The 144,179-nt window shown below is 36.5% G+C and overlaps 1 protein-coding gene across 6 annotated transcripts; it reads left to right on the top strand.

The window, feature by feature from the left end:
- The first annotated feature begins 51,821 nt into the window (after positions 1-51,821).
- LOC117429472 (semaphorin-6D-like) lies at positions 51,822-127,108 on the top strand. 6 transcript variants are annotated; one of them, XM_034907218.2, is made up of 19 exons: positions 51,822-51,978; positions 115,099-115,261; positions 115,790-115,901; positions 116,092-116,152; positions 116,493-116,555; positions 116,668-116,769; positions 116,913-117,003; positions 117,313-117,432; positions 117,848-117,936; positions 118,570-118,787; positions 118,891-119,022; positions 119,266-119,421; positions 119,519-119,689; positions 119,846-119,986; positions 120,115-120,192; positions 120,542-120,600; positions 121,003-121,059; positions 121,799-121,966; positions 123,300-127,108. In XM_034907218.2, exons 2-19 carry the CDS (start codon positions 115,150-115,152, stop codon positions 124,595-124,597), a joined length of 3,228 nt encoding a protein of 1,075 aa, XP_034763109.1. In that variant the 5' UTR covers positions 51,822-51,978; positions 115,099-115,149; the 3' UTR covers positions 124,598-127,108. The 6 variants fall into 6 exon arrangements, with proteins under 6 accessions (XP_034763109.1, XP_033904871.1, XP_033904868.1 ...); XM_034048980.3 differs by lacking the exon at positions 51,822-51,978 and adding an exon at positions 108,366-108,663; XM_034048977.3 differs by lacking the exon at positions 51,822-51,978 and adding an exon at positions 108,681-109,378.
- Positions 127,109-144,179: the final 17,071 nt, after the last annotated feature.

Raw genomic sequence — 144,179 nt, 5'->3', positions numbered from 1 at the left:
TAGTGTAGTCGAGATGGCAAGCTAAGTCACATGACTCACATCTCCTGCACAACTGTGATTCCTCTGATGCAATGAAAAGAGAATTAGGAACTTTTCTATTACGAACTACCTCTTTAAGAAGGCTAACAATGCTGACGAAGACGACAGCAGCTGTGCAGCGACTATGACTGTGGACACCAACACAAACAAAGCTCTTCCATGTGGAATCCTCTCAGCTACGCCAAAACTGGGCTCAGACATCGTTCTGCCACTGATACTGAGACACGCACAGTAAAGCACATTGACAAGATGGAGAAAACACTTTGTGGAAATCCTTGTAAAAATTAGATAAATACATTACCTATTACATGTGTTACTAGAAGTTCAGTACACAAATAAAATGTGAATTCGTATAAAAGTTCTTGTTTAAGAAAAACAATATTTTTGTGGCGTTTTGCTCCCTTCCGATTTAGGACGACACCAGTGACCTTTCGTTGCATGGTTGTAGATGTTATATTATTCCCTGGCTGTCCTTCCATATTTTCTTGTAATGATATTATTATTATTTATTTCTTAGCAGACACCCTTATCCAGGGTGACTTATAATTGTTACAAGATATCACATTATTTTTACATACAATTACCCATTTATACAGTTGGGTTTTTAAGCAATCTAGGTAAAGTACCTTGCTCAAGGGTACAGCAGCAGTGTCCCCGACCTGGGATTGAACCCACGACCCTCCGGTCAGGAGTCCAGAGCCCTAACCACTACTCCACACTGCTGATAATGATGCATGTGGCTTATGCAGAGATGCACCTTACCCAGTGTGTCCATCTTTGTGCTCTAGTCACCAGTGCCATTTCTGTGTTTGCTGCATTTCACTCAAAGTTTCCTTCTGCAGAAGAAAGGGTGATGACCTCCTGGATGAGAAGAAGCAAGTATTGACAGGACTACAGCTGTGCAGAAATTCACACGTTTGCTTTTTTTTCTCAGCTCCCACACCACATTTAGCGGCTAAGCAGAGTGTTTGGGTGTCCTTTAACAGGGAAGACAATAAAACAATTTAAAACTATCCATAAATACGTAGGACATGCTCGATTAATCAATGCGCACCACTGAGTGTGAGAGTTGACTCCAGTAAATTGAAACAGATGGCAGAAATAAAGTAGTGGAAAGCGTATTTTTAACAGCCATTTAGCACACTCAAATTGCCCAATAAAGCCTCATCTTATGATTTAATCCCCTACATATTTAGACAGCCTTGAGTATTTGCTGCAGGTGTATATCTTCACTGTGTGTTGTACAAGATTCACAGGGTTCAAACAAAGTCCTCTGTTTTCTCAGTTAGCATTTTGCCAAGTGCCCTGACCTGAAAAAGTTCAATTTAGTTGAAAGTGCCAACATGATCTAGTTTTGTGATGCTGTCATACTACATTAAACTTTTACTCATTGCTTTTTGAATGGCTTTTGGATACTAAAGGCTTAAGAAAAATATATATGTGCTTTATACTTTATTCTCATTACTCATTAAATATTAATGTTGATTGATTCGATACAAGTGAGATTACGTTGTAAATTAGTTTGAGGCTGCTACACCAGAAAAATTCATTATATTTCCAAAAGCATTATAACTCTTGGCAGACATGCTTCCTAGAAACTATTTTAAGTATGAGTAACTGAACCACAATTACATTTTAAAATGCACCTGGTATCACATTCCAGTGCTCCTTCACAATTACAATGACTTTAGAGTGAGAGCTAGCTTATATAATTTTCAATGTCATTCCAATATCATTTTTCACCAATAACACCACTGAATGATTATACACTTCATTTAGTAATTGTATTTTATCCATTTCACAGGAATAGTTGCCTTTTGAAACTGGATATGTGATTAGATTACAAATGAACATGTACCACTGGAACATTCTAATGCATCATTATGCCAATGAATGCACTATGCTTATGACTGGGTCTTCAACATCCAGAAATAACTGTGTCAGTCTTATGTTTCCACAGCCAACAGCTTCCACTTAAAAAAAAAAATGCTTTAAAACTGCAATCAAAACTTAAAGTAATGTTTCCCATGCTATACCCCTCAATAAAATAATATGATTATTTTCAACCAAGTAGCAACAGCAGGGTTGCCATCGGTTCTGGTTTTGCCTGGATTGTTCTCTTTTTGAGGAAGCTGTCCTGGGAAATCTGTAAGACTAACCGGGACATTAAATGTCAAAGTATATGATTTGTTTATTTATTTATTTATTTACGAAATGACTCTGGTGTCCCGTTTTTTTGTAAGTGAGAGGTGGGAACCCTAAGCAACAGTGTTGTCTTCGTATGGGACTGCGACAAGGATGTTGTGTATGGTGACATCAGACCAGGAAGAAGCAACTCACACGCATGAGACAGACTGGAGTACAACTGTGCTGCGGTGCGTTTATTAATAAACAAAAGGTTTAAACAAAATGAAACACTTTTACAAACAAAAGGCACGTTGGCCAAACAAACAAACAAATACGTCAAGTATCGTGCTGGTGCTTCAAGCACGAGTAGCACGTGGTCTTTCTATTGAATTATCTTTTACCTCCCCTGTCTCACTATTGTTCTCCACTTACGAACACTCCACCCTGTGCAGCCAAACTGCAGGTCTTTTATATTATGACCGAGGGGTTAACAAGCTATAATGTATTATTACCCCTCGGCCATAGTCTGCACGAGTTTACTAATCTGCGTGACTGTCAGCCAGTTAAACAGTCAGTCGTTGACAGTCACGCATTCTCACGCGGAATTTGAAACAATTAAACAAAAACAAATAATGGCAAAATACAGAACAAAATACAAATGGTAATATGCACAGGGGCGAGGAGTACCCTGTCACAGAGACCCAGGTTAGTATTTGTAAATGGATATCAGTGCACCGTTCATTTGATGTATTTTATGATGGGATATCTCCAGAAAGTGACATCCTTTATTTAATTTGACAAGGGGCACATATTAGAACAAAACTGTTTATTTTAAACCAATATCTATTAAAGGGCACATTTTTAAATTTGTTTTTATTCTACAGAATGTATTATTTGAGTATGGTTGGACATTTGATGCTATTAAAATGTTATGTCTAGCTGTTTCAGTAAAAAAAAAATTCTAAAATTATATGGGGCCTAAGGGTCAACTTCTAATTCCTTTGTTCAGCAATTTGTGAAACAGAATAATTCGCATTTAAGGTTATTATCTTAATGATAAATGCTTAACAGTATCTGAAATGACTTTGTTGGATTAAAAGAGCATGCTTTACTTTAATTACCTAGTTTTGGCTAACAAATGCCTCAACTCCTTAAAACTTCACAAGAGTACTTTTTAGAAAGACCAGAACATAAATAAAGAAATAAACACCAACAGTTTATTTTTTGATAGTATCAAATATTGTACTATCCTCACTTAAAATCCCTGATAATCAATAACACCACACAAACAAACAAACAATTATTAAAGCCCCAAAAGTAATTGATAAATGTTGAATTTGTATGTGTCCAAAATTAATTCGATACCCACATGTCAAAGTGAACAAACTAATCCATGGCATTGAGTTACAAAGTTGTACTATAGGTAGGTCTACAGTACAATATAGTTGCAATTGTTTATCCCAAATATAAAAAGAATTAGAGCCACATACTATATACAGATGCAATTGGACAATATTTGTGAAGTGGAAATGTATAATGGTTTCAGCTAGTTATGTCAATGGTGTACTTGAGCATTCTTTAAGCTGAAGATACGCATTCTCATTTATTACTGATGTCTTGTTCTAGTTGTGTCAGATTATGTTCCATGTTCATGTACTGTTGTTTTGACACAGTTTTTGCTACTGCAGTTTCTTTCACAAATACCTTTAAAAAGGGTATAATGCTATTCAGATCTCATGAGATTTTTAACGTTGCTTCCGATGTATGCATAAAAAAGAAAATGTAGCCTGAGCAGCCATCTATTACTCACACACGTATGGCAATGCAAATGGTTTTGGTGGCTAACCCTGGTGGGTAGACATTTTAAGAAATACAAAATAAAATGAGTTTAGCATGATTTGATATGTATCTATACATTTGCTGCAGTTACTGATAAGAAAGCCTTAAAATAATTGAAATGTTGTACCTCAGTGAGTCTACTGCCTAGGGTTTAAAAAAAAAAGACATGCTGAGAATTTAAAACAACACATTGTATTGGATTTTTCTCATCATTTTTAGTATTAACATTTTGACTCACAGGTTACATTATGTATACTTCACATATGAAAAAACATTTGCATTAAAAGTGCCATGAACAGCAACAGTCAACCAGAGGATTGCGTCACCTAGAATTTTACGATTGAGAAAAAAAAAAACTATATGAACATAATTGTAATCTTTTATTTAACATCATGCAATCAAATAAACTACAAAATGGTATCACAAAAGTCTTTTTGTCAGTTTTTCGTTAACATTATTCAGCAGGTTTCATTCGACTTTATGAAGCAAAATTAGTTTATTCTGTAGGGTGGTGCATAACTTTTGGCTGTATATTGTAAATCAAAATCAATGCAGGCAATTACTGAGAATAAAAATAGATTGTAATCATATGACTGGAAACCCATGGGAACTGCAGAATTTGTTTTGTTGGTAGCCAGAGAGGAAGGCATTTCGTTATAACTAAATAACCATTATCAAATTATCTTCAATGACAATGCAAAGGTTATATACTCAGGGTATGTGGCACTGGTAATGCAAGGACAGATACAACCACACTGGTGATTCCATTGATATGTAACATTTTGAGATATCAATGGTACCACAGTGGTAAGAAGCAAAACACACTGGTTGTCAAACTTAGTACCATGTAACAATACCAGTTTGCTACCATAGCATAACATTCTGACAGCTTTTTACACTTATAACTATAAACGCAGTTACAAAGCTCTTTTCAAAATGGCCACTCTAGTGCACTGGAGATTGATATCAGTCCTCCAAATCACTACAGGAAGAGAGAGGAAAAAAAACCCTAAAACAAGTGCTCGGCTTTTCTGTTCCGTACCACATCATGGATCGTTATTGCTGTGTTGCCTTTTTGACCATGTGGACAATAATCCTTACACTATCAGCGCACTAGAGCAGCCATTTTGAAAAGAGCTTTGAAACAGGGTTTAAAGTTGTCAGGATGTTAATGAAAAGAAAAATTACAATTAAGTTTTTTAAACAGTTGTAACAAGACGTGGGGATGTATAACACTATATTTTTCGGAACTCCGCTGTTTACTTTTTAAAAATATGTTTTCAAAGAAATGTACTCAGCTGACTCCTTGATACGCAATACTCACAGATAACACATTTAACCAAAAGAAACACTGATTTCAAATAACAGACCAAATCATTGGGGTGTTGGCTTTTTCGGTGCTGGATTTTAACTGCACAAATGAACAGACACAGTTATTTCCGCTGAGGTAGCATTAAACAGCTAAACCCAGTAAAGCATGCATTTTAATTTTCCAAATGAAGCCTTTCCTTTGACACACCAACACTTTAATAGTAGTATCACTAGGACATATTTCATGAGCTCTAATGCAAGGGCGATATCTGCTGCAGGAACCCTCTGTGCTCTTCTGAGCTTTTTTGAAAGGGAGATTGCAAGGTAGGTGTGCTATCAGTCATTGCACACAGCTCACATTTGTTTGCCTGTGCTAATTTGATTTTGAAAATTCTATTCATCAGTGTTAATTCCCCCAGTGGGCTCCAGGCAGTGTACTTACCTTAATGCATTCTAAACATCTGCATTAAGATAACTTATTCATGGACTGAAATCTTGAATCCCAGCATGAGACAGTGGAGTCCATACCTGGTCACTTAGATGCCATAAAACTGGGATAGTGACAGGAAGGTCAAACAAACCCATCCTTTTTTTCAGACAAGTTGTGTTAAAACGGCCAGTTAGTCATTTTGTAGAGTAGCTTGAAGCAGCAGTGTATGTGGACATTGAGAATTGGCTAATGGATAGAAAGTACCTGTTCTGACACATTAATTCACTTCCCTGTCATTCTGCATAATTTCAGAGCGTGCATGATGGGAAGCGAGGTCCCATCACACCATGGCACCTGCTGCTTTTCCATCTGCCTCACAGAATAGCTCCTTTGATTGCCCATTTTTCAAGCTAATGGCTCCATCTCGTTCCCTTTTGTAAAGATTTTACATTTGTATTGTTTTCTAACAGCCTTGTTGATATGTATATCTTGCATCCAGAGCAATGATGCTGATTTCAAATGAGGGTGGAGAAAAAAAAGAGAGATTGGTTCCTGAATTTTGTTTTTCTCTCTTGCAGCGTTGTACTATTTAGTTTGATAAAATTGTCATGGTGATTGTGTCTCCTGAGAATACAAAAGCCATGTGCATTGCTGATTAAAGGAAGTAGCTCAGATGGTACACAGACTGGTAAGTATTTAACCCACAGGCTACATTTTCTTTTGCCAGCAATACATTTCCTTTGTTTTGATACACCTACTATGTCTGGCTAAACAGTTGAAAAACATTGACGCGACCTATAAGCATTTTGGTGACATTAATATTAAAGCAAACTCTGTTAGGACTTCCAGCAAGTTACTTTTGCCCATACAGTACAAATCCAGGATTATAAATATAAATGTAAACAGCCTTATTTCAATTAATATGTTGGATTCTGATTTCCAATTTTCTATGATCGTTTTCATTTACATAGCGTATGTAGAGGAGCATTGTAGCATTTAATTTGAAGAATACAAATTTTTTTCCAGTAATATTTTTAGTTTTTCATTTCTTCAATCTTATTTTATTACAGTTTCTTTCTTTTTTTCTCCAAAGTTTGCTGTATGTGCACACTTTCTAAAATGTTATGCCAAAACAGACCTTGCTTGCTTATTTCTTTACTGACATGCTCTTTGCTCCCAATGCTGTGCAGATCAAGACGGCTCGTGACAAGATTCTATTCACAGCAACTAGAGAACCAAAGGATTTCTCAATAGAAGTGACAGGCAGGTGTAGGTCAGTATGGCGGTGAAGTGTGGGACGTCTGACAGTTAGTCTCGGCACTGCACCAGTGCTGTCTGGAGCAGATGGAGACAAGATGGGCCCCTTACTTGAACGCAGTAGAAAGCACAACACGCTCCTGCAGTTGTAAACACAGTCCTGCATATGGCACATGTTGTACATTATATTATATATATATATATTTTTTTTCTTCTGTACAATCATTTATAAAACTAGAGAGTGAATATATCCCCCCATTGTACCCCAGCTAATAAACCAAAACTGGCAAACAGTCAAGGTTTTTTTTAGACCTTGGATAAATTCAAATCATATGCCTCTACTTTAGAATGCATCTTAGTTTTACAACTGAAAGCAGAAAAGATGTTGGATAACATTAAACAGACATGTAATCCAATGTAGAGTTGTACATTGTTTATAATAGACTGTAAAACACTCGGCTGTGGTAGTAATACGCTTAAATAAATCTGTATCTTAAATCTGTATCTAGTTTCTGGTGCTCATATAATGAACCATGGCATGACCTCTGTCGAGCCGCTAGTACACTTAGCTCTGCCAGTATTAATAAAGATAACTTATGGCACCAGGGTGTACACCCGTGATTTCTCCCTCAAGCTACTCTACACCGTGTTTCTTTTCATTTTCCTCACGAGTAAACTTAAACATTGAACAAGACTCATTTGACCGCAGATTCTCTTGGAATACTTCATTAAGCTCAGTGCCATCCTAGCTCCATGCTAAAGGAACTTGAGATGCAATACACGATAACTACTGAAGCACTGTAGATATATCCATAAGTCTGTAATTAATATATTCTCTGCACGTAATGAAAATGTTACAGATCTGCTTCCATATCTGGAGTGATCCAGCAGCAACGTTAAAACAGTGCATCTGCTGAGCTGTAAATACTTTATGATTCATCATATTCTGCTCCTTTTTTTTGTCTCTGTCATTAATTGTAATGTTGATCCAAGTAATGACAAGGAGGCTGTGCCTTAATTACGAAATACAGTCTGAAAACATGAATCCATTTTATGTTTCCAATTTGCATTGAACCACAGTAATCCGTTGCGTACCCGTCGGTCACATTTCCGCCCTAGCCGTTTATCCGCCATGATCAATCTCTTCAGCAACGTTAGTTTATTATGGTAGTGTCACGTGAGCTGTTCAGTGTGTTGACATGTAAATAAATCCTGTTGCCTGCGGGGCGTATCAACTTCAACCTCCGTCTCAATCTCCTGCCTGTCACTCAGCAGCTAATGCACGCACCCACACGGCAGACCCAAGCATTAATACCCTGTATCTTTCTAAAAAAGAGATTTAGGGGAGCTCCCCAATAAAAGTTGAATCTCAAAACAGTAATTGTGTGAATATACCTTTTTACATATCTGTCCTTACTCTGGTACCATCGCAGTCAGAGACATGAGGGGTTTCTGTACTTTGAAATGACCTCATTTTTGAAGCAATCTTCCCTAAATGTTATTGTTCTGCAGCGACTTGGTTTTGATTAAAGATCCTGTCAAGAAAACTTTTTTATTCCAACAGTGCCATCTGCTTTTTCAATTACTTTTTACATTTTGTTTTTACCCTGCAATAGCTCTAATCGATTCTCAAAACAATGGAAACTTTGTACAGACATACTGTTAAGCTGTTGAACTCACTAAACTAGCTATTTGTTATTTTTAGATACATTTTATACACATTTTATTCTTCTTTTTCCCCCTTGAACTGTAAAAATTCTTGCTTGACAAGCAGGACAATTTCCTTCATGGCAATGCAACAGAAATGACAATGTTTTTTTTTCACATCTTCACATTGAATCAATCAGTAGACCTGATGTGTTTTTTCATTCGCATATTATCACCTGGCTAAATATCATAATTGGGTTTTGCCTTTGACATAAAACAAAAAAAAAATTCTTCCAACCCACACACTCAGGATACTCTCAATATCAGACAGGCATCCTGTTCCTTGCAGAAGTATCTGATTTCAAAACTAAGAACAGTTAGGTCTTTAACCCTTGGGGCATTTGATTACCAGAGCCTGTTAGATCATAGTAGTTTTGATGGAGAAAAGGCTTTGTTGAGTTTTTATACATAATAGCCAACAGTTTTCTGATGCAATTTCCACCACTCATAAGTTTCTTACTGTTTATTAATATTTTCTGAAGGAAGGCGGCTATGTCTTTCTAACTGTACAATTACGTTTTGGGTAAATCATTTGTCTGAGAAATGCATACTCTTTGAAGCTAGCAGGATGAATGATTGTGGTTAGTACTCAGATAGATGACTGCCTGCTGTACAGCTATGGGCAATATCACTAGTACCTGTAGATCAAAGTCTCCCTAACAGAAGAGTTTTAAAAGTACTGTAATAACACAGTAGATAAAATACATTGTTTTGCGCTGAAGAAACCAGTATAATCAGCAAAATTGCCAGCAAATTTAAAACAATAGATTGAGAAGGAATATTGCACATGGGTTCTGACATAGTAGCAAACTGGTATTGATGGTACTAAGTTTGACAGTGTGTGTTGCTTCTTACCACTGTGGTACCATTGATATCTCAAAATGTTCCATATCAATGGAATCACCAGTGTGGTTGTATCTGTCCTTGCATTACCAGTGCCACATACCCTGAGTATATAACCTTTGCATTGTCATTGAAGATAATTTGATAAGGGTTATTTAGTTATAACTGAATGCCTTCCTCTTCGGCTACCAACAACATAAATTATTCCCATGTGTTTCCAATCATATGATTACAATCAATTTTTATTCTCAGTAATTGCCTGCATCGATTTTAGCTACGCCAAAAGTTTTGCATCACCCTATAAAATTAAATCATTTTGCTTCATAAAGTCGAATACAACATGCTGAACAATGTTATGCTAACATATTAAATTACATACAGTGTTGTAGTTTTCCATATACTTAACGAATAATTGACAAGAATTGAAAAATGAGACATTTCAAAATCTAATGCTGTACTACTATTATAGATTCCAGTAGACTTTTTCAATATCATTGTGTAGTTTCTTTGATTACATGATGTTAAATTTAAGATCTAAATTATATTCATATAGTTAAGAAAAAAAAAAATGTCTCAATCCTAAAATTCTAGGTAATGCAAAGCTTTTGACTATAGCTGTATAGGACCTGTAGCCATACCAACCTAAATCCTTATATATAGAAGGCATGGTCAACTACCAAGGTAATGCCCTTTTTATTGCAATTAGAAACCAGTACACAAGGCCTTTCTTTCTATTCTAAGCCTTTGATCCACATGTATTTACCTTTTTCAATGCTTTTTTCCCATTGGATTTTTTTAAAGCTAGACATTCCATCGGGGTGTTTTTCGTACAGTGACACACTATAGATCAATGATCCAGCATGTAATGATCACTGTATTGTACGTTAATGCACAATTATTGTTTGAAGGTTCATGCTGTAAAGCTCCTCAGTATTCCTGTTTATATATTCTTTAGTCACACAATAAAAATGTTCATGCTGTCTTTAATTTTCTGCGTTGTAATACACTGTTTTATGTTGCATGGTATCAGATTTTTCGACATAATAATATGTACAGTATATTGATCTGCACTGTCTCTGTGTGCCAAATAGAAAAATGCATTTTATTTGTTATTGGCACAGACACAGAAATGCTTAAATGGCCCAGTTCCCGGCATATTGAACAATTCTTACATAGTGACCTTAAGATCTTAACAGTTAAGATCTTAAGGTCACTATGCAAGATAATCCCCCCACCCCCCTTATTGTGGGGGAAACAGCATTCATTGACTCAGAGCATCTTAAGGTCAGAATGATTTACCAGGAAGATTCTTTACAACACAGATAAGATGAGTGTGGCATGAGATCAAGGTTTACATGTGGCATTAGTGTCCATGATTGCTTTGATTTTATTGAGAAATTAAAAATACAAACACACATATATATGGGGCGTGTGAGTTGACGTGTGGAGGCTGGGTGTGTGCAGACCTTGGTAGAAAAGATATTTAATACTTGTAGTTAAAGAACTGTTGGTTTTGTGACTTTACAAAGAAACTCCAGAATAAAACTAACCCCAAATATATTTTCCTGTACACACCGAAGTACTGTTCTTCATCCAAATCCATCTAAAAAACAAAAATGCAAAAACATAAACTATTTGTTGATCCTTTTGGTACTACTGAGAAGATTGAGCCATGGTATTGAACCTTTCTTCAGACTGTTCCTTGGGTGTGCATGCATTATGTTATGGCACTATGTTGATTTTAGTGTAGCACATACGGCTACAGGCAATACTGCACCTTAAAAGTGCTGGTTGGTTAAACTTCTCAGTTCTCAATATGGTGTCACTGTAAGTTAGTATTTTTATTGTTAAATAAAAGTTTAAGAACCTTTTTTATTATATGCCCTGGGTTATGTATCAACTGGGGACTTAAATTTCTCCTGAACACATTCCTATGACCATCAATGGCCACTTAAGAATAACATTTCCACATGCATACTTAAATAAAGGTCCCCTCCTGGGAACAGAAAATAGTAACCCGGTTGTAGGGACTTTGCCACCAGATACACTGTACAAGAAAAACAGTGATGCATATATAGTAAATTATATAAATAATGCAGCTTTACGTGGCATAGTGTTCAAATGTAATAACATTTATAAATCATTAATAAATCTTTAGCGACTAGTTGAGCAATGTTCATTAACAATGTTCATGCAGTTAATTTTATATTTTGCTCTACTTTTCATGTTCTTCCAATTCACAAAGTATAATATGATTTGTGTTTGAGGGTGGTATAAACTGTTTAGTGTAACCTACTACCCTGTACCTGCATGCCTTATTTGTGTTACTTGCATCAAATTGTTATTACACACTGGCCATTTTAACAATGTTAGTTTTCTACAGATGTTTGTGTAGTATGTACCTTTACTGAAATGCTGAAAACAAAAAAAACTCTCAGTCAACGATAGTGATGGAGAACATTGTTTGGCTGGTTTTTTTCAGTTTTCTTTCTTTAATGATTAAAATTCTGAAAGGTTCCAATCATGTGGTACAATGTAAGAACCCACAAATGCAAGTAGACGTTTGTATGCCGTGTCACAGACTATTGGGAATGTTGTAATGTTTACCCTGCTGGGTGTCCATGGCAACAGCTTACCCATGTATAAAACCTTCTTATACTGTCGACTGACACTTTGAAGATGAACCCAAGGGCTCATTTGGGTGGGGGGTCAGGGGCTTCTGAGATAGTTGTTAAAATGTTAATCTGTAAGAAACCACTGGTAATGTGATGATCATGTTAACTGGCAAACAGCTACACATTAAAGGCTTCTTGAATACAAGTTTCTGCATTTAGTTCTAATGCAATACATGCAGTGCTGTGATGAACAACCCCAGCTTCTTTGCAAACCCACAGTTCAGAACTCTCTAAATCATTAAGTGCAAGTCATTTAAAAGTGCATTTGCTAAAGTCTCCTTAAATTATTCCTTTTCCTTAAAGCAGTTATTAGATGCTATCAGGGTTCTTTGTAATACCAGCTTAATATAAAAGAATGAAAAGAAGTGGCTGTTTTACTTTCTCTTGGTGGTTGCTAGGTTGTTTTTTGCATTTTAGATCAATGATTCTTTCATGGATAATTTGGCACAGATTGGACCCACAGTCCTATTTTTCTCAATAGGACAAGTGTGTAGGAACTGTTAATACTGTTGAGCTCCTTGATGCCAAGGGATAAACACTGAATTCTAGCTGCTCAGAGTTCCTGTTCTACTGTGTTCATGATGTGCCAAACCAAACACCAACCTTCAATCACGAATAATTTCAGCCACATACATACACCGTAGGTAAAACCTGATTTCACTGCATAAGGGATTCGCAGTGACCTATTTTTTGTTGTTGTTTTTTGTTTACTCTTGCTATTTTACCACTTGCCATAGCTGAAACTTAAATGGCGTATCATGGATGTAACAGCTGTGCTTTAACAGATAATATAAGGCTGTTGGCCTTGGAATAAACTCCTATTACTCCTATCGTCTTGAATTGAATACACTGAATACTATTGCTGGCAGAAACTGGAGTTTTGCTTTTAATCATTATCACTTTTAAATTGGTTTTGCTTTCTTTTTCTTTACGTGATGCTTTATTTAGCCTGATTATGTGTTGTCTAGAGTAGTGTGTTTTGCCTGCCATACCCCACACTATAATGACTAGTACCCTATGCGTAGAAATATATACCAAGACATCATCATAACAACCTCATCCCCCATGGAAGGGAAACTGCCATTTTTGTAATTACTGTACCGCAGTTACAATAATGAATGTGCTACAGGTTGTTGTATTTTACTATAACTGCTTCTCAGAGTAAAATCAAGCAAAGGTTGTCACTGGAATATTACTGCCTGCAAAATTACTCCACAGAAGTCCAAAGATTAAATAACTGCAATGTGGCATTTACAACAACACTGATATGTTTTTAGATTGACCGCAGTACCTGGTCACAATTGATCTATCACAACAATTCCTGCGTTTTAGGCAATCATTTCTTAAACTAAATGGTGACCATGACTTCATTCACGCGCATGTAACAGATTCCGACGGTTTTCAAGCTCGTCTTGACAGGACAAGTTGGATCTTGTGCTAATACTTCAGGCACATTTTCCAGTTAGATGCTTAGTTAAACATTTTGTTGTAATAAAGTATTCATAAGATTAAAAAAGAAAAGAAAAAACAGAAGAGCTGTATCCTCATCAGTACAATTAGCAGCATTACAAAGTGTTTTGGAGTTCAGACCAAATACATATATGAGCAATACAAAGCAACGCAGTGTATGGCCAGTTCTTATAAAGCATACTCAAAGTGGTGGACCAATAAACACTCTGTTTATTATGAATCGACAACGTCACCTAAAACCTAAACCATTGTATCCTAACTGAGACCTTTCCTCCCTTGTCATAAAACAAGTGGCCCTTTTCTCTCCAGTTAGATCTCCATTTGTACCTATGTTTTCACAAGGTTTACCAAGATTGTGCATGTAGGAATATCAGACATGGATGGGACAACATTTTCCTATTTTTTCCAGAAGAATCTTAAACTACAGTATACAGTACATTTTACAGACATCTGTTTCTTTGTTTATTTTCTATGGTCATGCCTTCATTTATTCTCAGGACCAAACATGTCTATTTCTGAGGTAATAGTTTAAAGGCTACCACACATGGTAAAAGGAAATGTAAAAGGAAACCATCTGTTGTAAGTGTCCTCTTGCAATTTCCCTTTTTAAAGCAGCACTCACGCAGACTTCTCAGATGTTTTTGCCTCAGGCAATAAACTGATGCATGTCCCCAAAGCACACAGCTGTAAGGAGAACTCACTAGAGCTGGCACACACCAGTTGTTTTGCACAGGGGCATTTTAATGTGGGGTTGTGAGTTCCAAAGACCTTCCAATAAAATGTTTAACTCCACAGTAAATTTGGTCATGGGGGGGAGAATGGGGCCCCAGAGGCTCACCTAGTAAAGGCTTTACTGTGTGGAGTGTGGGGTGAGTCAGGCGATCAGTGAACATCATCCATACAAGAATGATCTTTTAAATAATATTTATAAAGCATCAGCACATACTGTTTCTGCAGTGCATAACATATAATTGCCTTATTGATGCATTTTAAACAATCTATTAAGCATCTTTAAACTGAATACAATCACAAGGGAAACATATTGTAGTATGCATTACTTATAGCACCAAAATAGCTTATCAATACCAGATTACGTATTTGTTAATGGAAATCTAATTAGCCAATACTTACTGCTCAGAGCAATTTATAGAATTCTTATTGATTGAAATAAATGCATCCTGCCTTGCCTTTAGTTGATGATCAGCTCATCTGAGAAACCATCAAAAGTCATGATTAAAACAATAAAGTAATAGGCAGGCTTTGCCCCCTAAGTTCCTTTGTAGGACAAGTGTTTGAACCAAAGTCTCTTCATGGCACAGACACGCAAGGGTGCATCACATTAGCTTGGCATTGGCTGTGTCATTTTTAATCCATAATGCGTTTCATCTGACCTTTTTCAGGAGCACAACAATCAACGCACAATTACCTCCTTCACTCCTAACAAATGCTTGGTCTCTAATTAGACATTTTGAGAGCTTTGCCCTCTTCTCCAGCCATGTGAGAGTTCATTTGCTTTGAAAAATAGGTCTTGTATGAATGATTGGAAAATTGCATTAGTTCTTGAATGTGCTTGTTATTTTTTGGGACCATTCTTCCATCAAATTGCTGTCTTCATATAAAAAAGTACTATATTCTGTGATCCATCATTGAAGACAGATGGTGCTTACAACCCAAGTGGTTTAACACAGACTTGACATGAGTAAGTAAAGTAAAAATTAAGACCATAAAGTGCTTGGTGGGGTCCTATTGAATCCATCATGGACAAACAAACACATCCAAAAAGCAGATACATTACTTTACCAGACAGAAAGGCAATATCTATGTTAGAAACTATATCAAAACATCTAGAAATGTTGCGCAATTCCAAGATAAAGTTAAAATTAGGATTAGTGGAAAATTCCACAGGGGAATCTATGCTGATAGAAATCAGAAGCTAGTGTATATTATTTCAGATGTTCTTATGAACAAACAGAGTGGGCTCATTATTTACACATATTATACTGTGTATAATGTTCATGTATGAGAATAACACTGGTTCCTTGTATTTTCTTTCACAAGAAACATGATAAAGCTGGCATCTCATTGCTTATTTTAGTTGTATTGTTTTAAGTTTGAATCAAAAGCAACAGTTGGCGGATGATTTTGTAATCTAAACCTTATATTGGAATAAGGAAAAACAATGCCTGATACTGTAGGGCATTGAGTTTTATTGTGTGGCAAATAGATGCATGAAAGTGATAGTAAACTAAAACACAGCAGGCATACTGCTCTGGAATTTTCTATTGTAACAGGACAACAATTCAATAATAGGTTTCCAAGAGCAATATGAGACATCAAAGTGGGGAAGGCTTTTGAAAAAATGATACACGTTACATAAACACTGCTCGTTAGGGTTTTCATTTACATAACATTATATTAAATGACAGCAACACAGCTACCACCCTGCAGTTAAATCGATGCCTGTTTTAATGTGTGGATGTGACTGCAATTGAATCATTTTGTTGTTTCGGAGTACCAGCAGTGCTGATAAATAAATAAAAGGGCCACTTTATTATTAAGCTGTGAAAAGCATAATGTACCTACAATATACTAAGTACAGGTTAAAAATAAATTGCAAATACCAATCTACATAGCTAAGGGAGCTTCTTTAATTTTTTTTTTTTTTAATTATAACACTAGTTTATCATAACTGGTTGTAATGGTGTTAATAACAATAGAAGGTCATTTGATTACTCAGGCAGGGACAACACTAATGTCCAGGATTAATGCAAGATGGAGTACTCTTTGTTCTTTCACGATTCTATAAATCACAATTCTATACTTAACTGTATTCGAGTTCTGATCAACTTCACCATTTTCAATATTTCATCATGTAAATGTGCCTGCTTGACTGAGCTTCTTTTAAGTTTTACCTGTGATGGGTGTATTTCAAGTCATGCATATTAAGTGAAACAACTTGTTCACATTATTCAGGGGTTTCAACTTTTTAAAGTACCTGATAGGTATGGCTAAATACATTACAATATTGCAGTACAGGTGTACAGAGCACACGATTATGTACAGCTGTCTATCAGTGACACATGTTTAATCTGGTGCCAGGATAAGGATTTCCTACACTGTAAAATGATACAAGACTTCATGTAAAATCAGCCACTGCATATTGGATCATGACCATATGAGCCCTGAGCCCTTATACAGCAGATAATATGCAGCCAAAAAGCTCTGACTACGAGAAGAGAAAGTCCCTGCATTCCCAGCAAGCTGCCTACCATGTTTGTCTGTAGTTGGTGGATGAAAGCTAAGCCACATCTGTGAAGGCAGGTGTGACAATGCTGGATGGCAGCCACTGGTGCCTGAATGGAACAAAAAAGCCATTGGGCTCAATATTTCAAAGTGCATAGATAATGTTATTTTATCATTCTGCTTCCACCTTGCCCAAATTGCTTATAAAAAGGTTTAACTTTTTCACAGTGAATTAATGCAAAGCTCACAACACATTTGGTTTCTTTAGCAAGCTTTAGAATCCTGTTAAAGTCCTTTTCTACATGTTTACCATAGTAACAGGATAACAAAGTGTAGTAAAACATGTATGTTAAAACATGGTAAAAGTCACGGTAAACTATAGTAAGTCCACAGTAGTGTATACAACTGTGTTATGCATACAGTACATTTCCATTCAAACTTGATGTCATAAAAGTTGTCCAGTCTCCCTGGCATGCTGTGTCACCAGGACTTTTCAATTGCTTGCTGTTGTTTTTGTTTATATCCCTCAGCCATCTCAGAGTTCAGGTTCTGTAAATGCCAACAACATAAATGTGCTTGCAAAGTTTAATCAAATTCAGGCAAATAGTTTCATTTTTATTACTAAGAAAACAATATTTCAAAGGACTGCAAATATTATGGATGACACAGTTTGTCAGAGGTCAATGTTTCCATGATATTTAGCGAGATGAGATTTAAAATGAATGACATTTCTATTACAGTCTAGAATATTTTTATGAATACCAAACTGTATTTTATTATTAAACAGATTTTTAACAAGCATTCAAATAACTCTTTGAGTTAAAGCTTTTGGAATAGAAGCCAGTATTCTCTTGTTTCATAGAAGGGAGACGGTAAAACATACTGTATACAGAACTGTAGGCTAAACGCTCCTTTACTAAAATGTAATGATCACTGTGTAATAGCACATCGCTTTATTGTTATAATCATATGTATTATCGAGGCTTTGTTACATGCAGGCACATTCGCTACAATATATTACTCTAAACTAATTAGAAATGATTAGAATCTACAGTATTCTGATAATAAAAAGCATCTACTCTGTCTTTATCAGGCATTTTACACAACAGCAGTCAAGAAATCAGTTAAAAACAGCTATCATTCCACTTTCCCAAATGTATCCAGATTGGCCTCCTCAAGGTCAACTCTGGGGGTCAGAAGCTTTTTAACTGGTAACTGTAGTAATGAATAAAAAGGTTGATGTTGCAAAACTAGTATAAAAAAACAGCAGGTAGGGGCTGTTTTTTATTGGGTACTATCGCTTTCTTGCAAGCTTATAATGTCATGCACCTAACTACAGAACAAAATAAAATTAAGTACAAATGAGTGGTATGACAACAACAGGGTTATGGAAACAGCAAGATTAAAAGAAAGCTAAACTAAGAGAATTATGAAAACAGGCCTTTGAGAAGTAACAAACACACAAATGTAAGCTGCAGTGAGTTTGAAGTACTATATCAAGGCAATGGCTTTGTCACACTAAAACATTTCCTCTTTGCCCAACAGGCTTGGCAACATGGGTTTATTTTTCTGGAGCTGTTTTTAAAGGTTGATGGCTTTTCCTCAAGACTCTTCTGCAGTGTTCAGCTTCCAGACCTAACCTTATCTCCTACAAACCACCCCATGATGGAGAGAATGTTTCCTTGGCTCATTCCCACCAGACAGCTGAGCAACATTCTGCCATAGACCAGCCCCTTCTCCATAAGCTGGGACCCACTCTGATGTTCCTACTGATTTATTTTACTTACGGCAGCCATCTGCTGTTTGCTTTTTTGGTCTATAGTTCTTACATTTTCCAGCTACTTTTCATGTCCAATCAGAAACAACAGTCTGCCATAGACAAAGCCAAGAAAGTGACCGCTCTTTTGTTTTTGGGCAAGAAGCCGATATTGTCACCTCCTCACCTGTTGTGTTACTGTAAAGTACACTCAGAAATTACATGCTTGCCAGATTGAATCTAAATGTTATTCATGAATAATATATATACATTACTGGAATTATATATGTATATATACATATAATTTGACTGGCTTAATGGGAATGTTACTCATACAATGCAGCCTGCACATGTTGAATACGCGTGTTATATTAAGAGACAGGATGTTTTAAAGAAGAATTCCAAAGTGATGCAGTACAATGCAATTTTAGAAACTAATGGGTGGGCCTTATGCATTCATCACGGTGGTCACGGATAAGTCTCTGACATTATCGTGCACATTTAAATTATCGCTCACAATACATGTAGTGTGCATGGTATGGTATGTAAATTAGCCAAATACTGTGCACGTAAATGAATGCGTTCCCTGTTAGTAAATGGGGCAGTAAATTTAGATTTATCGCGCACGTTAGGCTCATTACTTTACGTGAGTGCCAACTCAAAATGTAGTGCCCTTTCGTAAATGAGGCCCAATGCTCTGGACTTGTACAATGAACCCTCTTCTGACACCATGTTCAGTTCATGTTTCTAATTAGCTGAGACATTACTGTAAACAACATCAGAATAGCAACGGAAACCCGTCGGAGACACATTTTATTTCCTAAATGAAAACATTTAGCAATGTTAACTTAACTTGTACTCCTATCTAGCTGATTGCAAACTATTTCCTGGTTGCAGAAATAAAGTCAAAATGTGTTAAAAGCCTCTCACTGTTTTTTTCTTCTTTATTATTTGTTTAAAGATTTGATTGGCAATTCCATGCTTCAGCCAAGATGTTGCTTGGTCTCTGTGGTCTACTATAGCAGATAGTCTGCCAACACACCTGCAATGATGTGAAACCAGGTTCTGGAGCGTCACAGCAGTGTGATTTATATGGCTGTGCTGGCTAGGTTTCAAACAATGCTGGAAGAGATTCAAAAGAATGAGGAGAGTCACTGTTTCACTGTCTGCTACTCTCTGTGGAGTTTAATGTACCATGGGACTGGTTTTCTTTGCTGATGCCATGTTTATGACTCTGTTGGGAGACCTCCACAGGTTAATTAGCCCAAGGAATATGGTTAGGGGCTGAGATAGGATCTCATAGGTTGTGCATCTGCAATCAGGCATCTGCCCAAACCGTTCCCCAGTTTAGAAAGCGAGTGTCAGTGACTGCAATCCTTTTCCTTTCTGACAAAGGAACCTCCAAACAGAGACTGGGTTTGAGCAATAGACTACCATAGAATGTGTCATTATGTCTATATGGGTGGTTTACCGGCTGTCTTCAGTCACTCGGCATGAGCTGCCTGTAGCAACTCTGGTGTACACAAAAAGACTGATATTTTACTAAATACCAAGACAAACGGCTATTTGTTTAGGGACGTCAACTGGTCAATTTGGATGCTCTTTAACTTCTTCTACATTAATACAACTGCCAATGGTATATATAAAACCCCTAAAAAAAATGCATAATTCATAGAATCGCATTACTAAACCGTTCAATGAACCAATACATTATTGAAAAATAAAATAAAAACTTTAGGCTGCAGCTTCAAAATGTCAGTAACATGATTTTAAGAAAGGCAACTCACTCAATAAACTTACCAAACCAGGTGAAAAAAAAATCAAGATTGTTAACAAGCCCCTGCTCCAAAAAAATTACTTTTTACTCTACAGTCTCTGCTATAACTATCACTATTTAATCATATCCTGATGTAACTATCACTATGATCTGCTGTATTATTGAATTGTGGTTTGTCACACTTGTACTTTGCTTGAACAAAAGTTATTGTATTTCTTGCTCTTATTGTATTACTTGTATTGTAACACTTGAAATGTATTTGCTTACGATTGTAAGTCGCCCTGGATAAGGGCGTCTGCTAAGAAATAAATAATAATAATAATAATAATAATAATAATAATAATAATATTAGAGTATGTTCACATTCCAAATGGAGAGCCATAATGCACCGATTGTGTCCACCTGTCACACTCTACATGGTGAACACCATGCCTGGTATTTTCACCTTTTCCAGGCTTTACCTCTCCTGTAGTTCTATAGGCCTTTTGGATTGGTATACTCTGATCAATTGATTTTTTACACATATTTATGAGATTATGAGGACCCTCCATGTGTGTGCACTAGTTTTATCTTTATTTAACCAATCTTGTATTAATACCAAGTGATTGTAATGGTACCCAACATGGCAACAAAATGTTACCCTTCAAATGATTAGGGTTGATTAGGCTACACCATGGAAACTAGTTATTTCTTGTAGGATTTAAACTAATCCTAGGCACATTGTGTACAGTGACATCACCAGATGTGATATAATCTCACAATTAATCCAAAAGTGCCCTTTCAGCCAGTGGAAATCCAAGAAGGAATCAATGTTGGGTGTATTATTGCAGATGTTTAAACATAGGATTTTGTGTGCTATATGTACATACAAACATCATATTGTATTATATTGAATTTTGGTACATATTTAAATGTACTGTCTTAATAGTACTGTTTTTATTCTGCACATCAGATCTAAACAGGTGTGTAACCGGGTCACGTTGGCAAGGAGACTCGGAGACCAGAATGCTACAGTTTACACAGTCACACGCATTTATTTACATTCTACAAAAACAACACTAAAAAACAACAAAACAAACAAACAGTCCACCGCTCCTTCACCATCACCATCACAATTCTACACTAACACCCGTGATCACCCTTTTTATACACCTGTGAATTTATTCAATTCATGGCTGCAGCCACATTCCCACATGTTTTTAAAGGGAGGAATTTAACCCCCTCCCTGCCACCAGGTGCTAGAAAACCTTTTCTTTAAAACAAATGAATAACTTTAATAGCTACTGCATTCGCTGCTCACATACACAGTATTGTTTCAATACCATCCACCGAAACCCTACAGAGTGATGGTGTAGAAGCAGAAATGAACCTTCCATCCTTTCACTTCCCCGTCACTGATAAAGTTCGATTTCTGCAGTCTCTGTTCAAATCCATGGGGTAGACTGCTACATATCTCTGAATGTATTGCTATTGGCAAGAACATTTTTTTCATAAACATTTAAACATGAAATGAGAAAGACAACACCCTTTCTGTTATCCATTGTGACAGCTCATGGCAAGCGATATATGTATTCCTCCATGTTTCCAAACATCTGACTGTGAAATCCCATTTATGTCCAAGAAACATCAAGTGTCTGGTACAGAAGCTGAATCTTAGGATTTGCTTTGGGTTTGAGCGAGTGCTGTGGGAATGGTATACAATTCATCCAACATTAAGAGGATTTGACTTTTTCACAAAGTGTTTCCCTTTTTACAGATTGAGGAAAAGCTGAGTTCCTGCTGTTTAGCATGCTGAAAGTATACCAAGTATGCATGCAGCGAGACTGATAATATACCCCAGTGTTTTCCCTGGTGAACCCAGAAGGGCTGCATGGTTAGAAAGACATGCAGATTTAATTACAGGGGACATGTTACATCCTTTCAAAGGCAACACAGGGAAGACAACCCATGCCACAGCACAGAAGGTATAAATAGAAGAATTTGTAATTCATGATTCATCACACTTTATTAAAAATATGTCTATGTATAAGAATAAGCTCTAAACCCACTTTATGAACAGTTGAGAAAAATGTAATAACAATAATTACTATAAATGTGCAAATACAACAGAATCCAAACTGTATATAACGTAACATGCAAACACGCTCAAAAAATGTCTAAAAGTGTGTGATTTATAGTCAAAATAATTATGGAAATGAAAATGGCTTCAGAATACAGTATTTCAATAATGAATAGGTATTTGCGTTTCAAGTAGCTGAAGTTCATAGCAGCTCTTGAGCAACACGGACTGTCCAAGGCAAGGGGGAGGCAATGACAAAGAACATGCTTTGGTTTTCCATGAAATAGGGAGTGCACAACAATGGTTTGTTTGGTGAGCAAGAACACAGGATGCTACAAATAAATACCAGACATGACAAGATGAAACCACTGGCAGAACTTTCTGTGGTCTGAAGCGAGTTTGTTATGCACGAGCAATGTACGGCTGCAAGCTATATTTTCTAAATTTGGTCTTTGTCACACGAAATGAGTACTGGAGACAGTTATACCAGAATGACATGACTGCCCGAAAGCTGTGTGTGATGACAAATCGCCCATTCTACTTGACCCTGTAATGTGTGAGAATCATTGGACAAAGAAATCTTTCTTAGTGACCTACGGCAAGAAATATGGACACGATGTTTCATTGCACTATTTAGTAACCAACTTTTGACCCATCTACAAATCAGACGAAGAGGCTAATAAATGCTGACTGTACTCTTGGGTGACAAAATATGCAGTTAGCCTGATGTGAGCTGAGATCCATGTATTACTTCTCTGTGCATGGAATAAATCAGACGATAATAGAACTTAACTCTTCAATTTTTCAAAGCAATTGTCTTTATATTTTGCTACAATGTGATTAAAAGTTGTACTTTTAAAGAAAGGAGCTGATTGCTCAGTATCTGCACTAATTAAGCTCCATCACAAGCTGAATGACTGACTGTCAAGTTTCTTTCACCTTCTGAATGCATAACAATGTACAGGATTCATCTTACTCAACAGGAGCGTGCAGGTGGCTATCATTCAATAGCATCAGCACTGTTTTTGAAAGTTGCAAATAGAATTGATTGAGACAATCTGACAGATAGAAAAGGGAAAGATGCAAGATGTCAAGATACAGATGCAATTGCAACACCTTGCTGACACAACACTTGGGGTGAAAATGTAACTATAACAGAAAAGCAACAAGGACTGACGAGACACCTTTTTTAAAAATTAATTTCAAAAAGTGAAATGGTAGTTCTCTTGAAAAGTGCTTCTGCAAATCAAAAGTTTCCAAAGCATGCAATGACCCTTGCACCCTTGGTCTCTGTAAACTCTCTAGATGATACTGACTAGTTATTGAAATTGCTGAGTGTACCCAGGAACTTTATTTTCACTGGGGACATGGGATGACCTGTGCTGGCAGTCATATATATTTCATTAAACTGAAAAGCATTATGAAAAACTGTACTAGTAGTGAATTTAGAATTGCCGAACACTGCAGGAGGGTACTTTGCAACCCACACAAATACTCACTTTCACAATTTCTCCAGAACTAAATGCTTAAGGAGCATCTACACTTCGAAAAGCATTTTTGCAAAAAGAATAATACTGAAATCATCCCACTGGGGCACTGAATAGCAATTGTACAATCTGCTAGTGAATTTAAGCTTAGGATTCAATTAAAGGCTTGGGGTACAATTGTGATTTGACCGGTAATAAAAATTGAGCTCAGTCACTATTTGGAGAATATTAACACATTAAAATATATAATAAATATATAATATAACATGAATACTGTGGTTCCTTAAAACAGTATTGAATATAGTGTTATAACTGTTGTATATGTCCTTTTGTATTTTTAAAAAACATTGAGAGATCTTGTGGATTGTGCATAAAGTGCAACAATTGTAGTTCCACATGAACGAACAAACCATGCATGAAAGTCCTGCATATAAAAGAGGCAGTTTTACAAATCTTTTACAAAACATTTTTTAGTATAAATGTCTGAATAACACTATTTAACATAACCATGTCGTTTTATTTGATTTAAACTATATATGTCGGTCAGAAAGAATTTAAAAATATGAAGTAGGGGAAAGAAATGAACGCCAAAAGTTACGAAAAGCCACTTCACAGGAGCCAGCAGATGGAAGCACTGATGTATGAGCAACAATATTCGAAGTACCTCCGCTGGGAAAAGGGAGTGGTGTAACCAATGCATACTGGAAGAGTGGCACACCATTAAATCCTCAATATAGTTGAATTGGTATCGCACAGATAGAATAGAGTTCAGAGATCAAAAGAAAACTGACAATAAAGACAGAAAGGCACATTTTTATCTTTTATTTATTTGCTTCTTTACTCCTTTCTAAGTTTAAAGAGAGAATTCATTTGAAATAAGACTAGAAATCTTATGTGAGGTACCAAGGGATCTGTGTGACATTTGTTGTGCCATTGGTTATTATCTAAGAAAATCCTTACAAGTACTGTCAATCGTTACATTTCCTATACATTTGTGAATAATAAACGATTAAGGGCTAAAATCATCATTAGCACATTTTCTCAGAAAGGAGAAATGCACCCAATAAATGGTACCAATGCAGAAATAAACAATTAAGACTTTTAATGAAGTATTGAGTTGTTTCTTATCTATTTTAGATGTTTAATGGGTGGTGTTTCCATTCAGAAACAAATGTGCTAATGATGTTTTAAGTAGTAAGTAGCTTTGAGAATCTAGTCCAAAAGGCTTTCAATGCTTTGAGATTGCATGCCTCAAATATTTAAAGTTACTTCCTTGTAGCTGATCAGTTTTATAAAATTATTCACAATTGATCAAACCTAAACATTTATTCTGAAATCTATTTTTTTCATTTATTTCCCTACGCAGTCATTAAATTGTGTTGTTTTTTGTATCTTTAACTTAATAATGCACATATGTTGTAAAGTATGAAGCATTCTTACATCAATATATGCTGACAAGCGAAAAAAGACAAGCAAAGCATTCTGTCAGCCCTGCCTTCCCTTCTATAGAAAGCTTCATTTACCAGCTTTCATTTGTCATTAAACAAACTTCAGTTGAAATTATTATCTATCTTGGCTGGCAGGAATATTTCTATCAAGAAAAATAGTATTTTTAGAGAGGGCATTAAAATAGAGTACACCATTACTCCTCTGAGGCCACCAGTTCATTAGCAGAGGCAGCCAAGTCCTGACGAGCCACAACGATCAGCAAATGAAAAACAGACAGGAGCGTAAATTCCCAGCAAACTCGATCATTAACATTTGCAGCCTGTACCATGGAAACAAGGTAAATCAAAAGCGTCATTTATAGAGGGCAGCAGTGTGGAGTAGTGGTTAGGGCTCTGGACTCTTGACCGGAGGGTTGTGAGTTCAATCTCTGGTAGGGAACACTGCTGCTGTACCCTTGAGCAAGGTACTTTACCTATATTGCTCCAGTAAAAACCCAACTGTATGAATGGGTAATTGTATGTAAAAAATAATGTGATATCTTGTAACAATTGTAAGTCGCCCTGGATAAGGGTGTCTGCTAAGAAATAAATAATAATAGAGTCTAAATATTGTTCTTAATTGGGATTAATTTGCTGCCATGGGAGGCAGATCCTGAAAGAGAGAAAAACAATGTGCTCATTAATTTTTGTTACTTGAGAGAATGAAAGTGAGCGACAGAGTGGGTTTAATGGAGGGGGGGGGGGGTAGGGGAGGAGGGAGTGGGGCGCTGCTACCAAGGTGCTAGAGGTTACTTCAGTTATGAGGTGCTGGGCCTGGTTTTTACTCAACAGATGTGTGTCGTGGACAGACTGGGTAAGGCATTGGACTCCCACTGATTCTAACTGGTAGGGGGTTCTTGGTGTCAGGTGGTCAAACAGAACACTCTGTTTTCATATGCATCCCCCGTGGATATTGATGCTTAATTATTAATCATGGACTTTCCATGGACAGTTTCAGGGGGACTGCCTTGAATCTGACATATATAGAAATGAGGATAAATACCATAGGGTGTCACAGCAAAGACAGCAGATTCCAACATTTGCTGTCCTGAATCACTGACAAAAGTTCAATAAGGTAGATCTAATAACAAAGATATATTATATTTTGCTGGCATTTTTTTTTTTTCCCCATATAGGTTATGTTTCAGCCCCCACCCCCCACATCCATACATACTTCTTTCCACCCTTCAACCATAACACGTCTATTATAGCTCTCACAATCAGTACATGTAAGACTTCAGACGCTACTGTAATTCACCTTACAACAGGGATCGAATATTTAAAGCTTAAGACTCCTCCCTTCCCAGGACTGGGTGTCAAAACTAATAACCATGCATTAGTCAGCCTTGGGATTTTAGCTTAATGTACACATAATTCATCTTGTGATAAAACTGTCAAACTTAATTACTTAATTAAATGTATTTCCTGATATTCAACCATATTGAAAAAAAGCATGGATTCCTTGGCAAAATTTGAAACCTTCACTATTATTACTTTTAGAAGCAAAAACACAAAAATTATTTTAAGGGTGTGTTATTTTTATTTGACCATGAAGTATTATCTGGATGAAGGCAGAAATAATACACTCTGCCAGATAGCCTTCAGGCACGTGACTAACACAAGACTTCTGACTAGAATAAAATAGCCAGTTTATGACAACTGATATGAAAACAAACACACACGGTTCTGCCAAAATCCTATAGCACTCAAATGTTACTTAATAAGGGCCCCTATAATTGATAAACTAATATAAACAATGATGTTTAACAAACAGAATAATTGACCCCACACAGAATGCACGATAATGTATTCTAAATTCAGCATGTTTGGAATGTCAGGCTTTCTCCACTTTGCCTATTGAAGATATTATGCCCTGGGCTACTATTTCCAAATAGCCAGCAGGGGGTAAAGTTGGTAAGGGAAAAAAGGTGGTCGATCTCACAGCTCAAACCACAGGTGCTTTTTTTATTAGCTTCTTTTGTTGCAAAAAAAATAATAAAAAAGCACTAGTCAGGATGAACTTTTCAATTTATGTTCCAAACATTCCCTCATTTTTCTTTTTCACCGGTAGAAGCAATTTAATCTTGGTGGTTATAATAAAAATGCGAGCTCGAGAACACCGTAGCCACTGCAGTTTCAGACACTGATCTGACAATATATTCCGGAAAAGCTATTACAGATTCATCAAAAATTTAAAAGATGCTTCAAAAGACTATTAGGGAGGCCTGCACAGTGAGCTGCTGGAATGCTCTATATTTGTATGTGCTCCAGGTACAGTATACCAATGGCTATACTGGCTTCCAATTGTTAAGTTCATGAAAGGTATCGGACATTGCTAACTCTGTTCATACTTGCAGCTGGATTTAAGAAGTCCACAAAAATGTTTGCCCTTGAATTCCTCTGCCAAAATATAGCTAATAAATTGCTGAAGAATATATGACTAAAAAGCAGCCCCCTTGCCTCCAGTGACAGAGACAAACATTGATCGTTGTCCTCAGAAAACATTAGAACAATCAATATACGTCAAATCTCTGCGGAATATACCGGGCCATTTATATTTCAAAGTGAATAATCTGCATTTTAATAATAAATTATCATAATGTTTCCATGAAACAGGCAGGATTTCATATTTGGAAATATGACCACAATTAAAATAAATGGCAACATAAGGTAAAGGGAGGACTGGAGCAGAATGATTAAAATATGTCCTTTAACATTTACTCTGCTTTCAAAAAAACAAACATGATCAACCCACAACTCACACTGTGAAGTTATTTTTCACATAAAAAAATGTAATCTATATATGTTCACAAATCAACAGAGGCTTTTGCTTAATGACATATTGTTATTCATAAGTGAACTAAGGTGTTTTCAGCCCTTTGTTGTTTTATATTCTCAACGTCAAACCTTAAATAAGCGATAATTATAGTTTTCACTATTCAGTGTTAAATCATTGAAAATCTGTAAACAAATAGCATTATACCATGTTATACTACCATATGATTTATAATGACAGAGACGTGATGGAATGCTAAGGAGTTGCACTGTAAAATATACACATGTAAAAACACATGTATATAACATTGAAAATGCAAAAAGGATAAATGTGAGCTTCAATTCATTTTTTTTTTTTTATGTCTTAGGCTCTTTATATCTGTAATCATTATTGTTATTTATTTCTCAGCAGACGCCCTTATCCAGGGCGACTTACAATTGTTACAAGATAACACATTATTTTTACATACAATTACCCATTTATACAGTTGGGTTTTTTACTGGAGCAATCTAGGTAAAGTACCTTGCTCAAGGGTACAACAGCAGTGTCCCCGACCGGGGATTGAACCCATGACCCTCCGGTCAAGAGTCCAGAGCCCTAACCACTACTCCACACTGCTGCCATTATATCATTTATGGCACGGTTTACCACAACAATTTAAGCTTTGGATGAAACATTTGACAAAAATGGTGTTACTGTTACAAAGTTAAATGCTGAAGTTACAATACTGGTATAAAACAAGGAGGGTGTAATGTACGTTGCAATGGTGTTCACTTTTTAGTGCAGGTGCTCAGTGTTTTACTATGTACTATGCAAATCTAATGAATCATTCTAAACTCAACAATGTATTTTACAGTTCAAATTGGGAATGCCTTAAATTGTAGACACTGTTGTCTTTTTTTTTTGTATTAGCTTGTAGTTGAAAAAGCCATCTTTCTCTCCAGATAAATCCTCTGTTAGTGTTTACAAACTCAACAGGGGGACACAATAACAAGGCGTTGTTTACCAGTGGTTTCCTCTGTCCCTGTAGCATAAGACGGTCTCTACAGATCAACAAGGATCTGATCTCAGCTGATGTCATGTGATGAGCCTAAGGTCTGGTCATCTGGAACAGAACAAACAGATTTATATTTAGAATAAACAGTGTGTATCCTTACAACGTTATTTACTTTTTTAATGGCATTTCATTAAAAAAGTTTGAAATGTAATAATAAAAAAATATATATAACTGGTAATAAATTAGTTAAAACATATGCGCAAAATAAATTAATATGTGTACTGTATTTGATATACTGCTGGGTCAAAACAGCAGCAATATAGGATGTTACCTGTCAGGAAGGATTTGGCAGAGGGACAGCAATGTCAAGGGGATACATCAATGGTTAATTTCCCCAGATACAGTGTGTTTGTCTGATTATGACTTCTTCCTGCTGTTTATTTCCTATCTTGTCATGTTTGATCAAAATAGAGGTTACCTCTTACATTAAATGGTTTTATGAAATATTAAAGTCAAACAAAACCCACAAGACTGGTTGGTACACAGCCAGACTACGTCAATAAACCACTCAAGTGTGCAGAGTCTAGAGATGTGGAGGAAGACATTACGACCTGCATGTTCTGAAAACACTGCGCTAATAAAATATCTGGATAATACTTAAATTACAATCTCCCATAGTTAAAGGTGTCCTATAGATTGACTTTGCTTATACATTATGTACAGTTTATTAAAGGACTGTAACAAATAATACAAAAAAAAATAAAAAACAATAACGAGCAATGACAAATAAACCTGTGATTGACAACAAATGGCTGCACGTCTGCTGACAACAGACCACTTAAAAGGGCCGAGATCTCAGGTGCAACATGACACGCATCTTCCCTCAAGACAGGTGAGCCTCAAACGGTAACCCAACAGAGTGCCCTCTATTGGTGTGAAAGCCATGCACTTTATAAAATTGTTCAAGCAGCTGAGACTGATCAAAGTCTGTTTATTGTGCTGGATTCGTAACTAACGTTATACCTGTACTCAGGAGTGCCCCCAGAAATCTTTCACTACATCAAAATGCTGTTAAGTGTTTCAGACTATCAGAGTCCTTCATTTTTGTTCTTTCCTGAGTTTCACAGCACCTACACTGTCACATTTCTAAAAAATGAATAAACAGCCAAATGGTCCACAACAACAAAAGGTACAAATAAACCTATTGAAATACAGACTTAAACTAGGGGAAAAACTAGCTCACAAATCTGTTACGCTGGTTCCATTTCTAATCATTACTCTCACAATCACTACAACTAATGTAATCACTACTCACCCCATAAGCATGGCATATAAACAAACTTTTATTTTAATGTTACATGTTGTGACAAAACAGGCAGTTAGTAGAAGAAGAAGAAGAAGAAGAAGAAGAAGAAGAAGAAGAAGAAGAAGAAGAAGAAGAAGAAGAAGAAGAAGAAGAAGAAGAAGAAGAAGAAGAAGAAGAAGAAGAAGAAGAAGAAGAAGAAGAAGAAGAAGAAGAAGAAGAAGAAGAAGAAGAAGAAGAACAGTGATACAATTCAAATACAAATGACTCTTGTATAAATGTGCACTTACTGTGCTCAGTCCTGGAAGAGCAGCAGAATTTAGATAATGCAGTGCTAACATTCAATGCCGCCAACCTATTTTCAGAGCTAAAAACTCTATTCTTGGAGCTAAAAACTCCAGAAACAGACAGTTCGATGCATTTACTGATTTTTTCCCTCTGACATCTGGGTCATCAGAAGAAAGATTTTTTCTATTTTTCAAGGCTTCAGCGAAACTTATCTGCTTTCGTTTGCTCATTACTACCAGTAAATAAACAGTACAATCCTATAAACTTAAAATGTCTGTTTCATTTTAACTGATTGCACGAGATATGCGAGTCCACACTTTTTGCAAACCAATGGTATGCACAGTGCGTACCGTGCGTACAGCGGCCGTCGCCAGTACCTGCACTATTAAATGAAATGAACGTGCCCATTGATTTAATGAGTTTTACTATAGAATCTCTACAATAATTTGGAAGCATTTTGCAAGTAGCAAGTTGCTTTTCACATAAAATAGCATAACATATTGTCAGAGTATGGAATATTCAGTGCAACCAAATGATTAATTCTAAAAATAATTAATTCAGGTAATTTAATTGAAAAGCTGGGGGAATCTCCTTCATTGTAGCTTGGTCTTGGTAAACAAAGCTACAATTTACATGGGAATGGAAAGTGGCAAATTCTGTTCTGCTTGGGGTGGCAGTGCCTGCATCTCCCTCCCATTTTCTATTATGTGTTGATGACTCACTGCTATAGTTCTTAATCTCCGCTCGGAGAATAATTCTAGCTGGCATTACTAAAGCAAAAAAAAGACGATTTAGTCCCCCAGGTTTGCTCGATCCCCCATCGGTTTTATCTGTATTACACTACTTCAGAGATTATTCTTGATCGACCATGGCGAAGATCAATGCATTCCTCTGACAAACCTACAGAATGTAACACAATCTAATGTATGTTATGTTTAGCTTTACTTTGAGTCTCTTTGTTTGCATTCTGTATCATGCATATACAGGGTTTTTTTTATTATTAAAATTGTATTGTAAAATAGATTGTTAGTTGTTTGTTGGCTGTTGTTATAAATTATAAAACCATTTGCTGGATAAAAAAAAGGTTAGTGCAACATGCTGTGTGGATTAAAAAACAAAATACTGTTAAAATGAAGTGTTGGCTTTTAATTTCAAATGAACCATCACAATAAATAGAGCGCAACCAATATTGTAATGATAAAGGCTGCTTGTTAATGTTTTGACCCTTGACATCATTGTTAATTCATTTCAATCCCCACATTGCCAATCAGACTATGATCCAAACCACAGCTATGGATGTGTTCCAGATGTCAGCACTGTTCAGGGAGGTGCCTCCCTTTCCAGAAGCACAATCGTGTCACATCAGCTATTATATCATGTTGCTCTTCACCAGTAGCAGCTAATAGCAGACCCTGGACAGCCTACTCCTGTCTGCACCTCCCTGCAACAGCTGAAATATAGTCTATATAGTAAAGACTGAGGAAATACTAGGTTATCAAATCCAGCACGGGTGGAGTCTAGACGCAAGTGTAAAGGAGAGGAATGCAGTTGTTATATAATAATGCTTGGAATCGGCTTAGGTGCAAGAAGGAAGAGTTTGAGTTTTAAGTAACTTTTGTTAGTTTTATACATTACTGTCATCATATTATTTTTGTTATTCCTGCTGATTGAAAATGTGGCTTTGCCTCTATGTGCCTTTGCCTCTAAGGGCCCATAGAGACTAGCTGTCGTGAAAACTACTAATATAACAGAAAGAGCTATAAGACTTTGCTTGTGAATCCAAATATGCCTTTTTTTCTGAAAATTGTACCTGCTACACAGTAGACCTAAAAGCCTGAACTCTATTAACAATTAATTTGAAGAAACCTTATTTCACAAAGTAATTTACAACAGCAGCTAAAGTCTAATTAGAATAGTTTGATATTGACCAATCCCTTAGCACATTCTCCAACCTATATTGTTTTTTTACTAATTGAAATGCCACATATATTATCATTATCTCAATCCCTTTTAAATAAGCCTGTTTCACAAGATTAAATATGACTGTGTGTTTACTTGATATTATTTAAAATACCTTCAACAATAAATTAAAAACGCATTTTAAAAAATATGCTTCTGCTTCCATTACAGCAATGGAAACGCAGTGGTGTATTTCAAACAATACAGCATGTTGTATTTTGATAAATACCATTATACAGCATGTCATAATGGAACAAAATGTTACTACTGTACCTTTCCACATAGGCTCATACAATTGCAGTTAGGCTGGTCGAAACGTTTGTCGTTGAATTTGTGTTTCTTTTCGTATTTCTTTATTCAGCACTATTGAGTGTTTAACAGTTATGGATGATATATCTATGGAAACCTTGCATCACAACTGTCATTGATTTGAACGTGTGCATATCATCTTATTTCTCCTGGTTCATGATACATTGTTTCTTGAGAACGCAATACATCTAAAACAGCAAGTTTCAGAGCTATTAACACAAATGCATTCAGTACTTAATTGGTCTCTCATTTCAATGTAAATCATACACATCTGACACCAATCAAGGATGAAGAGAGCAGCAGGCTGCATGAGCTTTTTTTTCCCAAGTAGGGCAGTTAATGCTGTCAACCATGCATTTTACACTAGAGTGTGCTCTTGTTGAGGCTGGCTTCTTTAATAACAGCCTAGGATAGTTCAATTAACACCAACATGTGTTTCATTTTTAAAACAACGTAAAGCTTTGTGAATTAGGCCAACATTTTATTGGGAATGCCCAAAAGCACTAGAAACAAGTTAAATGAATACACATAAATTGTGTCTGACTCTTATAATGTTCTGTAATGAATCCTGTCTAGCCATATTCTGGCCTTAACTTTTAGCATATTCTGAGATGAACCCATTCCACTGAAAAACCTTTTGGGGAATTTCTTCAAAGCCAGGAAAATGACAAACTTATTTATGAAATGCTTTTCGTAAAGGTTCTTTGGTCATCTCAAAAATGCTCTTGTATAGTATTTGTTATTGATCTGTCCCTGGGTTCTGTGTATGCGCTCCAGAGGTGAGAACGATCTAGTTATCTCTACAAGGAATTCAGAGCGGATGTGAAGTATAAATCCCAATTTTTCTGCTGCAATATACTATCCATGAATCACAACGTCTCGCCAAGCCACTTCACGTCTCGGCCAACAATTTGATTTATCAAGAGAACAGCCCTGCTATCTGCCAATAACATTGATTCCTGCCAGAGAACTGCAGACAATAAAACATGCAGTGAGTTAATCATCGAAATAAAATTTATGTGTATGCTGCTTTAATTTAGGACATGGAAATCGTGGGCAACAAAATAGGAAATATTGTATTTAAAGAAGTGTCTTACTGCTATTCAAAAAAAAATCATTGAAATGGTTACTACAAGAGGAGACGTGTTTTTTATTTTACTTTTTCTAACAGCATATGAATATTACTTAGCTTCAAGGCGCATGTTTATAGCATGTAGTTTGTGGTGTGCTTTGTGGCAGAGTATTGTCTATCATGTAACAAGATAAATATACAGTATGGTGAATGGAAATGGCGAGTTCCAAACTGTCAAGCATTCCAAATTCTATAAATATAAAAGTGACACCCCCCCCACTGCCTGTTCATTGGGCAATGGATATAATATATACAATCACAGAAGCCATAAACCTCCACAGGATTGCTTACTTTAGTCAGCTGTATTCTTCTTGAAAAGTATATGCTTATTATGACCAACCAAAAAGACCTTAGTCAAATTGAATACTGTACAAAATAAAGTAACAGTAAGTGAGCACAAAATGTAAAAAGAAATGGATGATTCTGTCTGTATAAACGTGCAAAAATCTTTGGGTAAGATATAAATATAGTCCCCTAACCTTAAAATAAATGACTAAAAACATAATGTGAAGTAATGTCATTGCAAAGTATTTCTAGATATAAAGGGTAAGATTAGATGTTTAGACCTGAGCTTCCACAATGATTAAAAACTCTTGGAAAGACATGTGTTAGATAGTGGAATGAGAGTAAACTAGATATTGTATATAGTAAAACAAAGAACATACAAGTTAGTTAACTCGTAATTGTTGCATTTGAGCTATAAAAAGGTAGCTTTGCTTTCACTTAGATATTTATTTTGCAGTCAAAACATGTTCAGCCCGTGTCAGTATGTCACTTTAATCTCTGCTTTATCATACATGAACTCCATTACTAAAAGAATATTTCCCTTGCCTCCGTATTCACATCCAATCCACCAAAGCTCCAGATGAATCAATCATGGAATCTATATCTTATTAAAACACTGTTTGAAAATCAAAGCCCTGCTCCATGTATTCACCAGGTCAACTCTCAGACAGAGAGGCTTTAACTGAGGGCTAAAGGAGCAAACATTCTTATGTGTTTTAATACAGAAGTCAAATTTGGTTAAACTGAAAGAAACCTAATTTAAAAAAAAAATGTAAAATGTTCTGATGAGAAGTGTCTTTGTCAATGTCCTTGGTGTTTTGCATTCACATGAGGAATCATAATGCCCCTGTTATTCAATTTAAATATATATATATATATATATATATATATATATTATTTTTCAAAACAACTCTTGGCAAAAGAAATAGTGAGGGATAATCATAGGTGGGGTAAACTAGAAATGAAGTACACAATATCACTGGAGACTGCCTTAGCACGGGATGCAATTCAAAGAACTAAACCTCTCGTGCAAAGAGTGTGTGCGTGGGATTATGATAAAAAGAAGATGGAAACAAGTCCGGACAGAAATCTTATAGCGACAAAAAAAAAAAAAAAAAGAAGGAAGAAATACCTGCAATTAAATAGGGGATTAACCTTATGATTGCAGTCAGCCACTGTGAAAAAAAGCAGCATCTGTATGCTGCTGTACACAGTACTGCAAACTGTAGTAAGTCATCCAAAACACTTCATGTAAGCTGCATTGAGGTTATAGTTATACCCATAAATCAGACTTAAACCTCAAGCATTCAGAGTGACTATAAATACTAATAAGCATAGGCTAACCATGGAAATGTTGTAAAGCTATACACCACACAAGCGCAATCTGTACCATTTTTGGGAAAGGAGATAAAATGTTACAAGACTAGCTACCAGCAAATCAGAATGTTCTTTTAAGGATTCTGATTTTTGATTAACAGCCCCAGTCTGTTCAGCTAGTTGTCGCCAGGTCCTTAACAATGTACCGTAACATTTACAGTACAGACATAACATTTTTTTTACACATTTTAGGCGCTTTTGGTTACAGCTACCCACAGCAACAAAACAAGGTGTTTCCACGGCTCGCCCGAGCGCCTGAGCACTGCTATCTGCTCAGGCTTTGTATCTTACACTCAGTGTAGCCAAACTGGCTACAAAGGAAGTGCGTCCTCACATTAATATATATTTCTAATATATATTTCTTAGCAGACGCCCTTATCCAGGGCGACTTACAATTGTTACAAGATATTACATTATTTTTACATACAATTATATTATTTTTAACACATTATTTTGACATACAATTATCCATTTATACAGTTGGGTTTTTACTGGAGCAATCTAGGTAAAGTACCTTGCTCAAGAGTACAGCAGAAGTGTCCTCTATCTGGGATTGAACCCACGACCCTCCGGTCAAGAGTCCAGAGCCCTAACCACTGCTCCACACTGCTGCCCCACATAGTCAGGAGATGTGTGTAGAGAAGATACTGACAGGGAAATCGCTATCAATGATTTTCTTTCATATAGGTAAAGCATGCGTATGTCATTTTCTTTACTGTTTTTCTTTAAGCTTTATTATATACACCAAAAGCAGAGAGCTTTCTTAAACTGAACAGTGTTCATCCTGCGTTACTTTTTTATTCACGATAAACACAACAACAAATCCTTGTCTGTTTGTTTGGCTGTGCTCTCCTTCTTAGCTAGATTCCTTTTTATTTGTAAGGAGCCTATCATTACATGTATTTGTTACCGCCAGTTTGTTTAAAACAAAACACAATATGATCCCACAATCCCCCAGTAACCTTTGATGCAAGGCAAGAATTTCCAAAGTTGGCCAGGTTTAGAAAAAAGCACTGAAGCGCTCTTTTGATTTCAGCGGCTAGCTGTTGGCAGCTGATCCCTATGTGCCACAGTGAAAACGAGGCATTATTCCACCAAAGACTTTTCAGACAAACAGCAACATTTGAGGTATAAACTCTCTGTACTCTGTCTCATAAATGGGTATAATTTGTGTTCAGTTTGAGCCTGTCTAAAGTGTGCCTGTAGATGACTGTTCATTTGATTAAAAAACTACCATAAAAAAAAACAAGTTGCAGTGTTCCAGAATCATGTTCTTGTTTTTGTGAGACACTGGTTATGCAGTACAGTCTGTTTACAACAATCTTCCCATGTCTGTGTTATCAGATTTGTTTAGTAAGAGGTAGTGACAATCTGTCCTGTACAAGTCTGTAGTATGAGAATCTAAGAGGCACTCATTTGAACTGGGTTGCCTCTTGAGGAAATAGTGCAATAGTTGAAATCTACCGTTGAGTAATTTGTATTCAACGTTACCGCGTGAATACTTTTTTTTTTCTGGATCTCATTTTGGAATTGATCTTGCATTCATGCAAATCTAACGAAAAAGTGACTGAGTGAATCACGCTGTTACAAATTAGACTGCATTGCAAAGATGACAAGATTGAATATAAGAAAAGTTCCCAGAAATCAGCAGTTTAATTAAGGTTCAAAATACTTTCTTTGTACAGTACTTGTTATATAAACAGAACCCGTGAAACTACTTGGAGTGATGTGTTAGTTCAGTCATGAGGATGGTTATAAACAACCCAGTCACCCCCTACAGGGGCCTCATTGGTTAATCACCCATCCTAATGTGCAGACTAACCACATTGCTCCTTGAATGTTCATTGAGTATCCTCTATTTATCAAGACCCTAACGACCCAACCTTCCCGTTGAGTTGACTGTGAGAGACATTTAAAAAATATGTTTAAATTCAGTCTAAAAGCCAAGTACCTCTATTTAGTTGTGATTCAACATTCAAATGTAATATCACTACTTTTTCCAGCTGTGAATTGCACTTATGCAATGGGTGTTGAGGACTCTACTGGCAAGCATTTTTGAGTGGTTTAGTTTGTAGAGCAAGGCAATAATCAATCTGATTTCAGACTAGGATCATCCATATGCATATACTACTACACTTGACATGCAATGTGTATTAGGAAGCAAAAGCCTTTTTTTCCAAGTTTAGTGGCAATTTTCAAACTGCTAGAAGAGCTTATATGTTATTAATAATCCGACAGCACCTCTTTTAAACTATCTGACATGTACCCTTCATTCACTTTGACTTGTGACTTGAGATGGCTGCCATATTAGAGGCACTTTTTGGTTTCCAGATAATAAACATAATGATGTTTTGAGATACGTTTTACTTCATGGTTACAAACTATTCCATCAGAGTTACTATCCCCCTTAAATTACGCCTCGACGGTTGCTTTGTTTTTGTTTATAACAAAATAACCATCAATGTGATTGGCTGTAGGTGGGCAAACGTGGTGGTTGTTTTCCATCATATGCACTTGGGAGCTCCTTGTAGTGGATACACACACACACACACACGATAGGCATCAAATCAGAGGACTGAGGAGCGTTACAATTCTGAATGTCAGTAAGGGTTCCGTGGAGTAAACTAAAGCTACTTATCACAAGACGAATAGTTAGTGTATCTTCTTCAGTCACACAGTGTGGGCAGCGGCACTTCACAACAGGATTACAGACTCTGGAGACAAAAATATACTCGCCCCCTCCCCTCCCCTCCCAATCACATGCTGCATTTCATCAGCTGTGGACAGAAACAGAAATACCGAAAGACAACTCAAATACAGCTCAATAAAAACAAATTCTCATACACCAGACAATCTGTGCTTTGAAATAGGAAACCACCTGCTTTACTTGTCCCTGAGACAGCTTCAAAAAACCAAACAATATATGGAAGTAACATACATACCCCCTCGGGGAAAAATATAAATAACACACTATAAAAATGAGTGACAGAATGTTCAATCACTAAGTCTGATCAAATTCAGGCAGTTCTCAATATACAGTAAAGCCTTCATTAGCATAGCTGATAGTTTTTGATACTTTCAAGAATGAATGTGAATGAACTGGAGGATCAGTACTTGAACATGTGCCTCTATACCTGGGGATATGTATCCCCAGTGAAGGATAAACCACTGGTGGGATCTCTACACTGTGAATAAAGAAGAGTGTGGGACTGCAACAAACGTATGTTTTAAAAAGAAGGTGATGATTAAGCCAAACCTAGGAAGAAAACTTAAATGAAACACATGTTCTTGTAAAACTATTTTGGCCTACAGGATATTGCTGTTGCAAATACAAACCGACACAGAAACTGATCATCCCTGTTGCTGCTGCGCAAATATAATCATCATTATTAAAAACTTCAAGTTGCATTAGGAATATAAAGGAATTGGTGTACCTTCTTTCACTGATATATTTCTACACTTAAATGCATTACATTAGCAATGTTGCCTAATCCTTCCTTTAAATACAAATCAGCAGTAGTGAGAGGTTACTCATAAATCATATATCCATGACTAAATACATATCCTGAGGATTCGGAGGATTTTAATATTGCAAACAGGTGTGCGTCACTTCATAACCGAAAGGGCAATTCTTCATTTAAATACAATCATGTCCTGAATATTAAATGAAACAGCATATGAAGCCAACTGCTAAATAGAAACTTAGACATTTCTATAGTTGCTGCATCTGTCTTTACCAGATAGCCGCTCTGCTGCAGAAATTTCATGGGGCATGTTTTAATGTTTTATTAAGACATTAGTTATACGAAGAGCTGTCCTTTTTGCTAAAAATAGCAAATGTCCTGAACAAGCACCTCCAATTGCTATCTAGTAATAGTGGGTTATATTTACACATTATGTTTTATAGATATGAGCCTCTGTGCAACTTCAGACTTGTTTGTCCTGAATTCGCTCCCTTGTTGCTGGAGAGCAGTGGTTCAATTTCTTTGTGCCCTTTATGCAAGTCCCAAAGGTTTTCCACTTGCTGCTTTATAATCCAGTTTTCATTATTTTGTAATATACAGTACTGTTTGGTTAAAAACACAGTGACATATTGTACACCCACTGTTTAAGCAAGCCTTGAAATCTACAAGTTGTTTCCATAATGCAGATCAATAAACTGTTAGAATTACAGAAATTCAAAACTATTCCCTGTGGACTAAATGAATACTGACTTTGGGCTTAAGAGCTACCGTAAGCAAAATGGGGTGTCTGCAACACCAACATTTAATAGTAATAAAAATGTCAAATAAGACCAAGATATTGGAGCAATTCAAAAAAATACAATGCATCCTTGTGTGGCTGTGCCTCCTGAAACTCCACTTTTTCCCATTACAATTCCCATACTGCTTACCCCTTCTAAAAAGACTGCAGAAGTTCAGTTTTTTGCCTATACCCTGAGGGATCAATTACATTCCCTGAGTTTAGGATCACCTGCCATGTAAGCAGGTGAAGGCACCAAAGCAATGGGATTCGGTGATAAAGAATAGACCAATCATCCAGTCTCTAACACTCCATAACACAGGCATATAGACAGTCCCCAAATTACTACTTTGTGTAACAGTTTCACCTTGGTGTTTCGTTGAATTTGGTATGGGGAATTTAAAGCTGTCAAAATCTTCTAGAGATGATAATAGTTTGTGTTGATACAATAGCAACCCCTGTTATCAACATAACTATTATTCTCTCACATCTCTGGGTTTATCGCACAGATTTCACTTTTTTGTCCCAAGACCTTGAATCTGTCAATGCTTTTAGGTACACCAAATTGCAACTTGGAATATTGCAATGTTTCCAGATTGTGTGAAAATTATATTTACAATTTTATCACATTTGAATTAATCCAGTATGGTACAACAGATTAAGGCCATTAAACAATATAGTATATTTTACTACCTTATAACTAAGTTAGAGATTGTGCTTGGGGCAAACCATACAGCATTTTAATACCATATAGATCCATCATCAAGGTCCAGTACTGTCAAATCATAATTTTGACAAAATATGATTTATTTTAAAACAATCAGTTTTATTTTATTCTACACCAGATAAATTCAAGATTAGCTTTAATCCTGGTTTGTGTCACGTTTAAACCAATTGGTGTTGGGGTTATGTTTGGCATATTATCGCACATACAATTACCAAGGCATAGTGTATCACAATCAATTAATGAGTGATCACTGTAGTCTTTTTTTCCCTCTGGAAATGTTATGGTGAATCTTAAAATCAGTTTCACTTAAAGGAGTAAGAAGCGGGGTTCTGAAAAATATAGCATTAAGCATCCCCAAAACGACAGGTATGTTATGTAAATAGATGTAGCAACACGTAAGGACGTGTAACACTATATTTTTCAGAACCCCGCTACTTATTCATTAAAAACACAGAATACAATTTAATTTAGAAATTGTGGAAAGGGACCTGCTTAATATCCTCCTCTGCAGCATCTAGGCAACCACTGTGGTTGATTGCTTTCTAATTATAACACTGTTAGATGGCTACACTGTGGCAAGCCCTTAATTAAAGAGAGCATGGTACTGATGGTACTGAATGATTACTGCAATATATTTCTGACTCATAGTTTATTAGTCAGACACTCATTTATACAATTTTGTGCAAATTATTTAAATTGCATGTAACGGTAGCAATAATAAAATTCACATCGTAATGTTATCATCTGGAGGAGTCAACTGTGTTCACATCTGCCTGGTACTGTATTTACCAAACAACTTTAATGCAGAGTAATGCCACTCAAGCTCGTAATAAACTGAAGAAGCAGAGATCTGATCGACACACCTTTCACCTTTCACTCTTGCCTCTACAGTGTCTTCCATGAATTCAACTCTTTTGAGACGGGGGGGGGGGGGGGGGGGGGCATAAGATTTACACACCTCCGATGACTGTCAGGCAGAAACACGACATCATAAATATGACAGGAAGAGTTCAACCAATAGCCAGATCAATCTGCCTGGAATTATAAAAGCTAATGAATAAGACTAGCAGCAGGAAGAGACAGTCCTGGCAATGGGAAACAGAAACAACAGAGCTGTTTACAAAACCAAATGAATCTTGAAAGATTAATTCAACAGATTCTGTGCAATTCTGTTGAGGGTTATGGCTCCCATCCCAGTCTGAATAATTGATTACTGCCACATTTTGTATGTTAACGTAAAGATTAACTTGCTTATGACACAGGTGATATGAAATAATTGCAAATGATTCCAATTCAAACGGTGTTTGTCAGCAGGCAGGTATTATCTCTCTTTTTTTTTTATATTTTTTATATTTTTACCCCGGTTTTCACCCCAATTTAGCATGCCCAATTATTATCTGTATCCCCGGCTCACCGCTCGCAACCCCCCCGCCGACTCAGGAAACGGAGGCTGAAACACGCGTCCTCCGAAACGTGCTCCTTCCAAGCCGTCATTTTTCGCACTGCAGATCCACAGCAATGCTACCAGACCTATAGTGCCGGAGGGCAACACAGATCTGGCGGCTCCGCTGCAGAGCCACAGGCGCCCTATCGGCCACAGGGGTCGCTGATGCGCGGTGAGCCGTGGATTCCCCTGCCGACCTAAGCCCTCCCTACCCGGGCAGCGCTCAGCCAATTGTGCGCCGCCCCCTAGGAACTCTCGGTCACGGTCAGCTGTGACATAGCCTGGATTCGAACCAGCGATCTCCAGGCTATAGGGCACATCCTGCGAGGAGCGCCTTTACTGGATGCGCCACTCGGGAGCCCAGGTATTATCTCTCTTAATTACTAATGTATGATGATTATTATTATTATTATTATTATTATTAGTAGTAGTAGTAGTAGTAGTAGTAGTAGTAGTTTTAGCAGTTACTATTACCATATAGCCTGTTTTTGTCCTTCATTTGCCATTAGTTATTATAATTCTATCAAACATTTAGTTTTACAACTATCAGAATCTCAGACAAGAGAGACAGCAAGAGACCATTTTGAAAAACTGAGGACAGGAAAGGATACCTTTCAGGCACAGTCTGCACAGATTCATGCACATCAATACCTCTCTTTAAAACAGTGTGATACATTATACCAATGCCCTGATTCCTTGTAGCACTAACACAGTCTGCACATTACCCTTGAGCATATCATTGTGACCCAAGTGTTTAAAACATATTTTGAAGATAGAAGTCCCCTGGTCAAAATCTAAGAAGGAGTTGTGTGTGTTTTTTTTTTTATCTAAATCCTCCAGGATGTTTTTTTTTTATTTTTTATTTGTCATGTACTAAACATGTTTTTATTAGTATTGCTATCAAAAGGGAGTACACAGGTACGGGTCAGACTTGTGATTGGACAGCTATTGAGTGACCCTGATCAGCCTGTATTTTGTCAAGGATAATGGATATGGTGGTGAGATAGCCAACATACTGAGCTTGAGAAATCAATCTAACACATAATATCCAGATAGCTAATGTAAAAGCAGGTTGTTTTTAAAAAAAATTTATGTAAACAGAATAGTGGTACAGGCCGAAGGGTTATTTATTGTGCACATAGGTCCCAGATTGGAATCCTGCTCTCATCTAAATTGTGCACGGCTGGCAAAGAATGACTGCATTCTTTCTAACATAAAAAATGGCTAAGTTATAGAGTCTTACTATGGAAGGGTACAGACAAAAAGAAATCCATTGAGGGAAACAGTAATGTTTTCCCATTAATACATGTTCCAGTAAAGGTATGAATAAATGCAGTGTGGAAGCTTGTGGATTTACTGAAACAAAGTACAACCTTACAGGATCTTTACATGTTACATAGAGGTATTGTACTATGACAAAACGGGTTACAATGTAGCATAGGCCCCAAAAAAGTATCCTCTCTATATCCCTGCTAAAACTAATACTGTATAAAAAAAAAAAAAAATTAATGTAGCAGGAAATAAATAGCTAGTGAAACATTGAGAGATGACTGTCCTCATCTCCATTTGCTGATGAAAATCATGCGTGCTTTGGTTATGAATCATGGGTAGACAGTTAATCTTTCAACAGAAAATTAATATTACACAAATCAACACAAAGATATCAGTTTCTGCTTCAAACTCTCTTGCTTGGACCAAACATAACATGAATTTGATGACAGAATGTGATGCAGATTTATTGATTTGCAATGTTTTTCTAACAGCTTAATCTCTCATGTTTTTTCTCCTTGTTAATTTTTTATAAAAATATTGTATTTAAGGTGTTTTCTTAAACTTTAAAATAGGGATGTATTTCATGCACACATACTCTATCAGCTAGCAACCAAGCAAAGAGATTTTCAAATCATTCCTTGTCTCTTTTTTGTGGCTGAAAGGTGGTTATTTTTCAAGAAGCGAGATATATTCATTACTCTTTACGCAACAGTGTGAAGTGAAAAGAGTATAGCACTTTTCCTTTAAAAAAAAAAAAAGCAATATAAGTTCAATTTTCCTTGCCTTAAGGAATACCGACAGTATGTGTCAGAGACAGTGATGAAAGCAATGAAAGATTCCCTCATTGTAACCTGTGCTTTTATCACAGTACAGGATGGACTCGGCTATTTCAAAAGTCTTGCCAGAAAACTCCATTAGGAGCGCGGCAAAAAAAATAATAATGAGAGAACTGCAGTTCGTTTTGATAATTATGAGTTCAATATTCTTGACAATCAGTCACATAGATGTGAATCAACCTTTCCATTTGATAGGACCTATTTTTTTCGCTATTGTTCTAACTTTTAGATAAATCCGTTCTAGGTTCCTGAAAAACGTGCGATAACAAGCATGTCAGTGACATTCATCTCCCAGAACAGCCTTAAATTCACAATCAGTAGCATGAAAAATACATTTCACTACAGACAGACTGACAGAGGTCTTCATATACTTTCAGTTTCTGATACTCGTAATATTATTTTTATCGTAAATGGATAAGCCAGTCAGTGAAGTTTCATCACAATAAAGGATACACAAACCCTAAAGTTTGACATGCACATGGAATAATATGCATACTTCTGGGATTAAGATTCATCTGCAAGCAAATATTCTTATTCTTATTAAATTACATGGTGAACGATAATTTTCCTATACACTGCATTTTACATACTTATTATACACAGTGGTGGCATGAGACCCATGTATAATTAGATTAGGTGGTGGCACAAGACCCATGTATAACAACATTGCCCGCATTGTATAATAAGATTGATGATAAAAATGTTAACTTCGATTTATAAAAACACACTCTACCACTAGGATATGCACGAAACAAATCATTATCAATACCAAAACAAACAACAACAGCCTGCAGATTTAAAGTGTTATCCTCAGAAGACACAGAGACATTTGTGCAAGAGCAGAATAACACAAGTACTCTTAGAAAAGCAATAAGCGACATACATTTAGTAAGAAATTACCTCAGCCTCTTGCCCTCCGTGAGATGTTAGGCAGTTTAGATTGATGTCCCTCAGAAAGCAAAGGCTCTTGAGTGATGAGGAAGTCTTGCAACTCCACTCTCCAAAATGTCAAGTGAATTTCCTACTCCAAGTCTTAATAATAATAATAATAATAATAATAATAATAATAATAATAATAATAATAATAACACATTTAGTTTCTCCCTGTACAAACATTTTTATACAAATAACACTGAAATTTAAAATTAATTGTTAAAAATGAACTTGTTTTACAATTTTTTAAATTATGTTATTGTAAACACTTCTTCAATTGCATTTACACCAAACCTGTACATATAATGCTGTAACTCCAGCTAGTGCACTCGTGGTTTATATATGTCACCAGAAACTCTCAATAGAATTGTAGCCTTATTATGCATGGGTGTACACTATTCCTTATACAATTACCATCATCATCTTACTGTATTCATTTGAAGACAAATGCATAGTAATATACAAGTGTAAACATCAATCTTCAAAAAGCACATCATGATCTCTAACCTGTAATGTAATAAAACACCCTGAAATGTAATCAGACCTGCTTCCATATACAGTGCCTTGCGAAAGTATTCGGCCCCCTTGAACTTTGCGACCTTTTGCCACATTTCAGGCTTCAAACATAAAGATATGAAACTGTAATTTTTTGTGAAGAATCAACAACAAGTGGGACACAATCATGAAGTGGAACGAAATTTATTGGATATTTCAAACTTTTTTAACAAATAAAAAACTGAAAAATTGGGCGTGCAAAATTATTCAGCCCCCTTAAGTTAATACTTTGTAGCGCCACCTTTTGCTGCGATTACAGCTGTAAGTTGCTTGGGGTATGTCTCTATCAGTTTTGCACATCGAGAGACTGAAATTTTTGCCCATTCCTCCTTGCAAAACAGCTCGAGCTCAGTGAGGTTGGATGGAGAGCATTTGTGAACAGCAGTTTTCAGTTCTTTCCACAGATTCTCGATTGGATTCAGGTCTGGACTTTGACTTGGCCATTCTAACACCTGGATATGTTTATTTGTGAACCATTCCATTGTAGATTTTGCTTTATGTTTTGGATCATTGTCTTGTTGGAAGACAAATCTCCGTCCCAGTCTCAGGTCTTTTGCAGACTCCATCAGGTTTTCTTCCAGAATGGTCCTGTATTTGGCTCCATCCATCTTCCCATCAATTTTAACCATCTTCCCTGTCCCTGCTGAAGAAAAGCAGGCCCAAACCATGATGCTGCCACCACCATGTTTGACAGTGGGGATGGTGTGTTCAGGGTGATGAGCTGTGTTGCTTTTACGCCAAACATAACGTTTTGCATTGTTGCCAAAAAGTTCGATTTTGGTTTCATCTGACCAGAGCACCTTCTTCCACATGTTTGGTGTGTCTCCCAGGTGGCTTGTGGCAAACTGTAAACGACACTTTTTATGGATATCTTTAAGAAATGGCTTTCTTCTTGCCACTCTTCCATAAAGGCCAGATTTGTGCAGTATACGACTGATTGTTGTCCTATGGACAGAGTCTCCCACCTCAGCTGTAGATCTCTGCAGTTCATCCAGAGTGATCATGGGCCTCTTGGCTGCATCTCTGATCAGTCTTCTCCTTGTATGAGCTGAAAGTTTAGAGGGACGGCCAGGTCTTGGTAGATTTGCAGTGGTCTGATACTCCTTCCATTTCAATATTATCGCTTGCACAGTGCTCCTTGGGATGTTTAAAGCTTGGGAAATCTTTTTGTATCCAAATCCGGCTTTAAACTTCTCCACAACAGTATCTCGGACCTGCCTGGTGTGTTCCTTGTTCTTCATGATGCTCTCTGCGCTTTAAACGGACCTCTGAGACTATCACAGTGCAGGTGCATTTATACGGAGACTTGATTACACACAGGTGGATTCTATTTATCATCATTAGTCATTTAGGTCAACATTGGATCATTCAGAGATCCTCACTGAACTTCTGGAGAGAGTTTGCTGCACTGAAAGTAAAGGGGCTGAATAATTTTGCACGCCCAATTTTTCAGTTTTTTATTTGTTAAAAAAGTTTGAAATATCCAATAAATTTCGTTCCACTTCATGATTGTGTCCCACTTGTTGTTGATTCTTCACAAAAAATTACAGTTTCATATCTTTATGTTTGAAGCCTGAAATGTGGCAAAAGGTCGCAAAGTTCAAGGGGGCCGAATACTTTCGCAAGGCACTGTATCTTTCATACTCATCAAGCCTACAGATCTCCAAAGCTAATCCTCTCATTATCTTGTGGATTGTTTTTTTCTGAGAAAACAAATTGCCCTACCATAGCTGCTTCACTTTACGACAGCTCGCAGAGGCCATTGGGACATTTTTTTTTTTCTTTCGTTATGTCAAGATTACAAGATAATTCACTCAGGATCTCGATATTACCATTCCGATATCTTGTGATCAAAAGATCATTTATCCCAGAATCTAGAGAAAATAGAAGCCATTACTTCCTTTTTTTGAGAGAATTACACGTCTCTCATGATCTCAACAAAACGACTTAGACTGTCCAAATCCTGAGGAAAATGGAAGTAATGACTCCCGTTTTCCCGAGATCCTGGGATAAATGATCTCACGATCACGAGATAACAAATCTTATTTTTTTGTGTGTTTTTGATGTTTTTAGCGTGCTGCCGTACTTCTTTCATATTTGAAATGAATACGATTTGGTTTTGTTAATTTAGCAACAAAGTACACATTCTAATAAGGAATGTGTGCAGCTTTCCATTAAGTACCAGAAACACACTTAAACTGCAGAACACACTGACAGAGAAATCATAAAAATGAGCGATATTGCATGTCTTAAAATCTTGGGGGCTGCTCAGAATTCTAATTGACCATTTCTTTAGTATAATGAGGCATCTACCACAGCCATAATCTACTGCAGGGAAATTAAGATTAAGAACACTCTGTTCTCACAAAATGTCAGTTTCATATGCATAACAAAATATCACTGGGATTTATATTCTTACTGCAGAGGCATAATAGCATGATTTGCTTTAGAATCCTGAACCACAAAGCAGCAATCTTATAGAGCAGAATTTGCATATTTGACTTTGCTGTAAGAATGCAATTCAGTCAAACACTTTCAATATCACGTCAAAGGCACTGAGCAAAAATGGGTTTGACTTGATCAGGAATTCACCAATAACTAGGCAAAATAGGCATAACAACACAGCAGAAAGAAGTATTGATACAAATAAGCCTGTTTTGCGGAGTAACTTGAAAATATTTGGTACTGGAATTGCATTGATCACAACAGTGTTCATTATTAAAAGTATAGTTGACTACACATTATATTAATTAAATATAAAAGGTTGCACTGTATACATATAGTGTTAGGTCTGTATTGTGCTAACACTGTGCTCTACTGTGTATTGTACTAGCTGTGGCTCCTTGTTTCAGTGGTATTAGTGACAGTACATTGCATTAGGTCAAATCATTCAGAATTCACAAATCCACAGGTTTGGTAAGGTTGGGATTCCAGCATCACAGAACTGCAACACATACTTTCAAAACAAGTGTTCTTCCAATAAATCCTATACAGTACGTTGCAGGCCAGTTATAAAAACACAGCATAAAACTGACACTAACGTAATACATTTGCATATATATTCATATCATCTATGTCCGAGTTACAGTTTCATCCATTTAAATGAATCTGTGATAATAACGGCATCTTGCATCAATAATTCCTAACTTCTGAAGGTTTAAGAGTTTAAAGCAGTAGTGACACTTTAAATTGAAGTCTAGCTGATCCTATTAGGCATGTGTGGGGGCAGCAGTGTGGAGTAGTGGTTAGGGCTCTGGACTCTGGACCGGAGGGTCGTGGGTTCAATCCCCAGTGGGGGACACTGCTGTTGTACCCTTGAGCAAGGTACTTTACCTAGATTGCTCCAGTAAAAACCCAACTGTATAAATGGGTAATTGTATGTAAAAATAATGTGATATCTGTATAATGTGAAATAATGTATAATGTGATATGTTGTAACAATTGTAAGTCGCCCTGGATAAGGTCGTCTGCTAAGAAATAAATAATAATTATGTCCCCGATATCCTATGCCATGGAGATCCAGCCTAGCAATAAGCACTGTGCATGGATGGATAATATCATCTAAGTTTCAGTTATAGTACCATATTACTTGAGTTACGTCGATACCAAAGGACACTTGCATTTAAACAAAAACTCTAAGTTATTATTAGGGAAAGAAGCTTGGTATAGTAGTTCTACAAAAATCGATTCTTGTATATGTTTCAAACACGCAGTTCTGCTTTGAATTAATTGTGAGTTAATAAAAGTCATGCAAACCAAAGGTTGTGCCGTCATTTCTCTGGTGCCCTTTGGCTTGTTGCCATACGGACATCAGGATTTGCTGTGCAAAGTTTCTCACTTCCCTTTCCTTTGTGATGAGTTGCTAAATGGAAGCAGAAGCTACAAATGGTGTCAACATCAGAGATTTGTAGAATTGTGGAAATGCTAGTGCCACCTCCCATTGTGCCTGGGGCATAAACATAATAGTGTCACATTTTCCTCAGTATATATGAGACAATAAATAAATGTGGTTCATCAGCTGATAATTTCAGAAAGACTTGAAAATGCCACCAGCTCCATTATAGTCAAGTTAGGTGCTTTACATAAAATTGTCTGCATTAAAGAACAGCAGGTTATAAGAACTCACATCCTTTGAAAACTATCAGATATAATGAATGGCTGTCAGGCAGTGCCATTTATAACACAGACACAAATGCATAATAATGGAGGTAACACTAGACACAGACAGATGCATCAGGGGACAGACCCCAGGAAATGCTTTTAGGTCTTTTCTGTTACAGTTAATTGCTGGGGGATGGGGATCACAGGCAATTGGGTGACGCAATGGATTTAATATTTAGAGGAAATATAGAAGTAAATCAAATACTATAAAAATAGATTTTCCTGAATCTGACTTTGGAGTATTATATATTAATATTAATATATTATTCATCATCGGTGTAGGCATCATGTACTGCTCCAATCTTTCTGTAACACACGTCAGCATTTAAAAAAACTGCACGGTTTACAAACTAAGTCAAATTTAATAGTACTGTGAGCACACTGAGCAGCTATGCATTGAGACAAACATTATTGATTTTATTATTTATTTATTTTGTATTTGCTATGATTCAGATGAGGAATGTTCCTAAACTAAGACGTCAAACAAAGATGGTCTTGAAGTAATGGTCAGATTAATCGAGGATATCCAATGACTTTCATGTATTTTTTTTTTTCAATTCGTTAACAAAAAACAAAAAGTTGATTTATTTCTGTTTCAGACAATATCATAGTGTTTTAATAGAACTAGATTTCCATTGCATACTGCCATACAGTAGTACATCACATTCAAGACTAGTAGCATACATCTCTAGAGTACTTGGTTGTGCTGATGTTTAAAATGAACAGCAATACTGCTTTTAAATTCAAATAATAATCCTGTTGCATAGAAACCTTAATTCAACCAGAATCCACACGCTTACTGTTACAGGAAATAGGTATAACTTGTTAAGCTAATAATAATAATAATAATAATAATAATAATAATAATAATAATATTATTATTATTATTATTATTATTAATAAAAACTGTATGTCGGTTTCTACATTTATTTATGTTTCTATCTATATTAATCTAGTGTTTAACACCTTCAACCATTATTTTTAATGTTATAAACCAAATAGCAAAGCAGACAAAAAATATTGTATAGCAATCCCCTTTTTCTACTGTAATTTGACATATACAGATATTCAAGTTGTTGCTGCTGTTTCCTGGTTTCTAATCACTTTCCATGCTCTTGTTCAAACTCACTCAAATGGTCTATCTGAAATGTAACCCTCTGCACAGGTAGTAGGATGCATTATTTTTTAATAACAGGTGGTTGGTTGAACCTGTAATACTACTCCTCTTGTTTGTTTTGTAATTTGGAGATCCCAGTAAGGTGCCATGCAAAGCATTCGTTCATTCCGTCTGTCTTGTTACAAGGCGAACATCTTTTATTAATTCAAATTTTATTTTTGCCTCCTAGTCTCCTACTGTATACACTTTTTGGATTGCATTTGCCTTTTATATATGTGACTGTTTAAAAATATAGAAAACATTTACGGTAAAAAAAGGATAAACTTTGATCTAGATCCATACTAGCTCAACAATAAATGGCTGAAATGGTTCATTGTTCAGAAACAACTCAGGAGCGGCTAGCTTCAAACACATTTTTTTTTTCTTGTATCATTTAAGTAAATCAGGCTTCAGATTTGTAACTAGTATCTAGATTGTTCGATGGTAGGAAATGTATTCAACTCCCTAGAGTTTAGGAAATGGGCAGAGTCTGAATCAATGTGCTCATTGCTGAGCAGCGCCTCCAAAACACCAAACAAACAGCCCATTGGAAAATACTATCACAAATCCTCACAGCCCATAGGAAACTACAGCAAATCCGGCAGAGATCATGCTTTCTGCATTGTGCGTTTGAACAGCCTGAGATCTAAACAGCTCGACCAACTAGCAGAGAATCAGAGATCCAATTCCTCCTGTTCCCTGCTGATGATCATTTTAAAGTAAGTAGTTTATTATATTCTGCTTATTTGTTTGAAAGACGACAGGCTTGGCTGTAATCACTTCTGAATTGCTGCAGCACATTACTTTCCTGCAAGTTGCTGAAATCCGTGTCGTATTATATGTACTGTATCACTGATGCAGTCTGTTAATTGATTTTTAATTTTTTTGTAATAAAAGGAAGTGTTTCACAGTTAAGAGCACTGTTTTCCATTTTTAATTAGCATCAAGGGGAAGCAGGCCTGTGCATAGTAGTTAGAGTTACATGTTTTAACAGCAGATTTCTTCAGCCAAAAAAAATTATAATCCTTTTGTGTTGTGATTTTTATCTGGTTTCAAATGAAAAATGCCGTGGTAAATAATTCATGTGCAAAAATGAAACCATCTTTCACATAGTACTGCAAATCTCAGGTGCATTCTATTAAAACCCTAAAAGCATGCACTGTATGGTATTTTAGTATCCAGGCTTTGTTCATATGTGCTTGCACAGTTCAGAAAGTTATTAAGTTCTGATTCAGTGTAGCTATATTTGTATCTGGTTTCCAATCCTATTGACTTGTGGGCAGGAACACTGGCAGTCTATCAATAGTCTAATTACAATGACCATAGGCTGCCTGAATAATTTATAGTTCCCTTAAAGCTGATATATGCTGGAAAATGGCTATCTGCTGAAAGCACACTCAGTAGTTTATCAAGAGGAATGGAACAGCACTCTGACAAAATGTCAATGTTTAGCTGGATAATAAAGATGTATCTTGGCAAACAATTTCACTCCTAAAGTTAGACTCACATATTTCTCGAGCAACCAGGACTTTATTTATATCCTGACAATCAAACCACTGGTACTTAAATTACCAGCAAAACAATACCGTTCCACACCGTTTTATGAAATCTCTGTTGCTTCTTTGGATATAGGAAGCATGTCTTTATTGAGTTGTATGCAAGTATCTGCTTTTTCACCCCCATACTAAACACACTGACATTTTACTTTTTTTTTTTCAATTATTATTATTATTTAATTATTTAAATTATATAGTACTCAGTTTTGATCCCAGAAATACGAGGGCAAGTCAATTATAACCTGTGTACCTGTGATCTTTACAGCTATCAAACCAGAATAATTGTATTTTCTTTGTTCTTTTGCACAACTGGGTTGAATCAAGGACTCTTGATAGCCTGCTGGGAGACAGCCCCACCCACCTCATCTGTTTAATGAATTATATATGTTAGAGTTTTTTTTTGCATATTGTATTCTGCTGTATATACCCAACCCAACATTTAGTGACAACATTCTTGGCTTATTTTCCCAGCCCATAGAAATCATTTTGGGCATTCCTGTTATGACCACCCTTGACAAGATGACTTAACACTTTTTGAAAGAAATGATTGGGGATCACACTTTTCCAGCTTTGGAAAGCCTTTCCTTAAAATAGAAGCAGTTTCACGCTACTGAGTTTCCGAGGGCCTGTGGGAATGTATAATTCCCTATGGAATTGTAGCCCCAGCTGTAAATATCTTCCAATACCTTTATTTTTTATACACATTTTAATTCTGTATGAAGTATTTGCAGATAAACAGAATATACATACTGTATACAATATAAAACTGAATGAAGAGGTCCCCAAACGCATTGCAGATATGTCTGTTTACATCATTTGAATGAAACAAAAACACTCTAATAAGATGGCTGCTTGGTTTACCTGATTGCAAATGGGCTTTACTGTTTATACAAGCTGTGTTATCACACATAAACAGGGTTCATTGTCCTCAATTTATTAAACAATTCCCAAGGCCACTACTACCTCTTCTTAATAGTGCAAAACCTCAACAAGGCCCACATCCTCTGCTTGCCATGAAACTACCCTTTAAAGGCTACAATGCTTGATTGCTCGCCCTTTCTAATCATCCATAGCATTTCTGAGTTATGTTAATTAAACATTTAGATCATTGATCGACATATAAATAACGTTCTGAAACTGACTTGAAAATTGCTTGGAAAAGAACATGCACTTCCTAAATCCAGGTAAATCATGTGACGTTTGACATTTTCAGCTTTGCAATGCACTTACTCTATGGTGTAGTAAAGAGATTAGAGGATTTGAAGGTCACGGCGCTACAGATTTATCTGGGACCCAGCAGTATAGATAGATAGCCCAAGCAAACCAAAGCCAATTGAACCACCAGAAGAAAAAAAAAAAAGAAAAAAAATTCCCATCCTGTATCTGCTAATCTTTATTGCTCTGAACTGTCTACTTATTCATCCACCTCTTCCTCTCTCTCTCCTCTTTTGGCTGGAAGTTTCCAATACTTTCATTACCGAGGCTGTTCTTAAAACAGCTAGCCATTGATCTACCTGTAGATATGATCTAAATGCATATTAGTCTGTCTTCCCCCAACTGTTACTCCCTGTGACTGCTTAGCAGTGTCCCAGTCATTTATACCTCACTCTCAACCTACTGCAGCATCTCATTATTCATCAAAAGGTCTGCTGTCCGCCCATGGTTTACCATTTATTTCTATCGCTATACAAAAGGAGAGGAGTGAAGAAGCTCCTAATAGACTGGCCTGTTATAAACATATTTTAAAAGCCAAATCATTAGCGCTATTCATTATATGGATACTTTTTATCAAAACCAGTAAACTAGAATGTCAGACACCTTACGCTGACAATTAAATATTTTTACATTGTCTATTTTTTTTCACTCGCTGAACAAAACCTCTGGGGTCAGTGGTGAGTTTTTACGTTCTATAAATATCAATGAAATATTATGTTTGTTAAAATAGATTACAAGCAAACAGAATCACAGTCCTAACCTCATTTTTTGTTAGTGTGATTCATTCCACTTTACGGTTGTTTCACTTTAATCAAAAGACGTTGTGAAGGGAGTGCTATCCTGGATAGAACGTACTTTACCAATAGGGAATCCAGGTTTAGAAAAAAAAAAAGGTTTGAACCACAGAAGTGGAAACATTCAGCCACAGATGTGGTTATTCCTAAGAATTTTTACATGTGTTTGAACCTACTTAGCAGTAGCTGTACAGTTGTTTCAATACGGTGGAAGTTTAAAATGATTGTTCCATTTTAGTGAGGAATTCAATTTCATGGCAATAAAATGACTAAGGCACTGAGGGGAAAGCAAACACAGGAAGGTCATGTCCTAGTACCTTAAGGCCAAGTTCAGCACAATCACTGTAACCAGCTCATTCCATCTCTAAAGGGATAAGCCCTTGAATTTAATACAAGGTCTGTATTGGCAAGGCCACATTTTACAAACACAGCTTCTGGCTTTTCAAGGAGGGTCACTGGGAAATAGATATCTGTTTAATAACATACAAAACGAAAAGGTTTGCTATACAATGGTGACTCGTTAAATGTATAGTTTTGTTATAGGTTTCAGTCACACTAGTCCCATGTCTTTATGTACTCCCAAGATGTTTATTCACAAGAGGTTGCTAGTAACAAATGCCTATGTCTGGCAGTGAATATACTGGTCTGAGTTTGCCCGATGTCAGAAGAATTTGTCTCATTGCTTAGCTGCACCTAGAGAGAGGTTAAAAATGTCATAATGGCCACTCTGAAATCAAAAAGAAAAGAAAAAGAACAAAGATGCCTTAGTATTGCTCACCATGGGAAATGTAAAAAATGCAAAGTTAGGTTTGTGATTTTTTTTTTCTTTTGCTGAGTAGTACAGTTCAGGGAGGGGTTAACAAAAATCAAGCGGTCGAAGCTTAAAATGTGTACTAAATACGTTTGCAAGGAACTGTCATTTTATTGAGAAAGTTGCACAGAATAGGAAAAATCCATCTTCTGTTCCCTTTTTAAGTTTTGATTTAAAAGTGCATCCTCAGTTAGAGAGCTCAAGTGGCAGGGTGACCTAATCATAAACAGTGCTGTTCTTTTCATATTCAGGGAGCCATACCTGTAGCCATGTGATAGAACAGGATCGGAAGATCATGTTGGTATAAACAAGCATTCCAATTAAAAAAAAAAAATAGTTACCAAGCTACTGGAAACCTAGAAATACCTCCACTGTTGGTTTTCAAATGCTAACACAAATAAAACATATCTTGCATTATATTTATATATATATATATATATATATATATATATATATATATATATATATATATATATATATATATAAAATGAACATAAACTGCTGCAGTAACTCATACAGCAATTACACAAGCTATGTATTTCTGATTGTATCACAACATTTGGATTTTTTACTTGATTACACCTCTACACCTGCCTGGTCATTTACACAACACAATACACTGATAATATTGTGTCCCTGATTACATTTATAGCTTTAGTACAACTAACATCAAATCACAACTGACAAGGATTCACAGTCGGAGATTGAAAACACCCTTGTTTGTAGCCTAAAAGGTTTACAGAAGATCATATGACATGTTTGTGTTTTCTTTTCAGAAATACAGAGTTTCACCAATACCTTATCATCTGCATACATGCCATACTTGCCAATGTCATATCTATGCGGGCTGCTAGCTGATAGTGGCACTGTTTAGAGCCTCCTGCCAAGCCCTATGAGAAAGCAATCTATCCAGCTGCTTCATTAGAGAGTGATCACATCATCAGGGTTATATTGAACTGCATGACTGGCTAGCATCAATCTAGGCTGAGCTTTCTGCATGTTAGAAAGCAGCTTACGATGAGGGGGAACATATTGGATGCGGGAAAAAAACAGCATAATGGATTGAAAAAAACAAATAAAACAGGTCAACCACCGACTAATCCCAAACAGAGAGTTCAAGCATTTGTCAGTTCAGACCTGGGATAGAGAGGGCAGTTGGTATGCTTGTTTCTCCCCATGAATCCAACAACAAATGTTTTGAAATGCAATAGCAATCACAAAAAGCCTATTGAATCAATTGCAGAATGGTACATGCAGTGTGTTTCGGGGGGGGGGGGCTCAGGGAGTGATGAATTAAAACTGCTAGGTTGTTTTTTTCCTCGGATGTCATCTGAATGTCTGTCCAGCTTGTGAGTAAACGTGTGCTGATAAATACTTTGTATGCAAGGTGGTCACCACCCATGTCATGTTAGGAGAAATACTCCCTTGCCACATTTGCCCATCTGTTGTGGTGCAGAGCTTATGTGATTTGCATCTCTAGTAGATAATTCCTGCTGGTAAGTTCCCATCCCTTTATTAAGCGGACATATTGCTATGTCAAACAGAAATGTAATTAGCACATTAGGAGTTAGACTTTAAAAATTAAAAAGCTCCAGTGTGTGATCTTTAGATAATGTGCGATTAAGGCAAACAACACATTTTCTTAAAAGATAAAATCCAAAAGTGACAAGGCACCTTGCTCTTAATCCTCAAGGTTAAAAGTTAAATTTCTGAGGAAAAAAAAAAATCACCCTCGGAAGTAAAGGGAACATATAATCTAGTTATAGAGCTGGAAAAAAAAAAAAAATGTTTAGGTGATCTTGTTCATTCTATTGTAATTTAAATAATGGAGAAGTTTTTTTTTTTTTTTTTTTAATTTGATTTATTTATATATATAAAATCATTAACTGTTTATATATATACCACTACTCATAAGCTCCATATGTTTGCAGCCTGGTTTGGGGTTTTGTATACATTAGCTACTAACCACAATCCAATGCATGCATAACTGTACATACACATTTTTATTGCTGAATTAGCAGCAGTAAGAGAACATCACAACACATTTGTCTCCAGCTGTCTTGTAAAATATTTTTTTAAACTAATTTGACTGGAAGCCTCCCAAAGCTCTTTAAAAAAGTCCTGAAAAGTGTTTAGCTTTGCAGACATACGTGAAGTATTTGTTTCTCCCTTCATAAATCAACATATATGAACTATGTAGCTTAGTGGAAACATTATAAACCACGCCACAGATTAGTCCAAATTTAAACTTAATGGAGGCAATATATAACTTTTCATGGTAACAAAGAAAAAGAAAAGTTTGCTTTCTGAAACACACTCTTGCAGCAAACAATAAGGTCAATACTGATGTTCTTAGATAGGGTGGATGCAATTTTCTTCATGCTGTCTTGATAAAATGTAATCCAAGTCTGTAAAGAAAGCAGATTGGAACCTAGACTCAGCATTAGTCACAGCAGCTTCAGTGTGATACTTCCTGCTGTGCTGCTGCTTATTGTCTCAACAGTCCTGTTTGGACCAAAAAATGCATTAGACTCCTAATATACTGTACTGGGAATCCTGTCATAGAAAATATGAAAGGAATTCTGTGAAAGAAATGATTCCCTGAAATTCAGCCAGGGTGATTAGTCTTTGGGGATTATTTGAACTTTATATACATATTTACATAATCTGCAAATCCTGCTTTGAAAACTAAACTCTTGCTAAATAATGATGTGATGTTTTAATGATCTTATGTTTTAATGATCTCTAAAATAATTTTGTTAGCAACAATCCCTTTAAGGGTTAAAATGTTTCTTTAAGTATTTGCAACCAAATAATATTAAATGATTGCTGCAATCTAAGTGAAAGGCTGCTGTAGAGTTTGTGTCAGTTTCAGAATAAATGTGTTCAAATCTTCCATCCAAGTATGTCTAAAACTAAAAAAAAAAAAAAAAAATGATGAAACTTCTTGTTCAGGGAAAGAAAGGGTTAAAAGTTTATTTTTTTTTAAATCAAAGAATCAGAACACAGAGTGCCTTTCAAGTTCCTATATACTGGCAGACTCTTGTGTAATACAGTAAGGTTAAAAGAGCAGAAAGTTTGTAAACCGAGTTAACCAAAGCAAATTTTAAGATGCCCTAAAACTACCCCTGAATCTCATTAAAGCTTGTTTGTCAGTTTTCTTGATCTCACTCAGTCGGATCTACCAAGCCGGTGCCTTGATTTGTTTCCTTACATCACATGTAACATTTTAGCATGAAAACTTGTGAAGCAGCAACATCACTTACTGCAATTCTGTAACAAATGAATTCAATACAATTAAAATTAAAAAATTAAAAAAAAACTGCAGTTAAAATTAAACTTGTTTTGTAACGCTGTGACATATCTAACCGTGATACAAATAAAAAGCTTTTCATTGAAATGTCTTATAAAAGGAATACATCACTAACAATACGATTTATATATTCTGGACAGGAATTTATTGCTTGGAAGCGGTATTTGTTTTACAGCACTGGAGACTAGTCTAAAAACCAATTATTTTTTTACAAGTTACAAGCTTGGTTAGATGTAAAACTGAGCTAAAAGAACCGCCCTCAACTGTAGTGTTTCAATAACCATGTTCAATCAGTCCAAGCTCTTTTGAGCAAAACCTGCCAACTGTGCATAATTTGCTGCTGGATTTTGCAGTGGTTTGTGATGTAGACCACAGTGCTGTGGGGAATGAGTGTATAGTACCAAATTGATTTTACTTGTGTCTGTGCCTAATTCAAACCTTTACGAAAATGAATAAATTAGGCACCAGACAACTGTGGAACCCAGCCTTCAAATATCCTCATACCCCATACAGTCTTCACAGAATGTAATTTATTTCACCCAAACAAGAAATCGAGCTACACGGAGTGAAATTTCACTAAGAGCATCAACAGGGAGACATTTTTTTTTTCTAACCCGCAGAATAAATGTAGTGGCACACATCTAACAAAGCACCCATCGTTTTCAAGATGTCACGCTGTAGAAAGCTTATTTACGACTCTCAGCTTCCTTAAAAAGAGCTCTATGATGTTGTAAATGACATTTTAAAAATGCAAACAGTTCAACCAAACCAGATAACATGCATTTTTTACAAGAAATCGGTTGACCCATTTTGCTAAGTCTGCTCTATGTTAAAATACATTCTAGTATATTTAATCTTTAAATGTGTGGATTGAGGGGTGTGGTGATGGGATTGGATTGTAGGATGTCCATTTGACCTTCAGTTCTCCGGAGCTATTGTGGGCGGTTGCTGCAGTGAAGGAAGAGAATTGGACATTCCACATTGGGGACAAAAAAATGTAAAATAATTGGGAAAAAAAAACAAAAAACTAATACCTAGCTCTTTAACTTTCCATTACAAAAGAGATATTGCAGCATCCTAACGCAGTCCGATTCCTGTCCTTCACAAGCATCAGCTCATAGTCAGTAAGCCACTGACACAGTGGAGCTCTGTATCTCCAACACAATTAACCTTGGCTATGTACAATTGCAGTGTGTTAGGATTTTAATTAGTAAGTATTCACCAGTGGAGCTCCTCAGTGTTCTGCTCAGACTGCGACCCAACAGCTTGGCACACTTAGTATGCAGACCCTTGCAGTATCAGAAGGCCACGAATTTGAAAGCCAGCTCGGTTTTTCAGGCTGGAATCCAAACTCTGTCTAAACACACGAAAGACGTTTCCACATATCCACCCTGTGCAAAATTGGTTTACCTCCCGTGGAGACTGGCTTATTGAACAATAGGGAAAATAATGCAATTGGCCTCAGAATGTGTTGGTGGGGTAAGCATTGGCAGCAAGTAAAACTGCTGCCAGCTCTGTCACTTCCACTAGGGGTCACTGTGGTGTGAATGTTTCATTTTCCTCCAGAAAACTGGTAGATAAAAGAAAAATATATACAGATTTAGACAATTAGACAGCACTATCCAGCATCTTTAAGTACAGTTTTAAAGCATTTAACATGCAGACAATCCCAGATTAGGTGAAAAAGTATCCTTTACAATAGGCTGTTATCTAGCATGATAATTACATTTCATTCCATTAAACAGGAGGTTCTGAATGTTGCAAGTTGATCTAATTTACAGTCTTAACAGAGGTAATCTTATAGTATGCAGACTGAGAAACAATAAACCGATAACTGGTCTAGGAGGCACGACCAAAGTGTCTGGCTTGAAAGTCTATTAATACCACAAACGGAATACCTTTGCAAAACTGTTCCCATCTCAATATGCTGAGAAACGTGCATCATTGATGTCTTAATATACATTGACTGAGTGTGTTATAATTACAGTAAACAAGTTAATATTTGTTCACCAAGTAAATTAAACCACTTACTGGACTGACTGAGCCTCAGAGACCCTGTATATTTAAATGCACTATTTTGCATTGTATATTGTATAATTTAATCCCAGTCGTGTTTTTTCTTTTTCCTTCAATTTTTCAGAATCCATCTCACAAGGATAACCCGTTCCGCTGTGTAGAAAGATGCACCGCCACAATCTTTGCCAATCAATCCTATGTACTCTGCTAATCTTGACTTTGTGCTCTGTGAAGCAGGGTGATTTCTAATGCAATTTGTTTGAAGAAAAAGGACTTTCTTTTTTCTAGGCCTTCCTGGTCACGTTAACAGATTAAGTATTTTGTGTGTGTGTCTGCCTTGAGATTATTATTTATTTATTTATTTATTTCTTACTAGACACCCTTATCCAGGGCGACTTACAATTGTTACAAGATATCACATTATTTTTACATACAATTACATTATTTTCACACATTATTTTTTACATACAATTACCCATTTATACAGCTGGGTTTTTACTGGAGCAATCTAGGTAAAGTACCTTGCTCAAGGGTACAGCAGCAGTGTCCCCCACCTGGGATTGAACCCACGACCCTCCGGTCAAGAGCCCAGAGCCCTAACCACTACTGTCATTGAATTGATGGATTTAAATTATCTGCCAAACTATTATTTCACAAAACAGGATAACACAGACCTCAAATTAACTAAAAATGCTGAGTGGGTTGTCCAACTAAAAAAATGAAAACTACACATTTAACATCATAAAGTGTTGACATATGGTACCATGTGGTAGGCAATATTACAAATTCTGGTAAAAATGAAAAATCTCTCATCTTGTGGGCGAGTGTCACTTCTACACACCCCAGGCGTGGCACATACTGTAGCCGGAGGCCAAATATTGTAACTCTGCAATCAGTTTTGCATCTCTTAGGAAATGTCAAAATGCACAGTGCATAAATATTACTACAGCAATGTGCACATTGTCATGTAATAAAATTGAAAAGAAAAATTAATGGAGAACAATTTTGCAGCAATACAAAAAACATCACATGCCTGTATCTGATACTATGCCACCCTGTCACCTCCTACACCCCCTTGTTGTTTTTATGTCCATCATCTCTGCATTCCTTCAATTGAATTTGAACAGTAATGTGACACACAAAGGCACAGACCCTCAGAAAAGAGGCCAGGGGTCAACGTATATTAAAAAATGGGGGAGGGGTTGTCATTCTGATCACTGCAATTCGGGACAACTAAATGTATTGCTTCAGAAAAAAACCTTAAAGCCTTATATATAATGACTGCACAGTGAAGAGAGAGGACATAAATCTGTAAAGAGAACCATACTATAGTATATACATATTACATAGAAATCACCAAGCAATGTAGTCAGTGTTACTTTAAAACAAGGATCCGTTAAAAATAATTACATTTCTGACATCTGATACTGTGACATTTTACCTTCTCCTAGAGAGTGATGGGAACATTAATGGTAAACACATTCATCACTCCCTCAAAGGGAAGGGGCTCCCATTCTAATTGATTAAATTGTCACCGTGCAGTAATTGAGTCGATTAAATGAGATCAAGAAAAAAGCATGCATAAAGACCAATCAATAGCTATAAACATAGAGATAAACAATTACATAAAGTGTGTTAAAAAAGCGCATTATACTTTTTCACGATATGCCACTCTGATAAATAAAATAAAATATGTCTATTTGGCCGATGCTTTTTTCCCAAAGCTTAGTTTTTCCCAAAGTTAGTTGGTCCACATTAGTTTTTCATGTACAAATTCTGGTACCCATTTATACAGTTGGATTGTACAGCAGCAGTGTCCTGGTATTGAACCCAGGACCCTCGGCTAAAAGTCCAGAGCCCTAACCACTACTCCACTCTAAATACAAATAATACTGTACTGTACTGTAGTAATTGCATTTGCAATACAAACTACCGAGAATGATTGCAAGAATGTTAAAAAGCATGAATATATATTTTTTTTTTATTAAAAAAATAAAGTATTCTCAAAAGTATTACTTCTGCTGTAGTCGTGTGAAGTACTGACTGCATTTCAACAAAGGCACTGCTCATCTCAGGCTGAAAGGAAACGGGTTGTGGAATGAAATAAGTAAGACAAGGTCATCTTTAAAGTGCTGGTGAGAAGGGTATTTTCCTCCCTGGATCTCATTGTTCTCATTCTTGGCTTTTCTAAAATATATATTGGCACTGAATTAATTCAGGTGGTCCACTGCCTTGGGGAGAAACACAAGGCTAGGCAGATGGCTGAGAGCATGATCCTTTGTCTGTTGACATAGCTCTTAAACTTCACTTCCTGAGGCTATGGCAGTGTGTAGTAAATAAATGATAAACACTATTTTTCATTCTAGAAACTGGTTGCTATATCCATTTTTACTCCAAACGGTTCCTTCGAGGTAATATTGAGGTTAATATATCTGTAAATAATTAACACCCTTTTGCTACCAGGGTAAAATTTAATCTTTCTGTTTGGATTGCCCAAAAGCATTCCAGCACAGTGAAAGAAGAAAAAAAAACTATATTTGAATTACACGTATGATAAAGTGTTTTTTTGTTTGTTTGTTTTTTTGTTTAATTTCCTTGCAGTATCAGAATTTAATCTACGGCTATCCTCTTGGCTGCCTTCAACTTTGAGAAATTATTACAATTTTTTTTTTTACTCTGTTCATCTCATTTCCCTGCCTCGACAGTAAATCACATTTTGCATTTAGAAAAACAGCCTGTAATTGCTCTTTGTAAACAGCTAAATAGTACAGGAATAAATCAACTGCAAAGGAGGATCTGAAGATTAAATGCTGCTGAGCCTGGCAAACAGTTTCATTAACTTTTAATGGAATTCACAAGGCAGTCTGTGCTTCTGGAAAGCAGTCCCTCAATTTGGTCTTAATGCCCTTCACCCACAGCACTGTGTTTGAGACCTTCCCTTCTCTAATGGCTGGCTATGAGGAGGGGGGGGGGATGAAGGACAAGCACTTGGCACAAAGGATGAAAGCCAGGTGGACACTTGTTCTTTGATCCAAGTTTAAATGGCTCCAGTGAATCCCATTTTGGTTTCACAATGTACTCCTTATGAGGAACTGAACCAGAAGTGAAATGTGTTTGGGTGGATTGTGCTATCCAGCACTGGAGTACCGAGAATCATTCTCTTTCTCCACTGAAGAGAAATGGGTCCACGTCTGACAGGATGGGTGATTCATACAACACAGTATGGAATGAACTAATGGATTATATCTTCTTTTTTTCTGCTTAGTCGATAAGCTACTTTAATGCTTCAGACTGTTTAAAAGTACTTAAAGTCGTCACTAGGTAACATATTAAATCTGTGCCTTGTTAACAAAACGGTGACTTGCTTATAAAAAAAAAAAACATATTGGGTCTGATTTATAAAGCAGTTGCTTCAGGACAAAGCTGGCATTACTTCCTTTCTGAAAAGTGTTAAAAAAAAATCTGTATATAGCAGAAAGAAGAAAAATACATACACATCTGAGAATGTCAATATAAGGGCCCTTCGTGCAACTGAGTTTTCTCTCAGCAAAATATTAGTAAATTGGGCCCATTGGGTTTGGGTCTTGAAGAAAAAAAAAAAAAAAAAATCACACACTTTGGTAATACGGATACAAACTGTAGGATGCCTTAATGCAAGCAGCTGCCATTACAAACAGTGAGGACAAGCATGTTGCAACTGTGTCTGCATATCAGAAAGGAGAAGTGCTGGCAAGAGGGTTAGAGGATTGTTTAACACTCCAACAACTGTAATACCCCCAGAAAATGCATTCTTCAGACCACTCTTCAGACATTAATTTCAACTTGTTATTGTTAAAACTTTTCTTCAATCTAAAAGTTTAGCTGGGGCTTAAAACATATAACCCAGAATTGAAGAGACGCCAAACTCTTACTGAGCTGGTCTTCAAACAATGCTGTTAGTCAGTCTTTTAATGTTTTAGTAAAACAAAGCCTTATTAAGCTTAATCTGGCAAGGACATGGGGTAGATACAGAAAACCGTATTGTCTAGGACTTGTTTTCAAGCTGCTGGCTATACAGCTTATCAAAGTTAAGAGAATGAAAGACTGAGCATTGTGCAAACCCACAGCATCATATAACTATTACGAGGGCACAGACCGAGAAGCTACAGTAGACTTAAACCACTAGCTTTTATTCAAAAGCTAGGGCGTAGCTCAGTCTCAGTCTCCTGTTTGGGGAACCGTTTTAGTTGCTGTTGTAGCCATCATTGTTGTGCTGCTTGCTTTGAATGCAGCAGTATGGTTACAGTATGTGACGTACCATGCATCTTATTAAAGTGTATTGAAAATGTGTTTTTGTTATTAAAAGAGCAGTCTGGCTTATAGATTTATACAAACATCAACTCCAATAACAAAAAAAAAGAATTCTAAAGTCCATTTGTCTGCCTATGAAAAATCATTTACATGCACTGTGATGTAATGTAAACAGTACCACGCCCAATTGTATTGTTTTGTAACAAGAAACCATGCAGTCAGGTGTGGTATGTGTGACAGCAGTCCAGCTTACCTGAAAACTGAACCATCCAGCTTGATCAATAAATGAATAACAAAGCATGTAAAGGGATGTTTTGAAACATATATATTTGTATTTATAGTCAATCTAGGAGTAGTTGCCATGTTGAAGACATCAGCTGTTCAGAAATACTGTACAATTTTCATTTGTTTTTCTTCCTAAATTTAAAACTTTAATAAGTAATTTATAACCTACTGAAAACAGGTTATCAGGAGCATTTAGAATGAAGCAATTACAATTACAAAAGTTTCAACATGAAGTCTCCATCAATGTCCTCTGGAATAAGCCTCTTTGGCACATGTTGTTTATCAAGGCCGTACAATTGAGACTGAAATGTTTAAAGACAAAAAATAGTTGCATTCATTTCAGTTCAGCATACAGTCTGTTTGCTGTCTGTGGGTGTTAAAGATACTAATTTGAAAAGTAAGCGGTTTAACTACAACTGGAACAATATGTATTGTGAAATCTGTGAAAGCAAAAGGCTGTACATTTCACTTTCCCACAAACTCAAAAATTGAAGAAATTGAATTTAACGAAGGCTGATGCTGTTCATTATTTATATAGCGCTGGATGTTTGACAAATAAACTTCTGAAGCTTCTCACATGCCACAGCTTTCAGAGACAGTTTTTGGTTAAATGTATTTCATGGAAATTGTTGCAACATCTACTTGTGTCATTTATTCATAAGGTCTTAAGACAAAAAAAAAAAGTCAACCTAGCAATATAATGATATTTAAAAACGGCTATGGCAGTATGGTTCGGGTATAAAGTTAATTAAATTACGACTGGTTTCTACTGAGTTTCTAGATACTGAATTACATTTAAAAACATTGAGCTGTTATTGCTCCCAAAGCTTCCAGCACAATCCAATCCAATGGCTGAATTACTCTTAAAAGCCGTGCCAGGATTGAGTGAGTGGTTATTACTAGTTCCAAAGTACAAATGGACACCTATAAAGAAACATGAGAATCAATGAGGAATTACAAGAGTTGATTTTAGTTTTTGTATGCCATACACTCCACATGCGTATTCAAACATCCCAGTGCTTTAAAACTACAAATCCTGTAGTTACAACATATTTAAAGGATTTGCCTGTTACAGTTTACTACTTACCCAGTCCATTAGCCATGCATTTTAAAGCACACCCGCTATTCAATTTCTGAAAAATATAGGGCAGTACTTAAGGCCCTTGGCCACATTTGTCAACGGCTTCTTATTTAACAAATTGCTTCCAATTGTAAATGTTAGTTGATCTCTCCACTCTAATGGGCAATGACATGTACAGTAAATGATTAGCATAATATGAGCACTGATTCAACTAATGGGCAAGTACGGAGCATGACTTTCTGGTACTTATAAATCAGCAATTAGCCTACTTAGATTGAACAACTTAAAGCCATTCTCAGGAAGATAATTTGCAGCAATCTAAAAAAAGGCAGACGTATATGTGGGGGTGTGAGCTGCGATTCAATTGCTTGTTTTTGCCAAATACAATATTTAAGGGTTTAAATCAGGATGTTTTTCTCTGGGAGATGATTAGTGTACCCGTGTACTCCAAAATTTGTCAGGCTTTTATTATATTTTCTTGTACACCAAGTGTAACTACTGATAATGGAAATAGACAGAGATTACCCTTTGTTAGCAGGAAGGGTGGCAAGACCCAATTAAAATATCTGCTAGGGGAAGGCTTATAAATACTCGTCCTGCATCCAATCCTGGGTTTTAAAACTTCCCTGGTTTAGGTACAGTATATTACTTGAGATCAGACAGGACATTTAGCAGTCATGCACAGCTAAATTTGTTCTGAACTGATCAAAGTCATAACAGCATGAATAAATCTCCCCTCACAAGTCTGTAGGTTTACTATTACTACATGCAGATACAAGGAAGGAACAATTAATTTACTAGGGGGCTGATTGCTCAGACCCCTAGAAGTGGATCCTTTAAATAATATACTTAATTGAGGGTAGTTCTGAAATCCAGAACTGGTTGATGGACTAGTGTGTGTTTCTAACCATGCTGGGGTCATGATACATGTGTTTAAACAGTTACATTTTTAAAAAAATAACGCAAGACATTTCTGGCTGTTTTGCACCCCATTTCACCTTCATGGTAGGTCTATAAATGCATCTTTTATATAGTGCAATAGAGTCACAATCAGCCCAGGTAGATTAGGGTTAGTAAAACAGTCGTTACTCAGCATAATGACAGGTTGAAGACTGTTAAAAATCAGATCCCTTGAAACATGGAGACACAAGTAATCTGTCTGCCCAATCTCTGCTGTTGCCTTGGCAGGAGCACCTCTGATCTACATTGACAAGCTGGTAGGAATGCAAATCAACCTGTCATAAAAATACTAGCACAGATTAACAGATCGTCCCCAATTAAAAAAAACCTGATCTTGTACCAACAGAGCAAGCAAATATGTAACTGGTGTGATTCTGTGACGTACTAAGATGGTGATACATTGTTGAACCAAATATTAAAACAATTTCACTTTCACTGTTTCTAACTAGCTAATAAATAGTTTGAGCCAAGTTCAAAGGTAAATATACATTGTCACTGTTTCTTGAAACCAACAAACAACCCATATAGAAAGTAGTTCCTAATTGGGTTTGTATCATTAGCATTTTTTATTTTCCTTTTTATTTTATTTAAAGTTTGTACCTTTAAGATGGTACAAACTTTTCCATGCAGAAAAAGCTAAGTAAATCCGACACTTGTCTGAATACAGTACAGATCTGCATGATCAAGACAAGAACAGCCTTCTCTCCCAATCAGATTTATTACAAGTACACGCAGGCCAAAGGACACACCTTAAGCCTCTGCCTTTTCAGCTTTTTCACATTTTCACCTAGTTAGTCCCCCAGAACTGCACTAGATGCCAAATTAGATACCAATTAGTTCCCACTGGGTGGGTAGTTTTGCAACAAGGACTCTTCCACTAACAACTACTGTATGCTGAGACCACCAGGGCTGTTGAAACAGGACTCTAATCACTTTGGAGTTAGAAATAGCCTGGTGACTCAAATCCAAACTGGATTCAAAACAGACACCAGAGGTGAAGCAAAGCCAAAATGCAATGAAACACAAAGGCCAATCGTTTCTGTTCCAAACACTCCCCCACCAGCCCAGCTGTTTTTTTTTTACTTTTTGATGTAATAGTAGGGTAGCTTTTTAGGAAGATGAAGAAAAATCTACAAAGAAATGCTGTATTGTGCTGGAATCTTTTATTCAGAGTTACATAAAAAGAGTCACGCGATCTCAAAAAATAATTTTAAAAAATCCTTTTAAAGAAAATGAAACACAATCAATGCATTCAATAATTGCAGAAGACTAATTGAGGAAACAAAGACATCAAACTGCACTGCTGATATATATATGCAGTGAAGTCATAAGTGTCAGAACAAAAAACAATTTGATGTGTTTGGCTCTATGGAAATAATAATAAACTTTGACAGTATTCACAACACAAGGTAGTTATTAGAACCAACAATTTGCCTGTCACAGAACAGTCTTTTGTTAAATGGTGTACTTTTTAATTTAACTATTTATTATTTTCAATAAATGAAATACCCTATTTTACAAACAGCAGTAATGCTTAAGCATAATACAAAGAATCCCTTTTTCAGAAAACTTGATATATCTCAGCTTTCAATGTTGATGTGTCAGCCTAATGTCTCGAAACTTTGAACTGAATCCATTTAACATCTGGACTAAACTTTATAAAGACACTGATACCAGTGTGCGGATCACGTGGGCCAAATCAGCATAATAAATCATTCAGGAGTATTAAAAACAATACAAAAAGAATGCTTGCATTGTCTTTTTTGTAAAGTTTTTTTTTGCGTTTTGCATTTTGTTAGTAATTATTGGCGTTTCTTTGTTTGGCACAGTGAGTTGGTATCTTGGCTTGACTCTGCCTTGTAGCGTTGGTTGGCCAGAGATGGCTGGTTGCCATGCTGGCTTATGAAGACACTTTTGTGATTAAGGAAAAGGGGGTTTTGTATACATTGCATCTGGCAAGGTCAGCGTGCACAAGGAGAACAATGCACGTATACATTATATGGAGTAAGCAAACATTTAAAATGGTATGTGCCAGTCTTCCTCAATAGGAATGAATAAGGACTCTTTTTTTCTGTCCAAGATGATCCACGAACTTCATCAGCAGATTTCACACAAATTACTTAAGCCTGTATTTGCAAAGATCGTAAACTTGGTGTAGAGAGGTACAGTTTGAATATCTAATTAAAGGTGCCAAATGTTTGGATTTTCCCATGATAGTCCGCCTTCAGTGTGTGTAGTAACCAGGAAGGAATCTGCTTCTTTTCAATAGCCGCTGAAAAGGGAGCTGTGAAATTGTCAATGAAGAGTTTTACTGTATGCAAGTGCAATACTAACATAGTATCTGAATAGACTTAAAGAGTAAGTAAGCAGTGTTCTGCAAAATATAGCATTATACATCCCCGCGTGTGGCTACAACTGTTTAAATAACATACCTGTAATTTCTCTTTTCATTAACACCCTGACAACTTTTTACACTTATAATTCAAAGCTCTTTTCAAAATGGCCGCTGTAGTCTACTGGTGATAGTCATTGTCAAACAGATAACATCAGCAATAACGATCCATGATGTGGTATAGAACAGAAAAGCCAGAGCACTTGTTACATTTACATTTTTTTTCAAATCGCTCTTCCCACAGTGATTTAGAGGACAGATCTCGCACCGCAGTCACAGTGCAGTAGAGTTTCCATTTTGAAAAGTGCTTTGAAACAGAGTTTAAAGTTATAAAGGAACATTGTTAGGGTGTTAACAATGAAAATAAAAATTATTAGTGCATTATTTAAAACAGTTGTAGCAACATGTGGGGATGTAATACACTATATTTTTCAGAACCCTACTACTTACTCTTTAATAAAGACTGTTTCGCTTTGTCGTTATCTGGTCGAGTAGTATTGTTCTGTAATATGTGCACAAAGGATCCCATTTAAAACAGCCATTAACACAGTGACTGTTCAAAAATGTCCTCGATTTAAAAAAGACAAGAGTGCACTACTATAAGACATCTTTGCGAGTCAGAAACTGTACATTAAAGATTTTCAACAGTCATTATGGGGTGGTAGTTGTGAAATCAAGAGAAAAAGATACATATTTTTACATTTTACAGATAGCACAGTAGATCAAATACCTGACACGATAACTTTAAAAAGCATTCAAGACGGTTTTAGAATTCTCTGCATAACAGCTATTACAGCAACATAATTGATAATATGCTTAAGTCAGCAAACTGAACACAAAGCTGGCTCTGACTTGGTGTCCACCCACTGATTGCTGTGAGTGAACTTTTATTGCTTAAAAGTTGTGTCCCAGCCAAAAGCTGATGACTCCTACAAATAACTACTCTTGTTAACCAACGCTTTCTTTTTAAAATGTGACCCTATTCATTTTGATTTGATTATAGCTATTGTTCAATATTATGTGCCAGAGACAAATAGACTTTAACCAGTCAAACCAAATATATACAATACAGGCTTGATCAAAAGTCATTTTCAAGTCTCTAATTAAGCCTTAGTTATTGGTATAACTACAAGGATTTAAAGGTAAAATACCCGTTCCTCACATCAACAGTACTATAGTGAACCTATTTTCAATAAATATAATATAGGTAACGATACTAAATTAAAAGTATGCAAAATGACAGAAATGAAGGGTAAAAATAGCAATACCTACGGTCAAAACGTAGTTAAACAAGGCCACGAATTGGAAAGGGAAGGTGCAGTGGCAGTGCAGCAGTCAGAGGTTGTTGTTTAGTTAATGTGAAAACAGTAAAAGTGAAAAATAACACTATGTTCAAATAAGAAGCATTCTATAATAATAATAATTAATACATTATATCATTTTTAAACAATGTTTCATTTATGTATCCAGGCTTTGGAATCTGGTCACTCTACTTGTCATGCTTATACCTTGGGATACTGCAATACACTTTTTATAAATCTTTAAGGTGGACTTTGTACCCACAGTTAGATCCACATTCGACTCTCTTATTTTGCACCAATATATAATACTTAAGATCAAATTTACAGTAGGGTCCAACAAATCCCTTAAATGTAATGTTATGCAATTACTGGTGCAATATTATAATGTTTGTTTTATTTACCACTGCTACAACAAACAAACCTTGTTTTAAAAATAGGAACTACTGTTAAAATATGAATATAGTAACATTACAAAAAACGGGTAGCATCTGCACTGCAGTGATTCCAGCACTAACTTATGCTCAAGGGGTCAGATGTGGGTCACCTTTTTAATTGAGCCTGTTCCATTGAAAAGCTGTTTGTAGCTAAGGCTGATTTAGATGATGTAATTCTCAAAGGGATTTGTGCAAACAGGGCACTCAGTTAAAATTTCACATTGCTAACCACGTGATGCATCCCAACAACAGCAAGGCAACAAGATTCATTAACATTACACAAAGCAGACAGAATACATTGTAGTAAGAAGATAACACACTAAAACACAGGCTTTCGAGCGCTCTTTATTTTTGTTACCCTTTGAAGTAACTATAATTATGCGTTTGAGTTTAATCTAATGTGATGTTATGTATGAAAACATATTTTAACCATTTACTGTTCAAATACCGCAGAAAGGAAATGCAAGTAAAACGTAATTTTTACCTTAAAAATGACTGACAATTCCAATAAAAATGGACACAAACCTTAATCCTGAGATAGACATTCGGGTGCAGGATTTCTGTATTTTCCTTCATATTACAGATGTTTCAGATACACAAAGAAAAAAATGAATAAATGCTAAAAGCTAACATGTTAAATGAGTATCTCAATAAAAAACAGTTAAAAAAAAACAGGCATTTGTGTGTATTTTTATTAAGAACAGCTTAGCTATAGTTTCCTCTAACACAAGACAAAATGCAATCATGCCGCCCACTGACGATATACTCCTAACCCCCGTAGGTTTACCAGTACTCTTTTAATGTTCACAACTATTAACAAAAGACATACATTAATACAACATAAAGCCATCCTAAAGCAGTGTTTTTTTTCCCATAACCTTTTCCCTATACTGTGCTCTGGAATCAGACCGCGATACAGCCCAACTGTAATGTTTGATCACATTAGCAAACCAGCTGAAGTGACACTGTAATGGACACAGCTATCCTTGATTACGCAGCCAAGAGAGATTCGGCTGCTATCCTTGCAAAGCTTTATCTTTCTAGTTTGTGACAGTTTGGGAAAGCTGCATGCCTCAGCTACAGTAACAGCTCTAGTGAAACACCGTTTAATGTGGCTTGTTATTTGGGAGTACCCCTCTGATCACTGCCTACTGGAAAGATCTCAATTCAGATCTGAATTCTGAGTGAGACTTTACATTGTCATTCTGGCTACATAATCAAAACCCAATGACAACTAATATTGCTAGAATTTTTTTTTTTTCTGCAACTTAACATCAATAGGAATCGTAAATTACCCCTTAGACTTTCTAGTTATTCTGCTCACAGCATGTGCTCTATTGCTCTATTTTTGCCTTTAAAGAGATCCTATTCATCTTATTGGGATTAATGTGGCACATGAAACTATACAAATCAGCATGTTGTAACCTAAGTGGTATATCTTTTCTATACACACAGCATCCTGTTTTTAAATATGCAAGTTGTCCTGGGTACAATATCTACAGATATTTGGAAAAACAATGACATCTGTGACAAGCAAGACTAAGACACTAGTATGGGTCCTGGGTATATTTGTTCAAGGCATTTTGGTAAATGAATTAAATATCTGAATCCACAGAATCCAAGAGTAGATATGTTTATGTCTAGAGCCAACAAAGTTCAATATTGAAGTTGAATTTGATCAGAAATGTATGTCACTTTTACGTGTTTAATTTGCATTCAATTTTTATTACAAATAAGGTTATCTAAAAGGACTGCTCTATATGAACCATTAAAATATGGATGCATTAAGAGGCTTAAAAAGCCTTTATAGTTTGACAGTAAAAAGGTCACTATCTGCAAATTGGGTTCAATATTCTTTAAGTAGTTTTAAGTTCTTCTTAGTGGAGACATATTTTATAAACTAGATTGGCATGTGGTTAAAAATTTGGGGTTAAATTCATAATCTGATATGAATAGTATGAAATGGAGTCTTTAAAAAGTATTACCACCACAGATGGCAGATGCAAAAAAAAAAAAAAAAAAAGAAGTACTAACATAACAACAAGTACTAACATTATATATATATATATATATATATATATATATATATATATATTTTAGCTCAAAGAGCCAGCTTTTTTCGGGGGGTGGGGGGGTCACAATAGTCTGACAGATGTTTCTTTATTTTGTAAGACTCTTGGTACAGGTGGCATGTCACACAAACCACTGACGCCTGCAACGTTCAGAGATTATCGCAGTTGGTTATTGTTTATAGTGGTAAGAAACAATATTACCTAAGTAAATAGTAAATGGATGTCATCTAAATAGCATAAATAAATAAAAAATAAAATGTAAATAGCATTCCAGAAAATATGAAGTAGGAACTTTTTTGGCATACATTCAAAATTAGACTTTCAGTAGTGTGACCTAATCTCTAATTTAGCCCAGACAGTACTGATTTACCAGGAACATATGTTGGTTTGGCTGCACACGGGATCACAGTTCAGTAGCCTGGCACTGAATTTTGCAAATGCAAAAACAATTTATTTGGAAAGCAAAACTAGATTTGATAATTAACATTTAAAAATGCCTTTTGATTATAAGCGGGTGAAAAAGGTGTTGGCAGATCCATTTGTCCAGCTCACATTCCTCTCTTGTATCTGGCTCAGTCCACTCCAAGATTCTCCCTCTCAAGTGAGGATTGCATCTTGTATCCCAATTAACTCACATGAACAATTTCACTAACTAATCCTGGCTACCTAATGTTACCGTAAGTAAGGCAGTCCATGATATGGGTTAATCAAGGGACTGTTAAACCAGAACAATGGAGTTGTAATGTATTATTCTACTGTACAGAGGATAGTGCTCTCTGCAGGAAGGTGATTGAGAGATGCTGATTTATGACTCCCAGGACCGTGGTCAAAAAGCATTGGAGCATTGTTTAAAGCTTACGATTGCAATGCATCTATTGGCAAACCAATGCCTCATGATAAAGTGGCCCTGTATACACCATGGCTATGGAAAATGGGAAACAGAACAGGGAAATAACACAGGTCATAAAGTGGTGCAGTCATGTTTTTCTTTTCATTTAAGAATCGAGCCTACAGTCATGCTTGGCCTTTACAGAAAGCTGCTTTCATATTCTATGACAAGAACTATTCTGTTGAGGCATATGGTGGATTCCAGAAGGTGAAAAAGTAAAAGAACAAATCAGCAGTGTGATGATTACATTGAGTTAAAAGACAAGGTTAAATGGAAAAAATCCAAAATGCATTTGCATAAGTTGTGAACTTAAAATCTTTGCTCATCGTGACGCACTCAACCAAATCAATGAAGTCAATTTAAATGGAAGCTTCGAATGCCAGCGAGGGTTCCTAACTGCTTACAAGTTCTTACTAAACAGCAGCCAAGCAGTAATGGATGTTAATACATTCCAAAACCCTCAGAATAATGTTTTTTCTTTTTTTAATTCTTATATTTCTTGATCACACATTTGCCACACAAATATCCAAAATAATTAACCAGTATACATTAAATCACATTTAAAAACCAGGTCTGAGGTTAAGAAGCCATGTTTACAGTATATGTCCTAAAGTGATCACTTTTAGTAATCTGCGATAATAAACTTTTGGTGCATCTTAAAATATAATTTTGTCACACCAGTTCCTTCAATGTAGCCTGACCAACAATAATGAAGTAGTCTATTAAAATGGAAGAGACAATGCATTCACAGCGTATTAAGCTTTCTCGAGGCCAGTGCAGCCATGAATAAAAACCTGATGAATGGCCACATAAATTAGATCTTGGTTTCCTAATGACGTTCATCTAAATTTAATTTCGCAATTTTGCTTCAAATAAACCATCACCCTCCAGATGGTAGGTGCACATTTTCTCTCACTGTTCTCAAATAAAGACACTCATAAAAGATTTATGATTCTTAAAAGGCTTTGTTAACTAGTTTTTTTCTGCTTTTGATTAAAACCTTCTTGGATGACTAGCAGTGTGTGTCAAATAACTTTATGAGTAGGCTAACAAATAATGCTGGTTTAAGTTTGAGTCATTATAATAAAATATATATTTGCTGATCCTGCACTAGATGTCTGAGTTAGTAAGGCAATGTTGTGGATTAAAAAAAAAGAGAGATTAATGGAACTCATGCTATTAATAGAACGATTCAGACAGATAACTTTCAGGTTTCAAAAGCATTCAAATTTTGTTGGGTCAGTTTTCAATTTGTAGTCAATTTTAGAAATTGGATATTGCCAAATTTGAGCTGACATAACAACCAGCTGGTATATATTGTAAAATGCTTTTTTTGAATAAACTCAAGGAACGTTTGTAGCATGTCAAATGTAATTTCTATTTTTGTCTTATTCTCAATACGCTAGAATAACCTTATAGTGTAGATGTCGGGTCCAATCATAATGTGTACATTAACATGCACATCTAATAAGGTTCTGCAAAACCTTTCTATTGAGAGGTATAATAAAATCAGACTGGCTTGCTTTAAGTGTCAAGCTGAGGCAGGTACTAAAATAACATGCCACATTGGATCAATCACATTTGAAATGTCAATATTGAATCATTTAATTTGGGTGTATAATTTTTGTACTGATTTGTCATTTGACTGTACCAGTCTCAGCCCTTTTATGACCAGCACTACAATCATTGAATGTGATCTGTGCTTATTGATCTGCTAAAACTACTGATGGAGCGTTTTCCAAAACACGTAATTTTACTAATTTTACTCAGACTGTCAAACCGAGTTCCAGGAATCAATGTATCTTAACTCACTTTTCTAGTTATCAAATCCAATTTCTGGTACTTCCAATATCCAGTGTTACAATATCCGAGTGTTTTTTCCCCCTCAATCTGTTTACGCAGATCACTTCCTCAAATTTCAGATTCTACCAGAATCTGTGCAATGATAGCATCATTAAGCCCTGTAATGGCCTTACATTAAGGTAAGGTTACTGGATCAGGGGGCATATTAGAAAACACAGTTAGAAGCGACTTGATGTAAAAATCATTCGTCAGTAGAATACAGCAAAGGTTTGACTATGAAGAGGCTGCTTGAGTGTTATTGTCACAGGAACTGATTGCATTTCAGTTCAATTCACTATTGCATTTAAACTTATTTTATGCTACAGCTTGCATTTAGAGAAACACTTGTAATATAATATTTGTTTCGCTCTCTAATTTTATTTACAAAAGGAAGAGATATCAATATATATATTTTTTATTACATTTAATGCCTTCAACATTGCTTATGTATATTAACATCTAAGCATGAATTAGCACGATGACCAGGATTGTGATACAGTTTGTATCAATGGATTTAGAACACTGCACTCTCACTATAAAAAGACAAACCCCGGTTCTATTTCAAAACCATTATAAAGCCCTGCAAAATGCTTCTTTTGATAAATTATTGGAGTAAGAGAGAATCCTGAAGTAATTTTAAAAGACAACATGGTACAGTATGCCACAAAGCGGATAGTCTTTTTCCTTTTTAAACAGCATGGTAAAACAGGAAAGGATCAAACCTTAGGACCATGCAATTGAAGCTCTTACTGTATATGATCACATACAAACTCAATGATGCTCAGGACAGGAGACTAGGATAGCTGTCTTGATGGTAGAACACGTTTAACCCTCTGTATAACAGTATGATCACCTTGAAAGACATGGTCATCTTGAGGATAAACTGCATCAACATAAGGAGAACAACAGCAATCTCTAGATAGCGTGCAGCAGTACAGTTAAATCTGTGAATGCTTCAAAACCATTACCGAGCCATTGGTTGCCTGAACATTTGATATCACTCACTTAATCTAATAAACCGTACTGGAGCTTTATCAGCGACAAACACATTGGTAATAATGTGATGGGAAATGAGGACATTGGATTCGTTAGACCATATCACCTGCTAGTCAGGTGGTCCATGAACCTACAATGGCAATAAAATGGTTCTCTATTAGAGGGAAATGACTGACAAGAAATGATATATATATATATATATATATATATATATATATATATATATATATATATATATATATACACACACACACAGATGTTTTAGAATTTTAGGATTGAGACAATAAAAAATCAAAAACAACTATATGCACGTAATATGAATAATTCAGGGCTTGGTATTTTTTTCACAGAGAGAGAACGGGAGGCAAGAGACAGTTCTTCAGACCAATCAGTTATGATAAACAATGCACTGAATGTGGATTATGTTTAATCTAGGTACTTCCAGAAGTCACTTTTGCTTCAATTTAATAATATTATATTGTATTTTATTATCTATAAATTTTAAACATCTGGTGCTGAAAAGATGATTTGTCAACCACCCTGCAAGGAAGATAACAGCTGGCACTGTGACAAAAGCATGATACAGAACCCTTTCTGCTCTAGTAATACTGTGCTATATAGCACGCCATAGTTGTTCAAGGAATGCATACCCTGAATCAAATGACAAAATATAATAGACCTATCACAACATAAGGAAATCATATCTGTCCAACTGTATGTGTAATATTAGTAAGCTTTAAGAACTGATACGGTAAGGGCTCCTTTAAAAGTAACAAAACTCTATTGTGCCAACTCTGTGCTGTCTTTTGAGAATGATCATCAAAAGTATAAGAACACTGTTTCAGTGTGAAAAGCTGTGAAGACCTCAGAAATTGTTATTATAGTTTCTGAGATATCGTTTTAAAAAATGTATGTTTTGCTCTGCCCCTAGTGGATGTAACACATACAGCACTACATTTGCTCTAAGTGTAAGAAACAAATGACTTTAATATTGTATACCTATACCAAGTTGCCCCATAAGACTGCATTTGAATTTTTCCTAACAGGTTAACCCTTTTTCTTATTGATTGCATGTTGGGAAAAATAAGTATTTCATTTATCACCAGGGTTGCCTGGCACTATCAGTCATTCAGGCTTTTATTACTGGCTTCCCTTAGTCAAAACATATCAGGTATCTCACCTGGGAACAACCTTAACGAATCCTCTGGTTCCCATTACTGAACAATAAAATTAACCGTTGAGGTCTTTAAGCACAGAAAGGCATCAAATATGACAGCAAAACACAGCTTCAATGATACAGTTATTCTATTAAATTCAAGAGATTGGGGGGGTATAAAATGCTTTCTTTTGGCATTTTTTCTGAAATCTTGAACCTGTAATACAAGAAAAATCTCCCAAAATCTGGAACAGATACTGAAAATGATAGTGAGGCCTTGTTATTATTTTAAATCTGACTACATTATTAAGCCTAAAAAATCAATAATCAAAAGAGATCTGTACCAACTACCACTCTTAGCAATACAACAGCACCTTCACACCACTATCACACTAGCCTTTGAGGTCACAAGAAGCACAAGATGTTGTGCAGGAATAAATATCAACCCATATGGAATGCATTCATCCTTTTTGCAGCAATCAATCCTTTTTGCAGAAATATTCATAATCACTCAAATTTATTGCAGCAAATATGTCACAGGTTAGCATCCCAATTTACATTTTGTAGTGAACAGAATAACTATTTAATATGTCACTTGTAAGGACGTCTTTGTAAACAATCCACTGTGGTAGGTAGATATCTGATCATTTTGCAAAGTGCTCAGGGGTGCCTCAGCAAGTGTTTTAAATCTTAAAGATTATAAAATGTGATTATGAAATCTCATTGTCTCAATAAAAAAAACATGTTTTCATTGGCATATAATACTCTCTTCCTCAGACAGTACCAGTGATTAAGGGCAGGTCCATTCCTTACCAAACTGGTCCTTATTCCCAAATTAGTCCATCTGTGTTTCATCTTACCGCATGACTAAAAACATGATAAGACAATAACAATTTACAGTCAATTAAAGTTCAACTGTCTGATGGAAAGATATACTATACCTTAACTTATTTTGGTTACCTTAAATGAAACCAAGACAACTAGTACCTGCAGAGCCTCAGAAAGGTGTCTTGCAGAAATAAGCTTGAATTGCGTCCTTGTTACTAAAAGGAGACAAGAAGAATAAAGCAATCAAGTGTAGGAACAAACAGACCACAACAAATAACTGGCATTCTTCATGCTTGTTACTTCTAATAGAATGAACACATTCTTTCTGTGCAAAAATCCAGCTTCAGAACCAGACTTTATTGTGATTTGGAGCATTATACTGTAGCTATACACAATTTATCATCATCATCAATTGTTTTGTTTTTTTGTTGTTTTTTTTTTATGTCAAGCAAGCTTTAGGAGGTATGTCATATTCATATATTGGTCAATTTCACGTTAAGCAACTGTAGATGTCATTTGAAGGAGATATTGGATAGACCTGAACTGCTTGGTTATAGGTAATGGTATAGAAATCGTTGGAAAATCACTACCTCTCGGAAAAAGTTACTTTCTTATCATTGACTAAACTTGGGCAAATAATGAGCATTAGGTTTACTAGGTATATGTATATTAGAAAGCAAGGGTTTAGGAAGCTTAAAGCTTCAGGACTTGAAATCCAGGTTCTTTATTAGGCTATAAATCAGTTGCAGTAAAGAATAAACAAAATATTTAAATTGGACTGTTATCATTAACGATAAGCTGAATTTAGCAGAATTTTGTAATCCAGTGTTAAAATACAGGTCTATAGGATTAAATTTAGAGTTAAACCCAACAACTTGCGCACATAAACACTAATCTGTTCTTGATGTAAAATAGATTTCTGGCAGCTGGCCAATCACATTTTAATGAGCCACAGCTTTGTTTGCACCAAACACCATACTGGTACCTACTCAGAGACCTGTAATAGATTAAAAACTCATTAAAAGCATTAAGATAAAATAGAATTAGGGTTCTGTGTGTAAACAAGGTAAACAAACAAAAAAACTATAATTAATCTGCCTCACGACTATAATATCTATTCATTACTTCATACCGCTCCCTAGAAGTAAATGGTTTTATGATTCACAGCCCTTGGTAAAACATTTGGGTTTATTTCTTGAACAACTGTACACAAGTGGGCTTCAAAGGTCTTTTTGAAAGCGCTAAGAAAATATGGTTCGCATATTTTTTTTTTTGTACACGATTTAAAAGAGAAGTTCACTTAAAAGGCCCACACCAACCTTTTGAAAGTGGTTTGTATAGACTTGTATTATGGTGGCAGGGGCAGGCTTAACACTGTGTACTCAGGTGTATGCAATCAGTTAACACAATTTACAAGAACCAGCAGGGCTGGCTGGAAGTTTCTAATCGGCTTTTAATCTGCCAAGGAAAGTCAGTTCAGTGCCAGCTTTCTGCCTCCAAATTGTACTGTGAAGAAAGAAAATGGTGAGAGGTGTATTTGTATTTGTATTTATGACCAGAACTAAGAAAATAATTACACACAACTGCTATATGCCTCATTGTGCTGTTCTGCCTTTGGAAAACACTTTTCAAAAACTACAGTTATTTTGTATTATTGTGTCAGTTGCATTTGATATGATACATTAATATATGTATTATTTATCTTTTTGATAATTACCTGTCATCAAAAAAAGCATTGTGCACCTACAAAGTACCAAGCAATGGCCTTTGAACACATAATCACTCACTGTTTTTGGAAAGCTAATTTATATTTTGGAAAGCTAATGTGTTTTTTTATTTGAAATAGAAGCTAAATTTTAAAAGCTATCACTCTCAAATGTTCTTTTACTTGATGTATTTGCCAAGGATGACTAAAAGCAATAGCTTGCCATAACTAGCCCAGAAACACTATTATCAGAAGGCTTGCACTACTCAAAACAAAGTGCAAAGACTCTGGCATCAAATATAATATTCCAAGCATTAAAACTTTTTTCTTTTTTTTTCTATTTGTCAGCAGAAATGTGTTCCAGTCATTAGCAGAAATAAATTGAATTTCAAAACATTTCTTTTTTTTGTCTTCCGGTCTTATTTCTGATTTCAGAAGTGAGAAGTTCATGGTTGAACTAAGCAAATCGGATTCTTCAGAGCGTAAGGAGCAAAGACAACCATTCTTTTTATATAAATGAAAACAGTAACTAAGAAAGGTGATTTACAAGCAGCATTAGAATAAATAACATTATGAATCATATACTTGAACATAAAATGTGTATTATAATGGGATTAGAAGCATGTTCGATAATGATGAATGTTTAGCTTCACTATATTGCCTTTTACTAGGCAAATGCACTGCAGCATTTTATAAAATGGGAAAAAAAGAAAAAAACAAGAATAAATAAATGAAATAACCAGAAAAAAGGCCCTCTCTCAGCTTTTTTGTATTATTATTTTTTTTATCTGAAATTACTTTTAAATGTTCTTTATATTGTATTTCAGTGCCTGGTTTAAAATATCCAGGTCTTTTAATCCGTTTATGATCTCATATGACAGGCCAGTGGTTATTAAGGAGACTGACTGATGTTGCTCATTCTGCTGGTCAGAACACTGGGGACCTTGTTTGAGGCAAGCTGGGTAATACACTGGCCTTGTGACCCTGGTGGACTGAATGCCCACTATAAACAATGGATCTGTCAAAATGCACATTGTGCTGTGACTTTGTTGGGGAGGGGGGGGGTTGCTATAGGAGTCCAGCGTTTCTATAGTTGAACCGTATCATTTCAGTAAGGGCAAAGGGGAACTGTTACCACCTACCATCTATTTCTTTTATTTTATTTGTGTTGTTTTTTTTGGTTTAGTGACTTCTCTTTAAATGCAGTTATTGTTACTCGCAGGAGAGAATGAAACCCTGAGCAGAGGACAAGCCCAGGACATTGCCTGGAAGTCACTTTCCATTAGCTCACACCACTGTATTTATCAGTTCATTTGCAATGTCTATGCCGGTGTGATACCATCCAGTTCTATACAGTGTCACCCTAATCTTTTCTTTGCTGATTTTCTAATTAATCTTGTTGCATGAAAATAAGAAAAGTCTTCTTATTATGCAGAAAAGAATCATGGCCTTGAAAAAAAAAAAAATGAAAGGAGCCAACCAAATAAACTTCAGCTTATTTTTTATCTTTCTTTAGATACCTGATATGAAGCCTGCATTATAACCAAGGGGAGGCAGTGTCAGTGTAGTATATTGCAATAGCTGTGTTCTTAGTGGGCTTAACCTTTGAATCAGCCCAGTTTTCAAATAAATGCTTTGACTATCATTCTGAGATATGAACTAAGCCTAGTGAAGAACCAGCCCTCGGATGACCAAGAGGTACCTGGTACAAACTGGAGGAAAGCTAACCTGGTCACATCTAATACTGATCACATAAACCTACTGCCCTACCATTTTATCCTACTATAAAAGGTGGACCACAAACACATGGCCCTAGCCAAATTAACTTGCTTTATTACACATTTGAAAGGGTACGCATCCTTGTGTAAAAGATCCCTAGTCTCATCTACTAAATTATGTGAGACACTGTTGATCCATAGTAGCCAGTTATCAAGGGAAACCCAAGGAAACCAGCTCGACCTCTTCTGCTAGGGGTCACTTTGGAGATTTTAGATACAGCACATGATTTCCCATAGAAAACCACACAAGCCCAGAAATGCACAGACGGCTTTATTGAAGTAAGTTAGTAGGTAAGGTTTATTTAACAAGGTTAGAATGTCCGTGGAACATTACAGCTCTTATTTAGCATCATGTGTCTCACATTTAAATAAAGTACAAGGAAGGTGTTACTTTCATCCAAGCAATTATCCTAATGGAAGGGCTCAGACAGATGGTAAAATGGACGTTAGCGGGAAATCAGTTCAGTATTAGCCTCTAAAGCTAATAGCAGACTGCTATAATCAGAATTAAAGGATTTTAGTCAGTTAAGCCATTTTGGATAGCTGGCTACACTAATATAGGAGGCAAAACAAGCACAGCTATGTCCAAATGTCTTTGGACCACAGTTTGTAAACGTGAAGAAAAAAAATCCAACAACAAGGAAAACTAGACCATGCACAGCAGCTGATCAGTAATAATACCCACAGTCCAATGCTACATAAAAACAAGACCACCAAAACTCACAACGGAAGAGGGTGGTCAATGAAAAGCATGTGGGCTTCCAGTACAAAGCCACTGGTCTGATATTACATTTATAAAATGTACGTTTTGAACCAGAAGACCTTTTAGGATCAAGTAACCAAATGGTCATTTCTAAAACCTTTTTTTTTATTATTTTTTTTTGTTCACACCGCATTGTAACTACACCACATTATGTAGTCTGGTCGGAAGCCTGCACAATGTGTTCTGTCAAATGCAAATGCATGTACCAGTTAAATTCCATAATAGGGTGAATTGGAGACACTGCCATTACTTCTTATAATGGGTTCTGTAAAGGGTTGCATTATAATGAGGGAGAACTGTATTTAAACTAAAGATAATAAGGTAGTTGAAAGCTGAGAAGTGACACAGATGACTGATTCAGAGATATGATATATGATAACAAGATAACACAAACTCAAACCTGGTACACCAAAGCTGAATTACTGTGAATAAAACTTATTTCCAGTGGTAGAGGAGTACCAGCTGTCAAAATCCTAATCCCACTATATATTGTGCTGCCTCTAAAAGTATAGCTATCCATTTACATGGGCCTGCAGGGAGGTGAAGGTCAGCAGCTCTTTGGGTTTCACAGCTAATTTGAAATAGATGAAACTTCAGGTGCAATAAAAGGCACAAACATTTAGAGAATATGTTTGCAATTACATGGAAGAAATATATATTAAAAAAAAATAACACAAAATGGTTTTATTATCTAAAAAGTTGTGGATCTTTTATTAACCTAATTCTTCTTAACCTTTTTAAAATCCCCCCCCCCCCCCCCATGTAGTAATTTTAATAAGGTCTATTAGTCACCCCTGCGGGGGGAAAAATCTTGCTGGATTAATAAAGAGATAAAGAGCAGCTCTATTTAGATGTGCCACTGTTTAGATCATTAAAATCGACCCTGAAGACTAGAAATTGAAAGCTTATAAAATAAACACCCCCTTAAAATGTCATTTTATTTCTGAATATTGTATCTATTTCTTTGCCAAAGAGAAGAGGTGTAGCACTCAAAGGAGCTGTAAAAATGTTAATCAGGATTGGAAGCAAGTACATACTGGGGGAGTTGAGATTAAATTGCTGTTAAAATTAGTATTACCACTGCAAACATGAAATTATTATATGTTATAAATGGAAACCAAGTTGATGGCGATGGTTGATCTTCATGGATTTAATTGACCAGAAATAGAGAATTAGGGAGAATAGATGTATAGTATAATATAATATTTAATGTAACAGGTCATTTTTCTCATTCATCAGGTTATCACGTTAAAATCAACAGGTAAATGACGAAAACTGATTTGTAATATAGGGAATATACTAAAGGTTTTTGGGAATAACCGATATAAGCCATAAGGCTAAACTCCTGGAGCTGTCAGCCAATTATATATATATATATATATATATATATATATATATATATATATATATATATATATATATATATATATATATATATATATATACATATAGCAGTCATGCCCAAAGGATTTTTTCTGTCTGACCATTAAGTCTTAATTATTTAGGAAAAGTGTTAGAAAATATGCTAGTAGTAAACATGTGCAATTCTATTACGTATTTTGATGTTTAAATATCATTATTTATTTACTCAATTTAATTTAAATTGTTTAATAAATACAAAATCAAATCCAAAAAAAAATCAGTTAACTTGTGGTTATTTGAGCTATTGTTAAAATATTTCTAGAATATTAATTTGAGCCTAAATAGCATCATTTACAGTGGCAGAAGTTTCTGAAGAGCGCATACCTATATTAGACTGGCGTTATGTAAATGTGCTTTTGTAACAATTTGTTGCAGAAAACAATTCACACCAGGGATGCGACTGGGGTATATTTCATAACCAGACACCAGAAGATGTTTCTCTACTAATGAGGGATGGGAAAGAAATTTCAGACAAAGCTTTATTTAAATGATAAGAAATCCCTCCTTTCCCCAACCCACAAACCAGCTTACCCCTCTGGAACGTCTACCTTTAATTAACAAACTTTGCATGCTAATTAGTATACATTATAAACTAGAGGGCATTTTTTTAATGCAAGGGTACCAGCACAAGAGTTCTATTATTATTATTATTTATTTCTTAGCAGACGCCCTAATCCAGGGCGACTTACAATCGTAAGCAAATACATTTTAAGTGTTACAATACAAGTAATACAGTTCTATCACCAGATGATGCTATAAAACAGTGATATTTAGACTGGAGTTTGCAGCACAGCTTTACAGTCAAACCTATGACAGCCCCTTCAAGCACAGTTTTAATGTGGTTAATATACAGATGGCCGTTACACCCAGCTGTTTCAACAGAGGAAATGTGCATACGAGTAATTAGAGTGGGCACTATTGTACAGTATTTAGTGCATATTTACATTAATGTCAGGAACCCAATTGTAGCTAATTGGTAGACCCACATGCAAAATCAACATGTCACACGTGTTATAATACTCACCCCTGCATTAGACTGCCACAGCTGTGCCCAAACTAAACGTCTCCATGCTTCATCGCCTGCAGCTGAAAGTGTCATCACACTGAATCCCGTTCCACTGGGATTTAACCTGGATGAAGTCCTAGAAAACATAACTAAAATGTGCAATTATTACATTATAAACACCAATTCATATTGTCCGTACCGTAGTATATTGGCGGTGTGCAGGATTTGGGATTTGGAAATGAGCAGGGACAAATCTATGAAGTTGTGTAAAAACATGTGCCATTGGTCCAAACACATTTTTATATAAGTTTTGCTGTCCATTTCCGTATGCTGCACACCCCTGCAGTAGGGCTACCGTATACTAAAAGCAGAACAATTACATCCGGAATAACAAATACATGCTGTAACTAATTACTTTCAAACAAAAACTGTTGGAAGAGTGGCAAGTCGTTACAACATTGACTTGTTGAAACATAGCATCTGCTGTGTCCAGATAATATTTCTCAATTTACCTACTGGTACTAACTTCTCATTCCAAGATTCTAACTACAAAGCTAAGTGCACCAGGCATCAAATACCTTCCTGCGAGTTAGAAACCGCAGTAATATATTTTCACAATCACAAAGAAAAACAGAGGACAAGGATTTAGGACGGTCACATAACTCATGGATCAAATGCACACATGTGAATAAGACCTTGCTTAAAAACCAAGGCACGTGTGCAGCTTTCATTAAGTACAGTGGAGCCACAGCGTACTAATGCAAAGTACTGTGCCAACCGTGGGTAAATCAGGCTGGATTCCAATTTATACAATAGATGAACTAGTGACTCGACGCTGCCCTCATCAAGTAATGCTGATAATAATATCATTAGAGCATAGTGACTGCATACCTCATAAAATTAACTCCTGGCTGTAGCTCTCAGAGAAATGATATCTACAAGAAAATATTATTATTGCTTACCATAATGGGCTTTTTTTTTTATTTCCATGCTAAAGATATTTCTATTACTTTATACCACTCACGCCTTTCTGGAAATTTTTAGACTCTGTGAGGAAACCGATTTAAACAAGGAGGTTGTAAAAATAAATAAATAAATAAATAAATCAGCACAAGTCTATTCCATTTTTGCTGGGAACAAGTTCAAATAGTCTGTGCCACTGGGTTTATATTTATATCCCTGTTTTACTTTCTTCTTTCTGTGCTGTCATTTGGTATTAGAGAGATATGGCAGTGTGTAACACTTTATAGAACACTGGAGCCCAAGTGAGATAGCAAATAAATGTCAAAGCTGAGATTCCTTAAACAGCTTAGTCACACTAATTACACAATGACTCAGAAAATCAGAAGCCATTCAACTCTCACCAAATACAACATTGTCGAAAGATAATTCCTGTGCGTCTATATTTATGTATTAATCTCTAATCTGTGATTGTCTTGCCATTTAAATTGACATGAACCAACTCAATGAAAATGCCCTTCGAAGAGAAATCTGCAGACCTTGATTAAGATATCTCTACATTGCTGACTATTACAGTCTATAATTTCAAAAGTGTGATTGTTTAAACCTTTTCAGTGATTGAAAAGAATAACATTGGGACAGCTTTTTGAAGCGGAAACGCTAGTCTTTAATTAGCTCCTATTTTGTGGCAGGGAAAAAAAAAAAAAAAGAGACTATACTTGAACCAAACTACTAAGTAATCTAATTCAAGGGTAAGCACGCTCAGATTGTTTGCTTTCCATTTGGTAACATTGATGTGGAGTTAAAGGAGGAAATGCTTTATAAATATGTCCCTCTGTGTCCCTTTCGTTACTTCTGTTTTATGGATATGTGCGTGTTGTGGATGAGGTCAGATACGCAAGATTTCTCATGGACAGGAGCGGTCTGTGATTCAATGTGTCATTGCTGTCCAGCCCAGTCACTCAGCAATCAATAATAATAATAATACAAAACAAACCATATCAACTTGTGGTGCTGGAATACATATCAGACAGAAGACACTTCATTTTTTTACCCCCAAAATTGCTGACTTTAGTATGATAACACAAACAGTTTTGTGTTGTTCTATCTTGATTAGCAAGGAACTGTCTTAATTACGTCACAAAGCCTGTGTATATCGTCATGGTAATCCTAACTCATGCTTTGTAAACAATAGCGTTTACCTTATCAGCCACCCTATAAAAACACTGAGTTCAAATGACACCACTTCTTCACACAGCTGTCACAAAGGCATCAAACTGATACATTCTTGTCTTTGTTTATTTACTTGAAAACAGGATGCTGTTTTCTACTAGTTTGTTTAATCTAAATGGTGACGGATTAATGGTGTTATTGACGGTCGAATAACAAAATAATGTCTGTTTGCATACCCACATGAGGTTATCAGCTAGTCTGAGTTAAGATTCTGCATGTAGTAAAATCCTAAATCAAAAGTATGAACCATCAGTTTTGAGAATGGTAAATATCCAAATCAGTCAGGTTCGGTAGTATGTGTGATAAAGGATTACATATATTCTTATCATCAGGGGATATACAGCTTGCTGTATGGGATAGAATCAGTTTAAGATATATTTTTGTAGTAGAACAGGGGAGTATCCATTGAGACCAGGGCATAAGGGGGATCTTAGACAAGACAAACAGATGCTTACAGCAGAAAACAAACACGCACATACAGAAAATAACAATACTAAAACAGCTTAAAACTGAAATCATTTGCCAAAAGATGGCGTGCACCTAAGAAACTGAAACCCAATCACAAAAAAAGTGATAACCTACTTCCACTTTATCAATCTTTTATCTTTCAGAAAACTGGTATAATATTCGGGTGAAATATTACAAAGAACAAAAAGCAGCTGTCACTCAGCACATCGTGACGAAATAATACTAGCAGAACAGAATAGGATCCAGCATACAGGTAAATGAATTAATATCATGACCTGGGGAGATTTAAATGATCACGGGCTCGTCAAAAGGAACACAGTGATTACAGCGTGGCTTACAGCCAGGCAAAAATTCAACTAGAAAACAGAAGGAAACAAAAACCATCAACCGATTTCCAACTTGGACAGATCACATACAGCTGCTGTAAGTAAGGTTGTTGGCACTGAAAATGAAGTTACTTGCAGCCACAGATTTGCCCCTTATTCTTTTTGGTTTTACTGAGAAGATAAATTGGAACAAGGACTATGATTTTTTCCCCCATAAAGAGAACACAAGGCAGTTTTTCAAACAGTTTTCTGTGTCTGGACCTAATGCTGTTGGAGACACAAAAATAATACTTTATATCCTAACCTCTTCCAAGATAAAGAAAGTGACCTTGCATAATTCATTTACACAGCCAAAACAAGTATACAATATTAGAAACACACTCAATAACACTGATAAAGCCTAAACTAAGCACTCTTATAAACGCTCCTAGATCAGTTACAAAGACAAATTTGTTATGTAAAAAAAAAAGGGTTTTCTTTATGTATTTACTTTCCATGTATATTTTCAGACAATAAGAAAGCATCTGTGATGAATTGTTTTGTAATGTGATTACAACTGGTTCACAAAATTTGATTAAAAAAAAAAAAAGACATACTGACTACCGTTCTCAGATGGTAATTGGTAATTGTTTTGAAACAGACAGTTGACTTTGTGTCGTCTTACTGTCCATTATTAAAGAAACTGAATAGGCTCTGTTGAGAATGCTGTCAAATAAATCAATGCAAAAGAGAAGAAAACTCCACGTGGAACAGATAGTTCCTACTAGACCTGTTTCAAAGATGAACTGAGTAACAGAACAATCAGACCCTGATAAGAGCATGCTGTTGAGACCTAAAAATGAAATAGAATGCTGATCACTGTGTAATCTCGGCCAATGGTGAACGTGGAAATTGTCCTAGTAAGGTCAGTAATGGTACTTAAGCATTCTACTGCCATATTATGAATATTATTCTTTCATATGTTATTAAAACAGACATAATCTGATCAAGGTTTGGTGGCATTAAACTTTGACTGCAAGCAGATGCCATGTCACACTGTATTTCCTGATAAGGCTTTGCTATTATAATACATTGTGTCTAGACAACTACGTGACCAGAGCTTGTTATGTTAGTATCCACTCTGCACAGGTCTGTGTAATGAATAATTAAAAGGAAGAATTCAGCACCTTGCAGACCACGCAAAGGTTGATGCGTCCTTTCGATTACCTGCAAACGTTTTGAGGTTTGTAACTGAGTACATGCCCTGGTTCTTTAAGCTGACCATGCTCAAAGGACATCAGTCACATTATGCAGGCAATCTCTCCTTTATTCAAATGGAAGAATAAAGAACACAATTATGTGCCTTAAATGAGTTAGGGCTTGTCACCCAGGGCAGATTGGAACATGATAAAAAACATTCTTGAAGGATATGCCTCACAAATTAAAACACTTCAGCCGGTAACTTTGCCATTTTTAAAAATATGAGGCACTGGCACACAGTAATTCTGATTCAAGCAGTTCGTGTGTAAATCCCCATACATTAGCATTACAATAGCATCTGTATCTCAAAAAGGTAAAGATGTATTAATATAGCAAAATAAAAACAAATTAAAAAAGGAGCTGTAAAATCTATGTTTCATATTTTGGAATAGGTTAGAAAGAGAATGTGTTTCCAATACAAAACACTGAGCTCTGCCAGAAGTATTTTATAATCCAAAATGCTTGCATAGCTTCCTTGATATACTTCCTTGTATATAAGATGAGATCATGTAGAGTTTCCAACAATAGATATTTAAGGCATTCTGCCAAATTGTTTTTTATGCAGCGACAAGCAAGATACGCTGTTCTTGGAGCCACAGGCAGGACTGGCCAAGCACCAGGGAGAGAATTTATAGATCTGGAGCCATGGTAAACCTCTGCTATGAGCAGGCAGCAGCTAACTGAGACGTCTAGTTTACCTCTCCCCAAGCAGTTTGCTTTAACTAGAAAAACACCTTAACAACAGTAACTGAATGTAGAATTAATCCATCTCTCCATTTGTGCATTGGGGGTGGGGGTGGGTGTGGGGGGGGGGGGCTCTGCCTCACTAGTTCCAGTGAAAGAGTTCACATGGGAAGCATCACGTCAAGGTGAATGCCACCATAACGGATCTATGATTTTTTTTTTTATTGTCCTGCAGTACCTTTCAAAAACTCACAGAATACAATTACATGAGGGGCCTCATCATCTCAGATTTCTGTGTTTAGTACAGGGAGCCCAGAAAGAAAGACGAAAGGTATATTTTTCAGTGTTACAGCATGTCAAGTATGCTGTGTGCATAGAAATGTATTCAGAGTATCATGTAAGGTGTCAGACTTGTACTTTATTGGTAAATTATCATTTTAAAATAGGGGGGAGGGGGAAATCTGAACTGTCACTGAACGTAAAAAAGCACTTTAGACTTACCAGCGGCACTACCTTAGGCACACGATGTGAAAGGCGACTCCCCAGATTGTATCATCAGCTGGAAAAAAAAAAATCACATGTATGATAGTCCTGTTATACAGCTAATAAAAATGTAGAATACATAATAGCTTTTCAGAACACTTATTTTAGAAAAGGTAAACAAATCATACACACCAGTTACATCCAGTTCCCTGGAAATGGACTGCCAGATGTTCTCCCTCATTGCTGTTTATTTATAATTTTGTGTCCTTTATTGTACAGCTCTGGGTATTTTGATACTGCAAGGATGATCTTTTATTCTGCCATTGTTTACTGAAGGCACGGAACGGAAGTTGCTCCGCATTGGTCAGTTCCCTAGCTATCGCGCAACAAAATCGAAAAAATAGACACCAATCCTACTTCAGGATTGTTTCAGTGTCGCCCGTCTCATTGCAGGCAGTGTGAGGGGCTTGTATCAAAAATCAATGTTATAATGTCATGGTGCGGTGTGTCGTAAGACACATTCGTTTGTCGCATCGCATGCAAATCTTGATTTCATACGGTTCATAATACAAACCTTATTTTTTTTTTGTATCATATTGCTTTACAACAAATGTTTGTTTATGTCTGTACTATTTCAAATTATGTAATTTAAAGATAAATCACATATCTACTGTGATTCTTGAAATGTATTTACGACTGTAAGTCGCCCTGGATAAGGGCGTCTGCTAATAAATAAATAAATAAATAATAATAATAATAATAATAAAAATAAAATGAAGATTACTATTACTAGATTTTCTATACATAAGAATTTCAAGAACAAGGCCATTTGGCCCACCTATGCTTGCTGGCTTTGGTTCCTTCGCATGCATTTATATTTGTTACCCAGTGAAAATACTAAACACCTACTGCTTATTTCAAACGGTAAGAAGATATGATAACACCAAGCAATTCATTTATGAAAAAGATTGCTCAGGTTAGGGTCTTCATAATGAAAAAGGCAGCAACATTTGGAACAGACAAATATTTTTTGGGGAAAAAAAAATCAGTAAATAAGTAGTCATGGTCATATCATGTTGGTTAAAACAAACTGTTCATATGGCGAGCTGAAAACTGTAATAAAGGAGAGCATGAAAGCAATCGATTGCTCAAAATAGCACATCCATCTACAAGCTGCACGGTCGGCTTGCTTATCGAGGTGAAAACAGAATGCGCTCAGCAAGCTAAGCTGGTTACAGGTAACAGGCTACTGTTGTGTCTGTGTGTGCTTGGAACAGACAATAAAACACCAGACAATAAGCATGCTTAACACTGCATATTCAGTTGGAGCTAGCGATGGCACTGTTTAGTGCAGCACAACTAAATCTACAAATCCAGCCGATGCTGTGTAACTGATTGTGCTTATTGTTTTATTGCAGGTCCTTTGCGTGCTCCTTTTCCAGAAGAGGCGAGACCTTTCTTTTCTCTAATGTGTAATATTATGATTAGCTAAACTTGGTTGATTTTGGTTCTTTTGCAAACATTTGTAGCTGAATGTAATTGCTTTCGTGCAATTGATCGCAGACCACACAACAAGCACTTTTTATTGTTGAATATTGTTGAATATGAATCTGACAAAGACACACTTTTTTTTTTTTAAATAACATTTTTACTAACAATTATTTACTTTAGAACAAATGCATGATTACAGATGCATTCAAATTATTCACATTAGCGACATGTAGATTCAATATAAATGTAATGTTATTAAATGGAACATGCTTTTAATCGAACTTAAAAATACACAATATTTCATAATATGTGGTCTAACGTCAAAATGTTCCCAGGACTGCCCCTGCCCAATAAGGACACTCCTTCTCACACCTTTAAAAATGTGGCAGCTCTGTATGGCGGTTGAGAAAGTTTATCCAGTAAGGCATGCAGTGTACAGTTAGCAATTTAACCAACCCTATTGTGTTAAGAATGTGTATGCATCCATTATTTTGAACCCATAACATTTTGTTCCAGTATTTACAGTGGAACCTCTGTTGAGTCAAACAGACCTGAAACATAAAAGGAGGGTTAAGTACTACAACAGCACACAGTAATTCTTAATTACTAAGACATGTGCAAAGATCCAAAGAGAGTTTTGTTCAATTTCAATATCTGCAGTTGCTACATGAGGGTACTTTGAAGTCTTGCCCTTATATTCAGTAATGTATTGGACTAGCTGATTGAATCAGATAGTAACATGAAGAACAGCAAACAAAACCAGGTTGTTGCAAAGTATGTACAACGTTACCAGTTCAAGGGCACAGTGGCACTTAAGGTGAACCAGTGTTGTAAGTATTATGTCATTAACACTGAAACACCGGTAAGCATTGTAAGCCATGTAGCAAAATCATCTTAACAGGGTCAATTGTGTTGAATAAGCAAAGATGCTTTCAGCCTGAATACTCTTCACATCTACTGAACCTTTGTGTTGTGATAAATAATACACATTATTAGTGTTGAAATAGCGAGCTTCTTGTATCATTTTCAATATCGGAAGGATCTACGGTGCGTATTTTACAGCCTGGATTGCTTTGACGATTGCACGGTAATTACAGTACAGGCGACCTCATCTCTGGTAATTACAGTTGTCACCATCGATCCCATTAGCCTGTATAACTAACTGCACCAAGCCAAGGCTGACTATCCATGCTTAGTCCAGGCTGTCGTTCTCAGTTTGCATTAGCTCTTCTTATTGCTGTTTACTTGCCACTGCAGACAAAGAAATGTAAGATGCATGTGTTTAGTACAATTATTAATCTAAAAGTAGAAGATCAGGAAATAGAACATAAGCAAAGGATCACTGCAGTGGATTCTGGGGATTCAAATAAAGATAAAAACCAGGGAAGTCAACGTTTTATTTAAATTTTATTTAGCTATTCTGTATGTTTGTATAGAAGATGACGATAAGTTCAGCTCAACTTGCAATTATATATAGTTGATATAATCAAATTGCTGAGCAGTAACTTATAAATATGTATTGCTATTTATTTTGTTGTGAACTTATTTTTTAAACTACACACCTGTCTTAAATTACTTAAGAAACTTCAGATATAGAGATTCATTAAAATATAATATATATATATATATATATATATATATATATATATATATATATATATATATATATATATATATATATATATTGTAACATACCCTGGATATAATGGTAACATGCTGGCCTGATTCTTGCTAAAGCACATTGTTTTCCACTATATTTGAGTGGCATGGCATGGTCTTTGTATCAGAGCTTTTCTTCCAATTGAGCAAAAATTCAACATTCTGTTTCTTTTTGAGTGAATGGATGTATATAAATAGCTCAGGGGTTTGACTAGGTGAAATGCCTGTGGTTTACATATCTGTAGATCAGTAAGGACAGAGAAAGACAGAGATAAATCCACACACAACAAGATAAAAATGATTACACTTACAGGTTGTATAAAGACTGCATAACATAATTAATTACATCAAGCTAATGACAAAAGGTAAAGCACTAATTTGTGACAGCTGAATAATTTAATATGTAGTAAATATTTTAAAAGAATATATATATATATATATATATATATATATATATATATATATATATATATATATATTTGGAGGAATTAGGGTACTTCAGTCTAAAGTGCCCTTCATTTTCCCAAATATATACATTATTTATTAAATATTTACTGCATGTTGAAAATTATTCAGATGGGCCGTCTTAATTATCATGACATATACAATACATATTGAACTTATAACAGACATGGCAGCTATTATGGTTGCACTGCAAACTCAAATGCACAATCTATTTTATTTACTATACTACTTCATGAAGACATACAACAAATCCACAAATAATCTTAACCACTTTCTGTCAATAGTAGTAAAAACGGGGAAGGTAGACTGGAACTATTAAACTCCAACATGTGTAGAAAAACGGACCAAAAATGGTTTAAAACATATAAATGAATCTGAACTCTATAATAAACACTGTGTTTAGGGTTATAAAAGATGCCTCCCCTTGGGTGTGATGTCTAGCCCTAGATGTAAACAATGCAGAAATCTGCATTAAAAAAAACAATACAATTGTGAGACAGAGAAATATTAAAAAAGAAAGATTATTTCTATACTGAACTGAAATTAAAAAATATAAAACCAGAAGACATTTTATTATATCTTCTATAGATAATAATAACAATACTAAAGTCACCCACCATTTGGTACATATATGGTAAATGTAATGGACTCAGATGCCCACAGATGGTGTGGCACCATACCAGTTCTGGAATAAGACCTTTTACAAGCAGTCATCTAGATGCAAGCCAGCTGTGAAACCAGTAAGTAGGTAAATACAATGGAACAGTTTAAAAGGGGGCTGGGTGGCACAGTGAATTGTCAGTGGTACAGTACATACACTTTCACATTTGGGGCACCATATCCAGTCCAGCTAAGGTCAGTAGAAAGTGAAAGAGATTCCGATCTGGTGATGGCTTCTGGGGGCTGGTGTTAAAGGGGTTCTCTGTTGGGGCAGAGAATGAACAGATCTACACAGGTCTCTGTGGGTCAAAGCAGAGGCTCATAGGCAGGGCAGCCTGTTTGGAAGCTTGATCTGTTGTTGACCATTCTAAAAGCTCCCAAGATATGTTATGAATGCAGGTTTAGACCTGCCATACACCCCCATGTCTCTGATGACTGATTGCGAGTGAAAGCATTAATATTGCTTTTTGTATGCAAGGGCTGGGTTAAAGTCTGACACCCACACTGATGTCAGCCTTTTCCAGTTAGTAGTAATAGCATACTGTACTACTAGAATTAAGTGCCAAGATCAATCTTTTTAGGAAGGTGGAAAAGGCTTGTATTTCAAAAGGTTAATCTTCCCTTTTCTGGGTTTCTAGTAGAGCAACATCTGTTTTTTAAACCTTACAAAGTGTAATTTATTGTATCTGGGGAAAGGAAATATCAAAAGGTAGTTTACATTAGTGGTGGGTCATACAGTACAGAAACAGCGAGAGCATATACAAATTGTTGTGATGCCTTCATTACCGTGAGAAGCTAAATTCTGATTAAGGTTAAATAGTACATTTCTACAGAGAACTTGTTCTTAAGAAAAATACTAATCATTTTCAAAAACTCCCAATTTGAAAGCAGTGGACCGTGGTGTTTTTTTGACCGAGACTAAAATGTGGGAAATTGTAAAATGCTTCATTATATCAACTTCCTGTTCACAGAAGTTTAAATAGTTTGGATTTTCTTGTGCTGAACAAGCCATTTATAGCACAAAATTCTTATTTTGTTCCATTTGCCAACTCCCAAACTGACCACAGTTTTACTAGCTGTTTTAAAGATATTGATAAACATGAGCATGCTGTGAATGAAATGAGAATATCTTCTGGCACAATTTGGGTGGTGAATGATTGATCCCATGTGGCTTAGCAAGTTCTGCATATCAACTAGGACTGACCGTTTTTTCACATGCTCCCTCCCCTTGAGAGCCCTTATATGCAACACTCTGACTATTAATGATATTTCGTGCAAGTGCTATAAAATCACAATCAGGGCACTTAAAGTTCACAGCTGCAAAGAAACTTGTTTGCATGAGAAGGATTCATTTTCCACGACTCCTTCCTACATATGTGTTTAAATCTGAAGCCCAATTACGCTGAGTCATTACAGGGGCACAAAACCACAGTTCTGAACTTGCCTCTGCACAACGCATGGTTAGCAACCAGATGGCATCGCCAGCGCAAGTCTCTTTGTATTTCTGCTTGACCATTTAGAAAGGACATTTTTAAAATGACCCCCCCCCCCTTCCTTAAAATATATAATTTGCGGTGTACCAAACAAATTGTGCTGTTTGCAGTGAAGGGTAGATTCCCATGCACAGTTAACACACCATCTGCAGAGTATATTCCAGAGCATCTGGGGTGGCCTCTATACAAGATAGCACATAAAACAAGGCAGACGCTCTTTTTTTACATGTAAATGAAAGTCATTTTGTTGGCGTTTTACAAACTCTCAGGGTGGGGGGGGGGGGGGGGGGCTTGCACTGGCCATCTGAAAGCTGCTGAAGTACACAATAATACCATCCTGTGAATACAACTAGCCCCAAAACAAGAGCTCACTAAAGAATGTCAGCATGTTGGCTCATATTAAATGAGGAAACGCTGTTACTAGAGCAGCGCAAGCCATCAGGACCAGAGTCTACACTTACCAAACCCATCTTCCTGTGGGAACTGTGCACTTTACAATGGCTTATATGGAACAAACCATTACAATAATATATATATATATTTTTTTTTTTGCAATTTATTCACAAATCAAGTTTGCGGTTAAGAAGCTGAAAATCTGCCTCCCGTTTATAAACTCTACTCACCAGGGTAGACCCTTCAGAAAAATAATATATATTTTTCAAGTGACCTAGAGGCAGCAATCAAAGACATACGCAATCATACTGTACACTAGTTCTGAGTAAATTAGCTAGACATTCCATAATAACATGTCACATTTAAAAGAATCAGAAAGTAAATAGCATCCAGCCATCTACGAAGTATCCTTCGATTCTCTCTAACATGCATGAAATGGGGGCAGTTTTCATGCCACATAGGCCTAATATTTCCTTTAGTCTGATCTCACAAAACACAAGAGATAAAATATGCATACATGATATGATATGTTTTTTTTTTTTTTTTAAAACAATTTCAGTACCCATTTAAAAGGGCATCATATCCTATGCATGTACCAAACACATAATTGATTGTAATACATAATTAATAGTAATTGTTTTTGTTTTACTACAGCCCAAGTCAGACGTGAGCTGATAGGAGTGTAGCATTCGGATCCACACCGTTTGCTCCAGGTCATAAATGACACACACACACAAACACACACACACACACGTCTCTCTTACGAATCACTGCAGGCAGTGTCTGAACGCTAACCCAACTCCCCCTTTATGAACAGGCATTTAAAGTAACTTAAAAAGAGCTTTTTTGTTTTAATGAAGCCCTCATCAAGATCTTGCAGCTGCAGTCACAAACAATCAGGCTGAACACTCCTTAATTGGATGGTAACTGGATACCACGTCAAATTCCTCCCTGACTCAAAGGCTGCTAGTTCGTCGAGCCACTCCTCCAGATACAGCCACAAGCAGAGATGTCTAGGTTGAGTCTCAAGCACTCATTACTAAGCTCAGTCTACACCAGGAGTATCCTTTATAGTCTGGCAGTGGTTATGTATGTGTCATTGCATGCTTTCAGATGAATAAGTACAACATATAGTCTATGAATTTGCAAGCAAACTTTTTTTTCCCCCAGGCTTTCCAAAACAGTTTCCGTAAATGTCACGAAACCAATCTTTAAAGTTACACCATGTTAAAACAATTTTACCTAGGAATACAGTGTTGCCATGAAGTAAAAGAAGGAGCACTCACCCTTTCTATATAAATGTTTCCCTGCAGAACCAAAGCATAAAAAACAAACTGTCAGCATGAGATATGAATGCATTTAAATGTTTCAGGATCAATAATAACTGTGCTCTCAACAGCATAAATAATTATTTTGATTAAGTAACGTATGTGAAAATGTTTCCATCAACTCTGAGAGACAGCTTCATTGTTCCTCCAAAACAAACACTGTTCTGAATTGGTTTCTAAATTAAGCTTCACAAACACACAAAAAAACATTGCGTATATTAAAAGCCATACTTTGGGCGGCCTGCATTGTGATTTGTCACAAAACGCAGTGCACGCAATCCAAGCACATTATATAAATGCCATGATAATGGCACATTGAAAAGGGCGGAGGTGGAGGCTTGTAAGCAGGACAACTGGGCTTCAAAGGTTAGCAAGAGAAAAACAGAATGTTTTCAGACACTTTATTCAGGCTTAAATAATGGAAACGGCTGGGAAGGGTGTTAAGAATAAAATGAGTTTGCAAAAAAAAAAAACAGAACATGGAATAAATTACTGCTAAACATGGCTCAACCTGTCATAAAATGTAACTTGAACTACAATATATGCAACAAATACTAAAACCTCATTTACTCCTGTAAAATATATATATCCTGTATTTCTTAACCCAAAAAGGCAAAGAGACATGAAATACCCTTTGTTCCTTTATAAAAGGAACAAGTCTGTATACAGACAGGAACTAAACCAGAATTCTACAGGACAAATAATGGATTATGTTTAAGACAGATTTGAGTGGTCAGAAGGCTGTGTCGACTAATCTTTCAAGAAAGCTCCAATAAGTTTAGAGTCCATTTAAAATAAATAAATAAATAAATAAATAAATAAATAAATAAATAAATAAAATAGGACAATGGTTGCATATACAGAAGAAAAAACTATTGGGTCCTTGTCACAAAGACGGCTGCAGTGGGTGATGTCAGACCAGAAACAGGAAGTAACACACAGAGACTTGGGGTTTTGAAGAAGCTGAGCTCGTGATCGCGCTCAGCATTTAATAATTAAACAGAACAGAAAATAAAAGGTTTGAACACAAAACACAGGACACGGCACTCGTTGCCAAAACAAAAAGACAAACAAAACGAACTATACAGACAAAACACGGTGAGCAGATTTAACTACTTATTACTTTTTACAATTATTACCTATCCTGTTCTCCACTCACCGAACACACAACCCTGAGTGAGTGAAAACATGCTGCTTTTATGCAGTTGTACCGAGACTCGATTGCTAGTCAATCATTCAATTGGAATCTCGGTACAACTGCACGTGAATTAATTAAAGTGCACTTTCCCGTGTTCACATACTAATACTTTAAATGCACGTGATGTGATGTGCCATCCTCGTGCCTAAATACAAATATACAATTTAAATACTCGTGCTGCACACACCCATTTATATCCCGTGTACCAACTACAATACACCAACATTAATACACGCAACATACAACATATAACACACAAATGCACACAGGGGCGGGGCACATTGCCACAGTCCTGTAGCAAGTGAAACTAGTAAGTAGCAGTGATTTTGCTAAGCATTTGTAACCATTATATATAATTTTAAATGATATAAGGTGGAATTATGTTTGTTATAAATACAATTTTGGTGGTTAAATAAAAAAAAAAAAAATTGATGTTACAGCAGGAAAATACAATCTGCATCTAAAAATATTTTAACCTTAACCTTTAATTTGATAATCAATAAAACACTATTGAATTCAAAAGGTCAAACTAAGATTAAGATTACTACATGTTTAAATACCTTGAACTTTGGTTTATTATCACAGCAACACATATGAAAGACCTTAATCCTGTTGCAACCTGTAGTAAATAACTCCTTTAAATCTGGGTGGAGACACATGAGGAATATTAGGAGCTGAAGTCCACACCTAATCCTTGATATAGACAAGCAGCTCCATTTTACAATGCCTATAGCATTAAAACAAAACACCAAAACAGAATATAACATTTGTCAATACAATGCATGAGTTATATGTAGTATAAATTATCTAAGACAAATAAAGAAGAAAATACCAAAGCACAAAGAATTAGTTAGAATTCAAGATGTAGCTTCCTCATGCCCCAAGCTAAGACATAAACTAGGGCAGTTAATGACTTCAGCAGCATATCTTAGAAATTAAACTCTAAATCTGCTGTTTATATTAACTATAATGGATTTTAATTAATTTGATCCAATGTCTTAGTGATCTTACCAACCCCAAACTGAAATATACAGTCATTAGCTTGCCATTAATAGGTTGATAAAAGTAACACATTTATTTAGTACAGGAATGTAGCCTGTGGAGTTTCTTACGCTTCTTCTGTGAAAGTATAATTTGCAAGACAATGGCAAAAAAGCGTCTGCAAATAGACATGCTAAAGTCTTACTATTCTTACCTGCATTTCAAAAGCTATTGCCTACTTATGGTTGAAAACAAACAAGGAAGGGAGGGAAGGGAAACAGGTTGAGAGTTTGCACATTATACTTGTTACCCGTTTAGCAATGCAATATGGTACTACTTAGCATATCAATGGGCAAAACTATGAGACCCTCTAATTTATACCACATCTGCAGTTATTTTGAGAACTACACAAATAATAGCAGGGGTCAGTCTCTATTGTTTTTGGTATAACATAAAAACCTTGACTCACGTTAGCTGGTTTCCCCTCATTAAAAACACTTTCATTTGAAGTGGTATTCACATTGCACAATTTTCTTCAGGGCCTTTTCTTGGAGTTGCAGGCGCAGATTTTTAAATCTGTGACAGAAATGGATTTTATTTACTATCGTTAAAAAAACACAAAACTGAAATTGAACAGTAATGAGGTAGGGCAGAACTTCCAGTCAATGATTCTCCTAGTGGTGGTAGGGCATTTGATGAAGGTACTTTATATTAATGTAATAAATAATAACATAAGGGGGGTTTCTTTGTACTTTTCCATATTACATTTTGTCAAAGAATACACTTTTATATTGTATCTACTCATCAATAAAATGACTTTTTCTAATAACTACGGTAATTAATTTTCAGTTTCCCTAATTGCTAGTCAATGCAGTACAAGAGCCAGGCAAAATAAAATCGCATATTCAATTAGAATTAACGACTCCAGTTTTAATGGGATTTAGCATACCTTCATGCAGGTAACCTCCAGGTTAATTATCCAACTGTATGCTGCTTCCTATTCCTACCCACTCCTGTCAGTAGGCCTGCCGTCATGTGTGAATGTAATAAACAGTGAACACTACAAGGCCAATTACATCTATGTACAGCATTAATAGTTTTGTGAAACATATTCCTCCATAGAAGAACATCCTGCTGCTACAACAGTTCACTTTCAATCAATGTAATATTGTGCAGATGTACAACTTATTTCTGCAGCATGCACATATTATGGAGAAACGAGGTAGTTGGTGGAAAAAAAACAGGCAGTTGCCTCATGTAGCTGTCTTGATAAACTGTGATAAATTGATTTGTTTTCATGCACAGAAAGGTGTCAGGCCAAAAGGGGGAATTTATCACAGTTTTCTCTTGGCCAGTACAACCTATTTATACATTTTCTTTATTCATGGAACACTCTCCCTGGCGTTTATCCCATAGATAAGTTAGTCAAATGATCCAAGAAGGCTGAGGGAAGTGGGCACTGCAAAGCAGTCAATTTTATTTTATTTATTTATTTTTGTATCTAAACTTTTCTTCAGCCCAGAATTTGTTTGGATTTTTCAACAGGTTCATTATCTTTACTACTAAAACAGCAATGTACTTTTTAAAAAAATTATTTATTTATTTATTTATTTATTTATTTATTTATTTATTTATTACTAGTTTTGTCTTTTTATTTTTCTAGCGAAGATGAAAAACCACCTGGGACTAATTGATGCAGTACGGATTCAATATAGGGATAAAATTGTCCAGGGTAATTAGGCTAAATCTTGAAAAGCCTGTCAAACATTGATAACAGTTTGATCAATAAGGTGAACATTTCCTCTAGCTATAAACCCTTGATCAATTGTAGGGGAATGCTATCCCTGTGAGATAAAAGTCAATCAATTCTGACCTCAAGCAATTCATTTTTTCTTTTTTTACTCCAAACACAGTTGGTTCACTGATATTCAGACAGCACTCCGGTTACTTAAAAATATTTTCAACATTTTGTGACTGGTTAAAAAACTAGGAAGTGGGGGGGGGGGGGGTCCCGAGTGGCTCACCTGGTAGAAGCAGAGCCATGTAATGGCAAAGATGAGTCATACAGCACAGGTTCGCATCCTGGCTGTGCGAAGTAGGCTGGTCTTTGCTGGGGACACTGAAGGCAGCATCGCATTGGCTCTGGAGCTCCCGTGTGTAAGGGAGGCAAAACCGGCAAACCCTGCTGGCCTGGCGCACAGTGAGCTCAAAGGCGGACACCTGCTGGGCTGGCCTTTGTTCTCCAGAGGTCGTAGTTGGCTGACATCTGCCCTAGAGTTCCTGGGTGAAAAAGCAAGCTGGCTTGGTCGTGGGATCGGAGGACGCCCGCTGAACCTTCGGGTCTCCTGAGCCATGTGGGGAATTGCTGCGGTGAGGGAGAAAGCGATTGGGCATTCCAAATTGGGAGAAAAATCGGGAAAAATCATACTTCGATACACGAAATAAAACAAAATTAAAAATAGGAAGTGCAGTGCAGTATGACAAAAAACAAAAACTTGTCACCAGTCTGCTAGATTTCCCCACTGGCTTTTGTTAATTAAACAACTCATAATAATGATAATAAAAAACAGGTTCCAGCTTGTCTAATAGCATAACCTGTTGAGGCTGGATTCAAGTCCCCAGCTGATCTTTTTTCTTTTCTTTTTTTTTTTAAATCGATATTTGAAAACCAAAGGACAGCTGCCCATCTGTACAGCACTTGGAATAGGATAGTTGATAGTTGTCCTATTCATATTGGATAATCATTTCCTAACACTACTTGTTAATTGTGCCCCAGACATGAAAGGTACAGTAGCTTGATTAAGCCAACAACAATGTCCTGATGAAACCTGTTGTGTTTATTATTATCAAAAATGGGTTATAATGTTACAAGTTACACTTGAAATGTATTTGCTTACGATTGTAAGTCGCCCTGGATAAGGGCGTCTGCTAAGAAATAAATAATAATAATAATAATAATAATAACAACAAGTCATACTTTAGACTATAAAATCCATTGTTTTAGAATTAATCATAAATCTTAAGCAACCAATTCTAGTAGGTACATGCTGTAAATTGTAAATATTGTTTTGGAGAACACTTGTGTTTATGTGGGAAAACAATTGAAATTAAACACTAAAACGTGTTTATAATCTGTTCATGTGCAGGTATAAATACACACTCATTTTTGCAATGCAGATCCCATCCACTGCACACATCCAATCCACTGCACACATCCCATCCACTGCACACATCCCATCCACTGCACACATCCCATCCACTGCACACATCCCATCCATGCCGCTGCTATTTTGTAAGCTCAGTAATAATAGCTGAATGCAAAATAAGATTTATACTGGCAATACTAAAAACCACTAACAGCATACTGTATAATAGGGGATAATTCTTCAAAACCAAACATATCTCAACCTGTATCAGGAGAACCATACACCATTATGCACTTACTTTCTCTAGTTAAGTAACATTTAACACGCCTCTTCAATTTAGAAAGAAACCAACAGTTCAATACAAAGAATGTAAAATGTATGTTAACAATAGCAAATGTATAGATAAAAACCAAGTAGTATTCCAGGGTATCCCACAAAAAAGTATTTTCTTATTAGGACAGCACAATAGGAGTACAATAACAACTGCAATACTGTATAGCTCTATGGACTAGAATTAATCTTCTGAAATTAAACTGTTTTGAACAGACAAGAAAATACCTGAAAGCCAGATTTCTTTGATGTATGGATTTTATAATACAATAATGGAACTTTAATCTGATATGGGGGGGATACACAATGCCAAATAAACAACAGAGAAAATCTTAAAAGTATTCAATTTTCTTGCTACACTTACGCATTATTGTAATACTGTTATAATCCTAGATGGCCACCCAATGTACTAGTCTCTGGGAAGTACCTTTTTTGGGGAATGTGCATAGGATTGGATGGATTATATTTGCAATACTGAATTAAATTACATTAAAATGAACTGAAACAGGTTCAGACACACAGAGCACTTTAATGCATGCCTAACTAATCTTTTGCATTACACATAAAGTTACATTGATTATAACTGGCTTGCTGTTATAATGCTAGACAACAAACACATGGCTATGGATTGGAAGAAATTGAGCCTTAAGTGAAGGTGACCCAAAAAATGTATATTAAAATACTCTACAGAACGATCTGCTCACAGGCACATTGCTCACTCCAACACGCAGTATATAACTGTAATGTGAGTTACACACGGACCAGGACAGTAAGGAATCTGTACAGGAATACTAAAGCCAAGTGTGACAGACAAACAGGAAGAAGAGACAACAGCAAAGAAAATGGCACTTTTTTGGCTCCCCTCATTCCCAAAAACCTTATTTTTCAAGAGATCAAAACAAAAGCAGACCAAATAAGATAGAGGAAGTGCTGGAACACACTGCATATTAACAACTACCTTATATATATTATATATTATATATATATATAGATATATATATAAACTTACAGCATTATGTCTACACTAACCATTCTAATTTCTACTTTATTATCTGCCACAAACCAAAGAATTAAAAAAGAATATAGGAAATGTTCAAATGCAATGCCATTAAATATATATAGTTTCATTTTAGTTCAGTTGAAAATACACTATAAACCTAATTTCATTGTATGCATGCATTTACATGATTTAGACACTATGTTTCTTTTACTTTTCACATTTAGAGATTACCGAGTCAAATAATGTTGCATTGCAATACATTTAAAAGAACACTGTATTCCTGTGTTACATATGCTATGCAGCATGACTGTTGACAATCTGCAAATTCATTAAGAACCTTTTTTTTAACACTTAAGTGAATGGTGCTCATCCATCACATGAGTGTGCTAAAGTGTGCCCAGGCCATCTGCACCCTTATAAATCAGGCCAGAGTCTGGACCCCCTCCCACGGTTAACTGCAGGACAGGGGTTTCCGTTGGTCTACCGGGGGAGGTAAAATCCAGGGCCACCACCTCTGTCCCTCTGCCACCCTCTGCTTATCATAATGCACTACAGATGTTCACTCTATGTAGTCCAGTAGTACATTAGGCTTATAAGCAAAGCCACATCCATACTGTAGGTATGTATATGTTACCAGAATCTAGAGCACAAAATGTAATAGCAGTCCATCAAATAATTAGTATTTACATTTCACGAAGATAAAAAAAAAAAAAAAACTTGCTTTAATGTAATGCAGTTAAATTAGCAACGTAGTGTTTGTTGTAAAATCAGGATGGTTAATTTAAAACATAACAGGATATCACATCATTAAAATTGCCCTGATCTGCAATTATATGAACTGAAGATGTTGACAAGAAAGCCTAAGAAATATGCTGACAGCAAGCTCCTGAAGCTGTGGGCTGTCTTGTAAGCATAACAAACTGAACTAGAGGGAACTAAACACTGAGTTGTAATAGGGTTGTCTCTTGTGGAGCCATGTGCACATGTCACTTCATTTAATGCATTACACCAAGTAGAATTCTACTGTAGTAGTATTCTTGTTCAAACAGTGATAATAACTATGGGTTTAAATACATTCCACCATTATTGCATGCTCCCCGTTCTCAACATTATCTCTACCCCCAAAAGGATGTAATCCTATTCAAATCCCTTGACAATCATGCACATACCATTAAAACATACTAAAGGGTGTTTTTTAGAGTCGCCATTTCAATTCAATAGATATGAGGGTTAATATTTAATGGTTTCTAATTCCTGAACGTAGCACAGAAACCTGATTGTTTTTTCCTGTCACATTATATATAAAAACCTGTGATTATACTTTTGTATAGCAACAAATATCTACTCAGTAGAGTCCTTTAACGTTCTCCTGTCAGCTGCATTACATTGGGGATAACAAATTGACATGCTAATATGGACTGAAAATTATTATGCTATGCAATGTAATGTCAGGGGCTTTTGGAGAGAAAAAAGCAACCAAAATTTTTTAAACAAAAAGTATTGCCCTAAGGAATAATGAACACAAAACAAAAACTAGATTACCTTTAGGGAATGTTCACATGTATTCAAGGTATCATTTAGGGAATACAGAGATATGTTAAACCCTATGTTACTAAAAATATGAATACCATCAGCAGCTAGAAACTCACACTGCAAACAGAACACTAGGAAATGAGCCTTAACTGGGAGCTCCTTATGACAGCGAATGCTGTTTTCAAATTATCTTAAAACAGCCAAAAGGAAACCAAAACGCCAGAAAATAAATAATAATTTTAGAAGATTTTTTTTTTTTTTCAGACTTCATATTCATTATGTGTTAAGACAGCACTAAAAATTGCATTTTTTTTTTTTTAAGGTAATAAATTCCTGAAACATAATGTATGCTGGTGGTGTCTGTATTTTCTAGTCAAGGAGGATACATGCGATTACAGGTTCTGTGTATGTGTATGTGTAATCATAAGCAAACAACCCTTCCTGGCACTATTCAATTTAGATTAATGTATTTTCTGTTTCTATGACACACCCTATTCTCTTCACACGCACACTCTCACTCACCTCCAAAGTGTTTTTTTTACCTCTAATCACATAGCATTTGAGTTCTTTATAAAACTGCATTTGTGTGTGACTGAACTGTAAGAATCTGTCAACCTTATAACCTTATGCAAAGAAAATCATGTTGGATCTTGTCTTCTGCAAGTCAGAAAACTCACCTTGAAAACAGGAAACAGGTAATGGACCTAGCTAAAATGCTTACACCCACTGCGCACTACTGCCACACACTAATGCTTTATGAACAGCATAAAAAACCGTTCCTTTTGTGTTCATTTTAAATATTACCCCAAAGCAACTTCATTTAAAAGTATGAGAGACACTAGATAGAGAAGAGCACAAAGTGTTTTGCACTGATGCTGCACAGTATCTAGCAGCGAAAAATAACCCTGCCAGGAGATCGCACAGGATTTATATTCTTTGGCAGGGGCTGAATGTGTGAAGCAAGCTGGAGTCTGAACAATTGAAAAAAAAAAAGTGTCTCCTCAGTGACCGCTCCACATCATCCCCACTGAAAACAAATCTGTTAAAGATTTTACAGCATGCTTATTTGAGGTGGGGGATGGGAAACAGAAGGGGGGGGGCGCACCACTGGGTCACAGTGAACTGGGGGCCTCTCTCTCGCAGTCAAGCAGGGAAAGAAGCCAACATCTACATCTTGGAGAAAGCAGGAGGAGAAAGTATTGGGGGAGGGACTCGAGGCAAAGCCTGGCTTATTGGTAGGCAGCCGGCTGCCCTCTTGATGGATCGACTCGAAATGGATCGAATTACACCATTTGCCGTGCATCAGTTTGTTTTTCTCCTGGCTTGTTGCACTGCAAGAAGTTGAGAATAACGAGGTTTCGTTTTGGAACTAACCAAACGGATTTTTTTTTTGGTTTTTTTTAAAAGAAAACGAAAAAATTCAGATGAGGTGAGTCGTGTCTTTGGAACGGTACTTTGCAATGAAAACTAATTGATAATGCTGCGGTACCCGAGGGGAGCACATTAGAGCCGTGTTGCTGCGTCAGTGTAGAGTAGAATGCTTTTCAATACAACCACCCAGTCTGGCTTGTATGTGAAGTACAAAAATAGTACCCCGAAGTGCTATTTTTACTCCCGGGCTGTGTTTATGCAGGTGCTATTTTTCTTGCACAGAAGTTTGGTTTTCTTATTCTTTTTTTGCATATAAAATGACAAACCCTTTGCGCTACAGAGCTCTTTACCAACTTGATTGTTTTTTTGAGGTTTTGCAAAGTTAAATTTGGGGGGGTGTCAGTAAGGTAAAAGGGGAGGGCTGCCTTGGTGTCATTTGATCGGCCATGGGCTTTGAAGATCAGAAAGCTTACACAGCTGGGCCTACGGAGAACACATAGGTTTGCGAGTCAGCGGCAAAAGGGCTTGTTTCTTGGCAGCGGAATTAAAGGGAATTGTAGGGAGCGCGCGTACAACTGAATAAAAAAACACAATATTGGTCGGACATACTGACATCGCAGAGGATGCATGCTAACCGGTAATCAGCGAGTCTCAGAAGTTTTCCCGTGTCTCAACTGGATATACAATAAGTCTATACTGGACTTATACTTCTGGATCAAAATCGACAAGTGGATTTGACAATCGTTTTTGTGAATGTTATCCAAAACGTTCAGGTAGGTGGATTTAGGGAATCTACGGATTTTTAACATATACAGTATTTAATTTTTTTTTTTTTTTTTTTGGGGGGGGGGGGGGGGGGGGAGTACAGGAATTATGGTATCTATTAAATTAATTTCGTTACTAGTATTATTATGCAAAATATTTTCAAAATTTGTATAAGAATGGATTGATAATGTATTCAATGGTAAATTAAATCTTCGTAAATGTGATGAATTTTAAAATGCAGTACTGTACTGGACTGATACGCGTTATGTGTATCATGCCAGGGGCATCGGTAAGCTTTGTGTTGACGGGCTTGGATACTCTAGTTACACTGTTACGAGTAGAATTTAACTCCACTGAGCACTGTGTTTAAGATGCCTTTTTTGTAACAAGTCTCTTAGAAATTGCATGTTAATGACTACAACAAATCGATCACATCATTTACCTTAAAACATGAAAGAAATAGTGTTTTATGGCAATTTAATTCACTAGGTTTTAAGGATAACCGACCAACACGTCCTTATTTCTGTGTAAATGTAATGTTTTGTTTTTAAATTCACCAAAATAATCTTATTTTTATCGGGCGGGGCCGAGAGACACACAAATAGCCTAAACCAGAGTGCTCCTTTGTTGAATGGTAGATTGTTTGTTTATAATGACGTATAAATTGCATACGATTGTTTATGTATTTCCATTAAAAAAAAAAAAAAAAAAACTGTTCTACCGTGCGTTCTGTTCTGTGCCATTTATATTTATACACTGCAGCGACACAACACTACTTGGAAACATGTCCATTTAGCGGTACCGTATTTAACTTACTAGTCTCTGTAAGTCGCCTTGGGTAAAGGCGTCTGCTAAATAAACAAATGATAATATCTAAATACTGTTGTAAAGTCCAGTGCTTGAATCTCTTAATCCTCTGGTCCTTTTTGTGAGCACATTGCAATACCGGGGTTGTATCTTGTGAACTGGTTACGTTGTGTAGTTTGATCAGTGTGCAGTACAACTGAAAAATGAGTTGCTTTACAGTAGAGTTTGAGATTGTTTTTCATTTTGATTCTTCACAGAAGGCGTCACATGAAGCAGTTTAACTTATTAAAATCTAGAGGAAAAAAAAGAACGTGCTTGCCAGGGCGAAGTTATCCTAACAACTACACCTGTGTGCTGTAAATACTGTCATCTCTTCGGAGAACTGCACACACCTACTGTTTCAAAACACAAGGGCACTATTTCCTGTGGGGTTATGCAGGGCTCTATAGGATATTCGTGTGTGCTGAAAGATTACTAATCCGCAGGCTCTGGAGTTTTCTCCTGGATCACATCCACCTTTTAAAATAGTTTAAATCCACCCAGTAATTTGATTTTGACCCTTGCGTGCTGTGCCAGAAAGTTTTATACTGCATGGAATAATCTCTTACCAAATGTAAAATTGACCTGAAAATGCCTGAAAATCTCCATTTTTAAAACGATGGCATATAACTCTGGAGTTTAATTCTGATATGGTGTTAAATATATCGTAGCGATCTCGGTTAACGCAGGCAGGCGCATCACACAGGGCCAGGCAATCCACACACAGGCGGAGGGCGGGCGCGAACCCGAGACCTCTCTTGCAAGGATCGTATAATCGGGCTTGTGTCTTTGTGTGTGATTACGTCACCTACCAGCCCTGCTGCTGCCTTCCCCCGTGCACGCTACACACTCCCCTGCCAGCCTCAAGTCCTCCCCAGACTTGCTCACCAGGCTACAATCCGACGAGTGTGTGCTGTGGTACCAGCATCCCACTGCTCACACCAATGTAGCAAATCTCACTCTTATTCAAAGCTGTGATCATCCCCACAACGTTATACAACAAGAACAGAATCAATCCATTTGGTGGCTGCCCATTACCTTTTGTCACTTTGGCTGCTCCCAAATCGTTGTTCTTGTTTGCTTTTCCAAAACAGACTGAAGAAATCCATCTGCAATTCAATGCTGAATCTTCTACTCCTTGTGCATCATAAAAGCTTAACAGGTTACCGTTAGCTACCTCTGTAACAACACCGTCTAATACAAGTTGCAGTTATAATTTTAATAAGCTTGTATGGTATTTCAGTGTTGAAAGTGGCTACTTCCTGTATGTGATTTGTCTAATTCAGAAAATGAAGTGGCGTGTAATTGGCTTTGCTGATTGACTGACAGCCATATTGTGCGGTGCTGGCAGATGTTTTAGTCAATAACATTTGTTCTGGCTTCAGAAAAAAGAAATGAAATCTGTTTTTAAAAAAATCTGTCTGCAAAATACACAATTTGAATGTCACCCAATTCTAGGTTTGGAAACTTATGCTTTGTCATGTATAAAAAACAAAGCATCAAAGCTAGTAAACAAAAATAATGTGGTGTTTGAATAGAGATTAGTTATATTAACACAGATATACTAGTTTGCACCATGGTGGTTTCATATATCCAGATATAAACAAATATTTAAGTTTTTTTTTTTTGTTCAGTGCTAAAAACTTCTGTTTATAAAGACTGCAGTTATTTCTGCCAAGGAAAGTTAACATGTAGCAAAACCTTTAGGAAAGTTTTATAAACATGTGTTTGCACTTAAACAACTCAATCATTGATGCCAAATGAACCAATACTGTTACCCTCCAAAGCATGTCTTTATTTTACAAGATCTGTGTATTTTGTGTGATTTTTATTTTGTGTTATTATTTCCATTAATTTGCTTCAGTGTCATTCATTTGACAACTTGGCTATTGTGAGCCCAGTGCTTGCTTTTCAAAGTAAATGTTGAAATAACCCCAGAGATTAAATGTGCACTGCCCATATATAACATATTAGGTGTGTTTATTCACCAACTCTTTCTCTGCTGCACCTATTGTTAACGAACCAAGATTAGCATTTTAACAACCCCAAAGTGAACTTCTGCTATTCTTACTAGCTGAACACTGTGCAAGTGCCATCCATCACCCTGTCTGACCACAACAGGCTACTGGCTCTGTAATCATTTGAAGCACAGATCATCCGACTGTTAACAGCACAGCTGGCTACAGCTATTTGTTTTTCTTCCACACCACTGGCGACATTGTCAGGCTGTAGTAACTAAAGTTAACATCCAGAACATGGTTTCTTTTGTCTGGCTTTCCTCGCCTCCTTCCGATCCCATACACACCTGCAGTAGAGTTTCAGAGGTTGTAAGACTTTCTTCAATTTCATAGTTCATATAAAGTATGACGTAAACACAGCTTCAGTAACAGTTTTGTTTAATCTAAACAGTTTAATAAATTGCTACGTCAAAAAGGCTAAAAAAAAATTGCATGCAGGTATTTACTTCTAAGACAGTTTAGAAGTAAATGGACAAATAACCAGATGTACTGTAGGAAGCCAGTATACAAGTCTTGAAGTACAGGGTCATTGGCAAGGTTGTTTTTTAAAACCTGATGTATTGATCGTGTGTATATCCTCTTTGGCAGCTTGTCGACCCTTTCTCATGCTTTAAAAAGGACACTCACTCGTCCTTCAATAGTGCAGAAACCAAAAGGCCTGAATCCCAATTTACCAGTTCCCTGATTTTTTGTTCTGCGTTTTTATTGCTCAGCATGCTACATTATGTGAACAAAAGGGACCCCGGAAATCACAACTGCTGGGCAGCCGTGTGTAGACTCTGTGTTGGCGGAGCTGTATAATTAAACATCAACTTAATTTCCGAGAACCCTTTACTTCGTTAACCAAGTTTATTACACTGTATCCAGACCTTAGCCTATATGAAAAGTGACAAATATTGTAATATGTACATAAGGCAGCTGTATTTCCAACAAGGGGGTCTTGTGACATGATGATCTATAGAGCAAAGCGCAGGTAGTTTATGTCTTCACAGAACCCCAAGAATGAATTCCATCTTTTTTTTTTATTTCCCTTCTTTTCAAGATGCCACCTAATCAATTGTATTGTATCAGTAATGTAAGATTGGTACTGGTAAATTAGTAGAGTTAAATAAAATTTACATTGGTTGTAGAGTCATCAAATTGGAAGAGTTTTTTTTTTTTTTTAAATGGCTGTCCATTTCATGTTTGTAAAAGTTCCGGCAAGAGTAAATTTTATATTTATTTTCAACAGAATTAAAATAAAGAAACGTTATTATTTCAGTCGACATGTTTTTCAAATTGCAGTTTGATGCAACTTGCAAACAAAGTTGATTTCTATTCAAGCCTGTACAGATGGGCTGTTAAGAATGTTGTAGGTTAACCAGTTGTGTGACTAGAACACAGCCTGTATGTCTGAGGCAGTCAAACCTACTCTGAACTACACACTTGAGGGCAATAATAGGAAACCTTAGACTGTAATAGAATAAAACAAGAAAAAACAGTTTCCTTCAGGTTGGCTAGACATTTTATACTCTTGACCTTTGTTGCATAATACCATTCTTTTATATGAATTCAGCTGTGAAACAGAATAGTGCAACAGACTGATGATGATTTTTGCATGCCAATTTAAAACTAACCCATTGACATCCATTCCAAGACCACATGTTATAAATGCTAAAACCGGGATTTCTTCAAATTGCACTGAATGAAGAAGAAATACCAATCCACTGCTGAGTTTGCTTCATCACAGCTTACAATAGCTTGTTTTCAAAAGGACTTAATTAACCATGTCCAGTGTGAAGATGAGCACTGTAATTACAGACCTGATGGCAATACTAATGTAGTTAAAAAAAAATACAAACTAGACCGTTAGATCAAAGCTGGATGCAGCACAGCCTTTTCCAGTAGCTTCATATTAAACAAATGGTGCCTCAGCACTGATCAAGAACTATTAATGCTCATTTTAAACATCCGCTTGACGGGTTTAAAAGGTGAACTGCATTCTATTTGTTCTTTTCTAAACCGACCGTGTTCTAGCCGATAAAGGGAGTGGAGATTTAAAAGCTTGCAGCACGTCAGAGTCAGAACAAATTGGAAGGGTTTCAATATCGATAAATGGCACAAGGATCATTATTGTTCTTTATTTTTGGTGTTTGGCATACTGCTTGTTAATTGTTAGCTGTTCTTTGTCTCTGAATAAACTGTTTATATCCATTTAGGCACTTAAGGCATCAATAATTTGTTTGTCATACATTTTTCAGTCTAAAATGCTCACATGTCTGTAAAGAGTAAGTTTTTTATACAAGCTTTACAATTACTTTGGGGCAAAATCCATCTACTGTACAAATGGTACTTGTCGTATCTTCTGATGCACAAGAATAATGAATGTTATATGAAACTATGGTGTAAGTGCTTTCATTTATAGTGACTAGAAGATTCTTGCAGCTGCACTGGTCCTTGGAAAATGGATGGGAATGACAAATAATATGCTACTTTATGTAGGTCCAAACCAGTGTAAACGTGATACAGGGGCTTTTGGCTTGGTAGACCGGAAAGCTTGTGAACCTCATTTGTTTCGTTGGTTGGTTCATTGAACAGTGTATTCTGTTCTACCCATATTTATTAACCTTTACAGTGCTATAGATGTGGCAATAGACAGTCACCAATAACTGACACAGGTGTCTGAAATCTCAGCTAAAAATTAGCATGTGTCAACACAGCCAGCAAAAATGCTGATCAGGCTTGTCAAATAGCAAGCCCCTACACTGTTCAAAAAAAGGACAGTGTAAGTAACAATGTATACCTTTGTGTAGTCTATATTATGAAAATAGAAAAGAAAAATCGTAGACGTGGAAGTCAACGTATCCAATGTTCCTGTTTTCCAGGTAACGTCTACACTTTTCTGAAGCAGGAAGCTTTTACTTTCTGTGTCAACCATGGGGCTGGGAATACAGCTTTTTCTCAGTTTGGTGATGCTTACGACTTCACAGATACTGGCGGTCAGCTTTCCTGAAGATGATGAACCCATTGACACTGTAGACTACCACTGTAAGTATGATCTATTTGTAGGGATGGAAACTGGCTGTTTTCTGAGCTGGGCGTTTTCCCCCTTCCCCCTTAACTGACTCAGTAACAACACCCCTCTTGGATTCTATTCTTGTATGGTTAGCTGGAGGGACTATTTTTATAAGCGTTATGTCACCCGAAATGATCATCCAACAAGATACACGGGGTGAAATTCAATAGCCAACAGCAATATGTTTTAAGTTGGGTTATTGCTTGTGTATTGCTGTTTTTTCTCTTTTTTTCTTTTTATGGATTAACCAGAATCGTGGGCATGAATACAAAATTGTTCAACTCTTGTCACTTTTTGGGGGGGGGAGGGGGGGCGAGTACGAAATCTGCTGATGCAGTTTGAATTAACACATTGGTAATGTGACAGTGTAATATTCATTACATTACAGAAGGATTTAGTTTAAGCCATTCTACATGGCAGATATACAGTTAATCAATACCATGTATCGAATCCTGAGCTCCGTAATCCTAAATAAGGCTGTAACTCATTTCTGCTTGCAGATTCAAGGCAATATCCTGTATTCAGAGGACGTCCTTCAGGCAACGAGTCTCAGCACAGGCTGGACTTTCAGCTGATGGTGAAAATTCAAGACACACTTTTCATAGCTGGCAGGTGAATCTTCAAGAGACTCCTAATTATATTGGTATTGGAAGACAACTGTCCAGTAATTTATACAAACAAGTATTGATTTGGATGCAGATTTAAATCATACAGCAGATTTTTTTTTTCTGGTTACCTTAAGTATGCTAATCTGTTGTCATGTAGGGCACATTTTTAACCTTGTTTTCTTGTCATTGAACAGGGATCAGGTCTACACTGTAAGCCTAAAAGAATCATACAGGAATGAAATCATCCCTTACAGGGTAAGTTAAGCTTCCATTTAATAATAATGAATCTTTTTTTTTTTTTTTTTGAGTGGGGGGTTTAATTTGAAAAAATTCAGGTAATAAATTGATTGTTAAATCATGCTCACTCTCCTAACACTCCAGTGTTTGCCTCCAATTGTATCGCTGTTATAAAAATTAGCAAGACACCATTTACCTGTAGATAAGAGCAGGTTTATATCTTTCATGGATGGGTTCACTGATCCTGGTTAGCACTCTGGACTTCCACATTAGCTAGTCCAAGATTAATGATAAACCAGAGTGAGAAATCAGTATGTATACAAAGACTAATGCTTTGACTTTTTTTTTTTGTTTACAGAAATTAACATGGAGATCCAGGCAACAAGACAGGGAAAACTGTGCCATGAAGGGAAAGCACAGAGTAAGCATGGTTCTCCTCATTGAGTTGAAAAAATAAGTGCCTCCTACAATTCATCCAACACAATCTTGTATCTCTTACCGTTCTCTCTCTTTTCTTTTTTTTTTTTTTAAAGGATGAATGCCATAATTTCATAAAGGTTTTCGTTCCAAGAAATGATGATCTGGTTTTAGTCTGTGGCACAAACGCTTTTAACCCCATGTGCAGATACTACAGAGTAAGTAAAGGCTATATATTGTAAATTGGTCAATAGTATTCTTTGGTGACTATCTTCAACCTGTCACTCCAGACAGGAGTCTAAAATAATTATATTTATCTATCTATCTATCTAACATCATGTTTTTTTTTCTTTTTGTATAGTTGGACAACCTGGAATTTGACGGTGAAGAAATTAGTGGTTTGGCAAGATGCCCATTTGATGCCAAACAGACCAATGTTGCCATCTTTGCTGGTAAGAAAAAGCTTTAAAATAATAAGTCAAAATGATTAATGGCTCATGCAGAGGTTGGGGGGTTTGATAATGAAATATGAATGCTCAGCGAGTGCCAAGCATGATCAGAAATATGATTAATCATAATGTTTTATTAAAATTAAGCTGCACACTAGTGTCCATAGCAACTGGGCTACACGAATGCCAAAAAAAAAAAAAAAGCATTTTTAAATCTTGCCTAGTTAGTACCTGCATCGTAGGCAATTGTCCAAAGTAAATACCACAATATCTATAAACAATTTCGGACCTGTTCTGTGTTTGTTAATCCAGACAGCAAACTCTACTCTGCAACGGTCGCAGATTTCCTGGCAAGTGATGCAGTCATATATCGCAGCATGGGAGACGGATCAGCCTTGAGAACAATAAAATATGATTCCAAGTGGTTAAAAGGTAAGGGACAATTACCATTTAAAAACATGGAATTGTACTTTTATTTGCAACAAAGTCAAATGTAGTTTATTATTGTATGTTATTTACTTCAACTGCAGTAAAATAATAATAATAATAATAATAATAATAATATTTAAATATATTTTTAGAAGTAACCCTAGCTGGCAGCACCTGTTTGTATTGTTCTGTGATCATCATCATCCATCTGTAAGGTCTTTGATTAGCCTTGTGCTTCACTGCACTCTCATTTAGACTTTTTTTAAACCTCCAGGATATTGAAAAATCGCCTTAGTTGATATGTAACTTATACTGTCTGCTTACTGACCCTATAGAAGTCACCCTTCATGTCGGTAATGTGGGAGACCAAAGAGTTTAAGACTTGCATAACCAACTTACTCTGTCCCCATTGTTACAGAGCCCCACTTTCTACATGCCTTAGAGTATGGGAATTACGTGTACTTCTTCTTTAGAGAAATAGCAGTGGAACACAATAATCTGGGGAAGGTAAATTGCATTCTACTTGATTTAAATGAACCTTCAAAAAGTCAGATATACTCAAGATATAAATAGTTTTTGTTTTGCAGTACAACAGTAAATATTTTAAAGAAAGACTAAGTGTTTGTGATCACACATCTCCAAGCTTTTAAGGAGTTCTTCTGTTTTGTTGATGGATAGTTTCCTAAAGGAATTCATTTAGCACTCTGGTTCCTTTAACTCTTAAGATTTACCAATAATCTGAGCCCAGTTTTTCCAGACAGGTTTTAAGCACTCTCCCTAAAGCCGCAAGGTAATAAATATTTCAGCCACACTAATGCAGTCCTTGATACCTGTACTGCGATGTAGATTTACAGTTAAGTTAAATTATTAAGCCTATTACTCATGGTTAATTAAAGTCTTTGAATCTGTTACCTCCCCCCCCCCCCCACCCAAAAGAAGGTGGGTTTTCCAGTTGGGAGTGTTGTGTTTCCTCAAATCTGGCTTTAAAAACATCCATCCCTTTCAAGTCAACAGTATACGCTGCACTTGCATGCAGATTTATGATAAGAAGACATCACAATGCCTTGGCCCGAAAGGGTTTTTGATGTATTATTTAAACTGTGGAAGTGTTTTTTAATAAGACTTTTTTTTTTTCCCTAGGCTGTGTATTCCAGAGTGGCACGCATATGTAAAAATGACATAGGTGGCTCCCAAAGAGTACTGGAAAAACACTGGACCTCATTTGTTAAGGCTCGCCTCAATTGCTCTGTTCCTGGGGATTCATTTTTCTATTTTGATGTTCTGCAATCCATCACAGACATAATAGAAATCAATGGCATCCCCACTGTTGTTGGCGTATTTACCACACAGCTTAATAGGTGAGTGATGAGGAGTAACTGCACTGCTGCAGTCATATTAAATTGACTTTTATGCACTTTGTATCCTAATTCGTTTATTTTTTTCCGCATCTGTGTCTTGTAGCATTCCAGGATCTGCTGTGTGTGCTTTCGGCATGGACGATATTGAAGCCGTGTTCAGTGGCAGATTTAAAGAACAAAAAACTCCAGACTCTGTTTGGACAGCTTTTCCTGAAGATAGATTACCTAAACCGAGGTAGATATTATTAAGCTGTGACACAATATCAATGCTGCAGTTTTAAATAATTTATTAGCAATAATTGGACATGTTGCATATTTAAACTGCTTTGCACTGTGCACACCATATGCAAGCTGGTATTTGTTACAAGTTTGGGCCACATTTTTACCATCTCCATGATCACGTTTAATAAGTAACTGACCTGTTGTCCTCTGATCGCGTACCCTTTCATGTAATAAAATGCCGTTGTGTTCCTTTCAGGCCTGGCTGCTGTGCAGGACATGGTCTGGCAGAGTCTTACAAAACCTCCATTGATTTCCCCGACGAAACCCTATCCTTCATCAAATCCCATCCTTTGATGGATTCTGCCGTCCCATCCGTCACTGAGGAGCCCTGGTTCACAAAGACTCGCATCAAGTACGGCTTACTGCAGAATTAAAGGGATCTCTCTAGTCTTACAAATATCATCTCGATCAACAGGGACATTTAACAATGTGCTTTTCTGTTGTTGTAGGTACAGGCTCACTGCAATTGCAGTGGACAATTCGGCAGGTCCTTATCAAAACTACACAATACTTTTTATTGGCTCCGAAGCAGGCGTGGTCCTCAAAGTCTTGGCGAAGACTCCCCTTTCTCTGAATAACAGCGTTTTACTGGAAGAGATTGATGTCTTTAACCATGGAAAGTACGTAGTGATCTTTTATAAAAATGTTCATCCACACAATTAATGATACATTTTTATTTTAGTTTTTAATAATCTCCATAGGAAGAAAAAAAAGTAGATTTGCATTTTTACTGCAATTAAATTCTAAACTGATTTGACTCTTTTTTCTTGCACTAGGTGTCTATCCAACAGCGAGGAAGACCGAAAGATCATGTCACTTCAGTTGGACACAGATAATCATGCCTTGTTTGTGGCCCTTTCAAGCTGTGTGATCAAGATTCCACTCAGTCGCTGTGAACGTCACGGCTCCTGTCAAAAGTAAGTCTAGATGCTATGATTCAACAGGAAGACAGAACTAGAAAATATCTGACACTACTGTCAACAGAGTCTATAAAACAGATACTCAGGATTTTGTATTTACCATTTTATCGTGTTACCCAATTCAGGTCTTGTATCGCATCACGGGATCCATATTGTGGCTGGATGGCTGACGGATCATGTGAAAGGGTCCAACCGGGTATGATGTAAGTATTTTTAAGTAGTTTCTTTTAAATGTTCTGTTTAACCCATTACAGGCTCAATGGGGTGTTTCATGTTTGCTAAGGAAACTGTCCTTTGTGATGTAAGGGAGTTTTTGTTTCCCTTCAGCAGTCTACAGTGAGGGGTTTGCCTCAAAAGCATGAAAGGGATACATTCAGCAATAAAAACCCAACTTCAGGGTTATCGCTTCACCTGCTACTGAAGGATTTTAAACATTATTTTTAAGAGCCAGCTGTGTTAAAAGCAGATCTCATTTCATGGGGTTTCTGTGTAAATGTTTTTCAACAATCTCTGTCTTCTGATGTCTTTCCTCTTGTGTCTCCATATTTACAGCTCTGGTTATGAACAAGATGTGGAACATGGCAACACCATGCGACTTGGCGATTGTCATGGTGAGACATTCACAGTCTGTCATGTTGAATGACACGACTACCTTGGAATATCACACTAGTAACCTTTCACTACATTCTTGTGTGAAATTCTGACACACATATTTATGGTCACATTCTACTAATTGCACTCATGGCAGACATACATACCATGCAGTGCTTCCACAAGAGATTCACAAAGCTGAGCTGTCTGATCAGAGCAAGGATCAGTTACCAAATTAAAAAAAATATATATATATATATCTCATTCGTCCAGTGTTTGTAATGGGGTTTTTAGCAGTAAAATACAGCCATTGAATTTATTTTTATGATTTTTATTTTTGATAAATCTTAATAGTTATTTAGTCCTTTTTTGTTTGTTTTATTTTTGGTCACTGATGACTTGTTCCTTTTTAATTCTTTTAGAATTTGTGGCTACTACAGCTACGCCAGATTACAAAACATTTGGCGACCCAACATCTGGTTAGTTTTTTTACTTTAAATTATTACTTTTCTTTTTTTCTCTTAAGTTCAGCATATTAAAGCCTCCTCTGCTCCTCCTGCAGCTGGCAATCCATCATTTTGCAACCTTTTCTTCATCTTCTTGCCATTATAACAATAGACGTAGACAGGCTGTTTTTGCACAGCAAGCCATTGCATATTAACCGCTCATCGCTGACCGACCACATTTGCTCTTTAAGGTTCCATTAACATACATCTCAGCTGCATGAGTACCCATCAGGCTTAACTCTCTCCTTACCACACCTTGGGAATTTACACAGGTATCCTCTGGGAGACACAGCAGGAAGTGTATTTCTTTTCAGTCTTTTTATTTTATGCTCAACTTTTCTTTAACCGTAAATAATGTATTTTTCCACTTTTGGTGCACACATTATGCTTCTGTGTAAAGTAAGAACAGTACATTTTAAATGTCAAAAGTTATAAACAGAGTAAAATTCTCTATGCATACATAGTGTAACATTCCTTAAAGGCTACTAATTGAAATTAATGTATTTGCCAAAATATTGGGTAGATAACATACAATTAATATGTTGTGTGTCCAGCACTGTGATATCCTTTGATTATCAAAGTACAGAGCACATTAAGCTAGAACATCGCTGATAATGACACGTACGAAACCCCGTCTCCGGGCCCTTTTTGTTGTGGTAGTTTTTATCCACACTGTTTACCAAATCCTAATGAAATCTGTTTGTCACCACAGACATGGCGTTGTCATCACCCCCTGTCACCACAATGGCATCTGGCCCTATAGTTTCACCAAAAGCCATTGGCCCTCTGTTACCTGAACTGATTGGTTCACGGAAATTTGTGCTCCAAGATGATCCTGACACTTCTGATTTTTATGATCCATTATCAGGGGTCCCAAAGGGTAAGGCCTTAAGAGGGAGTGCTTTACTGCTGAATGGAAACCTGAATAATAGCTGCTATTAGCAGATCTTTGAAGGTCAGCCAAAATCCAGTGAGGACAGCAAGCTGTCTTCAAATTACTACTGAGCATGAACTACTATGACAGTTATGCAACATTTACTAGAATCTTGCTGTAAAGTGTGTTTTTGTATGAGGAAACACCTTAAGTAAAATAGTCCAGTTACCTGGTCTTTTTATTTATTTATTTATTTATTTATTTATTTATTTTAAAAGCAGCAACTATACAAAGGTTTCCACCAGCTGACATGGCAGTGATTCATTTAAGTTGATTTACATTTAATTTGAATGTTTTATTTCCATATTATGTAATCTTCATTGTTTATTTTTGTTTTATTTATTTTTATACTTCAAGTGAAATGTTCAGTTTCTTTCTCAAATGTTTTTGCTTTCTTTCTTTGAAATCTTTTCTTCTCACTGCCATTAATCTCTAACCCTGAACGTTTTAACCAATAAAATGTTCAAAAGGCCTTGCCACTAACACAAGTCTTATTTTAAATCCCTTTACTACTTTAAAATGTGGACCAACTGCAAAATTGCATGCAGTGATTTCAAAAAAACATGTCTGTGGTTACTAACAAATTAGTAGGACACTAATATATACTTTTAAAAACAACTTTTGTACTAAACAGTTTTCTAACTCCTCTAAATGGTTTTAAAATCTGTTATGCCGATACTCTAAATAGTAACTACTTTTAACAAAACAAACATCTGTTAGATATTCCTAATAGTGTCAAACATGTCTAAAGCATTTGCCATACTAACAGTGAGACTAATCAACCTTTTCTATTAATAAACTGTGTTCTAATCAGCAAGGGTTTATATTAAATGTGATCTGTTCTCTTCACAAAGGTTTAGATTGGATGCTAAGAGTATATTTTGTGTTTGACATTGTTTGTTATGTTCTCATCTGCTTGTAGTTAAAAAAAATGCATGATAAACAATCTATAAATTAAACTGTGGGCTAAAATGTTTAGGTTCTATAAATATCTCTAGCCAGTGATTTTCATATTTCCCTTGGTTCTTCAAATGATTCTTGACAGCAGATGTGATACATGCTATCAGATTTATGCAGCTGTGGCATGTCCTCCTTTCAAATCATATCATTATAAGCTACAAGATAAAAAATAGGGTCCCGACTGATTAGTATATTATTATATGGGGCTCAGAAATGATTCCCTGTATTGTACAATAGTTAACAGTGCTGGAATAGCAAAATCTGGAAGTTATCGTTGCACATTAAGTTCTTGACGTTAAATTGGATGTCTCTGTTTCAGGTGTGTGGGAGGTTCAGTCAGGAGACTCCAATCAGATGGTTCACATGAATGTCCTGATCACCTGTGTTTTTGCTGCTTTCCTCCTGGGAGCTTTCATAGCTGGTGTGGCAGTTTACTGTTACAGAGATGCTTTCTTACGAAAACCCAGGAAAATTCACAAAGATGCTGAATTGGCTCAGTCTTGCACAGACTCAAGTGGAAGCTTTACAAAAATAAATGGATTGTTTGATAGTCCAGTTAAGGAATACCAGCATAATATTGATTCGCCTAAGCTGTACACAAGCTTATTGAGTAATGGGAAAGAAATGCCGACAAATGGAGACACAAAGACGATGATATTGAGCAGCCATAGTCAACCTCCAGAACTAGCTGCTCTTCCAACTCCCGAGTCTACCCCAGTTCTTCAGCAGAAAAGCATGCAGCCTATTAAGAATCAGTGGGAGAAAGCTCATAATGTAAAGGTTTCGAGAAAGGAATCTCCTCTCAAAAGCCCTCAGTATTTTCCATCTAGTCCTCCGCCTCACTCCCCTATTGGACATGGACATATTCCAAGTGCTGTTGTTCTTCCGAATGCTACCCATGACTACCGTGCTTCCTTCTCAAATCCAGATTTCCACAGATCGGAAAGGAAAATGCAGAATATTGATCAGCCTGCATGTGGAAAATCAAGCAAAAAAGACCACAGACGATCTGTGGATGCAAGGAATACCCTGAATGACCTTCTGAAACATTTAAATGAAACAAACAGCAATCCAAAAGCTATACTTGGAGAAGTCCCCATGCCCCACCAAAGCCTGCCACTGGACCCGATGACAGAGATGCCACCTAAAATTCCTAGTAGAGAGGCTTCTCTTTATTCTCCCTCTTCCACTCTTCCAAGGAACAGCCCGACTAAACGGGTTGATGTGCCCAGTACTCCAACAACACCAACAATACCAATGAACACATTAGAAAGACAGAGGGGCTATCACAGAAATTCTTCACAAAGGCACTCAATGTCTGGTCTGCCTAAAAACATTAACTCACCAAACAGTGTGGTATTGTCAAGACAACCTAGTGTGAACAGAGGGGGATATATTACTCCCAACCCCCCATCTAGATTGGACTCGCATGCAACACCAATTGGTGTTCATTCTCAACCCTCCTTATCCAGACAGAGCAGCTACACAGGGCATGGCTCACTTCCACGTACTGGAATCAAGAGGACACCCTCCATAAAACCAGATGTTCCTCCAAAACCCAATGGGTTTGTTCCTCAGACTACTCCAATGAGACCAGTAAACAAATACAGCTACTAAAGTTTCTGTTCACATTGCAAAAGACCCAGGTGTGGTTGCATCCTACCGAGAGTTGTTACTGATGTTGTAGGAAGGTAAGACTGTATGGAAAGGTGGAAAAGCAAGTGGCCAAAGAAGCTACTTCCAACAGCCTCCTCTTTTTTTTTTTTGCAAACTATGCCAGGAGGACAGCAAGTTTTCTGTTTCAGTACGAGGACAAGAGGTTGTCGTGACTTGTGTTGCACGCAAGTCTGGAGCCGAGGAAAAACACAAGTGCATGGAGGGACTTAATTGTTCGTTTTATGCCAATTTTGGCATTCTAAATTACCATGCAAGAATACTTGAATGGGTTCCATTATTCACTGCCACTGAGCATTGTCTTCCCATTTAAATGTGAACTCTTTTTTTTGGGGAAAAAAAAAAAAAGTATGCATTTGTCAGACCGCTTGGCCAAAATATCAGAAACTATAATATTTCCATGATGTTTTGAATTACAAGCAAATGTGCTTTGACACTGAAAAATGCATTAATGGACAACTTGTAGCAAAGAAGTTTCATTTGTGGCAAAAAGTCTGTCGCAAACCTAATGCTAACCCTGTGTACAGTTTATAAATGTACGCAATATGATGCACTTACAACATTTGTGCAGTGAGAATATTTAGAAGGTGCACACTGATCCTAAATCAATCCATTAGTACCACATTTTATATAGATAACAACTTGGGCCAATCTATGTCTCATTACCATTCAGGGAGAACTTACTAGGACTTGTGTTTTAACTCCCTGGACATTTCTAAAGTACATTTGTTTTGCTGCTATTGTTTTTATATATATATATATATATATATATATATATAAAATATATAATATATATATATATAAAAAATGCGTGTGTGCACTTAGTACCTAGCTGTGGTTCTCCATTGTACAAACATTTTACTACTCCAAGACTGTCAAGAAGACACTGTGAAGCAGAGTTCCTAGTCTTAATGGCCAAGGGCTTTTAGTATAGAATTAGGCACTGCCTTTGTGAGGGCAAGGCAGCGCAGTGTGTACATGCACAAGCCTTTCACCATTTGAGGCCTGGGTTAGCCTCAATGGACATTACAAAACCACCACATCATTTGTCAAATGACAGCCTCTTCAGCTAGTGCCATTGTCCCTCACATTTTACTAGCTAGAAAGAAATAGCCCACTGCCTTTGTACTAAAATCATATATATGTTGAAAATGTAAGTGCTTCTTTTCTTTGCTCTCAAAACAATCAGTGTCTAGCAGCTACCCATTAGGTATTAGAGTAGTGCAATCGTTTAAAAAAATAAATAAATAAATAACAAGGTGTCCCCAAGAGTCATGCAGGTAATGACCATGTTCTGTAAATATATTTTTGTGAGTTTACCTGAATCTGTGCATTGTGTGCCTTATTCGACGATCACTACCATAACTGCTGAACATTCGTCTTCTTGAGCATTCATATTTGTGTGCCAGGTATACATTTTTCTAAAAAAATAATAATAATAAAACACTACCCAAAAAAAGTATATCCACAAATAAAGCAACGTTAGATAGAAACATTCCATTTTACAATGATAATGGGTCAATCTATCGTAGCTATCAAAAGATTAATTACATTTCCTTTTTACAGAATGAATTTTAAAAAAGATCACCTTTTTGCTTTCAGCTCTTGCACAGTTGAAGTATAATTCAGTGAATGTAAAACACTAATTACAGGGAGTAGTATGTTAAACTGAGTGCTTAAGACGGACACAAACTACATGAAACTAAGATGTTACCTTCTTTGTTTTGTAGGTTTCTGTAAAACTAAATACAACCATCTAATTAGATTTTGTCAAAGGGGCCTCTTGGTCACCCAATTACAGAACGCATGTGTTTTAATACATGGATAAACAAGGCTGGGAAAGTACATTGAAAACATTCAGTTAAATAGAATGATTGGATGCACATGCACGGAGGGCTTATTCAGTGTTTCCAAATAGTAAAAAAAAAAAAAAAATTATCTAATTAAACCTTAAGGGTTCTAAGATTGCAAATACGTTTGCCTGTATGTGCCCAAAGTTCAACTGTGTTTACAAGACATTTTCTGTTATTTATTGAAGAAAAAAAAAACATTCATCAAGTCGCAGTTGTTAGTACTGTACTTCCTTGAGTACTAAGTTACGTACAAAGTGAAAGCTGCACTGTACTTGTGTACTCTGTTGAAAGGTTTGTAATGTTGAACTGCCTTGTATATTGCAATGTGAATTCAAACAGTCTTTATGTTGCAATTTGACTATTCAAGCCTATTCATTAAGATGCTTTGTGTGCGAAGAATAAACCCAAGCTGTCAACTTTTGTTTTTAGTACAGTGCAAATTCAGAGCTGACATTCAGTTGTTTGTGTATGTCCTGTGGAGTACTTTAACATGTGTAGAGATCTTGTAAACTTGTACTGTGAATGTGTAAATAATTACTTTTTTTTTTTTTTTAACACAGCATGTAAAGTAAAAAATAAAATATTACAGTGCAGAACATAACATTTAATTGTTTGAATAGATGCATATTTAAAAACTACTGTATAATGCTTAAAGTTTTTAAGGCAGCAGGGGGAGGGAGTTTGGGGGTCATGAACAAAAGCATATCATCTAAGATACTATGATTAGAATCTACTGTTGACAGTGTGTCAATTAAGTGATTATCACCCTGGAGATATCTAGAGCAATTATATTCTTCTTAAAACTGCTCCCAGGGGGTATGAACTAGCAGCTTGAAAATAAGCATTGAAGGACAATTCTGCATTTACCAAAGTAATATAATAGAAAGGCTTTCTTTTAGCATCAACATTTTTTCCTGGTTTGTCTGCTAATAAACATGGCTGTTTACAACCACTTAAGCAGAACAGAATCCTCATCAGTGCCAGCACAGCAGTCATCTTAAACTATACAATTCTGTTGAGAAAAGCATAAAGCTGGACTATATTACATTGGGGGTTATTGCTATTTATTTATTTTTAAACAGTGAATTTAAATACTCCCTGTCCTTTTAAACCTGCAGACCAATTACGGATCAAAAATCACCCCGGGGAGAAAATGCAAGCAGTTAGAATATATTTTGCTGTTTAGATGATTAAAAATAGACCATATGATGTTTACTACTTTTCTGTTGCCAAGTTCTGTTTCCTCCATGCGGTTTAGTACATTAAGCTCGGAACGTTAGAATCATTTCAAAACTGCAATCCAGAGGAAAACAACACACACTTCAGATGTGGTAAAGTTCCTAAAGCTGTTTGTAACACGTAGTCAGAACATAGAACATCTGGCAAAGTCATTATGGACTGAAATTGCAAAGCACTTCTATAATACACAGCCAGATCTTGATAAGATCTGGTCATTGGACCAGGGAGCAAAAAGCTTTTATCCAACATGCAGTGTACAGTATCATGACAAGATGTCATTACTTTCACATGCTGGGAGCCTTATAAGCTGCAATTTGCCCCAAAGCATGAAAATATGAGCATGTTGTTAGACTATAAATCAAGTTTTAAAAAATAAATTGAGTTACCTTCAGGACACTTCAGTAGGTTGTCAGTGGTTTGCCAATAAATGCTTCTGCATGTTCATACCAGCATTTCAGATGGTGGCCTAACTGATATTTTACAGAGCAAATATTAGTTCCAGAAGGGTGGGTAGTTGCTATTTTCATAACTTAACATTTTTTTTTAACTTTGGTTTATGCCAGCGTACTACCCTTATAAGAAATATTGGTAATTGTAGAGTGTGGTTTTTTTTTAAGCTTATTTTTGTATTGTTTTTCTGCCAATTTCATAAAAATAATAAGACATCCAAGGCAGCAGCTTTTAAAGTCAATTTTTGTTGTATAGAGTAAATGAGGGGCAAATCAAAACAAAAAAAGATATCCTTAAACCAAAGGTGAAGAACCACTGCCTTAATTAAATAAAAACAAATTCAAACCTCCATATTTACCCTTTTTATTGCCTGAAAAAAAAAAATTCCAAAAATGTTTTTTCCTCCTCCTAAAAGTGAATCGAACCGGCCCATTATGCAATACCTTCAGCCACAATTACCTCTTTCTGCACCAAGTACCTTAAATAAGTAAAATTATTTTAGCTGCATACCAAAGACATTTGGGTCTGCTGTGTTGAGTAGTGTCGTCTTCCTAGACTGCACAAGCAGATCCCTGTTTTTAAGGATAGCAATGAAAATGAAGAAGTGTACCAGTGAAATAGTGCATCAAAGCAATGTCCTGTCACCATCACTGGATAAAGCTGTTGATTTTCACGCTCGGTTTATCCTTGACACCAATGCTGGGTTTCTCTGAACTCATACTTCAACGGTGTCCTTAAGAAACAACCCAGACAGCTGTGTTAGACCCTACAGCCTAATCAAAACTTGTGTTGGAAAAAATGCCCTGTTCACAGATTCTAACAATCAATTGCACCAGAGCATTATTTGTAACCCTGGCCTGTAGAGGTAATTTGCACTACTGGTTTGTGCCAATTAATCCATTGTTTCTTTCTGTTAGGGTAAATAGATCCTTAATATTGGGACAATGCAGAGCCTGGTGTCTTGCTTCATGCCTGATTTAACATGCATATGCAGACAAAGAATTTCAGCTCCTATATTTCCCTAAATATTACAGCACAGAGCAAGTACTTTGTGACCTACGCTATATTTGTTGGCATTAAAGAATGAACACTCTAATTGCTACAGAGACTGTTGTCCTTTGACCTAGATCCTTGAGGCTCAAAGGCCCAAGTCATGAACCATTTATATGAACTCACATTTTTTAAAATTATTCATTTGAGAATCATGTTGCAGGAAACTCCCCTTTCAACCCAAGCGAGTTGTGTTTTGTTAAGGATGTTCAATAAACCTTTCAATTTTACAGCTGTTCCAATGAAAGTAGGGTTTTATAAGGTTAACAGCAGTGTTAATACCAAGTAAAATAAAACTTACAAAATTGTAGCTAATACTATATTTTTTTATAAAAGCACTCCCAAGTGAGTCCTGGCGTTGACAGACAGCCTCAGCACTTAGTGGATTTCTCCGCGACAGCTGTTGTTTTTTTTGTTTTTTTTTTTACAATCACTGTCCATCATACTTCAGATAAGGTTTTCTCTTATATACTTATGAAGCAATAGGCCTGTAACCAAAAAAAAAAATTTAAAAAAAAAAATCATGGAAGGCTGAATGTGAATTCTTTACATTTACCTCTCCCCTACCCTCTTGCACCTTATTCAATTCTTTTCCTGACAAAAGGGGACTCATTAAACCTAGAAAAGACTTTTAAAAGCCCCCTCATTAGACTTTGTTATAACTTTCAATGACTGTCACAACTTAAAATCAAGCTGTCATTTCATCTCCTCATAAGACCATCTGACTGCTTGCTTCCTTTACAGGGCTAATGAATAACAGAACAAAACCCATGAGTGACTGCCCATCCTGGACAGAACTTTCTCGTTCAATGGATTACTAGTTTAACTTTTTGCATAGTGATGTCTTGGATAGCCTTGGATGTCTAATGGAAATCTCTGGGAATAGCAAGATTACTCCAATATGTTCAACAGCAAATGTTGGGTAAAGGACTGGAGCTGCTCCAATTATTCACAGTTGTCTGAATCCAAACTCCTTTTAGTTCCCTGTTTATGCAATTACACATTTAATTATACGTTTACATCTACTTCATGCACCCTTATAATGATGTAATCTATTAATGTTAGATACTACGCTTCTAAATGTCATATCACTGCTTGCAATTCTTTTTTTATCATCACTGAGCTTAACAGCAAGAAATGTTGCATTACTAACTTGTAGTAAAAAATACAGATGTTAACAGCGGCCATTATAAGAATACAAGGTTAAAAAATAAATAAATAAATAGTTCATCTAGATTGTGCACAGATCCAAGAAGTAAACAAAAACATTTTTACTGTGAGAAAAAAAAAAAAAACACATAAAAATACTTACTCCAAAAATCTAGATCAGAAGGTGTATAACTCAAAAAAAACACAACACACTAAATGTTAGCTTACAGATCCCCAATAACATCAGCAATAGGGAAGACTCTCCCTCCAGACGTTAGTCAAGTCTCTGTCTTTATCTCCAACAGCAATATCTAACTAGTTTTTATCTATGTCTGGTCCCCTTTTAATAGATCAACATGGCTTTTTGTCTCTGAAAGATCCCTCAGGCCTGTTTTTCCAATGAAGGACAGTGGGTGTTTGTCATCTTCTCTTCAGCTTTTACAGATTCACTGCAAATGGCTCTTCATTTACTTTGGCAATTTGGTTTCAAAATCACACATTCAAATGGACTTTTCTGAAGCTTTCATCATGCTGCCTCCACATACCAAATGCTCAGCATTCCTCTGTCGAAGGGACAGATCACCACAGATGAAGCAAGAGTACTGAGCGGAGCCCCTTTCCCTCCAAGCAATGCTCAATCTTTAGGATCTCTAAAACATAAGCAGTTGGATCGTAAAGTGACAACAGTGATGCCTCTATACATGCATCCCCATTCCTTAGGGGCCCCCAAGCATGCCCAGTCCATGCATACATTGCAGGCATTTTTTCTACGTTAGTGGACCCCACTAGAAGGCTCACCGACCATCCAGCAGGTACAGTAATTTCAAATATATTTATAAATACCATCTACAATTTAAATCCTCAATTGAAGCCCTCTACTGTGCACACAACGGGCACAGATGGCTTGGGAGGCCTGGATTTCATTTGATTCAGGTAGTGTTTCCATGGTAACTTTCCGGAGATTAAAGAATAGCAATAATACTCATAACAACATATAAAAGTCCTTTCTGAAACAATTATTGGGATTACCAGGATAACTAAATTAGAGAAGCATGACATACTAAATACTTGTATTTTATTGTACCCCCTTTCATAATTAACTTGTTTCAGTTCCACTTGGATGCAAGAAGATGACAGTATTAGTGTTACAGAGCCCAAATGCCAGCATGTGACCTTGGGTATCATTAACTTTATGATAGGGCTCTATATACACTTCTTTGGTTGTGCACAGAAGACACTGCAAAAACTATTTGAAACAAAACCCAATGTGATTGAGCTGTTATTTGAAAATGTAATTTCCAAAGGATTAGCACACTTCAGGCTGAAGAGATGGTCTGTTCGCATGGATAAGCAAGCTGCACGCATGACTTTGATTTCTGTTTAATCACACAAAATTGGTTATTTGCTGCTGCATCAATGTCAAACCATAGAAACACACTAACACAATTATAAAGTTTCAGGAAGGGTAGATGGCTTCAAATTGGAAGATAAAGAACCAATCCAATATGTGAACCTTTCATTTCAATTCATTAGGGATAGATGCATCCTTGCCCAGTAGGAAATGAACACTAAAACATTTTTATGATCAAGCTTTTAAACATGGGGGAAAATAAATAAATAAATCAAATGCCAATTAAGAGAAAGAAATCTGACTAAAATCTCATCACAACTTTTGTAATGCAAATATGTGTAACCATTCTATTGATACACTGAATGTGGATTGACCACATATATCGAAACCATTACTTTATTCTTAAATGCTGTGGGGCTAGTATATCAAAACTATAATTCTTGTATCCAATAAGCCACCTCTAGTTCTAATACCACTAAAGAAATGATTACATCATCAGAAAAGTAAATCAAAACTGCTTTTTTCACATTGATTGCTCTTAAATCTCTTTTATGCCCCTGGATTGCTTACACATCATTTCCCATAAAAGGTGCTGTGGTTACCGGTGTGTGAACTAAGAAGGAACACGCACACAGTCATAAGGTTGATTCATTGCTTAATAGTAGTCCCACGCTTTCCTGTGCACTCACTTCTTCTCCAAAGGGAAACTCCAGATAAACAAAAACAGGAGGGATGTTAATGTGAAAACTACACTTCTTGTTTTATGTGTGAGCAATACATTATAGAGGCTTGGGTTCCTCACCTGAAGCCCCTCCCAATGACTAAAGAAAAGCTCTATTAGTCAGTTCCTGGTAATTATCTTTTCCCAACCTCTAAGCTTGACTGGCTGCTTTTACTTTATTGCAGGTACCCCTCAAGACCTGTCTAGCCATAGGCAGGCAGATGAGATAAATTAGAACACTCATCGCACTGAAGCAGCAGCTGTCTGAACCACAACACAAGCCTGTATAGTACTGAAAAAACTGGTTAATATAGCAACTATATCATCAGTGAATATCACAGGTGTACTGGTGATGTCCAGAGAACATCATATTTAGCAGTTGTTGTTTACTGGCATTTTATCTTTGTTACCTAAACAGTGCAAGTGCCCAAGGCTGTGTCAATCTACAGTTTTATGCCTTTTAAAACCTATATTTTAAGTGTCTGGTCAACACATGTACTTCCCCAATGCTGCAATGTTGTTAAAGTTTAATAAAGTTTTTTAGAAGCTATAGTGCAAAATTTTATATTTTTGTAATATACATTCCCTGCCATGGCTGTAAAAAAAACAAATATTTTATATAGTTTCATGAAGAAGTACATAACCATGACGTACATGGGCATATGCACATTACAGTAAAAGCTCAAATGTAAGATACATAGGACTTATTTCCACACAAGACCACAGAATGTTACTTCACAATAATCTATGCAATACAATCCAATTTGACTTAATCAAACATTCACAGGTTGCTGCCCAGTTTTCTTTATTTCAATACTTTTACTTTGTAATGAAGACTTACTTGAGAAAGAACGATTTCTTTTCTCTGCTCCGTCATTAAGAAACCACTCTATACCAAGGAGAGGAGATTATTTCATTATCTGCATTTATTCACTCAACCCAATCCTTCTGTTGCAAAAATTAACCTTCAAAATTGTACAGGGCAAATGAAAGTATTCTTAAACAATTGTAACTAGACATGACACAAACCTTGTCTTGTCTGTATTAACATTTAGAGAACATAACATGCAAAGGTTAAAATATACTGTATAAAAGCATTCCTGGAAACAGAAAAGGTATCAAACACGAACCCCTCAACCTTTTCCGTTTTGTTTTTTTTTGTTCTTAAAATGCCTGCCCCCTACTTTATAAATCTTGTTACAGTACACATCAGCATTGCACTGCAGACATTTGCATAAATATGCACGGCAAGCTTTGTTTGCAATAACATAATGACATGTTTAAAACCAGCCACTGAACTTTGCCAGTCTACAGTGTGGGGGGTAGAGGGCAGATTGAGATAGAGCCGATTAAAGCAGGGACTGAACGGAGCTCATTCACTGTGGAAGCCACGGGGATAGCTCTGGATTCACAGCCCATTGTCTTCAAGGACTCAAATTCTCAGGAACAATTAGCTGCATTATATATCTGCTGTATTATATTGTCTGTAGAAAAATAATGAATACACTTATTACTGGATTGTATGCAGAGTAACACATAATGTATAGAAACTCGCCATTTTCAGCACTTGCCATGAAGTTTGAAACCATTTTGTACACTGTATAGCCAGGTCACTAAATTCACAGATGAGATCGTCTCCTGCACTTTCGCACTTTGTCTTGCTCATTACAATCTGCAAAATACAATCCGGTCCGTATCACCCGAGGCCTATATTTGTCATGTGAGCAGTTCCATTGAAGCCTTCGTATTTGCATTTGGACTCAAAATAAACAGGCATTTATATAAAAAAAAAACAACCTGAAGGCTTAATCCAGATAATACTTTACTTGCATTTTGTCAGTTTACAATTAACACTAAATGAAAACAATTGTTTGCATAGGACTTTAATCAAGTAATGTATTACTAAAAGCTTATGAATATGTATTTCTTCTTTTACATTTCAATTCATCAGTAAAAGCATAGAAAAATCCAACTAGGCAAACAACATTTTACTGGGAGTTTTAATGATGTTCCAGTGGCAAAGTCATTACCCTGGCAGTCTAATTTTACAGTTTTTTGTTGCACTTTCAAATTGTGGTCTCTGCTAGTGGCGCTACACACACACACACACACATTTTGTTTTACATTGCATTATAACCCTGTCCCTGGCTAATTTCTTATCATCAGGTACAATAACTCTTACTTTAACTAACCAAAAGGGTATGGCAGTACAGTATGAACAGCTAACTGTTCTGGTTTCAACAGTTACTATTTTATACTGTACAGTTTCATAGTATATAGCTCTGAGAATCTGACCCCTGCCATCGCATATGCATTTTTTAATTTTTTTTTTAATCATTATACTGCAGCTGTGCTGCCTCCCAGGACACCATATTTCTTAGTAAAATAAGTTTACATGTTAAAAAAAAAAGTTTAAATGCAACAACTGTAATCTCAATGGGAAATATTGGTTTCCTTATCAACATTCTATGTGCATCTGTAAATTCTAAAAATAATTTTTCCCTGTAAGAGAAGCAGAACATATTGCCATCAAACCATCAGATATACAGAACACTTTAAATCATTTGCTCTCTATGAATAAAACACCACATTTGTGATACAGGATCTGGTAAATGACATTTCTGAATAGCTAGCACTGTTATAATCCATTGAGAATTACTGTTGGGTAATACTGGTATTTGTCATTGTAGAAACAGATTCCTTTTGCAAAAACTGAACAGAAAAACAAGACACTGGCCAGCTAAGAGCTCAACACAATCATGTTATAGCGTGTCGACCTTATGTATTAGAAGGTCATGAATTTCAATACCAGTTATTTGATCATAGCAGGATGGAGTTCGACTTTAGCCCAGTGATGTGGATACACAGCAGGCGATGCTTTCCTTAGTGTGGGTGATGGTGAATCCATGCCAGCCAAAGGAGAACAGACGAATATAAATCACAGATAAGCAGCGATGACGGATCAGGGAAAGCCCATGGCTTCTCCAGCCATACAGAGCTAAGAATTCAAGCAAGAATCTCCTTGTGAAGATGAGGAGATTACTGGGGGTGAAATCAATCTGCTACACGTATTTCTAGACCCTCTTTCAATTCACAACATTACATTTAACCTATTACCACTCTTGTAAACTACTGGCAGGTTTTCATAAGATCAGTCCCATTGACGCCCAACTGTGTGGTTTGCTTTCCAGAGGCATCTGCAGTTATCATTATGACTTGCTAGCTGGTGATTTTAAAAGCCTCGGTGAAGGACAGCAGTTTTCAGTGTACATTTCTGACGACTACAAACTTTCCACCCACAACCTCCTTTTGTTATTGCCTCAGTTGATTTGCTATGGTTCCCATGAGTGACACTGGATTTCGTTGAGGTGTAAATAAATCTTAGTTTGATTGGTAGTAGGAGTCCATTCTCTTTGTGCACAGCACTTCTTATATTCCACAGCTGCAAATACCAGAGCACAAGCAGAAAGCTTTGGGGCCTCAGGGTAGATGGCAATTTTTTTTTTACATTGCACGCGATCAGACAGACACAATCTTCTTTGTTTATAGTAGAGAGGGAAACCTGACACTCTGCACTGTTTACCCGTTCTAAGAATCATGCCTCAAACTAGGATGATACTCCAGCATGTTGACTTTTGTTTTTGTACTGAAGAATCTGTAATCTAAAGTTATAGCTGAAAGTTACTCATGCAAAAGCATGCCCCCGCCCCCATGCTTTTGATGTATTCCAACATGCTTTTGATGTATTCCATGACTAACAATATAAATCATTTGTTGTTTACAACAAAAACAAACAAAAAAAAATGTGCACAGCACACTGTTGGTGGAACTGGAATACCATCCTTTCCAGAACTGTGGTTGAAGAATTTACTGACAGTTTATGTGTCTGAAATGTGCCAACAGTGGACTGGGAGAGAAATAAATAAATAAAGAAATCTTCTAATGATTACTTACATGCTGCAGGAAACTGCTCTGTAGGGTACAATTATTTAACATGGAGGAGGCAGCACAAGCCAGAAAAATAGAGCAATAAATGGATCATCTACATGTTCCTAGTATTTAATTTCTTACGTGTTTAATATCCTAAAATGCGTGCGCCGTATGATCCTCTGTTTTTTCATCTGACCATTACTTGCCCTGCTTATTTTGCTGAGAAGACGAAGGCAGATTGTGGTGCACTACACCGGGAAGCCTATCAGAGTTGCACAGGCTTTGCTGCACAATGCTTCACATGTTTCCCCACCTCACTTCCCCAATCAACCTTTAGTAGTATTTTCAGTGTTTTTTTTTTTTTTTTTTTTTTTTTTGCTGGAATAGTAAGTAATCATGGCAAATAATTTAGCCAGAAACTTTACAGAATCATAAATTCAAAGGACGGTAGATCAAGATGTTTAGTGGACAACTGACCCGGGGGTTGCATAGATTTACTAAAACATTTAAGAACTCTGTTACAGTGATGCTTAAATAGGTGATAAATACATGGATTCATTGTTAAACTGCTTTGCCATACAGGCATGCCATAGATTGGTGGTTATATCTGGTAAAAAGAGGTGATATGATCTGTATCTCATAGTGGAGGTGGATAATTGCATAGGGGCATTTGCAAAAAGAATACAGTAACCTTTGGAGTAAGATGTATTGATTGGTTGAGGAGGGACATCAAGATTTATAATGAAAATAGTAATGCATTTACTGGGGATAACCCTAACCCCGCTGGGATTCCATTGTCAGTCAGCATCCATCTAAAACTAACCACAAAGACTTGCCGACCCTTGCTGCCTTCTCATTTCTAACGCTGCTCTGTGTAGAAGCTTCAGAATCATTACATTAGGTCACAGAGGTCTAGTCTGACCTACCAGATCTGATCTCTGTAAAAGGTCAATCACTTAAGATGTCAATAAAGACAAAAAGCACCAGATAAATATTTCTGTGGACACACACACACACACACACACATCCGGAATATCAAGGGTAACAAAAGATTTCATTGGTAGACAATCATTATCCAAATTGAAGAAAACAATTAAAATAAAACTTAAAATTCTGCTAGTAAGTGAGAACAGCATATCAATCAATCAATCTTTATTTATATAGTGTCTTTCATAGTGGACCATCACAAAGCACTTTACAAGATGCAGTAACAAGAAAATCCATAATACTTTAAATACAGAGAAATGCACAATACATGAGATAGTAAAAAAAAAACACTATGCATAATACATGATAGTAGCATAATACATGAAATAGTAGCAACAACACAGCAGCTAATAGCAGATCAGGCTTAAAGGGCATGGAAAGCAAGAGAGAACAAGTGGGTCTTGAGAGTTGATTTAAAGCGAGCGACAGTGGGAGCATCACAGACCAAAGCTGGGAGAGAGTTCCAAAGAGTCGGAGCCATGAAGCTGAACGAGCGTTCTCCAACTGTGGTGCACTTTTGCTTGGGGATAACAAGCAGGCCAAAGTCAGAGGACCTCAGCTTGTGGGCAGGGACATAGCGGGTCAGCAGGTTGAGGAGGTACTCGGGACCTGTGTGATGAAGGGCATTGTAGGTAAGCAGGAGAGTTTTTAAAATAATCCTGAACTTGACAGGTAACCAGTGCAGCTGGGCAAGACGGGGGGTGATGTGATCACGTTTTTTACATTTGGTAAGGATCCTGGCAGCGGCATTATGAACTAAGTGTAGTCGGTTTAAGGTGCGTGCCGGGAGACCACCATATAGAGAGTTGCAGTAGTCGAGTCGAGAGGAGACAAATGCATGACAAAGTATCTCCGCATCCGGGAGGGAAAGGTAGGGACGGATTTTGGAGATGTTTCGAAGATGGTAGAAGGAAGATTTGACCACGGATGAGATGTGGGCATCAAAGGAGAGGTTGCTGTGAAGAAGTAAACCAAGGCTTCGTACTGTGGGGGAAGGCAACAGCAGACAGTTTCCGAGGTTCAGGGCAGCTATATTTAGATTCTAAAGTTGAGTTTTAGATCCTACTAGAAGGAGTTCAGATTTGCTAGTGTTCAGCTGAAGAAAACTGGCAGTCATCCAGACCTTGATCTCTTGAATGCAAGCCGAGAGCCGGACCATGGCAGAGGGGCTACCCGGGTCGAGTTTTAAGTAGAGCTGGGTGTCGTCAGCATAGGAGTGAAACATAAGGCTGTGACCCAAGGGAAGCACGTAGATATTGAAGAGAAGAACAGAACAGGGCCCAAGAACAGATCCTTGGGAGACACCACAAGTGACTGGATTTGTAACAGCACTGCGTCCAGCATAGAAAACAGACTACATGAGTCCGGAAAGGTAAGAGGACATCCAGGAGAGACAGGTTCCAGAGATACCAGTATACTTCTGAAGGCGGTCAAAAAGAATGCCATGATCTATGGTGTCAAGGAGGACAAGCACAGAGGGAGCACGAGCATCAGCATTGAGCAGGAGATCATTCACAATCCACACTAGAGCAGTTTCAGTACTGTGATGCGACCAGAAACCAGACTAGAGATTCAAGCAGATTGTTGTCCGTGAGATATTTCATCAGCTGACTGGCTACAGCCCTTTCGAGAGTTAAGAGAAAAGGGAGATTGGAGATGGGACGGAAATTAGGTAAGTCAGCCGGGTCAAGGGAGGGTTTTTGGAGTACCGGCGTAACTCGGGCAAGCTTAAGGCAGCAGGAACTGAGCAAGAGTGCAGGGACAGGTTGAGAGTGTGCATAATGGAGGGATCAAGATCAGAAGCACAGAGACAGAGAAGGTTAGTCGGCCAGAGGTCCAGGGGGCTTGTGGCAGTAGTTGATTTCAACAGTAAGCCGTAAACATCAGTAATGAAGAGAGGAGAGAAGGAGGAGAGGGCAGGAGGGGCAACCGGAGGAGCGTCAAGGTGGTCAAGTAATAAACTGGGTTTGTGGTGGTACAGCATAGAGTAGATGTTGTCGATTTTGTTCCAAAAGAAAGAGGAGAAATCATGACAGGTAAGAGAGGAGGATGGATGGGAGTTGGATCTGTCAGTGGCTGGATGTAGAATTTGGTCAAAGAGAACATTGGGTTTATCCAATAGTTATGATTTCGGAGAAGTATTTCACCCTGGCCGCGGCAAGTGCACGCCTTAAACAAATTGGGTGAAATTCTCAAAGCTTCTATTTGTTACAAAGTGTTATTAACACAATGCGAGACTACTTAAAATCCCTTCAAATGAAATGTGTGTGTTGCTTTTTCTTGCTTGGTTACTTTACAGGGTAGATTTTTACTTTAAGAATAAATTGTGATAATGACTATTTAGAATAGAAAGCTTTTAGAAACAGTCCTATTGTGGTCAAATAACAGAGTAGGCTTTTTTGTACAGAATAAAACCCAAAGCTTAGGAGAACTATAGTACTGGTAAACTAAAAAACAAGACATTTGGCGAAAAAGGTTTTGACATTTAGTTATTGTGTATACATTATTATTATACATGATATTTCCTCTGCGGGGAGCTTAAACTTTGTTTTTATAACCCCAAGGAGATTGCAGATTAGTTTGGCATTCATTGACCTGCTTACTAGGAGATGCAGACTAGCCTTTATTACCGCGTTTTGTTTTTTTCCCCCAGCATTTGAAATTAATTACAAGAAATAAGCAACAAGTGTAACATTGATTGTAAGCTGCGCTGAGCAAACCCTTTTTTCATACAATATTGACATTCACAACAGCAAAATGTCTGCCATGTAGGGCAATTTCCCCTATAACTTAAAAGTAATTAAACATCGATTTTTTTTCTCAAAGCATTCATTTTAAGGAAAAGAGGCAGGCCACCTTTAACACATTACTGTATCCAGCATCAGAAAATGAGCCAGTACCATCAGCCAAGCAGCTTCTAGCTCTAGCGGGCTTCTATGAAACAGTAGGTGCCTGCTGGAAGGTCACAGCATCGGCTGTAAATGAAACTTAAAATCAATCCGTGCAAGTACCGGCTTTTTCATTTAGACAGCGAACACTAAAAGACAATTGGTCATTATTCAGTACCCCACAACTGCCGAATCAGCCAATCACAGCCCGTCAGCTCAGCTGGAGCTCAGCATCTTTCAACAACAACGTGAGACAGGGACAGTTCAGCAATATTGCTGCATTCAGATATCTGGCACGGTTTTTTTTCCCCCTTCTATGTATGTATGTGATCTTTTATGAACATTTTTGGGACAATTTTCCTAAAGTTTTTCTCAGCAGGAGGGTACCTAGCGAATCATTACAAGTTGAAAGTAAATCTTGGTTAAGTGTTTTTAAAGAAAACAGTGAGAAACTGGTTTTCTAACAGCGTTCGTGCACTCTCGATGAAAGCTCTACTGTGCGGTAGTCGACCGCAACTTTCGTTAAGGCCCTTGCCTTCGGCTCAGAACACAATTCCAGTCATGGTCTACACCACACTGCAGTCTTCATCGACGGGCACTCGTGCTTAAATAGAGAGAAAGATAACTTACGTTTAATCTAAAAATTCCAAAACGGTACCCATTTACAGAAGATTCCGTTTCCTGCACATACTTCATACTAAGAGTTATGGATCTCATTTCATAATATGTTTGATATTTTGCACCACCCATTATTAAAACTGGTTTGTATCCAACATTCATTTTAGACAAACAGCAAACTCAGTTTTTTTAACCACTTCAAAATGCCCAGTAAACAGCAGCATTGTAATCATTCTTTTGTGGAATTTTTTTAAATGCCTATATAGAGACAAATCTGATGTATGTTTGACATCCAGAATGTATCACCACAACCTTGCAAACAGTGTAAGACGGAAATGCAATATCAAACAATACATTCATGACAGATATTAAAAGCGTGCAGTTTATTCTTTTGACAGCATATCATTTCATATCAATTTTCTTATGTATTAAAACACAGCACAGTATAAACATTATTGCTAAATCCTAAACTTTAAAATTGGTTATTTAAATGAAAATGCTCTTGCCTTGCCCATCGCATGGGTTCTTGATTATGCAGGTGACTAAAAAAAAATCATCCTACATACTTAATGACCTTGATGACTAAGTAGAAACTATCAACTCTAAACTGCCTTTGTACTTGCCCCACCACAAACATATTTTAAGACGATATTTCCAAATGACAAAACTCTAATGATTTTATTGCTTCTATAAATATGAGTCTGATATACAAGGTACAGGTCCAGCTCATACAAAGCTTTACTCGAAATCTATCTTCACAAAAAAACAAAAAAACAATAAAACCTTGTTTTGTAATGAAAGGGAGGCTTGTACTTTCAAGTAATGTCTGTTATCAGTTGTATAAAATCACATAGCTGTATGTTCTGGCTGCAATGTAAGTTGTTCACTCATAGGTTGTGAAAAATCATAATGGACTTTACTAACAATCTTTGAAGAGAAGGAAAGGCTTAAACATAAAAGGATGTATTTTTGCAGCTATCTGTACCATCAATACATTTTAAAATCACTTTCGATGTTTATCAAAATTGATTTTCAATCAAAATAGGCTCCGATTACAGTACATTTGCCTAATTATGTGAAGGATAACACTAAAGCTGGCAGATTTCATTAGGATGATACTGAAAGGCACTCTCCAGGCTCTTTTTTCTAGGGCTTTCACAGTAAAAGGTATCATTTTGGTGAAATGGCCAAGCCAATACAGGACAAGAACATTATCCACAGAAGACAAGGACGTGACCAAGTTCCTAAGATCACACCTGTAATATGTAGCACAAGTTGCTGTAACTTTGGGGTGTAGTGCAGGGGCAGGAGCTAAAGCCCATTTTCCCTTCTTGCTTTTCGTTCCTCCTTCCTCATTCCTCCTCTATGCCACGTCACCTCTACAACTGTTCTCCCTCTGGGGGAGAATGAAACTCACTTCCCAACCTTGAAGGCCCTGGGACCTCAGACTCCTCAACTAGGACGATTCTCGTTGATATATAGAGGGGGGGCGGGGGGACATGTAATATGTAAGATATAAAATCCAACTACTATCAGATGAAGTCGTCATGCTTTTTAAAGAAAAAAATTGCTGATTTTATGGTCCATTCTGGGGAACATATTTGTTGCATGTTTCCACGGCAACGTCCCTGAAGAGATGGTAATATTGAAGAATGGTCATGTATCCCCAGAGAAGGCCCTTCACAGTATTCAAGCTATTATAGCAGGTGTTTGCAATTTCTGGTCCAACTTCACCATTACCTCTTTGTTATCGAACTGCTTTCTAATTTGTTGTCCAATCACAGTAAATATTTTGGCTGGGGGCTGTTTTAATGACAGAAACAGCGATCTTAATAACACACATAAAACTTTCTGTTGTGTATAGTGATGATAAAAAAATAAAATAAAAAAAGAAGTTCAGGTGGACAGTAAATCACCGCTAGGGTAAAAACACCAGCAAGGGCTGTTCAATAGGTCTGCTGTTGTTGAGATCAGATCTCCTATGACAAGGCATTTCTGAAAAATAACTGAAGGCATGCTTTCTCTTTTGTGTTATGTGTAATCTTATTTATTATATTTATATTACTAAAAACACTCATTGCTGTTTCCCTACCAGTGCTGGTTACTAATCTTTTAACAAACCACAAGACAAAGTTTTTATATAAAAAAAAAAAACAGAGGCAAATCTTATACTGTACTGCGGTTTCGTTTTTAAGCATTAGTTTTGTCGTCAGAATGAAACCGGATCAAAGGTCCTACTTCAAATTATATTTCTGCTATTGACACAGTACTGTGATACCTGATTACCTGTTTAGTTTAAAAAAAGATTCTAAATCCGTCATACTGAACAATGAAGAGGAATACCACGGAGGAACAACAGTCCTTTATGAATAATGCCTAAAACAAGAAGCCGTTTTAAGAGGACACAATTAAAACCATGTGGCAGGAATAGCGTAATGCCTGGAATCTTGTGTTTAATCAGTTTTATTCATCACTCTACGAGGAGTTTCTCGAAACATGACTTGAGCATTCCTCATCATTTGTGGCATAAAACTGAAACACAAAAATGATGGTGCTGGCAATTCAAAATACCTCTTGCCAGAATGCGCATAGAGCACTTGTGCATCATTCTGATTACCTGTCCTATGTTCAATTCACGTCTCTCGGTTTGTTCATTGAACTGCACTCACAGATACCCTGTTGTGCTGGAGGCCTGTTGATGCTCCATTATTCTGCACTCGCAAATCACATGGCCTTAAGTTGTCACTCCTTAACAAGCAGCTTTCTTAGAGGAAGTGTGAAAAAACTGGACCAACTCCTGTTCATTACTCTTAACCAAACAGGCTGCTGCCAATTAATGAATGGTTTGGCAGCCAGCATTCATAGGGGAGTTTGCAGAACAGCTTAAACCCCCGGACTGCTAGCAGGAGTCAACGAGTAGCTGGAAATGGAAAAATAAAAACATGCAAAAAAACTACTGGAGTGTTAAAGAAGTGTAATCTCCCACCAGGAAACAATGACTCGTTTTCTAACACATTTAAAACATGTTCTTCTCAAATAGAATATTTTCTATTAAAATAGACCCAATTCTACTCTTATGTGGGGGTATAAGGTCTTCAAAGCACACCTCCAGTGGAAGAATATCAATGTGGGTCAATAAATCAATACAAGCAAAATGCTCAAACAAATGCTAATGTGTAGACAGTCGGGAATCACTATTTTCCTATTCTAGTGCCCCCCTACAGTGAAACAACATCAACCAAAAGAGCAAAAAGGTAGTTGGGATAAACCATTACGACCCACTCACTGC

Source organism: Acipenser ruthenus, chromosome 24, assembly GCF_902713425.1.
Source record: "Acipenser ruthenus chromosome 24, fAciRut3.2 maternal haplotype, whole genome shotgun sequence".
Lineage (NCBI taxonomy): Eukaryota > Metazoa > Chordata > Actinopteri > Acipenseriformes > Acipenseridae > Acipenser > Acipenser ruthenus.
The sequence above is the reverse complement of the archived record's forward strand: the minus strand, read 5'-3'. Positions and strand labels throughout refer to the sequence as shown.

Coding starts and splice junctions, on each gene's coding strand:
- LOC117429472 (XM_034907218.2), top strand. CDS start 115,150: ATGGGGCTGGGAATACAGCTTTTTCTCAGTTTGGTGATGCTTACGACT. Junction 116,153..116,492: donor ATGAAATCATCCCTTACAGG/GTAAGTTAAGCT, acceptor TTTTGTTTACAG/AAATTAACATGGAGATCCAG. Junction 116,770..116,912: donor CCATGTGCAGATACTACAGA/GTAAGTAAAGGC, acceptor CTTTTTGTATAG/TTGGACAACCTGGAATTTGA.